Raw genomic sequence first — 144,179 nt, 5'->3', positions numbered from 1 at the left:
TCGTACAATCAGATCCTTGTCGATAACACAGTCCTACTGCTGTATTTCTGGTAGACATTAGTGTCATTGTGTTTTCAGTTTTGCTGTGTTGTTTTGTAATTAGGGCCTGAGCACTGGAGATGCACAGCCTGTGGTGTCTACCAGAGGGTGCTGCACCAAGGTGCAAGGCCCTACTGTTTTCCTCCATCCATCCATTTTGGCATATCACTACAGTGACATGGCCGCTCTGATGGCTTCAGCCATCAAAGTCTCGAGGGAACATTACAGTACTGGTTTCCCATTGCCTTCTACTGAATGATTATAGAGGTTTTCTCCTCTCAAGGATTCACACTCACATTCACACCAACGGACAATTTAGAGCCACCAATTATCCTAACCTGCGTGTCTTTGGACTGTGGAGGAAACCCATGCAGACACCGGGAGAGCATGCAAACTCCACACAGAAAGGCCCTCGTCGGCTGCTGGGCTCAAACCCAGAACCTCCTTGCTGCAAGGCAACAGTGCTAACCACTACACCACCATGCAGACATTGTTGTCCTAAGGATACTTATTATTCCTATTATCTCTAGCCACTTTATCCTGTTCTACATGGTCGCAGGCAAGCTGGAGCCCATATGTCAACCTATACGGAATGTCCGTATTTTATACGGATTTGATTCAATAAATGTAGTATACGGGCGTATAAATAAAGTTATACAGATTCTTTAAAAAAAACTTCAATATTTATTTAGAGCTATAATCAATTCCCACAATGATAAAAGAGCGCATAACATTTACAAACGTACTGTACACCACAGACAGCCAGTAAAGAGTCTTATGAAATTGTGCGTTATCTTGTGGTAGCGAGACTTCGTTCCACTTTTGATCATGCGCACACCATATTGCGAGAATCCCGCCAACCGTGAAGTCATAGACATAGACACCGCCTTCTGCGTAGGATCATACGTCATCCTCGCCACCATATTGGATGTGGCAAAGTGGAGATTCTTCAACCGTCTCTGGTATAGCGTCTAGACAGTAGCCGAGAATAAAGATGCCTCATTCATGTGCTGTGTTTAACTGTACCAACAGGTTTACTGTCCAAACGAGATCACATGGGATTACCTTTCACAGGTGAGACTGGAAAAATACTTTTCATTGTATTTGGTCATTATATCGTAATTTTACAAACAGATTTTCCTGACTTTGTGGCTAAAATGAAGTCTCGTGTATAATAGCCGCTCGGTGAAACCTGTCTCCAAACAACGAAGTATTTCCTTCGTAACTACACTGATAACACTTTGTGTTTTTGTCAAACACTGGAGCTTTGTATTCATTCTGAAGGTTTATTGTTATTAATATTGAATAAAAAGTAACTGGGATATATCATTGTTAATTATCATTCAAATTTTAGGTAAATTATTTTAATTTGCATCTTATACGGATTTTATAAGGGAAATACGGATTTTGGAGGTTGGTTATACAGGTTTGATTGACCAAAGGTTGACATGTATGGGAGCCTATCCCAGCTGACTACGGGTGAAAGGCGGGGTACACCCTGGACAAGTCGCCAGGTCATCACAGGGCTGACACATAGACACAGACAACCACTCACAATCACATTCACACCTACGGTCAATTTAGAGTCACCAGTTAACCTGCATGTCTTTGGACTGTGGGGGAAACCAGAGCACCCAGAGGAAACCCATGCAGACACGGGGAGAACATGCAAACTCCGCACAGAAAGGCCCTTGCCGGCTGCTGGGCTCAAACCCAGAACCTTCTTGCTGTGAGGCAACAGTGCTAACCACTACACCACCATGCCGACATTGTTGTCCTAAGGATACTTATTATTCGTATTCTTATGTTTTTTTTCTTCAAAACTTGGCCATTTTTGAGGTGGTTCCCATGGGCGAAACCTCATGAAATTTGGTACACACATCAGTCCTGGCCACTGCGACTGAAAGATACCAGCTTGGCCCCAGGTGTGTCCGGGGGACACCATAGCACTTCCACATGCATTCAGACTTTTCCCCGGTATATAGTTTCACCTATCAGTGTCAAATTGGTGGCTCTAAATTGACCGTAGGTGTGAATGGTTGTTTGTCTCTGTGTGTCAGCCATGTGATGACCTGGCACCTTGTCCAGGGTGTACCCTGCCTCTTACCCATAGTCAGCTGGGATAGACTCCAGCTTGCCTGCAACCCTGCACAGGATAAGCGGCTACAGATAATGGATGGACCTCAGGCTTGCCTAACTTTTATGTCTTATTCTGCACTCTGTATTATAATAAAGTCAGGATTAATGTAATCGGTAAAGATGGCATGACTGTTTCCTGTCTGTACAGTATCTATGATTTATGAACTTTTTCCACATTTTTATGACTTTTTATTACATTAGACTTGCTTCTGAAGGTTTTCTACATGGTGTCCAAAAAGTTTCCACGCATTGGGGAAATTAACACTTTTGATCAAAATGTAACTTTAATTACAAAACCTCCTTTACATGATTGCCATTTCTTGGTAAACATGTACTCTTCCACTGTAATGGAAATTTCTAATAAACACTTCAGAACGCTTAGCAGTTGTCTTTTCAGTCATTTATTATAGTAGATCATATAAAAGATATATAAAATAGGAAAGGAAAGAGAAGAATAGAAGAAGACACCACTTCTGATGATGCCGAGAGTACACGCACTCTGAGTTGTGTTTTAGTGGCTGTTATCTATTATACTCTAAAGGCATTCGCTTACTGCTTGCATCTTCATGTGATTGGCTCAAGATTTTCTATGAAGCTTTGTTAAACCGTGCACCTGGCGTGCTCTGGTATGTGCAGGCAGATGCAAGTTAGGGAGAGCTCAAGCTCCGTGCTTATCACCACCGAGGTCAGGAAAGGTGGTTACATCATGAGAAGATGCGTAGTTAGGACGAACTCAAGCACCCTGCTCATTACCACCAAGGTCACAGAAAAGCGATTACAACATTGGAAAAAACATCTTTCTCAGTATATTAGGCCACTTGAGCTCAACACACGGAAACACAGAGAATAGGAATGTTCATCCACTAAATTTCCCTCACACCACTTACAATTAACTTGTGTTAACACAGCTGGAGTTATGTGTTATGTGTAATTCAAATCTTCTCCTTTTTTTGGCTGCTCCCACTGGGGGTCACCACAGCAGATCATCTGTTTGCATCTTCCTCTGTCACACCAACCACCTGCATGTCCTCCTTCACCATATCCATAAACCTCCTCTTTGGTCTTCCTCTTGCCTGGCAGCTCCATCTTCAGCATTCTTTTCCCAATATACTCAGCATCTCTCCTCTGCACGTGTCCAAACCATCTCAATTTCATCTCTTTTGCTTTGTCTCCAAATCGTCCAACCTGGGCTGTCCCTCTAATATACTTGATCCTAATCCTGTCCATCTTCATCAGTCTCAGTGCAAATCTTCGCATCTTTAACTCTCCTGCGTCCAGCTCTACCTCCTGTCTTTTCATCAGTGCCACAGTCTCCAACCTGTATATGTCTGGTCTCACTACCATCTTGTCCATCTTGTACACCTTCCCTTTCACTCTTGCTGGTATCCTTCTGTTACAAATTACTCCTGACTCTCTTCTCCACCCACTCCTCCACCATGCCTGCACCCTTTTCTTCACCTCTCTTCTGCACTCCGTTACTTTGAACGGTTGCTCCCAAGTATTTAAACTCATCCACATTTGCCACCTTGACTCCTTGTCCCTTCACCATTCCACCATCATCCCTCTCCTTCACACACATGTATTCCGTCTTGGTGCTACTCCTACTGACTTTCATTCCTCTTCTCGACAGTGAGTACTTCCACCTCTCCAGGCTCTCCTCAGCCAAGTCACTTGTGAACATCATAGTCCTGACTCCTGATATTGTCCGTTGACCAGTCCATCACCATTGCAAACAAGAAAGGGCTCAGATCCGATCCTTAATGTGATCCCACCTCCAACTTAAACCCGTCCATCACTCCTACCGCACACCTCACCACTGTCACACTGCCTTCATACCTATCCTACACTACTCTTACATACATCTCTGCCACTCCTGACTTCCTCACACAATACCACATGTCCAGTCTCGGCACCCTGTCTTACGCTGTCTCTAAGTCCAGAAAGACACAATGCAACTCTCTCTGACCTTCTCCATCAACATTCTCAAAGCAAACAGTGCATCTGTAGTGCTTTTTCCTGGCATGAAGCCATACTGCTGTTCTCTTGGGCTGAGGTGCACTTGCGCAAGGCGCCTAACCCCCAACTGTTCCCCGGTTGCTGTAGCATGGCTGCCCTCTACTCTGTGTGTGTGTGTGAGAGAGAGAGAGAGTGTGTTCACTACTTCAGATGGGTTAAATGCAGAGAGGAATTTAATTGTGCTCAAGTGTACGTGTGATAAATAAAGTTCTTCTTCTTTAGGTCAAAACTTGAACATGAATTCACTCAGGTTCCTCATCTAGATTTTAAGCATAAGAACCATACTCTCATATGGAATGACTTTAAAAAAAAACTCTGATGTTTACGTTTATTAATTTGGCAGCTTGTGTGTCTAAAGCTGAAAACAGCACGAATTGAAATCTGAGCAGTTCAGGGTTAAAGTCTGACTCAGTCATAGAGCTTCTGTGGTAGTGCTGGGAACTGAACTGAACTTTCTGAGTCTCTGACACACACACACACACACACACACACACACACAAATGCTGCTACTAAGAAAAGACTGCAGCAGCATGTGAGCGAATGTGACTGGTCTGACTCTGCGTTGTGTCTTTGTGAAATATTCATTGATGACTCAGACAACGACTGCTGATTGACTGCGGTTTATTCGGTCATGAATAACAAAAAAATCCGTTATGGCAGCTCTGGCTGGTCTCATGTGCTTCTCTCCAGAGAGCTTCAGGCAGACTCACTACTGTACAAACTGCATTCATATAATAATGCATTCTTACATTTTAATGCATATTACATTTCAGTAGAAAATGGTCACATCTTGTGCGACATTCAGTACATGAATTACCACCAGCTTAACATTTCAGGAATGATTGGTGACATGAAATGGTAACATGAAATGGAAAAAATGCACAAAAAACAAATAGTATTACAGTAGAATAAACAACAAGGCAACATACCTGTCATGAATAACAAAAAAAATGCATTATGGCAGCTCTGGCTGGTCTCATGTGCCTAATTTAAAAAATTAAATGAATAACAGCATAACCATGCCATGTTGGCTACATGTACATTCAACTCACACCACATACATATTGCAATGTTGCTAGCCACTATAGTAAAAGCAAAAACTTAATTTTCACAACCAACATGCTTTAATGACAGAACACGTTTCTGGATATTGATGCAAATTAACCATTGTGATATCACGAGAGGTTGACTGGCTCTCAGCGGGACCCTTCAATTAGTGCAAGGACACAAAGGTTAAAATAAATCAAGATTTTTAATGTGATGCCAGGAGGTTAAACAGAAAAGGTATCTCAAATTCCCATGCTCAAATGAGGAATGATTCCCAAAAGTCAAACTCAAACAATGTCTCTGGCTTTAGAATAACAAAATTATCGGCAGGTTTCATTCAGTCCAATATCCTTTTCCCAGAACAAGCAAAATCTTCTGCCTTACTTTGAGTCCAGTCAATAATCCCTGTAGTCTTCAGCCCGGTGGCAATCCAGTGGCAGGTGTTCAGAACACAGGTAAGTATTTCAGATAAGCATTTCCACGAATACTCCACCCAGCAGGATCCGCTCAGCAACGAGAGTCCATGAACCGCTCTCCTCTCCTCTCCACTCCACCTTCACACTGAGAGTTTTGAGCTCTCACAAAGCCCTCTTACTCATTAGGCCCTCATTGCCCACAGGTGTGTTGCCTTGTTGTGTGCTGAGGGGTGAGGTTCCCAACTCCACCACCAGATGGAGTTATAGCTGCTTGTTGTTGGAGCCATCTCCATGGAATATAGCGCTCCTCCAAGACGCAGCCTCTCGGGATGTCACACATCCCCCCCTCGGGACCGACGTCCTCGTCGGGCTGAAGGTCGTGAAGAGGGCATCTCGCCGGGACAGGGCATCTGCATTGCCATGGCGCCTGCCAGCCCTGTGGACAACAGAGAAGTTAAACGCTTGCAAGCTTAAAAACCATCTGGTAACCCTACTGTTTGTCTCCTTGTTCTTGGCCATCCACTGCAGAGGGGCGTGGTCAGAGATCACCGTGAAACGCCGGCCCAGGAGGTAATATCGTAGGGATTCTAGGGCCCAGGTAATGGCGAGACACTCCTTTTCCACTGTTAAATAATTCTTCTCGCTTGGGAGTAGTTTTCTGCTTAGGTATAGGATGGGATGTTCCTCACCTTCATGCACTTGAGCGAGTACAGCCCCCAGTCCCACCTCTGAAGCGTCTGTCTGAACCATGAACTCCCTCTTGAAGTCTGGTGCCACCAGAACCGGACTGGAACAGAGGGCCTGCTTCAGGTTGATGAAGGCTGCCTCCGGTGTGGGATTCCACTTCAACATTCTTGAGTGCCATTTGGTTGTCAGATCTGTCAGGGGTGCAGCAATGGAGGCAAAATTGGCAATAAAACACTGGTAGTAGCCAGCTAGGCCCAAAAATGACCTCACCTGCTTCTTGGTGAGAGGTTGCGGCCAGTCCTGTATGGCCCGCAGCTTTGCTTCCTGGGGCTTGACCAGTCCCCGGCCAACGGTGTACCCCAGGTAATTGGTTTCACTGAAGGCCAGCCTGCATTTTTTCGGGTTTGCTGTCAGACCTGCATCTCTGAGGGAATCAAGCACAGCTTGTGCACAGGGTAAATGACTGTCCCAATCTGGACTTTGAATGACAACATCATCTAAAAATGCAGCTGCATACCTCTTGTGGGGAGCAAGGACCCGATCCATTAAGCGCTGGAATGTGGCTGGCGCTCCATGCAGACCGAATGGAAGCTGTGTGTATTGGTAGAGACCTTCTGGTGTGGCAAAGGCCGTCTTCTCCTTTGACGCTGGGGTCAGGGGCACCTGCCAGTATCCTTTTGTAAGGTCCAGAGTGGTGAGGAACCGGGCATGTCCTAAGGAGTCTACTAAGTCATCAACACGGGGCATAGGGTATGAATCAAACTCTGACACCTCATTTAATTAGCGATAATCATTGCAGAATCTCACCGACCCGTCTGGTTTGGGAACCAGGATGATGGGGCTTGCCCAGGCACTTTTGGACTCTTCGATGACTCCCAGCTCTAGCATCTTTCTCACCTCCTCCTGGATAGCCACCTTGCGAGCCTCCGGCACACGATAGGGACACTGGGTCACCATTCGGCCCGGGACGGTGCGGATCTCATGTTGGACCACCTCTGTGTGCCCAGGGAGTGAGGAGAAGACATCTCAGTTGCGGTCCACCAGTTCTAGGGTCATCTGCCGCTGATGTGGGGATAGGCCTGGCCCCACCTGAACCTCCTCTCTGGCGGGTTCTTTGGACTCTGTCAGGGGCAAACAGCTGAACAACACCTCCCTGGCATGCCATTTTTTCAAGAGGTTAACGTGCTATATCTGCTCAGGTTCTCTTTTATCAGGCTGTCTCACCTTATAATTCACCTCTCCTACCCACTCGATGACCTCATACGGTCCTTGCCAGGTTGCCAGGAACTTACATTCCATGGTCGGCACCAGGACCAGCACTCTGTCCCCCAGCTTAAACTCTCTCGGCTGGGCAGGTTGGTTGTGGGAGGCCTGCTGTTGCCATTGAGCCATCTCCATGTGTTCATGCACTATCGGGTAGACGGCCCTCATTCTCTCCTTCATGGCCCCAATATGCTCGATCAGGGTCCGCTGTCTGCAGGGTTGCTCCTCCCAAGCCTCCTTGGCAATGTCCAGCAGCCCTCTGGGTCTGTAAGAAAGCAAAAGTTCAAAGGGCGAAAAGCCAGTAGAAGATTGGGGTACCTCTCTCACTGCAAACAGCAGGTATGGCAGCAGCTGGTCCCAGTTCCGCCCATCCTCTTCAACCGCCTTCCTCAGCATTGACTTTAGAGTCCTGTTAAAATGTTAGACCAATCCATCTGTCTGGGGGTGGTAGACAGATGTTCGCAACTGTTTGATCTTCAACAGGGCACACAGTTCTTTCATCACCCTGGACATGAACGGGCTGCCTTGGTCCGTCAATATCTCCTTTGGAATTCCTAGACTGGTGGAGAGGAGGAACAGCTCCTTGGCTATTTGTTTGGAGGTCGCCTTCCTCAGGGGGCTGGCCTCAGGGTACCGGGTCGCATAGTCCAGGATGACCAGGATGTACTGATGCCCCCTGGAGCTTTTTGGCAAAGGACCCACTATATCCAGTCCAATCCTCTCAAAAGGAGTTTCGATAATTGGTAATGGGATGAGCGGGTTACGGTATGGGGGCTTAGGTGCCACCTTCTGGCATTTTGGGCAACTATGACAGTAATTCTCTGTTTCCTTGTGCATTCCAGGCCAGAAGAAATGCTGTAAGATCCTCTCTTTTGTCTTCTCTACACCTAGGTGGGCCACCAGTGGATGTGTGTGTGCCAGATTGAGCACAGTCACCCGGTGGGGCTGTGGTACAAGGAGCTGTTCATGCACTTTGTCATTCTTCTTCACCACCTGATACAGTAGGCCACGTATAATTGTGAAATGGGGGTATGTAGGGCTTGCTCTACCCCCTAACAGCACACCCTCTAGCACCTGCACACTTCTTAAGGCATTTGCAAGTGTGGGATCCTGCAACTGGGCAGTACCATACTGGCCTGTGAGAGGGGGAAGCTCCTCGATGCCTGGGGCATTTTCCTCATCGGAGCTCGGAGAGCTTTCCAGGGCCACATTCTCTTCTCCAGTCTCCGGGCCAGTCTCTGTGTCAGCCTGGGTGCCTGTCATCCCTGCGAGGGTCTCTCTCCACAGCAGGTGGAAGGCTGGGCAATCTCGCCCAATCAGAACAGGAACAGGGAGGGAATCAACCACTCCCACCCTCGTGTGTATAGTCCCCCTGGTGGTGGTCATATTTAGTTCAGTGGTGGGGTACTCTTTGGTGTCCCCATGGATGCAGGAAACTGGGAGAACTTTGTCAGTGGTCAGACACGATGGATCCACCAGGTCCTTATGCACCAATGTGACCCAACTACCCAAATCTAACAATGCTTCGACATCATGGCAATTCACCATCACTGGGCAGGTGGGGGGTTGATCTGGGGGCCCGTCTGCAGCCCCAACGAGTGATGCAAACAGCTGGGCAGATGGTGAGCTGGAGGACCCTGCAGTGGGCATAGGCTTGTCCACCAGTTTCCCACACTGCCAAGACATGTGTCCCCTGCCCCCACACTGGAAGCATTGTCGGGTGTCACCATCACTGGGAATTCTAACCGGACCCGGCTGGCTTCTGGCTCCCCCTGGAGCATAGCCAGGTTCTGCTGGGGCTGGGCTGGACCCCTTGGGGTTTTTGGGGTGGCCTCCCCTTGTCAGCAGCGGGGACACAGTCCTGGGGTCCTTCCTGGAAGCACGGAGCAGTTCTGTTGTGGCCTGGTACTTTTCCACAGCTTCAACAGTCAGTTCAGCTGTGGTTAGGGCTTGTTGGCTGATGAAGCGCTTCGCCTCATGTGGCAGGGCTCGAATGTACATGACAATGGCCTCCACTACTGCAGCCACTGTGGTTTTCTCAAGTTCCAGCCATCTCCTCGCGATTCTGGAAAGCTCGTGCATCTGCACACGGGGAGCCTGGTCTGCTTGAAAGGTCCAGCTGTGGAAGCGTTGAGCCATACCAAACTTGGTGAGCCCATGTCTGCTGAGGATCTCAGTCTTCAGAGCATCATAGTTCATAGTCTTGTCAGGGGGTAGGTCTCGGACAGCGTTCAACGATTCTCCCGTTAAAAATGGGGCTAACAGTCCAACCCACTGTGCCTTGGGCCATCCTTCCCTAGTGTCCGTGGCTTCAAAGATGTGCAAGTATGCCTCAACATCATCTGTAACCCCCATTTTGGCAATAAAATCACTTGCCTTTAATGGGCCAATGCTCTGAACAGCCATCTTCTGTAGCTGCAACTCCTCTGCCTTCAGTTGGTTGGCTTTCCTTTGTTCCTCCAGGAGGGCTGCGCTCACCTGCATTTGGGCTTGCTGGCCTGCAATAAGGGCCTTCAAAATTTCCTCCATCTTGTTATGCAGAGGGCCTGTGGTTAACTGGGAAAATTGAGCAATCAAATGTTCAGTGTCCTCCTCATACATGCACTATTATTGATGATTGAAGTGCCTGCATTCTCCACCATATGTGATATCACGAGAGGTTGACTGGCTCTCAGCAGGACCCTTTAATTAGTGCAAGGACACAAAGGTTAAAATAAATCAAGATTTTTAATGTGATGCCAGGAGGTTAAACAGAAAAGGTATCTCAAATTCCCATGCTCAAATTAGGAATGATTCCCAAAAGTCAAACTCAAACAATGTCTCTGGCTTTAGAATAACAAAATTATTGGCAGGTTTCCTTCAGTCCAATATCCTTTTCCCAGAACAAGCAAAATCTTCTGCCTTACTTTGAGTCTAGTCAACAATCCCTGTAGTCTTCAGCCCGGTGGCAATCCAGTGGCAGGTGTTCAGAACACAGGTAAGTATTTCAGATAAGCATTTCCACGAATACTCCACCCAGCAGGATCCGCTCAGCAACGAGAGTCCATGAACTGCTCTCCTCTCCTCTCCACCTTCACACAGAGTTTTGAGCTCTCACAAAGCCCTCTTACTCATTAGGCCCTCATTGGCCATAGGTGTGTTGCCTTGTTTGCTGAGGGGTGAGGTTCCCAACTCCACCACCAGATGGAGTTATTGTCACCTGAACGCAGGCACACACCAGGCTAGAAATCCCAAGACACACACCACTACACAGAAGCAATCAAAATAAAAATTTAAAAAAAAAAAAATTACAATGGTTTATTTATAAAATTCAGTCTTGCCACCATACAGGCTGAGAAAAGAGGTAATAGGCTACAGCAGTAGTTTGGCACAGCAAAACCTTAAAAACAGTGACAAATGCACAGCAGTCCTAATTAATCAACAGATACACAGCAATCCAATACAGTGGGGAAATACACTGGCAAATACACAGCACTTCAAGCAGTAAAACAATGCACACCGAATACACACAGGTAAATACACAGCACTTCAAGCAGTGGAGCAGTGCACACCAAATACACAGCAACCAAAACAAGTAGATGCACACATCAATACACAGCAATCTTAGTTAGGAAATGCAGGCAAATACACAGAAAAATCCCCCACACACATATAAAAGGCCAAGCAGAAAAAAAAAAAAGGTCAAACCAGTAGAACTCCACACATGTTCAGTAACCCACTCAGGCCTGCCAACAAACTGTTTGCACTACCCCCAAACCCAGGCCTCGGCGAGTGAACACAGGACCCTAAAAGTCAAAATAAAAAAATAAAATAAAAAATACAAATAAAAAGGGAAAAAAATATAAAAGAAAAGAATATCCGTTCAGTCGGAACCCCTTCCGGCTGAGAAAAAAAAAGAAAAAAAAATCACACCAAGGGAAAAAAACACCTCGATAATCTCCCACAAAAAAAAACACCCACCCGGTCCCTGATAGCAATTCTCAGTCTTTCCACCCAGAGTTGTTGGTAATACAAGCCGAAAACCGCCATTCAGTTCAATGGCAAGGCGGACTCTTAAGTTGACGGCCGCATTGTACCACCCGTCGCACGTATGGCCGCTCAACGCGATAACGCTACTCCCGGAACCCGGAACTCCCAATCCAATCGCCGCTACCACCACAGTATCTGTCAGGAATAAACAATCGTCTGAATACTTCGCAGCACAAGAGTTAAACACACTCGCTCAGTAAACAGCTAGAATTCACCCTTCCTTTAGTTTGATTAGAGTGCACAGGATAATCGTTCCTTTCGTCATCTACACGTAGCCTCTCCTCCTCGGCAAATCAGCATGGAGCGGTCCCTTCTTGGTTGCAGCAGAGCAGAAGATTTCGGCGTTGGCAGTTCTGGCAAGCGGGGATCCGGCACTACCCTCTGTGTCGTGGTGGTCCGGGCCAAAAGAAAAAAAGAGGACTGCATTACAGTTTAATGAGCCATTTTATCCACATGCTAATTATGGCTTCAGCCAATCCATAGCCCCGCACCAAAAGTGGCCATAAGTGCTCACAGCTGTGGCTTATTATGCTGTGCAGCATCTCGGCCATGACTACAATCACAGTGGCACCTGTAACATTAAGCACAGTTTCTCAACCTCCCCCCACATTGTCCCATTCGTCAGTCCAACTGCCACAAATAACATTCATATCGAGTCCAGTGTCATTCTCACTTTACTCAGTCCCCATAAAATGATAAACACATAAATAATCACAACAGTACAATACACACAATACCATCACCCCCACAACATAATTCCCCCCCCACTAAATCGGTGGTCGGCCTCGACCCCTCAATCCCCATACCTATGTGGGGGCAACCCAAAATTGGACCGTTGCAACCATCTGACCAGAGGCAAAGACCCTTCACTAACCTCATTCCCCTGAGATACCGGAGGGGGCTCAGGAGCCATCTCAGTAGCTGTAATTGTAGATTCCTCAGATTCAGTCCTTGAGGGGGGCATGGGCATAGGTGCAGGCACCGCCACTACTGGCCATCGAACTGGCATCGTAATCCCTGTGTTGGGCATCTCTGGTTCTACTCGAGCTGGGGAATCCATTGGAGCTTGCAATCCAACAGGGCAGGGTCTCAGGTTGTTTCGATGCATGGTCCATATGGGCCCCTCCTTACCCTCTGGCCGTATCTGATAAACTGGTTGTCCAGGCTGCACCTGGGAAAGAACCACAAAGGGGGAGGGAACCCACCTTGGCTCCAGTTTGCCCCAGGCATGACGCCGAAAGTTCCGAATGAGCACCCGCTCCCCTGGAAGCAATGCCGTGGCCCTAGCCCTGGCGTTGTAACGGGTCTGGTCCCAGGCCTGTCTCTGTTGGGTGTGGGCTTGAACTTGCCGATAGGCCATAATCAGTGTCTGATGGTGGCACTGAACCCACCCTTCCGGGGTGGTACATTCTTGCGGGGGCCAACCATCCATGCACAGATCTACTGGAAGCCAAGCATGCCTGCCAAACACTACAAAGTAAAGGGTTAGTCCTGTAGCACTGTGAATGGTGTTATTATATACTTGCACTAATGCAGGCAACTTAGAAGACCACTGGGCTTGCTCTTCAGCCGTCAGGGAGCTCAACAAGGAGAGGAGTGTCTGATTAAAGCATTCAACAGCCCAGTTGCCGTGAGGATGGTATGGGGTGGTCCGGCTCTTGACACACCCATACAGGGCACACAGCTGCTGCATCAGCTCTGACTCAAACACTCCCCCTCGATCAGAAAGAATTCATTCAGGGCAGCCAAATGTCTGTATGAAGGAGCCCCATAGGGCCTTAACAGTCATCTGGGTGGTCTGGTCACGAGTGGGCACAGCAACGGTGTATCGAGAAAACAGGTCTGTGATCACCAGGATGTAGGGGTAGGTGTCTGCCAGCCTCCCTAGGGACAAATAGTCCAGCCCGACTACTTCGAAGGGGTAGGTGGTCTGGATGGACTGCAAGGGAGCCCTCACCTCTGGTCTGGCTTTGCTCAGAGCACACCCGACACAATCCTGTGCCCAAGTACTGCAGTCAGTGGCCATCCCGACCCAAAAGAACCTCCGTCATAGGAGCCCCAGGGTCCGTTCACTGCTGGCATGTCCGGAGGCCTGATGATACTGCCGCCACACCTCCTTGGCTTCTGCAGTGGGCACGAGGATTTGGCAGGCTTCCATGCCGGAGTCTGGCTCCTTCACCCGGCGCACCAGGATGCCATGCTGGATCTCAATCTCCTCCCACTCGGCCAGCAGCTTCTGCATTGGACGGGACAGGGTAGAACGCACTTCCTTTGTAGGGCTGGCCTGTTGTTCCTTCCATGCATACAGCTGGTGGAGGGAAGGATCTGCTTGTTGTGCTTTCCCCCATCGGTCTGTCAGGAGCAACTCCGGCCCAACAACCTCAGGACTGGGCTCCGATGGTTCAGTGGCATCCTCTCGCGATACTGGTCTAGAGGTGACCTGGACAGTGCACACCTCTGCCTCCCCGGGCCGGCGGGACAGGCCATCTGCATTCCCGTTTCTCGGCCCAGGGCGGTACTTAATCGTGTAGCGGTAATTGGCAAGCTGTGCCACCCACCTCTGTTCAGTGGTGCCTAGGTTTACTGTCGCCAGATGAACCAGGGGATTATTGTCTGTAAACACCTCTATCTCTGCCCCCCAAAGGTAGTCCTTAAACTTCTCGGTGATTGCCCATTTAAGCCCCAGCAGTTCCAGCTTAAACGAGCTATAGTTACGATCATTTCGCTTGGCTGGATGCAGGCTACGGCTCGCATAGGCAATCACACGTTCTTGACCATCCTAGACTTGAGATAGGACTGCTCCCAGACCCTCCAGACTCGCATCGACGTAGACCCGGAACGGCACACTAAAATCTGCGTATGCAAGGATTGGGGCCTCCAGCAATGCTCTCTTCAGTTGGTCGAAGGCCACCTGGCAGGAGTCCCTCCACTGAACGGGGGTGGACTTAACTCCAGCTGTGCCCTCAAGGAGGCGATGTAAAGGGGCAGCTATCTTCGCGAACCCAGGGATGAACCGCCTGTAGTAGCCGGCAAAGCCCAGAAATGACCGCACTTGCTTCACAGTTTTGGGGGCTGGCCAGTCCTGCACTGCTGCGGTCTTCTCCGGATCCGTAGCCACCCCACGCCTGCTGACTATATGCCCGAGGTAGCGCACCTCCTGCCAGAACAGGCGACACTTCTGTGGCTGAAGCTTGAGGCCATGGGACTTAAGACGTTCAAAGACCTGTTCCAGGTGAGACAAGTGGCTGTCGAAACAGGGAGAGAACACAATTACATCATCCAGGTAAACCAACAAGAAATCATTTACTTGGTTACCTAGGCAATGGTGCATGAGATGCTGGAATGTGGCAGGGGCATTACATAGGCCGAAGGGCATTCTCTCGAACTGGTACAACCCTAGTGGAGTAGCAAATGCTGTCTTTTCTTGATCCTGAGGATCCACCTCAACCTGCCAATACCCACATGCCAGATCCAGGGTAGAGTACCATGTCGCCTTCTTCAAAGTGGTGAGTGACTCCTCTATACGGGGGAGAGGGTAGGCTTCCTTGTGTGTTACAGCGTTCAATTTACGATAGTCCACGCAGAAGCGCCAGGAGCCATCCTTCTTCTGTACCAGCACAACAGGAGCAGCCCACGGACTTGCACTCTCCTACACAACACCCTTCTCCAACATGCCCTGTAACAGCGCATGCAGCTCAGGGTACAAGCTCGGTGGAACAGGCCGATGGCGCTCCCGTACTGGTGGTGCACTCCCAGTGGGGATTTGGTGTAGGACTGCCTTGGTATGCCCAAAGTCATCCTCATTTGCAGAAAACACAGGGGCCCACCTTTGCAGCATAGCAGTCAACTTGTCTTGTTGATCTCCAGTGAGGCCTTCCCCTTGTAGTGCCAACACTGGATGGTGTTCCGCTTCCTCAACCTGGATGGGTTGCACCACCACTTCCACTACTGCCGGCTCAGGGCTAGTCAGCACCAGCTCGCTCTGCCCACACACTTCATCAGCTGCCACCTGGACCACAGTTGCCAACGAACGGCCCTGGGGTAGCTGAACAGGAAAAGGGTTAGGGTTGCACAAACGAATAGCCAGTCTTCCCTGGCGCAGCCAACTGAGAGTTTGAGCCACCCACCACTCATTGTCCCCATTGTCTAAATCCTCCACCATCACTAAACAGTCAGCCCGATCTTTACCTTGGGGAACTTGCGTCCACAACATCACCTCCATTTCAGGGGGAAGTATCACCGGTGGCTGGGGCTCCAGCTTTGTAACACCTTGGAGTAAAAGCCCCGGTGTGATTGTCAACGCCCGTCTGCAGGCTGCAAAAGCTTCAGTCCAGATGGCCCCTGCCCTCGGGCTGATAGTAGATCTAAATGCTGCCTCCCCTGGATGGATCCCTTGGAAGACCTGTGCCCAACAATCAGCAATAATGTTCATTCCCAATATCCCACAGTCTGCCCCCAGACATGAATCTTTCACAATCACCACCCCTTTGTCTAAAATCTGTACTCCCCCCACTTCAAAATCTAGCACAGTATACCCCACATACGGGATGCTTAACCCATTTGCGGCCTTCAAAGTCAGCCATGGAACCTCCCCTACATCACGCAGTTCATCTGTACAGAAATGCTTCCAGAAAAAACTATGACTAAATAAAGTAACTTGAGATCCAGTATCTAAGATACAGGGAATTCTTTTACCTCTAACACTAACCTTGACTTCAGGGCATTCTCCTACCATGGAGGGCTTCTTCACTGTGGTGGTCATTGTGGCCTCCTCGGTGGCTTGCCCCACAGCGACCGAGGGTGCTAAAAATCCGAAGACTCTGGGCGTTGGCGTCGGGGGCAGAACCGCTGGATATGGCCAGACTCCCCGCAGTCCCGGCAAATTGGCCTCCCCTGAACATCCCACCGGTAGGGCTGAAACTCCCCCTGAGCACCTCTGCTGGAACGTGGTCTAGATGGAGGTGCAGTAGCAGCTGGGTTATGACGTTCCCTTATAGGTGGGTCAGCCCTCCGGCTAAGGTTTCGTAGGTCGTCGGATAAGGTTTTGCCTAAAGCAGCCACTTGGTCTTTGAGCTCTTTCTGAAGTTCCACTTTCAAGGAGTCTTTCCACTGCTGCCAGCTTGAGTTCTGTGCTGCAGCCGGAGGTGCTGGCTCCGAGATGTGGGCTCGGCAGACCTGAACGTCCCCTGGGCCCATCTCTTTCTCCAGGGCTTTGGCCTCCTTGCAAGTGTTGACAAATGTCATATCCGGCCTCCTTCACAGCTGACGCTGTAGCTCCTGTTGAGCTGGGCTAGGTCGAAGCCCCATAGCGAACTGGGCCCGCAACATCTCGTCGTCCCCCTCTGCTGGGCCTGGATCTACTGCTCGCCACTGATGATGTAATTCACGGAGACGAAGAGTGAAGGCCCCCACTCCCTCTTCAGCGCCCTGCTGGCACTGGAAAAACTGGGCTCTTAATTGAGCAACAGACACAGTATGCCCATACAAACCCTTTAAAACATCAAATACCTTAACATCAGTGTCTCTATCAGTGGGTGCCACTAATTGAATTTCTTGCTTCGCCTCACCTTCTAAGGCACTCAGAATAAAATCCACCCATTGTTGTCCACTCAGGCCTTGTGCTCTCAGGAATACTTCCATCTGTCTATGCCATTCCTCAAATGCAGTTGACCCTTCTTTCCCACTAAACTTAGGGATCCAGGGTCCCCCCATAAACCATGGCATCATTACTACATTCACTGTACTTGCCTCTGGTCTAGACATTTGCATAGCTGCTGTGCCCATACTATTATTTAACCCGGTGGCATGTTCCATGTTGTGGGAGGTCCTGGGATCCTGCCGACTACGCCAAAAAGAAGTGTCACCTGAACGCAGGCACACACCAGGCTAGAAATCCCAAGACACACACCACTACACAGAAGCAATCAAAATAAAAATTACAATGGTTTATTTATAAAATTCAGTCTTGCCACCATACAGGCTGAGAAAAGAGGTAATAGGCTACAGCAGTTGTTTGGCACAGCAAAACCTTAAAAACAGTGACAAATGCACAGCAGTCCTAATTAATCAACAGATACACAGCAATCCAATACAGTGGGGAAATACACTGGCAAATACACAGCACTTCAAGCAGTAAAACAATGCACACCGAATACACACAGGTAAATACATAGCACTTCAAGCAGTGGAGCAATGCACACCAAATACACAGCAACCAAAACAAGTAGATGCACACATCAATACACAGCAATCTTAGTTAGGAAATGCAGGCAAATACACAGAAAAATCCCCCACACACATATAAAAGGCCAAGCAGAAAAAAAAAAGGTCAAACCAGTAGCACTCCACACATGTTCAGTAACCCACTCAGGCCTGCCAACAAACTGTTTGCACTACCCCCAAACCCAGGCCCCGGCGAGTGAACACAGGACCCTAAAAGTCAAAATAAAAAAATAAAATAAAATACAAATAAAAAGGGAAAAAATATAAAAGAAAAGAATATCCGTTCGGTCGGAACCCCTTCCGACCAAGAAAAAAAAAGAAAAAAAAATCACACCAAGGGTGTGCAAAAAACACCTCGATAATCTCCCACAAAAAAAAAAACACCCAGTCCCAGATAGCAATTCTCAGTCTTTCCACCCAGAGTTGTTGGTAATACAAGCCGAAAACCCCCATTCAGTTCAATGGCAAGGCGGACTCTTAAGTTGATGGCCGCATTGTACCACCCGTCACACGTACGGCCGCTCAACGCGATAACGCTACTCCCGGAACTCGGAACTCCAAATCCAATCACCGCTACCACCACAGTATCTGTCAGGAATAAACAATCGTCTGAATACTTCACAGCACAAGAGTTAAACACACTCGCTCAGTAAACAGCTAGAATTCACCCTTCCTTTAGTTTGATTAGAGTGCACAGGATAATCGTTCCTTTCGTCGTCTACACGTAGCCTCTCCTCCTCGGCAAATCAGCATGGAGTGGTCCCTTCCTGGTTGCGGCAGAGCAGAAGATTTCGGCATTGGCAGTTCTGGCGAGCGGGGATCCGGCACTACCCTCTGTGTCGCGGCAGTCCAGGCCAAAAGAAAAAAAGAGGACTGCATTACAGTTTAATGAGCCATTTTATCCACGCGCTAATTATGGCTTCAGCCAATCCATAGCCCCGCACCAAAAGTGGCCCTAAGTGCTCACAGCTGTGGCTTATTATGCTGTGCAGCATCTCGGCCATGACTACAATCACAGTGGCACCTGTAACATTAAGCACAGTTTCTCAACCTCCCCCCACATTGTCCCATTCGTCAGTCCAACTGCCACAAATAACATTCATATCGAGTCCAGTGTCATTCTCACTTTACTCAGCCCCCATAAAATGATAAACACATAAATAATCACAACAATACAATACACAATACCATCACCCCCACGACATTATAGCTGCTTGTTGTTGGAGCCATCTCCGTGGAATATAGCGCCCCTCCAAGACGCAGCCTCTCGGGATGTCACACCATCAATACAAAGTTCACAAGTGAGTCGTTGAAATATTAGAATGCTCTGCCGATATCGGTAGCAGTTCCTTCTAATAAGCTTCGAACCGAGAAATTTCTTTCCGTTCGGATCAGATCAATTTAAGTTAGCCATGGTATACCCCCAAAGATTTTGAACATAACGTGCATAATGGGAAAAATCCCCTGTAAATTGCTAAGTGGACATATGATACCGAAATAAAGTTAAACGCTATCAAACAAATGTCTTTAGCCCCGTGAGTAACTATGCATGCTAACTATATTGTATTGAGGTAACTACGAACTAACATTCGCTAGCAACATTCCGGCTAACATTAGTTTGCTGTATTTTACAAAGTACATGAAAATAAAAACAAGAGCGAGCACAATGGCACTTCGCCAGCTACACAAGACCCCTGGCAGCTACTTACTTCTTTCCAGAGAGCTTCAGGCAGACTGAAGAGAATCCCGCACGACATGCTTGGATGACCTCATTCAAGTGCGAGGAGTGGTTTTTTTTTTCCTTTCTTTTTTTTAAATGAATGAACAAACTCCAAAATAGTTCACATTTGCTTATAAAACGTGCAAAAATAAATAAAATCGAGGTAGGCAGGGAATAATAAAGGATTTCTGGTGAAATTCACAGTGTTAATTATACACCTGTAACATTCACCCCTCCTGAATTTCACCAAAATCATTCTGCACTAAAGTTTCACTTCATCACCAAAGGTGTTCAAAGACACTTCACTTCAGCCCATCTGGACCACCTTACCCAAACTTATGAGTTCAGTTAAAAAACTATCCGTTAAACAGATTAAAAGGTATTAGGAAGGTTGATCAGGTCCTCTAACCCTTCTAGAACATAGAGGTGCAGCCTACACCCCATTACACTCGGTCCCTGGCACTTATGCATGACAGTGTCTTAAAATTGCAAAACAAAAATCAAAAACATACAGTGACCTTAAAGCATTCTATGCTACAGATTGAGCCTTGTACAGCGGTAATGAACCCCATTTAATTGGTCTCTGTACCATGTTTTCAATGAGTCTGTTTACTGACTTGATCACTCTTCCTGCTCTTGTGACTACGCTACCTTGAACCTTATGGTCCCGTCGGGTTAAGTCTGACTGTGGTTGGTCAGGTTGGTGTCCAGAGGTGTGAGGTATGTCATGGTCAATGAAAGGAGCAGTCTGTGTTCCGTCAGAATCAACAGTAGGACTGACTGGAATATAATTGTCGCCTTGTAAACCTGGTAAGTCAGGGGCAATATGCACATTGTCCATCCTGTCTACAACATCACAGTTAGTGTTTGTGTCATCTGTTAACTGTGAAGCAAGCTCCTGCACCAAAGCATCTTCATCAACAGAGGGGACTGAGTCAGATAGGATCCATAAAGATGTCCTGGCTTGAGAAGACTCCTTTTTCAGGCTACTAAGACCATCCATCTCATCACAGACAGTAAGTTCACTAGCATCAGATGAGCTGTACAAGGACTGATTCTACAGTGAATCATGGACAGGGAGGAAACTCACATCCAACAGTAGATTCCTGTGTACAACTTTACACTGGCCCGAGGCATCACTGATCTTGTAGATATGAGTTTTAGGGTTCCTCTCAACAACAGCATGAACCATTGGGTCCCACTTGTCAGCCATTTTTTTTTGCCCCGTTCTCCCTTGTTGGCAAGCAACACTCGATCCCCAATGTGTAGAGAGACACCTTTGAGTCTCACTATATTGATGGGCTTGATGTTCTTGCTCTTTTGTGGAACGCTGCTGAGTGATTCTAGCAGCTTCAGACAGGTATGACAGAAGAGTCTTGGAGTAACTGCTGGTCAGCTACGACAGGGTCATGCAGGACAGACTTGAACACAATGTCTACTGGAAGCCTAGGGACCCAGCCAAACATCAGATGGAATGGCGCGTAACCAGTGGTCTCGTGAACAGTTGCATTGTAGGCAAAAGTCAACGTCTGGATCCGCTGTGGCCATTCCTGCTTGGTTCTAAGAGGGAGAGCTCGTAACATATTGCCAAGGGTGCGGTTGAACCGCTCCATGCCACCATTGCCCATGGGGTGGTAGGCGGTGGTATGGGACTTGGTAATACCAGACAACTGCAGCAGCTCAGACACTAATTCACTCTTAAAGCTGGCGCCCTGGTCCAAGTGAATTTGCTCAGGAAAACCATAGACACAGAAAACACAGTCCCACAGTTTCCTGGCAACCTGCTTGGCAGTTTGGTTTTGACACCGGAAGGCATAAGCCATTTTCGTGAAGTGGTCAGTTGCTACAAGCACATCAACAGAGCTCTTGTTCTTGTCTTCTGCTGACCAGAAGTCAATGCAAATGAGTTCCATAGGAGCAGAGGTCCTTATGCTTTCCAGAGGGGCTTATGCTGCAGGCTCGGGGGTCTTGGCAAGTACACACCTCTCACAACACCTTACGTACTCCCTCACATCTCTCTCCATTTTAGGCCAGAAGAAGCGCTGTCTCACCAGGTGGAGAGTTCTGACTTGACCTTGGTGCCCTGCCAGATCATGGACTCCTTCCAATGCCTTTTCCCTCAAACATGCTGGCAGCACTAACTGAAGCTTCTTCATTCTGCTCACAGGGTCCCTAGTCTCTCGAGACAGGATACCATCCTGGACCTTGAGTCTGTCCCAGTACTTCAGCATGAGCAACGTTCTGGCATCCATTCCACATTTCTCTCGCCTAGAAGGGTGTCTTTTGTGGGCAAGAAATGGCAAGACACTGGAGACAACAGGGTCCCGTAGTTGGTGATCTTCCAACTCATGTAATGTAAGTGAAGGTAAGGTATCTTGACCAGCAGATTCCAGCTGCTGAACATGGTGTACAAGGTGAGTGGCTCTAATCCCAGCAGCAGTCTCCCAATCGTTGTGATGCAGAAGAGCAGCCCTGACTTCTGATGAGCTGCAAGAACCTGCTGTGGCTAGGGCAGACTCAGAATGCTGGACCACCTGCAGATGTTGGAGTCCTAGTTTAAAGGCATCTTGCACTCTGTTAGCTTCTGTACCATCTGCTTCAAGCATTAAACCACTGTAGGGTTCCTGAATTATACGCCTGCTGACAGAAGAGGTAAAGGGGTCATGGCTGAGCGCATCTGCCACAACGTTCCTTGGACCTGGAATGTATTTCAAATCAAAATTATAGGATGATAGCTTGGCCACCCATCTTTGTTCATAGGTGTCAAGCTTGGGCTTGGTGAGTATATGGGTGAGTGGATTGTTATCTGTCCACACTGTAAAGTCATGTCCTTTTAGCCAGTGACTGAATTTCTCTGTGACACTCCATTTCAAGGCCATGAACTCAAGACGGTGGGCGGGATATCTCTGCTGTGACTTGCTGAGTGTTTTACTTGCAAAAGCAATGGGCCATGCTTTATCTTCCCCAGCAGGCAGCTGTGATAACACTGCCCCTAATCCATGTAGGGATGCATCCACAGACAGAATGAATGGTCTTGAAAAGTCAGGGTGAGCCAGCACAGCACAGGTGAGAAGTTCATGCTTGAGCCTATGGAAGGCTTCCTCACATGCAGGGCTCCAATCTGCAGCAGTCAGCTTCCGGAACATGCCAGCCCCTCTCTTAGCCCGCTCCTTCCTCTTCATGCCTGCCGTCAAAGCGAAGACAGGTTTAGCAATTGCCGAGCATCCAGGATGAAGCTCTGATAGAAGAAGAACATTCCCAAGAAGGACTTGAGCTTCTTAACAGCGGGGGTGCAACCATCCATTTCCATCAGGGCTTCTCTTGGCATGTTAGAAACTACATCCACCTTAGTTGGATCCACAGAAACACCACTCTGGTCAATGACATGACCAAGGAACTTGACTGACTTCCGCAGAAGATGACATTTTCTTGGGCTCAGCTTGAGATGACTGTCTCTCACCCTCTGGAAGACCACATGGAGCCTGCCAAGCGCTTCCTCTTCAGTAGAAGCGAAGACAAGGAGGTTGTCCAAATAATAGAGCAGACTGTTGAAGTTGAGGTCGCAGAAGATGCTTAACCTCATCCTCATGAAGGAGACTAGACTGTTGCAGAGCCCTTGGGGCATCCTATTATACTCATATAAGCTAGCAGGTGTTGTGAAGGCAGTGTACTTTTTGTCCTTCGCACATGGGGATGTTATAAAACCCAGAGCTTAGGTCCATTGTGCTGAAGAAGGCATTGCCTCTGAGGGCTGAGAGACAGTCTGCTTGATGAGGGAGTGGATGAGCGTCCTTCAGAGTCCGAGCATTCAGCCATCTGAAGTCTGTACAAATCCTCAGTCTGCCATCCTTCTTCCAGACCATAACTAGAGGAGATGCATATTCACTGACAGACTTGTGAATTATCCCTTTTTCCTCCATCTCTGTGAGTACCCGCCAGAGCTGTTGGTAGTGGGCCGGGGGCACTCTCCTGTATGGCATGCGGAACGGGCGGTCATCTGTCAGGCAAATACAGTGTACAACCCCTTCCGCTTTGCCACAATCAAGGGAGTCTCTGGAGAAAATGTCCTCATACTCTTCAGCAAGCTTGGCAAGCTGTCTCTTAGAGCAAGGGCTGGCATCGCATGAGTCAATGTCAAGGTCACTTAAACCCAAGCTGGATAGCCTGACTTTGAGGTCAGCATCCTCAACCATTGGTCTGACTGCTTCCTGTTCTGCTGATTTCCTGTCCTCCATCATACAGAAGACTTGTTGGATGTTAAGATCTTCCACTGCAAGACAGGGTGATACATCGGCAACCTTGGTGTTGCGCCTGAGAGTAACTGGTTGTGACGAGAGATTAGTCATCTTCATGGGCACCCACCGATCTCCCCACATGGGTGTGATGACTCGTCCAATGAGGATGTCTCTTGGTCTGGATTTAGAGGTACACGGTTCTACAATAACTGTGCTGCCTGGAGACACTGGTACATTGCTGGGCAGCCGACCCCACACTAAGTGTTCCTGCCGTGGAAGTAATGTAATGGCACTGGGCAGCTTCACAGTCCTGACCCTTTCTGGAACTTTGTCTCCCCTCCACCTGGTGGTGCATGACATCATATCCAAGAAATGCTCATGATCGAGAAGTGGCTGCCTGCACCCAACTGACACAAGCTTCCAGTAATCATCATTACATTTCATTTCTCGCATTAGGTACATTTGAGCCTATGATGAGCTCATCACGTTGGCCAGGTACTACTAGAACAGAAACAAGGCAAGGCAAGGCAAGTTTATTTATATAGCACATTTCATACACAGTGGCAGTTCAATGTGCTTTACAGAAGTAAAAGCAAAACAGTAAACAATAGAAAATAAAATTACATAAAATAAATGGGGAAGAAAAATAATAAGAATTAAACAATAGTAGAAATGAAATAATAAAATGAAGTAAAAGTTCAGTAAAAAAACAGCAGAATAAAATAGAATAAAAGTTAAGTAAAATTTAAAACATGCAGAGACTGTAAAAGTTAAGAGTTTAAAACATGTAGAGATGACAATATTAATAATTTAGGAGAAAGCATCTGAAAACAGCTTGGTTTTTAATCTAGATTTGAAGCTGCCAACAGCAGGAGCATTTTTGATGTCCTCTGGCAGTTGGTTCCATAGCTGTACTGCATAGTAGCTAAAAGCTGCTTCACCACACTTTGTTTTAACAACAGGTTTTACCAGTAAATTTTGCTGCTGCGATCTGGTAGATCTGATTGGGTTAGGCCGCAAAGAAACAAGGCATTTCATTCCATAAGTAGTCAGTGTCAAGTCATATATACATTTGGGAACAATCTGCTTCCCTCCACAGCCCACTAACACGATTCGTTCCACAGGTTAAGGCACTCCCACTAGAGCTTTAGATTCTGTTAGTATACGCTCCGCCTCTTCATTCAAAGTGCAAGTCATGGATCCTGAATCTATCATGCCCTTCAGTTCAACCCTGTCATTTATCGTAACCTGGGTGTAGAACAACTCACTGAAAGCTGGCACCTTTACTGATCCTTGAACCATGACTTGGTATTCTTCTGGCATGGCTAAACAGGTGTTAATGTATAGAAGCTCGAGATTTGACTCATCTACGTTGAGGGTTCCTTGTCCACCACCCACACTGTCCCTCTCTGAGAGTGGGTGTCCTAGTTTCCCGAGGGCTGAGCACGACTAGCGTCAGTCTGTCCTGTTTGTCTCAGTCCTTGTCTATTGCAGTCCCTCTTCCCATGGCCAGGAGCGAAACATAAGAAACACAAATACTGCCTCCTACAGTGTACGAGTGTGGAATGGTTGGAATCACCACAGACCTTGCAGTTTCCCTTCTGCAAATGCTCTGGATCAGGCTGTCATGGTGGTGCTGGTACAGGAGTTGCAACCTGTACATTTATGATGTGTCATCGCGCAATCCAGGAGACTGATCAGAGCATGCATTCCATTCACATCAATGGTTGGAGTGGAGCCCAGAACCGGTTGGCAAGGAACTGGCTCAACGCTAGCCTGAGTAACTGAAAGAGATGTTAGTGATTGTGTGAGCTGAGTGTTGGGCACATGTGCTGAGCAAGGAGACATTGGCACCGACACTGGCTTTGATGCATCTGTTGTACCTGACATGACTGACTGGTTGTAGCTGACTGCCTGTCTTTGTAGGGCTTGAGGACCTGCCTGGGTGCATGCCCTGAGTTCACGCTGGAAGCTGTCAATGCGCTCTTGAACCTCACTCGGTGTCCATTCATCAGGTGCCTTAAAACTGAGCCTGTTGGAGAGGGTAGGCTCTGGACAATACTTGATGAACATCATCGACACTTCATGCCCAGGATCCTCCACACTGTGTCCCTGCCACTTCAGACACTCATCTGCTATGTCAATGGCATTGTTCAGCCTAATCCAGTACTCCATTGCTCCCTCACACTGTATTGGCTTGGTGTTATAAAAGTCAGCCATCGGCATAGAGGAGTAAATCAATTCACCAAAATGCTGCTTCAGAATATCAAAGATCAATTCTGGAGTCTGGATGTGGTCAATCGAGGGGTTGTTATGTAGCGTGACCTTTATTACATCCTTCGCCTTTCCCATTAGCCTAGCTAATATCTCCTGTGACTGCTGGCTCTTCTCTATATCTCTTTTCATGGGATACCTCCCCACTATTTCCACCCACTCACAAACTGAGCATTTATCACTGTTGTCACCCCTGAAAACCGGAGGCTCTTTAACATCTGACTGCATGATAAGTTTCATCCCAGACAAGTTCAATTCAGATCTCTGTTCAGACTCACTGGCCTTTGTTGACCCAGATAAACTGCCAGCTGTGTTACCCTGTAGCTGAGCTGCAATAGACTGACCAATCTGATCGGCTAACTCTGAGATGAGAGAGCACAATTCAACATTAGATGTTGTCTGTGGGACTTGCAATTCTGCACAAGGTATTGTGTGTGGGGTTTGCAATTCACAAGGAGGGACCTCAATACGAGTGGAACAACACCTGGGAGTTCTCAATTTACCCACTTGAGGTGTCTGACCCTTGTCATTGAAAAGCCATCCCCTTCCAAAACCCACCCTGAGAGAACTATCCCCGAGAGAAACTCCAGTTTCCCCTGAATTAGCTGCTGGTTCCATTACCAGATATACACCAAAGAATATATACAACAATGGGAAATCACAAATATATACAATTACACACTGTGGTATTTTCAATAGATTCAATATTGATTAGCTTGGTGAATTGTTCATGTATCAGATGTCCCACAGTGTCAAAAGTGACCAACTTGGAATGAAGGTTGGTATGATGAGTTCCCCGCGGTGATTGAGCTGGCGTCAATGCTTGCGGAACTCCAAAGGTCACGGCACCAATGTGACCAGTCTGACTCTGCATTGTGTCTTTGTGAAATATTCATTGATGACTCAGACAACGACGGCCGATTGACTGCGGTTTATTCTGTCATGAATAACAAAAAAATCCATTATGGCAGCTCTGGCTGGTCTCATGTGCTTCTCTCCAGAAAGCTTCAGGCAGACTCACTACTGTACAAAATGCATTCATATAATAATGCATTCTTACAGTATATTACATTTCAGTAGAAAACGGTCACATCTTGTGCAACATTCAATACATGAATTACCACCAGCTTAACACTTCAGGAATGATTGGTGACATGAAATGTTAACATGAAATGGAAAAAATGCACGAAAACCAAATAGTATTACAGTAGAATAAACAGCAAGGCAACATACCTGTCATGAATAACAAAAAAATCCATTATGGCAGCTCTGGCTGGTCTCATGTGCCTAATTTAAAAAATTAAATGAGTAACAGCATAACCATGCCATGTTGGCTACATGTACATTCAACTCACACCACATACATATTGCAATGTTGCTAGCCACTATAGTAAAAGCAAAAACTTAATTTTCACAACCAACATGCTTTAATGACTGAACACGTTTCTGGATATTGACGCAAATTAACCATCAATACAAAGTTCACAAGTGAGTCATTGAAATATTAGAATGCTCTGCCGATATCGGTAGCAGTTCCTACTAATAAGCTTCGAACTGAGAAATTTCTTTCCGTTCGGATCGGATCAATTTAAGTTAGCCATGGCATACCCCCAAAGATTTTGAACATAACATGCATAATGGGAAACATCCCCTGTAAATTGCTAAGCAGACATATGATACCGAAATAAAGTTAAACGCTCTCAAACAAATGTCTTTAGCCCTGTGAGTAACTATGCAGACTAACTATATTGTATTGAGGTAACTACGAACTAACATTCGCTAGCAACATTCCAGCTAACATTAGTTTGCTGTATTTTACAAAGTACATGAAAATAAAAACAAGAGCGAGCACAATGGCACTTCTCCAGCTACACAATACCGCTACCTTGCAAATTTTAGGGTTATAAATGCTTATATGAATTTTTTGTAACTACCCGTATTAATTACAAGAACCCTGGCAGCTACTTACTTCTCTCCAGAGAGCTTCAGGCAGACTGAAGAGAATCCCACATGACATGCTTAGATGACCTCATGCAAGTGCGAAGAATGTTTTTTTCTTTCTTTTTTTTTAAATGAATGAACAAACTCCAAAAATAGTTCACATTTGCTTATAAAACGTGCAAAAATAAATAAAATAGAGGTAGGCAGGGAATAATAAAGGATTTCTGGTGAAATTCACAGTGTTAAGTATACACCTGTTACACGAACTTGAAATTGAGCGGCATGCTAAAATCAGTGTGGAAATCTTCATCTTCAACACAGTTTCAAATAAATTTGAAAAAAAAAATGGGAGTTTTCACATGTTGACCCTGACACAATCAATAACACACCTGTAGTGGAGAGTTCCAAATGATCAAAGGTTCAATTGACACAAGAGGCTGCCTGCAATTTGGCTGATTTACAATAACTTTGCTTGAAGAACCCTTCACACGCCTCAGGATTGAGTAGCCAGAACAGGAAGTTCCATCAGGCCCAGGAACAGGTTGGTATATTCTTCCCTAATAGAACGTCCAGCAAGAGTTATTATACTGAGCAAAGAGCGTATGAGGTTCCTGTAAATGTTTTGGTTGAGGAGAGTGGGGTGGTCTGTATCACAGTCTGGTCAAACAGATGTCAAAAAGATACAATAAATAAATAAACAAATAAACAAACACTGTTAGTCAAAATGACGTTAACACTTAAATGGTAGAAACCATTTATTAACAGAACATACATCATAAGTGCAAGATGATTTACAGGACAGTCTCAACCTGTTCGAGCAACAGTACCATTTAAAGCCCGGACACACATTTCATGGTCACGGTGTGTGGATATTTATATATATATATATATATATATATATATATATATATATATATATATATACACACACACATACATACGGGCGGCACGGTGGTGTAGTGGCCTCTGTTGCCTCACAGCAAGAAGGTCCGGGTTCGAGCCCCGTGGCCGGCGAGGGCCTTTCTGTGTGGAGTTTGCATGTTCTCCCCGTGTCCGCGTGGGTTTCCTCCGGGTGCTCCGGTTTCCCCCACAGTCCAAAGACATGCAGGTTAGGTTAACTGGTGACTCTAAATTGACCGTAGGTGTGAATGTGAGTGTGAATGGTTGTCTGTGTCTATGTGTCAGCCCTGTGATGACCTGGCGACTTGTCCAGGGTGTACCCCGCCTTTCACCCATAGTCAGCTGGGATAGGCTCCAGCTTGCCTGCGACCCTGTAGAAAAGGATAAAGCGGCTAGAGATAATGAGATGAGATGACATTATATATATATATATATGATGGACTCTCCCATCGGAACGACGTATGAGGTTCGAACAACTAATCTAGTGTTTAGGGTTCCTTGAGGCGACAACTGCTCAGACGCAGGTGGCTCTTGAGTCCTGCAAGTGACTTACAAAGACAACCGCAATGAACGCAGGTATGGAGGTTGGAGACATGTACTGCTGGCACTTGTGCAGCTGCTTTCGTTCTAGCTCTGTCTACACACAGCTTGTCGATGCTAGATGCCGAGAACCGTTTGATGCCATTGTGGCACGCAGACCACCAAGCCCTTCAATCGCTGGCACACTGCTCAAAGGCTTTCAAGTTGATGTTGATGGCTAATAGGTTGGACTTCAACTTATCCTTGTATCGAAGCCAAGGTCGACCAACATTTCGATGGCCACTGTCAAGTTGGCTGTACAGGAGCTGCTTGGGTATCCTATCGTCCTCCATGCGCACAACATGGCCTGCCCAACGAAGTTGTGATTGCATAAGAAAACTTTCTATACCACTGATACCGCAATGCATAAACAAGTCCGCATTAGAGACTCTGTCTTTCAGAGTAAATCCACAGATGGTGCGCAAGCAGCTCTTGTGGAAGACATCAAGTTGTTGTATATGCTTCCGATAAGGCGTCCACGATTCCGAGCCATAAAGCAGTGTGGTGAGTATGACAGCTTTGTACACCTGCACCTTGATTTCCAAGCGAATTCCTCGTTCGTTCCAAACTCGATGACGCAGCTTTCCAAAAGCACTAGTGGCACGGGCAATATGGTTAATAATCTCATCATCCAAAGATGCACTTGAGTTGACTATGCTACCAAGATACGTGAAGGTTCTCACATACTTCAGGTTCTTTCCATCTTCCTGTAATGGAGTTTCAGGGAAGTTGTGAACTGGTGGTTTCTGTTTGACCCCCTTCACTTGTTTTGGCATAGGGCAGGGTTGATGGATAACCTTGGTTTTCTTTATGCTGATCGTTAGGCCAAAGGCTTTACAGGCAGCAGAGAATCTGTCAACAAGCTGCTGTGCTTCCACTAGGGAGGTTGCCACAAGAGCAGCATCATCTGCGAACAGTAGATCCCGTATGACGGTTCTACAAAGGAGTGTTTTGACTTTAAAGCGCTGGTGATTGAATATACCGCCACTTGTTCGGAACTGAAACTTCACTCCAGTATCGACATCAGCAAATGCATAATTCAGCATGGCCGAGAAGAACAGTGCGAACAGGACTGGAGCCATTACACAACCTTGTTTGGTGCCGTTGGTAACATCAAAAAGATCTGAAGACTCCCCATTGGACACGACAGAAGCCATCATTCCATCATGGAAGGATGTTATGACTCTCAACATGTTGACTGGGATGCCAAGTTTCTTCAAGACTTTCCAGAGAGCTGCACGGTTTACAGTGTCAAAGGCCTTAGTAAGGTCTATGAACACCATATATAGCTCTTGGTTTTTCTCATGAGCTTTCTCGGCAACCTGACGCAAGGAGAAGATCATATCAATGGTACCCTGACCAGCACGAAAGCCACACTGAGATTCAGGATAAATATCATCAACAATGTGCTTGATTATTCTGTTGAGCATGAGTCTGGCCAAGATTTTACCAGCAATTGAAAGGAGAGATATACCGCGGTGGTTATCGCAGATGCTTCTTGTGCCTTTATTCTTGTAAAGATGGTTAATAGAGGCATCTTTGAAGTCCTGGGGGACTTTTCCAGCTTTCCAGATCTCCACAAAGAGGCTATGCAACTTCTGAACCAGTTTTCGGCCACCATATTTGAAAACTTCAGGTGGTATCGCATCTTTTCCAGGTGCTTTGCCAGAGGAGATAATCTTGATGGCATCAATAACTTCTTGAAAGGTTGGTGTAAATGACAGCTCCTTAATTTCAGGGCGCTGTGTAATAGATGCAATGACATCGTCATCAGTTACAGAGGAAGCATTGAGCACTGTATCAAAGTGTTCCTTCCAGCATTTCAAAATATCATTTTTATTGGTCAGCAGTGTTCCATCTTTTGCTGAAATTGGTGACACTCCCGATTCTTGAGGACCAAATACTTTCTTAATACCATTGTAGAAGGCTTTTGAATCCTTCCTGTCAAAAGCTGCTTGAATAGTCAGAGCATGCGAAGACCACCAAGCCTCCTTCATCTGTCGAAGCGATTTTTGCACCTGGAATTTTGCAGGTTTTGTATGCCTTCTTCTTGGTGGGTGAGTTTTTATCATCAATCCACGCTTTGTGAGCCTGGTGCATTTTTTTAATCAGCTCCTGAACCTCAGTATTTTGGTCATCAAACCAGTCTTGGTGCTTGCGGAGAGGTAAGCCAAGAACCTCCAAGGCGATGGTATGTGTTGCATCTCGCAAGGCTTCCCAGGATGAATCAACGTCATCAGTTATTTCTACAGAGTCTAACGCCGCATCAAGAGTTTCAGCTAGTACCTTCTGGGTTTCAGTGGTCTTGAGAGGCAGGACATTAATACGCTTCGGTACAGGGGATTTCTTCACTCTCCTTTGCTGTAGGTGAAGTGAGATTTTGCTGCAAAGCAGGGCATGGTCTGAGAGATAACAGCTGTTATGAAAAGAGCGTGTGATGTTAAAGTCACGAATATCACGCTTCTTTGTGATAACATAGTCAATCATGTGCCAGTCCTTGGAGCGAGGATGCATCCACGTAGTTTTGCGGCAGTTTTTCTGTTGGAATAGTGTGTTGGTGATAGTAAGATTGAACTCTCTGCATAGTGACAGCAGACGAAGGCCATTATCATTCATGCGACCAACACCATGATGACCTAAAACACCGCCCCAAGATCTAAAGTCAGCACCGACCCGAGCGTTGAAATCGCCCATAAGGATAAGCTTATCCCTATGTTGGATTCCAGCAATTACGTCCCGAAGATGTTGATAAAAGTCATCTTTTTCTTCTTGCGGTCTGCCCATAGTCGGAGCATAGCAGCTAACAAGTATAACACGAGTGTCACGTACCAAATCCAGGGTCAATGTCATGATGCGATCTGAAAGACCTTTTGGGAGAGATTGAAGCGACTGGGCAAGATCAGACTTGACGGCAAATCCTACACCAGAGAGACGCGGTTCATCGTGTCCCTTGCCACTCCAGAAAAAAACATAGCCGCCCTTCACTTCCTTCAGTTGAGAGATGCCAGCAAGACGTGTTTCGCTGAGTGCAGCAATGTCGATATCGTACTTCTTTAGCTCATGTGAAACGAGAGCTGTTTTGCATTCAGGCACAGAATCATTGTCTTGCAGCGTACGAACGTTCCAAGAGCCAAAATGAAATTTCTTAATTGTTGTACTTTTATTTGGACTGCGATACTGGATACCCAGGCAGCTGCAGTCGACTGCCAAGGTTGGATTGTAAGCATGCAATGTTTAGGGCTCCTTTTAATGCCCCCTCCCCAGAATCAGGGAAAGCAGTGCTGTTCCTAAATAGGTCTGCTTTGTCACCGATGGAGGACACGGACAGCACAATTGCTCACGGGTTTGTGCAAGAACGGCCATCACCCACCAATCGCCACAGTGTAGGCTTCCAGCTAGAGACTTCCAGTGATATCCTTCACCTGTCCCCGTAGCTTTCACGCTATCGCCAGTGGACTTCTTACGTGTAGAACTCTTAGAACTAACCTATAGATGTAGTTGTCAGAAAACCCACACAAATGATTTGTTTAAAGTGGTGAAGGCATGTGTAGGACCATCCACACTTTTTGGAACCATTGATAACACAATATCGGTGCAAAAATTCGCCACAGAGAGAGTGAACAACGGCCCTCATGTTTTTTATTTACGGAGTTAACATCTCCGGATATACTACCAGGGTTTAGTACTTTATTTGTGGTACCAACAATAGACGGATTGCTGACCAGAGCTCAGAGAGACTCCGTCCACCCTCGTTGTGTCGTAACCCTGACAGGGGTGGCTAAGGGGTTGCTCGTACTTGCCAAAGGTACGACCCGAGACTCTGGTGGGTGGGGTCGTCCAGCTCCCCGAAGCAGGCTAAGGTCACAATGAACCTTGTCCTGCCCCAGTGCCCCAATATATATATATATATATATATATATATATATATATATATATATATATATATTGTGAGGGCCACCTGGCTCAAGGTAGTCACCACATATAAGGAGACATACATTGTTAGTGGTGTATATACATGTGCGCATTTATTTTACAATATTTACAGGCTATAGTGAACCAAGCAAGCAAAGACACAACAAGCAGGCCGCCAGCCACAACTGCTGGAAGAGCAAGCTACCAGCCTCTCGCTGTCAGGCCAGGGCTGGAAATGAGAGCCATCTCCCAGGTGACAGAACCCCAGCTAAATTCCCTGGACTCTGCCTCCTGGTTACCCCCCAGACTGCAGGCTCCAACTCCACCTGCAGGCTATGCAAAGAACACAGCAAAATCAAGACACAGCCTGCAGTTAGTATTACTGTGGGAGCATAGAGTGTGGGAGGCAGTGGCGTAACGCCGGACGGCACGGTTGAGCCAGGGTGTCACATCATATATATATATATATATATATATATATATATATATATATATATATATATATATGCACACAAATACTTATAGAAAAGACAACTTTTATATCCAGTGCTGTGAAAAAGTATCCCCCCCCCCCCCCCGATTTCTTCCATTTTTACTTATTTGTCTCAGTTAAATGCTTTTGGTCATCCAACTAAGGCTACTTTCACACTGCAGGCTGAAGTGACTCAAATCCGATCTTTTCGCCCATATGTGACCTGTATCCGATCTTTTATTGACAATATGAACGACACAGATCCGATTTTTTCAAATCCGACCCAGGCCGTTTGGATATGTGGTCCTAATTCCGATTCCTATCCGCTCTTTTCATATGCGACTTCAGTCTGAACCGCCAGGTCGCATTCATCCGACTTACACGTCATCAACAAGCCACAAACGTCACTATTCTGTGCTGAAGTAGGCGGCGGGTCTCTCAAAAAAGTTACAACAACATGGCGCATAATCACGGGCGCAGATAGAGGGTGGGACTTGTCCCACCCAGATTTAAATTCACCTCGTTCGGTCCCCCCCACTTATAGGGAGGAAAAAACGTCTATGCCGTCTTTCTTTGCATAAGGCAAACCTCACGGAAAAATCAAAAGACTAATTACCATTCGGTTTATTGAGGTGCACAGCAGTATATACATAGTTGCAACAACTCACATAAAACAAAACAAAGACTGATATTCGGTTGGTTGAGCTGCGCAGACTGCACAGGTTGCGAGCTTGAGCTTGGTTGCTATGGTTACTAACAACAAGTTTGACAGGCATATCGGAGTTTGGGGTTGGTTTGCTGGCAGCTTTGTCCCCCCCAGTTTTTTGTCCCTCCCAGTTCAAAAAACGTATTTGCGCCCCTGCGCATGACATCAATGCGAGGGACGCTTCGGGCTGTGAAGGTTCTGAATCTTCTCAATGGAAGGATGCAGAGGTTAGGGAGCTGATTTCCATTTGGGGGGATGCAGCTATTCAAGCTAGATTGGATGGGTCATACCGCAACCGGGCGGTTTTACTTCCGTAAACACTGGCCATGCTCACTGTGTGTGACGTCGTCGTATCCTGCAATGCGCATGCGGAACACTTTTAGGTCGCTTTTCGTTCATACTGAGGATCACATACAAGTCGCATATATTTGTTAATGTGAACGACCTCACAAAAAAATCGGATTTCACAAAAAAATTGGAATTGAGCATTAAGCCTTGCAGTGTGAACGTAGCGTAAGTCTAATATAAGATAAAGACAATGCAAGTAAACACAAAATGCAGCTTTTAAATAGCTTACAGACAAATATTTATAGAAAAGACAATTTTTATATTTTAATAAATGTTTTACACACAGAAAAATATATTTACAGTTAAAAAAATCTTTGGTAAATATTTTATAGATGGAAAAAAATTCTATACATTTAATGCTTTTTGACTGAGTAAAATGACAAGAAATATAGAGTTTTCATTTTACTGAAATGTATCAAATAAACATGAAGGAAATAAACCCTGTGAGCTGTCAGTTAAAGAAATAAGAAACAGAATTAGATTTGGGGGAAATGTTCAGATTTTTATAACACTTTTCTTAAAATGTATAAATGTTATCTATGTGTGTGTGTGTGTGTGTGTGTGTGTGTGTGTGTGTGTGCGTGTGTTGAAACTGCATATTGCTGCACAAAATAATATAGAGCACAAGCAGTGAGGAGAACATCAGGATTGGACTCAACTCTGAAGGGTTTTTTGTGTGTTTGTGTGGTTTTTTTCCCCAGTTCTGTTGAAGCACCATTGCACCCCACTCTACCCAACCCCCCCCCCCCCCCCCCCCCCCCCCGTGTCAGTGTTTCATCATCACAGTGAATAAGTGGAGTGGGAGAGGTTGTTTTGGAGTTGGTGTGTGTGAGGTTGGTGTCTATAAAAGCTGTGGTCCTGCTCGCAAAGATATTTTTCCTCAGACTGAACCAGGACCTGCAGGCAAGATGCATGTGGACCTGGTGTGGCTGACGGCTGCACTTCCTCTGCTCACACTATGTAGCCCACTGTGAGTACACACACGCTATCTATCTATCTATCTATCTATCTATCTATCTATCTATCTATCTATCTATCTATCTATCGCAAAACTTAATTAATGTTTTTATTAATGTAAGCTTTTTTTCACATATAGTGCATGCAATTTTATTTTTTCACACATGATCACAATGTTACCATGATGTCATGAGTCTTGACTTGAGCTCAGGCCATAACATGAGGAAATGTACTTTTCACACACATTTAAACAAATCTGATTTGATTTTAATGGTTATAAGTTCAGTGTAAAACGTGAGTTATATGAGTTATAGTTATAACAGGGCAAAAAGCTTGTTTTCTAAGTGCTGTAGATTTGGTAGGCAATTTTCCCCCATATTCTCTCCACAGGTTATTCACCTGCCAATTCCAACCCCCTCCCCCACCCTTGCTAACTTTCCACCCTGGTAGGCAACAGCGATGAAATGGGGAGGGTTGAACTGCTGCTTATGCTGCGTCATACACTTGGTGGAAATCGCTATCCGCCCTTTTCTGTGTACACGAGCTGATAGTGCTGCTGTGATTGACATGTGAGAGAATAGGCCCCTCCCACTCATGCAGAGCTCATGGGCAGTTTTGCTCTTTTGACCTGTTGGGTGGTGTCATCTTCAGAATTCAAACTCACAGCCACCTGATGAAATGGTGAACATTTTTCTGTTGCCCCACTCAGGAATCAGATTTTGTTGGTTTTAAGAAAGTTGAAAGTGAATTAACTGAAAGGTTGATGTGAAAGAAACGTACCTGTGTATAAAATGTCTTTTATCTTTATTTGACATACCTTTTCCTAAAGGAAAAGCTCTGGGTCTCGAACATGGAATCACACTACAGTGGTGCTTGAAAGTTTGTGAACCCTTTAGAATTTTCTATATTTCTGCATAAATATGACCAAAAACATCATCGGATTTTCACACAAGTCCTAAAAGTAGAGAAAGAGAACCCAGTTTAACAAATGAGACAAAAATATTATACTTGGTCATGTATTTATTGAGGAAAATGATCCAATATTACATATCTGTGAGTGGCAAAAGTATGTGACCCTTTGCTTTCAGTATCTGGTGTGACCCCCTTGTGCAGCAATAACTGCAACTAAACATTTGCGGTAACTGTTGATCAGTCCTGCACACCGGCTTGGATGAATTTTAGCCCATTCCTCCGTACAGAACAGCTTCAACTCTGGGATGTTGGTGGGTTTCCTCACATGAACTGCTCGCTTCAGGTCCTTCCACAACATTTCCATTGGATTAAGGTCAGGACTTTGACTTGGCCATTCCAAAATATTAACTTTATTCTTCTTTAACCGTTCTTTGGTAGAACGACTTGTGCGCTTAGGGTCGTTGTCTTGCTGCATGACCCACCTTCTCTTGAGATTCAGTTAATGGACAGATGTCCTGACATTTTCCTTTAGAATTCGCTGGTATAATTCAGAATTCATTGTTCCATCAATGATGGCAAGCCGTCCTGGCCCAGATGCAGCAAAACAGGCCCAAACCATGATACTACCACCACCATGTTTCACAGAGGGGATAAGGTTCTTATGCTGCAATGCAGTGTTTTCCTTTCTCCAAACATAACGCTTCTCATTTAAACCAAAAAGTCCTATTTTGGTCTCATCTGTCCACAAAACATTTTTCCAATAGCCTTCTGGCTTGTCCACGTGATCTTTAACAGACTGTAGACGAGCAGCAATGTTCTTTTTGGAGAGCAGTGGCTTTCTCCTTGCAACCCTACCATGAACACCATTGTTGTTCAGTGTTCTCCTGATGGTGGACTCATGAACATTAACATTAGCCAATGTGAGAGAGGAGGCCTTCAGTTGCTTAGAAGTTACCCTGGGGTCCTTTGTGACCTCGCCGACTATTACACGCCTTGCTCTCGGAGTGATCTTTGTTGGTCGACCACTCCTTGGGAGGGTAACAATGGTCTTGAATTTCCTCCATTTGTACACAGTCTGACTGTGGATTGGTGGAGTCCAAACTCTTTAGAGATGGTTTTGTAACATTTTCCAGCCTGATGAGCATCAATAACACTTTTTCTGAGGTCCTCAGAAATCTCCTTTGTTCATGCCATGATACACTTCCACAAACATGTGTTGTGAAGATCAGACTTTGATAGATCCTTGTTCTTTAAATAAAACAGGGTGCCCACTCACACCTGATTGTCATCCCATTGATTGAAAACACCTAACTCTAATTTCACCTTCAAATTAACTGCTAATCCTAGAGGTTCACATACTTTTGCCACTCACAGATATGTAATATTGGATTATTTTCCTCAATAAATAAATGACCAAGTATAATATTTTTGTCTCATTTGTTTAACTGGGTTCTCTTTATCTACTTTTAGGACTTGTGTGAAAATCCGATGATGTTTTAGGTCATATTTATGCAGAAATATAGAAAATTCTAAAGGGTTCACAAACTTTCAAGCACCACTGTAAATGCGACATTTTATTATAGGTATACAGTACAGTTAGTAAAAGTTAAATACTGTAGATTACAAAGAAAAAAAAACATGGAAAGCATTTTCCTCTTGTCTTAACAGCAACATCTTGGTGGCCCCGAACCTGCTGCGGGTGGGCACACCTGAGAGAGTGTTGGTGGAGGCACAGGATTACACTGGAAATAACATCCCAGTGAAGATCAGAGTGAAGAACTACCCACAAAAAAATACAGAACTGACAACTGAATCTGTCGTCCTCACCGCTGACAACAGCTACCAAGCTACTGTAAACATAAAGGTGGGTTGTCCGAGATTGCAAGACAAAATGAACAGGATCCATAAAAGTTGGGATATTTTTCAAAATGCAATAAAACAAAAAAATCTGTGATTTATTAATTCACATGAACTTTTATTTAACTGACAAAAGTATAAAGAAAATATTTGCAATAGTTTTACTGACCAACTTAATTGTATTTTGAAAATATAAACAGTTAGAATTTGATTCCTGCAACACACTCAAAAAAAGTTGGGACAGAGGTATTATGACCGTTGTATTACATCACCTTTGCTTTTAATCATATGGGATCTGAGGAGACTAATTGTTGTAGTTTTGCTATTGGAATTTTTGTCCATTCTTTGCTTGATACAAGACTTGAGCAGCTCAACAGTCCATGGCCTCCGTTGTCTGATTCTCCTCTTCATGATGTGCCATACATTCTCAATAGGACACAGATCTGGACTGGCAGCAGGCCAGTCAAGCACATGCACTCTATGTCTATGAAGCCATGCTGTAGTAGTCTGTGCAGAATGAGGTGTGGCATTGTCCTGCTCAAATAAGCATGGACTTCTTGGGAAGAGATGTCGCCTTGATGAATATGTCTCCGCATCAATGGTACCTTCACACACATGCACCTCCCCCTTGCCATGGGCACTGACCACCCCCCCCCCAGTACCATCACAGATGGTGCTTTTACACCTTTCTCTGATAACAAACTGGATGGTTGTGTTCACCTTTGGCACTCAGAACTCGACGTCTGGTTTTCCCAAAAACAAGCTGAAATGTGACTCATCTGACCACAGCACACATTTCCACTGTCTTTCAGTCCATCTGAGATGAGTTCTGGCCCAGAGAAATCAGTGGAGTTTCTTATAGAATTGATGAATGGCTTCCTCCTTGTGTAATACAGTTTCAGGTTGTGTTTCTGGATGCAGCAGTGGACTGTGTTAGTAACAACAGTTTTCTGAAGTCCTCCTGAGCCCATGTGGCTATATTTGTCACATTAGCATGATGGTTTCTCAGGCAGTGCCGCCTGAGGGCTCAAAGGTCACGCCCATTCAACAGTAGTTTTTGACCTCACCCTTTATACACTGAGATGTCTCAGAATTCCCTGAATCTTTTCACAATATTATGCACTATAAATTTTGAAAGACCTAAAATCTTGCAGTGAGAAATGTTCTTTTTGAATTGACAAGCAATTCTCTCATGAATTTTGGCACAAAACAGTGAGCCACACCGATCCTTACTTACAGAGACTGAGCCTTTGGTGCTGCTCCTTTGAAACTCAATCGTGTGACCAATTAACCTGCTGATTGTGGAATCTTCCAGAATGGTGTTACCTGAATATCTTGTAAACTTTTCAGTCTTATTTTGTCTCTGTCCCAACTTTGAGTGTGTTGCAGGAATCAAATTCTAACTTCATTTATATTTACAAAATACAATTAAGTTGGTCAGCAAAACTATTGAAAATCTTTTCTTTGTGCTTTTGTCAGTTAAATAAAGAGTCACATGAATTAACAAATCAGTGTGGCAGCAGGGGCATGGTCAAGCGCCGGTCTGTGACAGGAGGGCGGAGTCAGGGAAGGTAAGTGGCAAAATCACTACACCTGAGGGCAATTAACCTGTGTTTGTGTGTCTTCCCAGTGACCGCGCCCTACTTAAGGAGGGAGAGCGAGAGCAGAGAGAGCTCATTCCCGAACCAGACGCCGGTCGTGTGTGTGTGTCTGTTTTGTCTCAAGTTGTTCACTGAAAAGTGTGGCAATAAAAGCCCTATTTTCGAACCTGATCTCTGCCCTGCCGTCCTCTGTGCTCCACCCACCCTTACGAACCGTTACACACAGATTTTCATTTTTATTGCATTTTGGAAAATATCCCAACTTTTCTAGAAATGGGGTTAGTGTATACATATATACTATCTTTTCACTCTAATAATGAGATTTGTGATTTCTGTCATGAATTTTGCTGTGGTCCAGATTCCTGACAATAAGAACTTCTTTAGCGACGACCCACTGGAGAAGCAGTATGTGTACCTGCAGGCTCAGTTTCCTTTGAGCCTGCTCGAGAAAGTGGTCCTCCTCTCCTTCCAGTCTGGCTACATATTCGTTCAGACAGACAAGAGCATCTACACACCTGCAACACCAGGTAAAGCAGTCTGGACTCAGCTCACTGATGTACGACCAAATGTAGTGTCATGTGGCCAAAAGCTGAAGTTTTGATGCAAAAGGGCACCAACATTAAACACAAGTTCCACCGAGATAGATAGATAGATAGATAGATAGATAGATAGATAGATAGATAGATAGATAGATAGATAGATAGATAGATAGATAGATAGCAGTGGCGGCTGGTAGTCTTTCAAACAGGGGAGGCTGGTCGGTTATGATATTTCCAGATTTTAAAAGAAAAAACACATCAATTTTGCCTATACTCTTGCCTCTGATCTGGCTGATTGTTGGCTGGGTCACAAACTGTGAAATAACAGGTTCTTTTGGCCCATTAGCCTACTGTCCAATATACATGATGGTGGTGTTGGGTGTGTGTGTATATTTTAACATTTTATATTTTAAAATTGTGGCATGTGGCATGTTGTTTAAAAATTGATCATTATTGAAAGCAGCTCTTTGTCAGGAACCTCAGCAGTAACAGCAGAGTGTTCTGGAATAGTCACAAGCACTGACCTTGGGGAGCCAAACATAGAGCTGGGTGCCACACATTTCATTCAATGATACTTTCCCTATATTTTACTTATTTTGACTGAGAAATGTTTTACTGACAATTTTGATAACCCTTCACTTTTAATCCAGGTCTGTAGTGTGAAATGTTCTCGGCTGTGTTTTTGTTTAAAAATGTTTTCCAAATTGTAGCTATGTTTAATTCATATCCAGAGAAATATATATTCCAATATAATATACTCAGCATAAACATTTTAAATAGATTCTATATTTTTGGTCCATCCATGACATATTACTAAAGTAGCCTATTTACTGTTGTTGATGTGAGTCACTTGCTGTTAGCCAATTCACTTTCTCGTATCAGGAGAGCTGAAAGGAACGAGTATTATTCCCTACCTTTTTCACCAAGTCAATTTGAGGCGTTGGTCTACCCTGCTCTTTAATTTTAATTTTTTCCTCGAAAGGAAGACTGGCAAATGGCTTCGCCAAAATTAACACAACAATGCTTGGCCTCCGTGCGCAGCTTTCTTGCTAGCTGACTAGCCCCCTCAAGTTCAAGTTCAGTCACTCAAATAAATGAAATTTCTGGAACTAAGATAGCAAACTTGACAACACTATATTTACACATTATTTACAATGAAAATATATACAAACTAAAAAAGCTGGTAGAAGCCGTATGTAATGAATGAAATCGAAATGTAAGCTGATCTCTTACAATACACCACAGCACTTGCGAATCCACATGGGACTGAACTGAAATTCACCGCTGCCTGTCTATAGTTGAAACGAGCTGTCAATCAAAGAAAATATCCGGCCGCTTTCACCAATCACCAGTCTCCTCGCGGAAAGCTTTGCCATGTCCCTCCCACTGTGAGGCTGGGAGTCCGTGGGCGGGCGTTTTCGCAGTATTTGTCCAATAATCATCTTGCATTTTGATATTGAAAAGCACAGAGCTCCCAAATGCTATTGAAGTCCACTGAGGCTGGGCTGCATCGCGTTGTCACGAGGGGGAAAAACTCACGCACACATTAGGCGAACTGGGGAAAGTTATAACGGAATGATTTCGCACTGTAGTTGGGTTGAGCACATATATTTCTATGATTCTGGATCTGAAATAGCAATGTTATAAGGTCGGCTATAACATAAGCCTAGTGCAATTCATCCTACACGATGTTTGTCATTTTTAGAGGAGGCTGAGCCTCCCTCGTTGTCTTAGAGCACTCGCCTGTGATAGATAGATAGATAGATAGATAGATAGATAGATAGATAGATAGATAGATAGATAGATAGATAGATAGATAGATAGGTATAATTACTCTATCCACATTCACTGGATATGAGCGATTGCATGCTCTGATCGGCTACTCTACTACTAGGATATCAGCTCATATACCATGAGTAGAGAAAAACAAAATGGCATCACATGTTGCTGAACCAACCAAGGACGAAATAAAAACTCTCCTTGAAAACAAAAATACAAAAAAAGCAACAAAATATGGAATGAAAGTACAACCACGATTCCAAAAACGTTGGGACAAAGTACAAATTGTAAATAAAAATGGAATGCAATGATGTGGAAGTTTCAAAATTCCATATTTTATTCAGAATAGAACATAGACGACATATCAAATGTTTAAACTGAGAAAATTTATCATTTAAAGAGAAAAATTAGGTGATTTTAAATTTCATGACGACAACAACACATCTCAAAAAAGTTGGGACAAGGCCATGTTTAACACTGTGAGACATCCCCTTTTCTCTTTACAACAGTCTGTAAACGTCTGGGGACTGAGGAGACAAGTTGCTCAAGTTTAGGGATAGGAACGTTAACTCATTCTTGTCTAATGTAGGATTCTAGTTGCTCAGCTGTCTTAGGTCTTTTTTGTCGTATCTTCCGTTTTATGATGCGCCAAATGTTTTCTATGGGTGAAAGATCTGGACTGCAGGCTGGCCAGTTCAGTACCCGGACCCTTCTTCTACTCAGCCATGATGCTGTAATTGATGCAGTATGTGGTTTGGCATTGTCATGTTGGAAAATGCAAGGTCTTCCCTGAAAGAGACATCGTCTGGATGGGAGCATATGTTGCTCTAGAACCTGGATATGCCTTTCAGCATTGATGGTGTCTTTCCAGATGTGTAAGCTGCCCATGCCACATGCACTAATGCAACCCCATACCATCAGAGATGCAGGCTTCTGAACTGAGCGCTGATAACAACTTGGGTCGTCCTTCTCCTTTTTAGTCCAAATTACACGGCGTCCCTGATTTCCATAAAGAACTTCAAATTTTGATTCGTCTGACCACAGAACAGTTTTCCACTTTGCCACAGTCCATTTTTGTTAGGACTAGGACTGTTTTGGCCTCTAGAGGCCGCTGTTATTTCCTTTTCATGTCGTGTTTATTTTGGCCTCTAGAGGCCGCCACTGTTCCTGTGTTTTGTGTTTGTGTTAATTGCCTAATTATCTTCACCTGTGTCCTTAATTAGTTTGTCTATTTATACCCCTGAGTTCAGTCCTCTTGTCACGGAGTCTTTGTGCTGTTATGTTTATCTCCAGTTTCCTTTGTACTGTGTTTTTTGATCTTCTTAGCTTTTGAATTTTTGCACTTTGCTTTTCTTTTGGATTATACTCTTTGGTTTTTTTTTGTCTTTTGTTTTGCCCTGTATATAGTTTAAATAAACCTTTTGATTCTTTTTCTACTTCCGCCTCATGCCTCTGCATTTGAGTCATCCCCCTGGTGGCCTAGTGGGGGTTTGCTGGATTATCACACCAACGAACCAGGTTCGAATCCCAGCAAAACCCTAACAATTTTAAATGAGCCTTGGCCCAGAGAAGATGCTTCTGCGCTTCTGCTATCGTGTTTAGATACGGCTTCTTCTTTGAACTATAGAGTTTTTGCTGGCAACAGCGGATGGCACGGTGAATTGTGTTCACAGATAATGTTCTCTGGAAATATTCCTGAGCCCATTTTGTGATTTCCAATACAGAAGCATGCCTGTACATGATGCAGTGTCGTCGAAGGGCCCGAAGATCACGGGCACCCAGTATGGTTTTCCGGCCTTGACCCTTACGCACAGAGATTCTTCCAGATTCTCTGAATCTTTTGATGATATTATGCGCTGTAGATGATGATATGTTCAAAGTCTTTGCAATTTTACACTGTCAAACTCCTTTCTGATATTGCTCCACTATTTGTCGGCGCAGAATTAGGGGGATTGGTGATCCTCTTCCCATCTTTACTTCTGAGAGCCGCTGCCACTCCAAGATGCTCTTTTTATACCCAGTCATGTTAATGACCTATTGCCAATTGACCTAATGAGTTGCAATTTGGTCCTCCAGCTGTTCCTTTTTTGTACCTTTAACTTTTCCAGCCTCTTATTGCCCCTGTTCCAACTTTTTTAAGATGTGTTGCTGTCATGAAATTTCAAATGAGCCAATATTTAGCATGAAATTTCAAAATGTCTCACTTTCGACATTTGATATGTTGTCTAATGGGCGGCACGGTGGTGTAGTGGTTAGCGCTGTTGCCTCACAGCAAGAAGGTCCTGGGTTCGAGCCCCGGGGCCGGCGAGGGCCTTTCTGTGTGGAGTTTGCATGTTCTCCCCGTGTCCGCGTGGGTTTCCTCCGGGTGCTCCGGTTTCCCCCACAGTCCAAAGACATGCAGGTTAGGTTAACTGGTGACTCTAAATTGACCGTAGGTGTGAATGTGAGTGTGAATGGTTGTCTGTGTCTATGTGTCCGCCCTGTGATGACCTGGCGACTTGTCCAGGGTGTACCCCGCCTTTCGCCCGTAGTCAGCTGGGATAGGCTCCAGCTTGCCTGCGACCCTGTAGAAGGATAAAGCGGCTAGAGATAATGAGATGAGATATGTTGTCTATGTTCTTTTGTGAATACAACATCAGTTTTTGAGATTTGTAAATTATTGCATTCCGTTTTTATTTACAATTTGTACTTTGTCCCAACCTTTTTGGAATCGGGGTTGTATTTGATGGTAAGAACTTACCTTTTTAAAAAAAATTCCAAGAATTATTAATATCGCATTTTTCACAAATTGCTCCTGTCATTTCGCCGGTTTGTTTACATTCTAAGCGGAAATTATTTTGTCGGACGTTTTGTATAAAGTTTTTATTTATCGAATTTGCAAAAAATAAAAATAAAAATGCTCTGTTTCTCAAAATCCAGAGAATGTGGGGAGAATAAAACAGTTATTCCACTCAATCTCTATGCTACACACCTCGTTGGCTATCAGCTCATGTACGACTCAGTTTTGTGGAATAACTGTTAAATATTTAAAAATACATTATTTATTAGTTTGAAAGAAATAGATTAATTCTTTCTTTCATTTTTTTTCTTTATTCATTTATTTATCATTCTCAAAATGATTTTTTTCATGGTAGAAATCATGTTCAGTGTACATGCCCTAATTGATATAAATTCATTAAAAGTGTACCGTAGTTAAAGCAAATGGATTGTCTTTTTGTCGCAGTTCGTTACAGAATCTTCTCGCTGACTCCGAATCTGCAGCCCGTTGAACAGACCGGAGGAATCTATGTCGAAATCATAGTAAGTGATCAAACAACACCTCGGTTTGGATTCCTTCCACTCGACAGTTTGGAACTGTGATTTATTTTTTATTTATTTAATCGTGAGCTAGAATACTCTAACTTGTGATTTTCTGGTCCATCCATCTTATCTATCCATTCTGTCTTTCCTGAAAGATATCTGAATGATAAAGAGAGATTCTGTTTCAGATCCAGATGGCATGTTGTGACTGATTTTAAATGCCCACTTCTCCTGAACCACAAATAATGGTTTCTTCTTTTTTTTTCTCCCAAGAATCCTCAAGGAATCACAATTAACAGGGACACGGCCTTCCCCAAGCTGGGGACCATAACCGGGTCATACAACATCCCTGAAGTGGCCAAGTGAGTCACTGCTTTAATGTTTCCAAACTCTTCGTATCAGAAACAGTCATTACACACCGAAACATCTGGGCACTAATTACACTTCATTATACTCACAGAGAGGATTAATGTGATGCCTTAGATTTAATATGAAACTCTCTCTCTCTCTCTCTCTCTCTCTAAAGATCTGGGATATGGTCTTTAGTAACGCGGTTTAAAAACACCCCACAGAAGAACTTCACTGCTCAATTTGAAGTTAAAGAATATGGTACAGTTTATATAATTAATACTGAAAACCCCACCCTCCTTCTGTTATTTCTACGTCTGTTAAAATGTTGTTTTTTACTTTGCAGTGCTGCCAAACTTTGAGGTCACATTAAAACCCTCCAAAGCCTTTTTCTATGTGGATGATGAGAACCTAAAAGTGGATATAACTGCCAAGTGAGTCGAACATGTCAGTGACAGTGAGTGAAAATAGCTTTACAAGTACAGTTGTAGTGATGGGCAAAAATAAATAATGAATGTTGCAAATGTTATTTAATAATTATTCTCTGAAGGTGAAGTGAATACTGGTGAAGAATAACCAAGATGGAGTTTGTTTTAGTATCATTAAAAAAAAAAATTGAAAACCAAATAATTTATTTCAAACCTCAAAATTTTCACGTAAATGTAATAACTTTGTGGCTCAGACTTGTCATTTCTCTACTCCGAGTCACATAAAATCCTTTGTTTTGAAATCGATAAAATAAATCCCAACTCCACCTTACCTTTGAATAGTTTTAGACCAAACTTCGGGGCATCTTTAGTGCTTTTAGGAACAGCATTTTCTTTCGTCATCTGTAATTCTTCACTGATGGTGACGAAGCGATCGGCCGCCATTTCGCCGAGTCGCTCGAGGTGATTATCGAGAAATAGTCCGAATTTCTTGACCAATTAGACCACACGATTTTCTATACTAAACTAATATACTGAGAATCGGAGTGGTGTGATGAAACAGGGTTAAAGTTACAGAAGTTGATTATTTTCCGATAACAAAGAGACTCCTCTGTCCTGAAGACTTTTTGTATCAGAAAACTCTTACAAAGCTCTGACACTGGAGACTCTTTCAATTAATTGGAAATGAACACAGTATTTAGACATCTCGACCACCTAAGTCCCTATGACTCATCTGTTACCATAGGAACAATTAGAATAAGCACAATATGAACCCGCCGCACGACTCTCAGAGCTGCCGTCCGAGAAAACTAATCAATATTTGTTTTTAATTCCAGTTATACAGTTTCTATTTGTGCTTGTGTCTGTCCTGTGGCATGAGCAAATGCCAGAACAACTTCACGTACATTTTATTGTAAATAAATAATCATGGTGCATGTTTTTCATGTGGCCTGTTGTGTGTATGATCTAACGTTTGTGAATTGTATGAAGGTACCTGTTTGGGAACGATGTGGTTGGAGTTGCGTTTGTCGTGTTCGGCATTAAAAGCGATGACTCGAAGACCGCGCTGCCTGCCTCTTTACAAAGACAACAGGTCAGATCTACGGCTTTCTGACGTTTCACATTATCACACTGCTGCGGGAAAAAAATCTCATTCATTCACTTGGTTCTGTATTGTAAAATTGATTTCTTGGATTCAGATTTAAATACAAATTTGGGACTAGGACCATTTATTTATTTATTTATTATTCAAGAATTTTTTTGTTCCAAAACACTATATATCCAATTCCATTGTTTTGAGAAAAATCACTTTTTCTGATTATGGGAAGTGATAAAAGGAAAACTACTGTATCCTGTTTTAAAAATTATTGACCAACTCCTTAATGATAATAAACTTCCAAAATGAAATCCAGAACTAATTAACAGCTTTTAACTGAATCAAGTAATTATTTTTTCGTCAAGTCGCTACATATCCACGCCACAGCACTTTTCCCCAAAATGCTACATATCCCTTTCTATTTAAAGTGCATTTAACCATGTTCTTTCATGACAGATAATTTTATTTGATAGATTTTTATTTCTTTTAGATTATTTTAATAAAATTATTCATAATTCAGCGTGAAATTGTCCAATAAATGCAAGAAGTGACGAAGCGATTTCCTACTTCATGGGCGTATATATATATATATATATATATATATATATATATATATATATATATATATATATATATATATATATATATACACACACTTTTTTTTTTTTTTTTTTTTACAACTTATAATCAAATGTGAAGGTGACCATTATGCCCTCCAGAAACAGTGATGGACAGCGGGATCGAAACCCCTGATGTCAGCATGGTGTCTGAATTATGGTTCTGACAGTTCCTCTGCTTCAGTTACATCACTAAAGTTCATAATTAATTGGACTTAACTTGAGTTGTCCATGGGACTTTGTTTAATCTCAATTCAGCATTGTTGTTGTTTTGTGTCCTACCCACAAAATGTTCTCATGAATTTACTTGGTTCCATTTTCCAAAATATCAACAAAATAACAGCCTCATTTACACCATTGTGACTTGGTCTGATCTGATCCTATGTGCTTCATATCACCAACATTTATTCTATCCACATTCACTGGATATGAGCCATCATGCGCTCTGATTGGCTACTCTACTAGAAGGATATCAGCTCATATACTGTGAGTAGAGAAAAACAAAATGGCGGAGCATGTTGCTGAACCAACCGAGGACGAAATAAACTCTACTTGAAAACAAAACCCCAAAAATACAAAAAAGCAACAAAATATGGAATAAAACATATTTGATGGTAAGAATGTATCTTTTTAAAATTATTTTTCAAGAATTATCACTTATTTTATAAATTGCTCCTGTCATTTCGCCAGTTTGTTTACATTCGAAACGGAAATTATTTTGTCAGATGTTTTGTATAAAAGTTTTTATGTATCGAATTTACAAAAAATAAAAATGTTCCATTTCTCAAAAGCCAGTGAATGTGGGGAGAATAAAACAGTTATTCCACTCACTCAGTGCTACGCACCTCGTCACCTATCAGCTCGTGTACAACTCGATTTCATGGAATAACTGTTAAATATACACACCTGGATTTGTGTCTGTTTAGAAAACACTATCTGTTCAGAATAATTTATTCATATTCGCTTCCAAGTATCAAGTGTTATTTGTCGTGCACAAAATAGTGATGATTGTGCATTACGACTACTACTACTGCTGCTGCTACTAATGTGTAGCATTTTATCTTGCATGTAGATCATTCAGGGAGAGGGAAAGGCAGAGCTCACAAGAGCGATGATCCAGAACACTTTCCCAAACATTAATGAACTGATTGGACGCTCTTTATACGTTGCAGTCAGTGTTTTAACTGAGACTGGTAAGAGTCCAACAGTTTTGTATATACAGCATACGTATAGACCTGTGTAAAAGTGTTAGGCACATGTAAAGAAATGCTGTCAAGCAAAAATGGCTTAAAAATAATGAAATTAAATGTTTCAACATTAAAAAAATACCATAAACAGTAAGCAGTAAGCCATAATAAATGAACCAAAGACAATATTTGGTGTGAACCTTATCAAAATGAAGTATACTTCAAGTTCATTTTATTAAGTATACTTAAGTAACGTGAAAGTATATTTTCTTAAGTATACTTTTGTGCACTAAGTATACTGATATTAATGTACTTACAGTATACTTGTAAGTAAACTAATCTAATACTTCTTGGGACTAAATTGGCCCACTTTTAGTTTATAAAACGTATACTTTAAGTCTAAGAGAAGTAAACTCTGAGTATACAACTAGTATTTTTATTTTGTACTGCAAGTATACCACAAGTAAACTTATATACTAATAGTTTGCTAGTTCTATACTTTATTAGTTACAATGAAGTTATAAAGGTATGAATTCAAAGAACAACAACAGATACTCAGGATTAAGAACATATTCATTTTCTTTAAAAATCAAAATTTAAAGCAACATTGTATTAAATGCCAAAGTATAAAAACATGGCAATGACAACTGAAATTGACATCCAAGCTCTAAAGAAAAAGAAATAAATAAAAAAATAATAATTATCCCACTCAGGAGAAATAAAAAAAAAAAAAAAAACTTATGTGGAACCACAAACCTAAGAGTCAACAATGCTGAAGCACAACTACAGGGCAAGTACACTTAAACATCTCTCATCTCATTATCTCTCGCCACTTTATCCTGTTCTACAGGGTCGCAGGCAAGCTGGAGCCTATCCCAGCTGACTACGGGCGAAAGGCGGGGTACACCCTGGACAAGTCGCCAGGTCATCACAGCGCTGACACATAGACACAGACAACCATTCACACCTACGGTCAATTTGGAGTCACCAGTTAACCTAACCTGCATGTCTTTTGGACTGTGGGGGAAACCGGAGCACCCGGAGGAAACCCACGGGGAGAACATGCAAACTCCACACAGAAAGGCCCTCGCCGGCCACGGGGCTCGAACCCGGACCTTCTTGCTGTGAGGCGACAGCGCTACCTGCTACACCACCGTGCAGCCCACACTTAAACATAAGGCAAAAATATTTTAATACTTTATTAAACTTTTGTTAAGTATACCTTGATCAAAACTTTAAGTATAAGCTTAATATACTTAGACTTTTCTATATACTTTTCAGTAGAAGCCAAGTATACTTCTGTATAACTTTATTAAGTATATCTCTGATAAGTAAATAAAAAGTAAACTACAGCTCAGATAATATTACAAACCTTTTTTCTGTAACTTTTAATTTTGGGCAGGGAAAAAAAAAACAAGAAGGTTTGGAACTCTAAAATGTTTTGTAATGTTGTGACTCGATAATGTCGAAGTCATAAAACAGAAATCGATAAAGTTTGGATGGAAAAAAACAGGGGGGCTAAGACTTTTGTACAGTACTGTATGTGTATGTTTGTGTGGTTGTTGATCTATATCAAACCATCTGCCTCCTTTCAGCTGTCGTTTATCTTGAACAATGTTTCAGGGAGTGAGATGGTTGAAGCGGAGAGGGGGGGCATTCAAATTGTGAAATCACCCTACACTATCCAGTTCAAGAAAACCCCAAAATTCTTCCACCCTGTTATGCCTTTCGATGTCACGGTATGAAATGTAATATGTCTGTCATCACAACATACACATGATAATTAAAATTTTGTCCAAAGCCATTTAACCATGCTCTGTTCGACATAACATCCTTACAATCTTACACCTAAGAAATTATTCACTGGAGCACTGGATAATTCATGTAAATAATTATTTATAGAGATAAATACATTATCATTTATCTATTATTAAATTATTATTTATTTATTTGAAGTAATAAAGTAAATAAATTATTAATTAAATACATTTAACTAAAATAATAGATATATTTAATTATTCTAATTATTTATTTATTTAATGTTATTTATTGCATTGGTGTGTTGCTCCTATTAAATGTGATAAAAGTCCATGACCAATATAAAATTCAGTACTTTTGAGTCATGTGCAGCATTTTAAGCTCAATAAAATAAAAATTGGATTACACAATGCATGTCTGATCTGGATTTGAAAAGGTTTATGTGACCAATCCGGACCAGTCGCCTGCTGAAAATGTGGATGTGGTGGTCAAGCCCGGTGACGTGAGGGGTCAAACCAGCAGTAACGGTTTGGCCAAGGTCACAGTAAACATCCTAGGAGGAGGCAACACTCTAAAAATCACTGTAAGTCATGTCACGTCAAAGAGGGTTTAAGAACATATTTGTTTTTTGACAAATTAACATTTCGTGGCTGCTTATCAACTTGTGTTTATGCTATAAATACAACTCCAATTCCAAAAAACTTGGGACGCTCTGTAAAACATCAATAAAAACAGAATGTAAAGATTTGCAAGTCATGGAAACCTGATATTTCATTGAAAATAGTACAAAGACAACATATCAGATGTTGAAACTGAGATATTTTTTAATTATATGCTCATTTTGGGGCGGCACGGTGGTGTAGTGGTTAGCGCTGTCGCCTCACAGCAAGAAGGTCCTCGGTTCGAGCCCCGGGGCCGGCGAGGGCCTTTCTGTGTGGAGTTTGCATGTTCTCCCCAGGTCCGCGTGGGTTTCCTCCGGGTGCTCCGGTTTCCCCCACAGTCCAAAGACATGCAGGTTAGGTTAACTGGTGACTCTAAATTGACCGTAGATGTGAGTGTGAATGGTTGTCTGTGTCTATGTGTCAGCCCTGTGATGGCCTGGCGACTTGTCCAGGGTGTACCCCGCCTTTCGCCCGTGGTCAGCTGGGATAGGCTCCAGCTTGCCTGCGTCCCTGTAGAAGGATAAAGCGGCTAGAGATAATGAGATGAGATGCTCATTTTGAATTTGGTGTCAGCAACACGTTTCAAAAAAGTTGGGACAGGGCAACAAAAGACTGAAAAAGTTGTGAACTGCTGAAAAAAAATCTTAATTTGGTTAATTGTCAACAAGTCAGTAAGATGATTGGGTATAAAAAGAGCATCCCTGAGAGGCGGAGTCTCTCAAACATGAAGATGGGGAGGGGTTCAGCACTGTGTGAAAGAATCTGTGGGCAAACAGTGCAACAATTTAAGAATAACTCAACATTCTCAATGTAAAATTGCAAAGAATTTGTGGATCACATCATCTGTGGTCCATAATACCATTAAAAGATTCAGAGAATCTGGAGAAATCTCTGTATGCAAGAGACAAGGCTGAAAACTGACATTGGATGCCTGTGATCTTCAGGCCCTCAGGAGACACTGCATTACAAGCAGACACGTGTCTGTAGTGGAAATCACTGTAAGGGCTCAGGAACACTTCATAAAACCATCGTCTGTGAAAACACTTCATTACTGCATCCACAAATGCAAGTTAAAACCAGATATAAACAATATCCAGAAACACCGCCCCTTTCTCTGGGCCCGAGCTCTTTTATGATGGACTGAGGTGAAGTGGATAACTGTCCCAAGGTCTGACGAATCAAAAGTAGAAATTCTTTTTAGAAATCATGGACACCACATCCTCCAGGCTAAAGAGGAGAGGAACCATCCAGCTTGTTATCAGTGCACAGTTCAAACGCCAGCATCTGTGATGGTATGAGGGGGCATTAGTGCACATAACATGGGCAGCTTGTACATCTGGGAAGGCATCATTAATGCTGAATGATATACACATGTTTCAGAGCAACATGCTGCCATCCAGACAAAATCTTTTTCAAGAAAAGCCTTCCTTCTTTCAGCAAGACAATGCCAAACCACTTTCCGCACATATTAAACCTGTATGGCTCTGTAGTAAAAGAGTCCAGGTGCTGTCCATACCTTTCTCCCATTTAAAACATTTGGCACATTATGAAACATAAAAGCAGACTCTGAACTGTTGAGCAACTGAATTTTATATCAGGCAAGAATGGGACAACATTTCTCTTTCAGAACTACAGCAATTGGTCTCCTCAGTTCCCAAACATTTACAGTGTGGTGTTAAAAATAGAGGTGATGCAACACAATAGTAAACATGACCCTGTTCCAACTTTTCTGAAACGTGTTGACATCAAATTCAAAATGTGCATATATTCATCTCATCTCATTATCTCTAGCCGCTTTATCCTTCTACAGGGTCGCAGGCAAGCTGGAGCCTATCCCAGCTGACTACAGGCGAAAGGCGGGGTACACCCTGGACAAGTCGCCAGGTCATCACAGGGCTGACACATAGACACAGACAACCATTCACACTCACATTCACACCTACGGTCAATTTAGAGTCACCAGTTAACCTAACCTGCATGTCTTTGGACTGTGGGGGAAACCGGAGCACCCGGAGGAAACCCACGCGGACACGGGGAGAACATGCAAACTCCACACAGAAAGGCCCTCGCCGGCCCTGGGGCTCGAACCCAGGACCTTCTTGCTGTGAGGCGACACTGCTAACCACTACACCACCGTGCCGCCCGTGCATATATTTAAAAAAAAAACAATAAAATTTCTCAGTTTCAACATCTGATATGTTGCCTTTGTACTATTTTCAATGCAATATAGGGTTTCCATGATTTGCAAATTATTGCATTCTGTTATTATTTATTATTTATTATTTGTTATTATTATTGTTGTACACAGTGTCCCAATGTTTTTGGAATTGGGGCTGTAAAATTAATTACACAGGAATATGAATTATAAGGAAATGTACTACTTATATCATGTCCCGACTTTTTAAAAAAAATCACAGACCAAGCTGGTTGAGTTGGTAAACCGTTTATTTTCCAGATTTCGCATGACTTAACAAAACTGATTGATACATGTTTGCCTGACTGTAGTGTGATTTTTTTTTTTTTTTTTGTGTTTTTTTGGAATTTGGTAACTGGATCAAGATGAATTTTCAAAAGCAGTGAAGCACACTGGAAATTTAAAAGCTTTTAACTAAAATGGTTTTGCTGTATAACCAGGCAAGAACCGAAGCCCCAGGCATATTACCTGAAAGACAAGCGGAGAACACGATGACTGCCCAAGCTTACACCTCCAAAGGAGGCTCCGGCAATTATATAAATATTGGCATAGCAAATGCAGAATTGGCAATCAGTGATCCATTGAAGATCAACCTACATTTCAAAACTACTGTCGAAAATCAAGACATCACTCTTGTGGTTGGTATCTCACACATACACACTGGGTTTAAATATCTTGTTGATATTGTGACATAGTTTTACTGACTTGTGTGTTACAGTAAAAATAATGCTAACCCAAAAACCTAACTTGAATTTTAATAGCTAAAGAAACACACTTTTTTTTAATTATTATTTTTTAAAATAAATGCTCTGGGGCTTGTTTTTGTGTCAGACCCTTAGTAAAGGACAGATTGTAGAAGTGGAGAGGTTTAAGAGACAAGGCCAGTTGCTGATGACTCTGTCTAAAATCGTCAAAAAAGAGCTGGTTCCCTCATTTCGAGTGGTGGCATATTTCAACGTAGGATCCACAGAGCTTGTGTCAGACTCAATCTGGGTTGATGTGAAGGACACATGCTTGGGAACGGTAGGCAATCTGCTTCCTTTTCATAGTAAGTTAAAATGTTGTACTCAAGAGTATTATCTTTTTGAAGGTTCAGAAATACACCAGTATTTTAGAGAGTCAACAGATGGCACGCACACACGCATAAAATATGCACTGGAAGGCCAAAGATTTTCCCTTCACTGGACCCACCCGATCCAAACCTGTTCCAGCATGAAACAAGCATTGCCAGGCAAAACAAGCCTTGCCTGGTGGCACTTACAGTGGTGCTTAAAAGTTTGTGAACCCTTTAGAGTTTTCTATATTTCTGAATAAATATGACCTAAAACATCATCAGATTTTCACACAAGTCCTAAAAGTAGATAAAGAGAACCCAGTTAAACAAATGAGACAAAAATATTATACTTGGTCATTTATTTATTGAGGAAAATGTTCCAATATTACATATCTGTGAGTGGCAAAAGTATGTGAACCTCTAGGATTAGCAGTTAATTTGAAAGTGAAATTAGAGTCAGGTGTTTTCAATCAATGGGATGACAATCAGCTGTGAGTGGGCACCCTGTTTTATTTAAAGAACAGGGATCTATCAATGTCTGATCTTCACAACACATGTTTGTGGAAGTGTAACATAGCACAAACAAAGGAGATTTCTGAGGACCTCAGAAAAAGTGTTGTTGATGCTCATCAGGCTGGAAAAGGATACAAAACCATCTCTAAAGAGTTTGGACTCCACCAATCCACAGTCAGACAGACTGTGTACAAATGGAAGAAATTCAAGACCATTGTTACCCTCCCCAGGAGTGGTCGACCAACAAAGATCACTCCAAGAGCAAGGCGTGTATTAGTCAGCAAGGTCCCAAAGGATCCCAGGGTAACTTCTAAGCAACTGAAGGCCTCTCTCACATTGGCTAATGTTAATGTTCATGAGTCCACCATCAGGAGAACACTGAACAACAATGGTGTGCATGACAGGGTTGCAAGGAGAAAGCCACTGCTCTCCAAAAAGAACATTGCTGCTTGTTTGCAGTTTGCTAAAGATCACGTGGACAAGCCAGAAGGCTATTGGAAAAATGTTTTGTGGACGGATGAGACCAAAATAGGACTTTTTGGTTTAAACGAGAAGCATTATGTTTGGAGAAAGGAAAACACTGCATTCCAGCATAAGAACCTTATCCCATCTGTGAAACATGGTGGTGGTAGTATCATGGTTTGGGCCTGTTTTGCTGCATCTGGGCCAGGACGGATTGCCATCATTGATGGAACAATGAATTCTGAATTATACCAGCGAATTCTAAAGGAAAATGTCAGGACATCTGTCCATGAACTGAATCTCAAGAGAAGGTGGGTCATGCAGCAAGACAACGACCCTAAGCACACAAGTTGTTCTACCAAAGAATGGTTAAAGAAGAATAAAGTTAATGTTCTGGAATGGTCAAGTCAAAGTCCTGACCTTAATCCAATAGAAATGTTGTGGAAGGACCTGAAGCGAGCAGTTCATGTGAGGAAACCCACCAACATCCCAGAGTTGAAGCTGTTCTGTATGGAGGAACGGGCTAAAATTCCTCCAAGCCGGTGTGCAGGACTGATCAACAGTTACCAGAAACGTTTAGTTGCAGTTATTGCTGCACAAGGGGGTCACACCAGATACTGAAAGCAAAGGTTCACATACTTTTGCCACTCACCGATATGTAATATTGGATCATTTTCCTCAATAAATAAATGACCAAGTATAATATTTTTGTCTCATTTGTTTAACTGGGTTCTCTTTATCTACTTTTAGGACTTGTGTGAAAATCTGATGTTTTAGGTCATATTTATGCAGAAATATAGAAAATTCTAAAAGGTTCACAAACTTTCAAGCACCACTGTATTTTATACCTATATGTTGATAATGGTAATATTCCTCAATCAACAGCTGTCAGGTTATAATCCTATGAAAATCCATGGCCTTGAGTTTGACATTTCAAAGTCATTCAACGTCAAAGATCATGGTGCCAAATGAAAGCCCATATGACACTTCCTACAAGTTGATAACGGTAAATATCTGTCTACCATCAACCATTTCAAGTTACAGCCCTCTGAAAACGTGTGACCTTGAATTTGACCTTTCAAGGTCAAAGATCATGGTGCCAAATGAAAGCCCATATTGGAGTTCCTATATGCTCATAATAGTAAACATCTGTCTATCAGCAACCATTTTTTAGTTATAATGGAAAATGTTATTTTGACTGAAAGGTCGACCTTTCCAGTGACCTTCACCTTGACCCAATTACCCCCAAAATTTAATCAGGTAATCTATGAACTATTGCCCACCTACCCTGAAAATTTGAGGTTAATTGGTGCAACTGTCTAGAGCTAGATTGTTAAGAGACAGACACACAAACAGACAAAAAAACCTGTACTGATTACAATACCTCGCCCCGCTTACATTTTTATTTAAAAAGTCCTGGTATTTCAAAGAGTTCATGATGCCATGCACCCTAACAAGGTTCCGAGGGCCTTTGGAAGAGAAACAGGCCCACAGCATCACCGATCCTCCCCCATACTTCACAGTGGGCATGAGGTACTTTTCCGCATACTCATCTTTTGAAGAAGAAAGAAGAAACCTTTATTTTTCACATGCCCACTTCAAGCACAGTGAAATTCATCCTCTGCATTTAACCCATATGAAGCCATGAACACACATACACACACACACCCAGAGCAGTGGGCAGCCACACTAGAGTGCCCGGGGAGCAGTCAGCGGTTCGGTACCTTGCTCATGGGCACCTCAGCCCAAGGCCGCCCCACATTAACCTAACTGCATGTCTTTGGACTCTGGAGGAAACCCACACAGACACGGGGAGAACATGCAAACTCCACAAAGAAAGGCCCTCGCCGGCCGCTGGGTTCGAACCCGGAACTCCAGATGTTTACGCTTGTAAGTGAGAAAAGACTTTTCTATGCATGCCTCCCAAACAGCTTTTTGGCATGTAGATAGCACCTGATGGTTGTTATGGAGACTGTGTGACCCCAAGATGCTACTCTTTGATGCAATTCTCTAACAGTGAGCTTTGGAGAACTTTTTACTTCTCTTACCATCCTCCTCACTGTGTGTGGTGGTAAGATAAACTTGCATCCTCATCCAGGCTTGTTTGCCACTGTTCCAGTTGTTTTAAACTTCTTGATGATTCCTCTGACTGTAGATATGGGTAGGCGTAGGTGAGTGGCTAATTTCTTGTAGCCATTGCCTGACTTATGTAGGTTGACACACATCTGCCTTACTTGAATAGTGAGTTCTCTTGTCTTTCCCATGTTGAAGAGTGGATAAGAGAAATAGGCCTCTGTGTCACATCATATTTATACCCCAGGGAAACAGGATGTGATGAATTACTAATTAAAGGTTCCTAGATACTCTGATCAACTTTCTAAACTACAGTAGAAATGACAGAAATGCTTCAGTTATATTTATTTTCTAGGAATTGTTATGGGTGCCAATAATTCTGGAACAGGTGATTTTATGAAAAATAATTATTCCTTAGTCAGGGATTTTTAATTTTTTTTTAAATTCACTTGATTTAAGGGTTACATTTTTCTACAATTTTCAGTGTGAGATTATGCTTCTGCAATAAAAATTGAATTTATTTTAAGGCTTTTAACACATCTTAACCAAGGGTGCCAATAATTGTGGAGGGCACTGTGTGTATATATCATCTCATCATCTTCCGCTTATCCGGGGCCGGGTCGCGGAGGCAGCAGTCTGAGCATGGAAGCCCAAACTTCCCTTTCCCCAGACACCTCGGCCAGCTCCTCGGGAAGAACACCGAGGCGTTCCCAGGCCAGCCGAGAGACATAGTCCCTCCAGCGTGTCCTGGGTCTTCCCCGGGGCCTCCTCCCGGGGGGACATGCCTGGAACACCTCCCCAGGGAGGCGTCCAGGAGGCATCCGAAAGAGATGCCCGAGCCACTTCAGCTGATTCCTCTCGATGTGGAGGAGCAGCGGCTCTACTCCGAGCTCCTCCCAAGTGACTGTGCTTCTCACCCTATCTCTAAGGGAGCGCCCATCCACCCTGCAAAGGAAACTCATTTCGGCCGCTTGTATCCGCAATCTTGTTCTTTCGGTCATTACCCAAATCTCATGACCATAGGTGAGAGTCAGAACGTAGCTCAACCAGTAAATCGAGAGATTTGCCTTTTGACTCAGCTCCTTCTTCACCATGATAGACCGGTAAAGCGACCGCATCACTGCAGAGGCCACACCGATCCGCCTGTTGATCTCATGCTCTATCCTACCCTCACTTGTGAACAAGATCCCAAGATACTTAAACTCTTCCACTTGAGGCAGGACTTCTCCACCAACCTGGAGAGGGCAAGCCACCCTTTTCCGGTCGAGAACCATGGCCTCGGACTTGGAGGTGCTGATTCCCATCCCAGTTGCTTCACACTCGACTGCAAACCGCCCCAGTGCATGCTGAAGGTCCTGATTTGAAGAAGCCAACAGGACAACATCATCTGCGAAAAGCAGAGATGAAATCCTGTGGTTCCCAAACAGGATTCCTTCCGGCCCCTGGCTGCGCCTAGAAATTCTGTCCATAAAGATTATGAACAGAACCGGTGACAAAGGGCAGCCCTGCCGGAGTCCAACATGCACTGGGAACAGGTCTGACTTACTGCCGGCAATGCGAACCAGACTCCTGCTCCATTCGTACAGGGACCAGACAGCCCTTAGCAAAGAGCCCCGAACCCCATACTCCCGAAGCACCCCCCACAGAATACCAGGAGGGACACGGTCAAATGCCTTCTCCAAATCCACAAAGCACATGTGGACTGGTTGGGCAAACTCCCATGAACCCTCGAGCACCCTATGAAGGGTATAGAGCTGGTCCAGTGTTCCCCGACCAGGACGAAAACCGCATTGTTCCTCCTGGATCCAAGGTTCGACTATTGGCCGAATTCTCCTCTTCAGTACCCTAGAGTAAACCTTCCCTTGGAGGCTGAGAAGTGTGATTCCCCTATAATTGGAGCACAGTCTCTGGTCCCCTTTCTTAAAAAGAGGGACCACCACCCCAGTCTGCCACTCCAGAGGCACTGTCCCCAACCGCCACGCGATGTTGCAGAGGCATGTCAGCCAAGACAGCACCACAACATCCAGAGACTTGAGATACTCGGGGCGGATCTCATCCACCCCCAGTGCCTTGCCACCGAGGAGCTTGCTAACCACCGCAGTGACTTCGGCTTGGGTAATGGACGAGTCCACCTCTGAGTCATCAGCCTCCGCTTCCTCGGTGTAAGACTTGACAGTGGGATTGAGGAGATCCTCAAAGTTTTCCTTCCACCGCCCGACAATGTCCCCAGTCAAGGTCAACAGCTCCCCACCCATACTGTAAACAGTGTTGGCAAAGTACTGCTTCCCCCTCCTGAGGCACCAGACAGTTTGCCAGAATTTCTTCAAGGCCAACCGATAGTCTTCCTCCATGGCCTCACCGAACTCCTCCCAGTTCCGGGTTTTTGCTTCCGCAACTGCCCGAGCTGCGGCACGCCTGGCCTGCCGATACCCATCAGCTGCCTCAGGAGTCCCGGAGGCCAACATGGCTTGATAAGACTCCTTCAGCTTGACGGCATCCCTTACTTCCGGTGTCCACCACCAGGTTTGGGGATTGCCGCCATGACAGGCACTGGAGATCTTGCAGCCACAGCTCCGAACAGCCGCGTCGACAATGGAGGCAAAGAACATGGTCCACTCAGACTCAATGTCCCCCACTTCCCTCGGAAGCTGGGAGAAGCTCTCCCAGAGGTGGGAGTTAAAGACCTCCCCGACAGAGTGCCAGACGTTCCCAGCAGACCCTCACCATACGTTTGGGCCTACCAGGTCTGTCCGGCTTCCTCCTCCGCCAGCGGATCCAACTCACCACCAGGTGGTGATCAGTTGACAGCTCAGCCCCTCTCTTCACCCGAGTGTCCAAGACATAGGGCCAGAGATCCAATGAAACGACAACAAAGTCGATCATCGACCTCTGACCTAAGGTGTCCTGGTGCCATGTGCACTTATGGATACCCCTATGCTTGAACATGGTGTTTGTTATGGACAAACCGTGACTAGCACAGAAGTCCAATAACAAAACACCACTTGGGTTCATATTGGGGAGGCCGTTCCTCCCAATCACGCCCCTCCAGGTGTCATGGTCATCGCCCACGTGAGTGTTGAAGTCCCCCAGTAGAACAAGGGAATCCCCAATCTGAGCACCTCTCAGTACCTCTCCCAGGGACTCCAAGAAGGCCAGATACTCTATACTGCTATTTGGCCCATAGGCACAAACAACAGCAAGAGCCCTCTCCCCGATCCTAAGGCGCAGAGAGGCACCCTCTTGTTCACTGGGGTAAACTCCAACACATGGTGGCTGAGCTGGGGAGCTATAAGCAATCCCAGACCAGCCCACCGCCATTCACCATGGGCGACTCCAGAGAAGTGGAGAGTCCAGCCCTTCTTGAGGAGCTGGGTCCCGGAGCCCAAGCTGTGTGTGGAGGTGAGCCTGACTATCTCTAGCCGGTACCTCTCAACCTCCCACACAAGCTCAGGCTCTTCCCCCCCAGCGAAGTGACATTCCATGTCCCAACAGCTAGCCGCTGTGTTCGGGGATCAGGTCGTCGAGGCCCCTTCCTTCGACTGCCGCCCAATCCACACTGCACCAGTCCCCTACAGCTACCTCTATGGGTGGTGAACCCACAGGAGGTCGGGCCCACACCACCGCTTCGGGCTGAGCCTGGCCGGGCCCCCATGGGCAAAGGCCCGGCCACCAAGCGCTCGTATACAAGCCCCAACCCAGGGCCTGGCTCCAGGGTGGGGCCCCGGCTGTGCCATACCGGGCGACGTCACGTTCCTTGAGAGATTGTTATCCATAAGGGGTTTTGGTGAACTGCTCTTAGTCTGGCCTGTCACCTAGGACCTGTCTGCCTTGGGAGACCCTAACAGGGGCGTAATGCCCCAGACAACATCGCTCTTAGGATCATTCAAGCACACAAACCCCTCAACCACAATAAGGTGGCAGTTCTAGGAGGGGATATATATATAATAAATAAAAGCATTTTGCTTTTGCTCCAGTAGCCCCTTTCTCATCAGTCTGGTTGCCCTGGTTCCTCAACACCTGACACAGACCTTGTTAGACCAGTATGCCTCTTGTTTTTCTGTCTCTCATTGATGAGGTAGGCAGGTAGCATTAAGTGCTTTGCCTATAGGCCTTTACTGGAATTGTCTCAACCAGGGCACGAACCCCTGACCCCTGTAGAGAGCACCAAGTTAGCGATGTTATTGACTGAGCTATCGAAGAAGACTGGAAGATGGCACAGAGGCACAAATCATAGCTGCACAGGAACAGGCCCTAAGCACAAGATCAATAGAGGCTGGGGTCTGCGACATGAGGCAGGACCCCAGGTGCAGACTGTGCAAAGATGCCTCTGAGACAATCCAGGAAGAGCATACATGGAAAGCCATAACCAAGTATCTGGAATAGTGTACAGAAACATCTGTGCCGAGTATGGACTTGAAGTCCCAAGGTCAAAGTGGGACACACCTTCGAAAGTGGTTGAGAATGACCAAGCTAAAATCCTGTGGGACTTCCAGATACAGACCGACAAACTGGTAATGGCTAACCATTACCATGGATATGGTAGTGGTGGACAAATGGAAGAACAAGGCTGTGGTGATAGATATGGCAATACCAAGTGACAACATCAGGAAAAAGGAACTTGAAAAGCTCGGGAAGTATTGAGGGCTGAAAGAAGAGCTAGAAAAGATGTGGAAGATGAAGACAACAGTGGTCTCTGTGGTGATAAGAGCCCTAGGTGCAGTGTCCCCCAAACTAGGAAAGTGGCTCCAACAGATCCCAGGAACAACATCCGACAACTCTGTCCAGAAAAGTGCAGTCCTAGGAACAGCTAAGATACTGCACAGGGCCCTCAAACTCCCAGGGCTCTGATAGAGGACCCAAGCTCGAAGGAAAAAAGACCACCTGAAGGAGGGGTGAGTGGGGATTTTTTTTTAAATATATAGTGAGTGGTTATTAAGAAAATACTATAAAGTGGCAGGTTTCCCAAAATCCTCTTAACGCTAAGAGAGTCTTCACCAGGGGAGAGAGTGTTCATTGTGCTGCTTGTTCTACCATTACCAATGATCTTTGTGCTACAATGCTTTTGGGAAACTTGACAAAGATCAGTAAACAGTAGTAACCTAAACAAGGTCAATATTTAGTCATGAAAGTATTGGGACAGCAAGGCCAATTCTTTTGTATTTGCTATACACTGAAAACAACTGGATTTGACATCAAAAGATGAATGTGAGATGATAGATTACCTGATATTTACATCTAGATCTGATAAACAGCCAAGACCATGGTTCCTTTGGTGGCAGACCACCCAATTTTTCACTCCAACAAGACACTGACCCCAAGTGTACTGGTTCAAATCCATAAATCTGAACGTGTTAGAATTGTGTTACCAGCTGCCCCATGGTAGATGTGACATGTTCGGCTAAGTTTCTGTCCCAAACACACTGTGCTACACTAAATCCTTTTGGAAATCACCTTCCCAGAAATTCATATACTCATTTGTTTCCCTTCGACTGGATATAACCAGCTGATTAGTTTGCCATAAACTATTATATTGTTAGCTACTAGTTTTTATCCATCAATTTCCAGGCAAACAAAGCACTGGGTTGAGTAGCCCATTGGTGCTTCCATTTGCCTAGTGGGCCAGCTAACAAATTTGGCCACCCTTGATATATATTTTTTCTCTCTTCTTTTTTCCTTACGTAATGTAGCTAAAACTGGATGTAAAGGAGAGTTTAAATGTCAAGAAGGTATTTAGCCCTCGTGATGAGTTCCATCTCATAGTCACTGGAGATCCAAGTGCCAAGGTTGGCCTGGTAGCTGTGGATAAGGGTGTCTTTGTCCTCCACAAGAACAGACTCACACAGAACCAGGTGAGTAATACCTGGCAGTGTTTTTAATTTTCATTATCTCATGGTTTTATGTTTAGTTTACTCAGGAATCAGGTAAAGGCAAAAAAAAAAAAAATGTGCCAGAGTCCAGTGTCCTCCAAATTGATCTTGGGACAAACTTAATCTAACTTTTCGCAAGAAAATTTAGTGCACACATTTACAGTAATATTCTTTTCTCTTTCCCCAACAGATCTGGGACATTATTGAGAAACATGACACTGGCTGTACAGCCGGTGGGGGTAAAGACAGTCTGGGGGTTTTCTATGATGCAGGTCTGCTGTTTCAGTCTGATAAAGCAGGAGGCACCACTGAAAGAACAGGTAACACTTAAAAAATGAATAAAACTCTGTGTGGTGCTGTAATAGATCAATAAATCAACTGCAAGTTGTGTGATGAAGCAGTTAATGCTACCACCCCAAAACAGATTATTTCCACTTTAATAGCACATCCCTAACAGTTTAATTCTACTCATACCACAGCAATTTCCTAACAAATATGTAATCTATTAATCACACATCATACTTTTTAATCCATGTTCATTAATTTGCTCTCGCAGTACTGGGGCAGGCGACACAGTGGTGTAGTGGTTAGCGCTGTCGCCTCACAGCAAGAAGGTCCTGGGTTCAAGCCCCGGGGCCGGCGAGGGCCTTTCTGTGCGGAGTTTGCATGTTGTCCGCGTGGGTTTCCTCCGGGTGCTCTGGTTTCCCCCACAGTCCAAAGACATGCAGGTTAGGTTAACTGGTGACTCTAAATTGACCGTAGGTGTGAATGGTTGTCTGTGCCTATGTGTCAGCCCTGTGATGACCTGGCGACTTGTCCAGGGTGTACCCCGCCTTTTGCCCATAGTCAGCTGGGATAGGCTCCAGCTTGCCTGCGACCCTGTAGAAGGATAAAGCGGCTAGAGATAATGAGATGAGATGAGATGAGCACTGGGGCAAATTGCTACTCTCACTCAGGATCTTTCTAGTTTATTATTATTATTATTATCCTAACATTTTAGGATGCTATTTCTCCCTCAGTTTTCAACCAATCATCACCAAATTTCACATGAAGAATACTTCTGGGCTGAATTAAGTTGATATGACTTTTGGTGCTGATCTAGATCACTGAACTGAATGATCCATGAAAAACAGGATTCTTTTCCTCCCTAAGCATCATTCTCTATCTCTTACCATTCCAGATCTATAGGATACGGTGACCAGATGTCCCAGTTTGTAACAGCTAGCGCAAATTACTGTGACTTTAGTCACAGTCTCTATCTAGTTACTATTATTCTTCTACCATTTTTTAGGACGCTATTTTTTCCTCAGTTTTCAACCAATCATCACCAAATTTCATATGAATACCTCTGGGCTGAATTATATTGCTATAACTTTTGGTGCTGATCTGGATCACTGATATGAAATGATCCATCAAAAATGGGATTTTTTAATCACTTATAACTGTCAATTTTCATGATTTTTTTCAATCCTTTTTTTTTTGTTTATTTTTTTGGGGGGTCGTGTTTTCTTCAGGGGGGCAGGGCATAACTTTTCCTCACTAAGCATCATTCTCTAACTCTTACCATTCCAGATCTATAGGGTACGTTCCAGTTTGTAACAGCTAGCACAAATTACTGTGCCTTTATCTAGTTTAAACTTTATTGTTGCGGAACATCTCTGCAACAAGTTAGTTTCTGTTATCAATTATATTATAGCAGCTATAAACATTTGCTCTTCCACCAACCTCTCTTTTTTTAACAATAAAATCACAGCTTGTCATGTCACAACTTTTCTGTCCTGAAAACCTTCCTTCATTGAAAATCTTAGTTCCAGCTTTACCTCTGATTGGTGCAAAATGTTGACACCAGCATCTCCTTCCATAAATGTGAAACATCTCCTCACTTCAATGACCACTTTATAGCCAAAAGATCGTGGATGCTTAACCAGCATATCCATATGTGGTTCTTCACCAAACTTGACAAAATGGAAGAACACAATTGTGTAGAATGTCTTTGTTTGAATGCAGTAGCATTACAATTTCCCTTCAGTGGAACAAAGGGGTTCAAACCTCTACCACACTGAACATCTTTGAGATGATCTGGAAAGCTGAATGCACTTGATCTGAATGTTGAATGAATCACCTGATATCAGTGCCTGGCCTCATTAATGCTCTTATGACTGAAGAACAAAAATAATAATAATAATAATAATAATAATTTATTTCTATGTGCATTCCATAACAATCTCAATGCCCTTACAATAATATATCCGAAATAATAATAATAATAATAATAATAATAATAATCTCATCTCATTATATCTAGCCGCTTTATCCTTCTACAGGGTCGCAAGCAAGCTGGAGCCTATCCCAGCTGACTACGGGCGAAAGGCGGGGTACACCCTGGACAAGTCGCCAGGTCTTCACAGGGCTGACACATAGACACAGACAACCATTCACACCTACGGTCAATTTAGAGTCACCAGTTAACCTAACCTGCATGTCTTTGGACTGTGGGGGAAACCGGAGCACCCGGAGGAAACCCACGCGGACATGGGGAGAACATGCAAACTCCACACAGAAAGGCCCTCGCCGGCCCCGGGGCTCGAACCCAGGACCTTCTTGCTGTGAGGCGACAGCGCTAACCACTACACCACCGTGCCGCCAATAATAATAATCTAATATCCATGAAAACTCATTTACATAAACACAATATCAAAGAAAATAAGAAAATAAGAGAGGTGAGAGAAAGAGTCCAAACGCTCTGACAAAACTCCGACGAAACACTGAGATTCCCTCCCCCATCCCCCTCATAAATTATCACAAATCAAATATTCATGAAAAAATACTCAAATATAGAAAACCACGAAATTCAAAAGTCTAAGACTGGAAAATAAGACATATAGTCCATATCTCATCTCATTTCATTATCTGTAGCCGCTTTATCCTGTCCTACAGGGTCACAGGCAAGCTGGAGCCTATCCCAGCCGACTACGGGCGAAAGGCGGGGTACACCCTGGACAAGTCGCCAGGTCATCACAGGGCTGACACATAGACACAGACAACCATTCACACTCACATTCACACCTACGGTCAATTTAGAGTCACCAGTTAACCTAACCTGCATGTCTTTGGACTGTGGGGGAAACCGGAGCACCCAGAGGAAACCCACACGGACACGGGGAGAACATGCAAACTCCACACAGAAAGGCCCTCATCGGCCACGGGGCTCGAACCTGGACCTTCTTGCTGTGAGGCGACAGCGCTAATCACTACACCACCGTGCCGCCCCCTCCATAATATTATAGTACTCATAAAAAAATAAAATTAAATAAAATTAAGAAATAAGAAAGATGAGAGAAAGAATCCAAACGCCCGGGCAAATGAAACGTTGAGATTCCCTCTCCCATATCTCTCATAAAGATAACAATCAAGAAACATAAAAGTTCAAAAATCAAAACTAGAAGGATAAGTAAATCAGAAAGATAAGTCTTAAGTCCTTTTTGAAAATCATTAATGCCAGTTGATTCTTTTAAGGCCTTTGGAAGTTGATTCCACAGTCTCGGTGCACATGAAGCGAACACACGCTTTCCATAAGTATTGGTTCTGTAACGTGGTGTAGAAAGAACGATGATGTTAGTATTGTTAGAGCGTAGTGTCCGTAGTGGCTTCTTCACCACCAGTAGATCGCTGAGGTATGATGGCACCAATCCATTGAGTACTTTGAAGGTCATCAACAAGATCTTAAATATTATTCTCTTCACTGTCAGCCAATGAAGTGAGCATAAGACAGGTGTGATGTGGTCATATTTCTTCTTCAAAGTAACCATCTTTGCAGCTGCATTTTGGATGCGCTGCAATTTCGACAAGTCCTTATCGCAGAGACCATACAACAAACTCTTGCAATAGTCCAGCTTGGAGGTTATGAATGCATGTACAAGCTTTTCCGTGGCGGCAGTGTCAAGATATTTTCTAATCTGACCAATACGTCTGAGAGAATGTGAAGTGGATTTACATATGTTACTGACCTGGGAAGACATCTTAAGATGGTGATCAAAGATGACCCCAAGATCACGCACTTCAGATATTGGCTCCTTCACAGATTCACCAAAGGTGACATACTGGATGGCATCAACTGCAAGATACCATGACTGAAAATGCAGAACCTCTGTTTTCGTTGTGTTGCACAGCAGCTTATTGCACTTCATCCATTGAAAAATGTCGCAAGCACAGTATTCAAGAGCTTCGATGCTGGTAGATCTTTCAGAGCTCTGTGTGACCAAGTACAGCTGTGTGTCATCAGCTGGATAAATCCCTGTGGCCATGCCCCAAAATCGAGTGGAAAACCTTTCTAGAAGAGTGGACATTATTCTAACAGCAAAGTGGAACTAAATCTAGAATGGGATATTCACCAAGGACATATGTTTTGATGATCAGGTGTCCACATCAGGTGTTTGGTAATATACCATCTCATCTCATTATCTCTAGCCACTTTATCCTGTTCTACAGGGTCGCAGGCAAGCTGGAGCCTATTCCAGCTGACTACGGGCGAAAGGCAGGGTACACCCTGGACAAGTCACCAGGTCATCACAGGGCTGACACATAGACACAGTCAACCATTCACACTCACATTCACACCTACGGTCAATTTAGAGTCACCAGTTAACCTAACCTGCATGTCTTTGGACTGTGGGGGAAACCGGAGCACCCGGAGGAAACCCACGCGGACACGGGGAGAACATGCAAACTCCGCACAGAAGGCCCTCGCCAGCCACGGGGCTTGAACCTGGACCTTCTTGCTGTGAGGCAACAGCGCTAACCACTACACCACTGTGCCGCCCGTCATATACCATATGGTTTATTATATGACAGGTTTTTAATTAGAATTATATTACATGGACCTTCTCACAAACGCCTGTGATGAGCTGTGACTATGGAATAAGCCATTAGAACAAGTACATTAATGTAAATCTGTGACTTGCAGCTGCATTACTTGGAACTGTTACAGAAAATTAACACCTTCTCACCAGTTCGAGGATCCAGAATTCAACAGCACAGTGATATAAATTGATAATATATTCGAGGTACAGCAATTTTTTTTTTTGGGGGGGAATGATGCATGTTTAGACTTCAGCAACAAGCAGGCTCTTCCTTTACTACAAGCTGTAATTTCCTTTTAATAGATCCTGTGTGTCCCATCCCACTGAAGAGAAAACGGAGAGCTGAGACTCTATTACAGATCACCCAAACACTGAGTAAGAAGCTGGAATTTTTATTAAACAGTTTAATTCAGATAGATAGATAGAGGGGAATATATAGATCTTGACTACCAGTTTCTCAGTGCTGATCTTCATTTGTACCCTTTTTCGTAAGTTGGTAAATACTCCGGTGAACAGAAGAAATGCTGTACAGACGGACTGAAGCTGAAAAGGCTTGGCTACACATGTGAACGGAGAGCTTCTTTCATTTTGGAGGGTGCAGAGTGTGTCCAGGCCTTCCTTCACTGTTGTAAGGAGATCCAAAAACGCAAGGATGAGCAGAGAGACCTGCTGCATCTGGCTCGGAGTAAGGACCAACTTTGTTCTTTATTTTTGTTTGAGTTGTTAAAGGTTCCTAAAAACATTTAAAAATTAACTAAATGTAAGATTTAAAGCAAAAAAATATCCAAGAGCATTACAATGTTGCCTTTTGAAGCCAACCAATTCATTAACTAACTTCTTTGCCCAGTCCCATGTCTTGGTTGCACAAAAACCAAACCACTTAGGCTAAAATGACATCACTAACATCATTAGTCAGTCCATTACAGAGTAAAAGAAGCCATAGTTCTTATCACACCTGTGCCTGCAAGAAGATCATCTGAAGAAGAAAAAGCCTTTATTTGTCACATGTACACTCAAGCACCTCCTCTGCATTTAACCCATCTTGGGCAGTGAACACACACAAATGATCAATGAGCACACACACACACAAACACACCCAGTGCAGTGGACAGCTATGCTACAGCACCCAGGAGCAGTTGGGGGTTAGGTGCCTTGCTCAAGGGCACTTCAGCCATGATATAGAGGGAGCCATGATCACTCACTCAACACCTCACATTTTTTCCTGCTGGTCCTGGGAATCGAACTGGCAACCTATGGGCCCAAGGCTGCTTCTCTAACCTTCAAGCCATGGCTGTACCCTTATTTGGTCAACTGCATGGAAAATAAGAATGATAAATGGTTAATCCTGTTAATATGTCCTTTAAGGCCATAACTTGAGGGCCAAAACTGCAATATGTAGCTAAAATATGAATATAGCTGCAAGGAGCAATCTGTGGGGTCCAAGCATATTTCATAAGTAGTGCCCCCAGTGCGGTGCATGGACCCCTGGCAACTTTGGGTTGCCAGGAGGAGATCCCAAGGTGCTCCCAGGCCAGATGAGATGCATAAATTCTCCAGCATGTTCTGGGTCTACCCCGAAGTCTCTTCCCAGATGGATGTGTCCGGAAAACCTCCAAAGGAAGGCACCCAGGAGGCATCCTAGTCAGATGCCCAAACCACCACAGCTGACTCCTTTCGACATGAAGGAGCAGCGGCTCTATTCCAAGATCCCTTTGGATGTCTGAGCTCCACACCCTATCTCTAAGGGTGAGCCCAGCCACCCTACGGAGAAAGCTCATCTCAGCCGCTTGTATCTGCAATCTCATCCTTTCGGTCACTACCCAAAGCTCATGATGAAGTTGCAACCTGCCATTAAATACTGCACAAAAAACTTGCAAAAACACAAATTATCAATTTAACTTGTTTTAATTTTTTAACCCTTAGAGCCTGACTGACGCAAATTTACATTGCTTCTTTTCAGTTGAACAGTCCCCTGCTTGCTTCACTGCTCCACACTTGCAAATATATCAAAATTTTAAGTCTGTCAAACTGATTTGCCTTATTTTTTGATAAGTGAATGTTTGTCACTTGTCCAAGGCACAATTTACAAATACAAATCTGTTCAGGTGACGATGATGACAATGACTTCATCAACTCTGATGAAATTGTCACCCGAACACAGTTCCCTGAGAGCTGGCTGTGGGAAGACATTGACCTGCCACCCTGTCAAGGAAATATACCATGGTAATTGGAATAATCCAAGATTTATATGAGTGTAGCAATTTGTTGGTAAATGGTAGTTCTGATTTGATGTTTCCCTTTTTATTTTAGTACTACAACAAGCCACACCTTGGCCAAAAACTATCTCAAAGACTCTATTACTACCTGGGAAATCCTCGCCATCAGTCTGTCAAAGACCCATGGTCAGTACCATGCCTTCTTCGCACGTCTGAAATATCTTGATGTAAACAATGATATGTCTAAAAAACTGAAATACACACCTGTAATGGCTGATATATGATGGCAAATGTTAAAAGAATATTAAAACATTTCACTTTCCCTGTAGGTATCTGTGTAGCTGATCCCTATGAACTAACAGTGGCAAAAGACTTCTTTGTGGATCTCAAGTTACCTTACTCAGCAGTACGCAATGAACAACTGGAAATCAAAGCTGTTCTGTATAACTTCTCCAACAGGAAACAGAAGGTACTTTTTACTCTTACCTGCACTTACTTATATATACATATATATATGTGAGTGCTTTTGATAAGTTGTATGTGACTGAACCAATGCTATCTACTATGGGGCGTAATGGTGTTCCTGGTTTGTGCATTTTTGGTGTGCTGTAAATCCTGGGGATGACATTGGCTGTGGGTACTAAATGATTGTATGCCTGCTTATCTATTTTATTTTCATTGAGTAGTGGTTTGAGTAGTGATTTAAGTTTCTTTTTCTTGTCTTCTGTTGGGTCTTTTTTTAATATCTCAAATGCATTGTCACTGAGTAATTCAATCATTTTTCGTTCATATTCATCAGTGTCCATAATAACTGTTGTCCTGCCTTTATCTGCTGGGAGGATTGTGATATCTTTATTTTTGGGGACACCAAAAATACACAAACCAGGAACACCATTACGCCCCATAGTAGATAGCATTGGTTCAGTCACATACAACTTATCAAAAGCACTCACCGAAATAATTAAACCATTACTAGGACTCACAGACCAACACTGCAAAAACTCAAAACAACTGGCAGAAGAACTAAAAAACATCAAAATGCAGCAAGACGACGTTTTCATATCACACGACGTCATATCTCTTTTCACCAGAACACCCACGGAAGCCACCATACAGATAGTACAAGAAAAATTAAAAACAGACAGGACGCTCAAGAAACGCACAAACCTCACTGTACAAGACATCACTCAGCTCCTTCAATTCATCGCCACATCCACATACTTTCAGTTCAGGAATACAATTTACAGACAAAAGGAAGGTTTTGCCATGGGAGACCCACTATCAGCCATCATGTGCGGCTTTTTCATGGAAGATCTGGAACAGAAAGCACTCACTACAATACCAGCAGAATATAGGTCAACACTCTGGAAACATTACGTGGATGACATACTAGAAAAAGTTAAGAGGGGACACACTCAACAACTCACCGACCATCTCAACACCATAGATAATACCGGTAATATAAAATTCACACATGAAGAGGAAACGGAGCAGTCAATAGCATTTTTGGATTTAAAAATACATCACACAGAAGATGGGGACATCAAAATAAAAGTACACAGAAAACCCACACACATCGACCAATATTTAAACTGGACTTCCGAACACCCCATAATGCACAAAATATCTGTAGTTAGAACATTACATGAACGGACAGCAATAATTATAGATCCACGGGACAAAGAACAGGAGGAACAACATATACAACACGCACTGAAGGCATGTCAATATCCACAATGGGCAATATCCAAAGGGGTGGAACAGGTTAAGAACAGCAAAACACAGAAGAAAGAGAAAAAACAAACCAACAAACAAGAACACAGGGGAGTTACATTACCATACATTAGGGGAATAACTGAACGCATTCAAAGAGCAATGAGGAAACACAACATTAACACACCTGTCAAACCATACACAACACTCCGTCAGATCCTGGTTCATCCCAAAGACAGAATGCATCCGGACAACAGATGCAACACCATATATGAGATTCCATGTCAATTATGCAATAAAACTTACATTGGGGAGACAGGAAGGAGTTTCAACACAAGAAAAAATGAACATAAGAAAGAGTGCGAAAAGGAGACAGCTATAAGACAAACCCGAACAATAAAAGAAAAGGCACAACAGGAAAATTATAAGTCAGCCATAACAGATCATTGCAAAAGGGAAAATCATATTATGGACTGGGGGAATGCCAGAGTCATCCGCACAGAAGATAATAAACATCAGCGCTGGATCAGGGAGGCCATAGAGATCCATAAGTGAAGCCCGAGGACCATCAACCGAGATGAGGGAGCATACATGCTCTCCCATACCTGGAGTGCCATCTTGCAGGGGACGAACTGACAGTAGAAGGCGTGACCGACCTGTCAATCCAGACAGGAAGGCCACGCCTTCGGAAACATCAGCTGATAAAAGATGCGTCACCAATAACATCCGGTGACACTCTGAGGAAGACGACAGTCGTACGTCGAAACATGTCAGGTAAACAAACCCAAAAACTAGATGTCTGATAAAAAAAGAAACAAACTATCCACACAGAAAGGCTTAAACCCAGAACTTTCTTGCTGTGAGGCAACAGTGCTAACCACTACACCACCATGCCACCCAAGTTCAGCCACATGATTCACTTCATATCTCACACTAATGCCTGCTTCTTAACAAGTTAACATAAGTTTTGTCCTAATCTTGATGTCTGACTTCCTGTCCTTTCCAGGTGCGTGTGGAATTCCTTGAGACAGAGAATGTTTGCAGTGCAGCCAGCAAAAAGAAAAAATACAAAACCACAGTTAACATTGACGCCCAATCTACCAGATCTGTCCCATATGTAATTATTCCCATGAAAGCAGGGGACCACCAGATAGAGGTGCTGGCTGCGGGAGGATTCTTTGATGGTGTAAGGAAAACCCTGAAAGTAGTGGTGAGTGTCAGCAGATTTGTAAAAACCTGTAATATTGGTTATATGTAGTGATAAAAATGAACTTGCATGAAAGATATGTTATGTTCATTATGTCTTCTTATTAAATCAAATCATTAGTTTTCTTTTGTCTGAGACATGTAAAAGTTTTTTCCTTTACCTGACATGTTTCGACGGTGTAACTTCCGTCTTCATCAGAGGGTCACCCGGATGTTGGTGTGTGACGTGCCTTTATAATCAGCTGATGTTACGCTGATGTCTCTGATGAAGACGAAAGTTACACCATCGAAACATGTCAGGTAAAGGAAAAAACTTTTACATGTCTGAGACAAAAGAAAACTAATGATTTGAACTTGCATGAGCTTCTTGATAAATGTTGTGAGTACGCAGGCACTTACAGATGTATGTGCAGCGAAAGACAGCTTAAGAATAGCAAACCAAGCCAAATCAAGAGACAGGAATCAAGGTCAGTAAACACGCTAGGGTCGGAGGATTAGCAAACAGAATATCAGAGGTAAACAGAGATCGAGGAAACGAGAAAACCCTAGCAAATGTCAGAATGGTAGAAAGGCAGTCAGAGAGATAACAAGGCTTGGTATGCTCAGTGAACCAGAATGATACTTTGCATTGAGTGCTTGTGTGACTGGTGTTTATATGCAGGAGCAGGTGAAGAGGAAATGGATGTCAGCTGTGTGTTAGAAGGTGGGAGACAGAGGGTGCTGTGTGTTCTGGGAGTTGTAGTTTGAGCTGTCCATGTTTGTAGTCAGCTCTTCACCAGTGGGTTTACTGACAGAGCCCCCCCGAGACAGTACATCCGGGAGCTAAAGTCTTTCAGGGGCATCCTTGACCTCTGGGTGCTGGTTTGCTGGGATGCTGAGTGTGAAAATCCTGCTTGAGCAGCGGGTCGAGGATGGATTTGGACTTTACCCAACTCTCTTCCTCCGGCCCGTATACTTCCCAATCTACCAGGTACTCGATCTGGTCGCCTCTTTGCCTGGAGTTGAGGATCTTGTTGACCTGGTAGATGGGTTCTCCATCGAGGTTCAGAGAGGAATGGTCTAGAGTGGGTGTGTACTCGGAGAGTGGACCTGGAATGACGGGTTTAAGATTGGATACATGAAAAGTGGGAGAGATTCTGCTGTGCAGTGGAAGTTCTGGTCAGTAAGAGACATCATTGATGCACCGTAGTACCTTGAAGGATCCAATGTAACGTGGCTGGAGCTTCTTACAGGTTTGTGTCTCTCGTAGGTTCTTTGTTACCACCCATCCTCGATCTCCCAGAAGGTACGTGGGGGTCTCTCTTCTATGACAAATCGGCATAGGCTTTGTATTTTGTGCAGACAATTTCTAGTCGCTGGTGAACCTCCTCCCAAACAGTTTGGCTGTGTTTGAACCATTCACTGACTGCCTGGACTTAACTGGGTGTGTCGTCTCAGGGGAACAAGGGTGGTTAGTAGCAAAGTATGCACTGGAATGGTGTTCGCTGAGTCGCAGAATGCTTCAGTGAGTTCTGTGGATATTTGGCCCATGGCAGGAAACGTGCTCAGTCCCCCTGGTTGCACATGCAGTACATGCATAGGAAGCAGCCGATCTCCTGTTTGGCCCGCTCTACCTGCCCATTGGACTGGGGGTGGTAACCTGACATAAGGCTAACAGACACTCCCAGTCTCTCCATGAAGCATGACCAGAATTTGTATATGAACTGAGGACCTTGGTCACTTACAATGTCCTCAGGGATGCCGTAGTAGTGGAAGACTTGCTGATACAGGAGTTCCGCTGTTTGGGCAGCAGTGGGAATGCCCAGAAGAGGGATGAGCCTCAAGGCCTTTGAGAGCCAGTCTATGGTGACCATGATTGTGGTGTCGTTTTGGGATGCAGGAAGGTCTATGATGAAGTCGATCACCAAGTGTGACCATGGTCACTGTGGGACAGGTAGAGGCATAAGTTTGCCAGCCGGAGGAGCTCGGGGAACCTTGGTTTGTGTGCAGTTGGAACAAGAAGCGACAAAACGGTTGATCTCGGTCAACATGTTGTCCCACCAGTACCTATTCTTCAGCATTTGGTAGGTGCGATAGCTGTTGGGGTGACCAGTGGCAGGAGAGGAGTGTGCCCAGGTGATGAGTTTGCTGCATAGATGTGTGGGCACAAAGAGAAGGCCAGGTGGGATGTTGCTGGGAGTAGTCTGAGGTTGAGACTTGTGAATTTCGCTGTCCAAATCCCATGTGATGGATTGAAATGTTGGGGTGGAATGATGGGTTGGGGTTCTGTGTCTTTGGGTGACAGATCTACAGCCCGAGACAGAGCATCTGCTTTAGTGTTCTTGGACCCTGGTCAGAAGGAGATAGAGAAGTTAAACCAGGTAAAGAATAGTGCCCACCTGGCCTGACATGGATTCAGCCTCTTGGCCTTCTTGAAATACTCTAGGTTCTTGTGGTCAGTTAAGATGGTGAACAGGTGAGTTGCTCCCTCCAGCCAGTGCCACCACTCTTCAAGGGCTAGCTTGATGGCCAGCAACTCACGATTGCCCACCTCATAGTTCCTCTCAGCAGGGGTAAGCTTTTTGGAGAAAAAGGCCACTGGGTGTAGTTTTGGCCTTTCTCCAAATTGTTGGGAAAGGATGGCTCCGACTCCTGTGTCAGAGGCATCCACCTCTACGACAAATGGCTTTGTGGGGTCTGGATGTTGGAGAATGGGAACCAACGTGAATGCGGCCTTGAGCTGTTTGAAGGCTTCTTCTACCTGAGGATTCCACCTAAGGCACTTGGGCCCCTTTTTCAGGAGAGTGGTCAAAGGTGAGGCCAAGGTGTTGAAGTTCCTGATGAATTAGTGGTAGAAGTTGGCAAAATCTAGAAACTTCTGGAGGTCTTTGACTGACTTGGGTTGTGGCCATGAGGTGATGGCCGAGACTTTGGCTGAATCCATAGTGACTCCTTCTGAGCTGATGATGTAGCCCAAGAAGGGGATCTTGTCTAGGTGGAATTCGCACTTCTTGGCTTTGATGTAGAAGTGGTTTTCAAGTGGCCGTTTTAATATGGCTCTGATGTGGCTTTGATGAGTGTGGAAATCTGGGGAGTAAATCAAGATGTCATCTATGTATGTGATGATGTACTTTCCCAGCATGTCCCACAGTATGTCATTGATGAAACTTTGGAAAATGCTAGGAGATGAAGATAGTCCATATGGCATTACCCAGTATTTGAAGTGACCAGTGGTTGTACTGAACGCTGTCTTCCACTCGTCACCTTTTGTAATCCGGATCAAACTGTAGGCACTTCTGAGATCCAGCTTGGAAAAGATCTTGGCCGATCTGAGTTGCTCCAGAGCTGCTGGTACCAGTGAGAGAAGATATGGGTACTTCATGGTGACCTCATTTAGCCCTTGATAGTCAGTGCAGGGTCGTAGTCCACCTCCTCGTTTCTCTACAAAGAAGAAGCCGGCCAAGGCAGGAGATTTCGACGGCCGGATGTAACCTTGTTTGAGAGCTTCTTGGATGTATTCCTCCATGGCAGTGTGTTCTTTCTGGGAAAGGGGGTAGATGCCCCCTTGTGGTGGTGCTGTGCCCAGTACCAGTTCGATGATACAGTCTTGGAAAAGACTGTATCATGCGGTCTATGCGGTGGTAGTCCACAGGCTTTCCCCTTACTGAAGACCTCAGAAAGACCCTGGTAGCATTCAGGAACATTGTCCATGGAGGCTGGAAGTGGGCCCTCCTGAGGTAGAGGAGACGATGAGTTGAAAATGAGAGAGGCAGCTCTGGAAGCACGTAGGTGACCACTGGAGTATTTCCTTGTTCTGCCAGGAGATGAGGGGGTCATGCAGTTGTAACCAGGGGTTACCAAGGATGATATCCTGGTGATCAGTGGTCGTGACGTACAAGGATATCAATTCATGATGGAGGGTTCCTACTTACATTTGAAGTGGCTGTGTCCAGGAAGTAACCAGGCCATCGCCTATGGGTCTGCTGTCAATGGTCCAGATGCTAAGCAAGCTCTGCAGAGAGGTGACTGGCAGGTGGAACTCCTGTAAGAGAGCTTTGCTGATGAAGTTCCACTCTGCTCCTGAATCTATGAAGGCGGATAGCATATGAGTGGAGGATGCCAACTTCAGTAATACAGGGATTTTGAAGGACTTAGAGTGGAGCTTTCTCACCGGACTTGGGGAGGAAGTGGACCTCTCAGTGGAGGTTCCCCAGACAGGTCGAACTGGACAGCGCTGGAGGTGGTGATTGGCACTCCCACAGTTGTAACACAAACCCTCTTTACGCCATCTGGCACTCAGTGCAGGACAACCATGAGCAAGAGAGTTCCATGGGTTTGTGGTCCTCTGGAGGTGGGTTTGGTTTCTTATCTGTGAGGAGCGAAGGCCGGTGTTTCAACAGCTGATCCAGATGTATAGCCAGTTCGATCAAGGTGTCCAACGATAGGTTCTCATCTCTGCATGCCAGCTCACTGAGGATCTCAGGGCACAACCCCTAGCGAAAGACAGCTTTGAGTGCTGGGTTGGTCAAAAACCTTCCTGAAGAAGGAGAGAAAGAGTTCATATGAACCCGTTGGCTTTCCACCTTTGTTCCAGACAACCGTAGCCCAGCGGAGTGCTTTGCTGGAGAGGAGAGACAGAAACTTAGCGATTATATGCTCTTCCAGGATATCTGGCACAGTGGCAAAATACAAAGAGCATTGTAGCAAGAAGCTCTTACATGTGGCGGGGTTGCAAGCGAACTTTTCCGGTGTAGGGAGTTGCAACACTGGGTGAGGAGGAGATTTGGTGCGCGCTAGCAGGGCCTGCGACATAACCGTCATTAGCTGCACCATCCTGGTGTTGAGATGGGTGAGCATCTGTTGATGTTCTCAGAGCAGTCGCCCCTGGGCGTTGAGAGCCATCTGCTTTTTATCCTCCGCTACATCCATGATGGCGAAGTATCCTTTGAGTACGCAGGCACTTACGGATGTACTGTATGTGCAGCGGAAGACAGCTTAAGAATAGCGAACCAAGCCAAATCGAGAGACAGGAATCAAGGTCAGTAAACACGTTAGGGTCAGGCAATCAGCAAACAGAATATCAGAGGTAAACAGAGATCGAGGAAACGAGAAACACTAGCAAAGGTCAGAATAGTAGAAAGGCATTCAGAGAGATAACAACGCTTGGTATGATCGGTGAACTGGAACGATACTTTGTGTTGAGTGCTTGTGTGACTGGTGTTGATATGCAGGGGCAGGTGATGAGGAAATGGATGTCAGCTGTGTGTTAGAAGGCGGGAGACTGAGGTCGATGTGTGTTCTGGGAATTGTAGTTTGAGCTGTCCATGTTTGTAGTCAGCTCTTCACCAACTGGTTTACTGACAGATGTGATGAAACTATATAAAAATAAAAGTTATAAGTCCAATGTAATACTTAAATGTCCATCAACATGAGATCTGAAACATTCTTTTTCTCTCACTCAGTCTGAAGGTGTGCTAACTGAAGTCCCAGAACAAAATTTGGAACTAAATCCCTCTAAAGTAGCTGGTGAGGTTTTATCTATTCTATACTTAATCAACAGCAAGCACTTTGTTATTTCTCCTTTTTTGTCAGCATTTTTTCTGCACATACTGGTTTTCCATTTTCAGTTTCCACTTCACTCCATTTTCTTGTTCTTTTTGTGTTTTTTGGAATAAAAGGTGGTGTTCAAGTTGTGCAATTGAGGACCAATATACCAAACGGGCAGGTTCCAAACACTCCTGCACACACTTACATCTCTGTGTCTGGTAAGAAGACACTCAAACACATCAATATCGGCAGGTTTTGTTAACTAAGGCCCATTTTTATTTTCATCCCAGTCATAAACTCATACTGTATATAGGGGAATAGATGCAAAAAAAAAATTGCTATGAAGCTTGGCAGTCATGGGCAAACTCTTGCAGTACCATTTTTTTTCCAAGGAATCAGAAAGTTATAGATCTAAGGAGGTGTTACAGGGATGTCTGAGCTATTTGTATTTGTAGTTGGCTGGCAGAGAAGTAGGTTTAACATCCAGGAAAAAAAAATTCTTTTTTTTTTTTTTTTTTGTCGAGTCCCACTACATAGTCCATGGTGCAATCTCACTGACAGTTGAATGAATTTTATCAGCCAAATAAATTTTTTTAAACAGATTCTACTGCTTACTGTCAGGGAATGGAGATGGATAGAGGCAGATGCAAGTGCAGATAATTACCTTTGCCAACTTTGTTGGAGGAGGTTATGGTTTCACCTCGTTTGTTTGTTTTTTTGTTTGTTTGTTTCTTCCCAATGTAAATCAAAAAGTAGTGAAGGGATTTTCATGAAATTTGGAGGAAAGGTGATCCATGGGTCAAGGAACAATTGCTTAGATTTTGATGCAAATCCAAATATGTGGCCTGGAGGAGGTATCCACTCTACTGAGTGCCCTTCTAGATTATTGTCCATCCATCCATTACCTGTAAACGTTTATCCTGTACACGGTCACGGGCAAGTTGGAGCCTATCCCAGCTGACTATGGGTGAGAGGCAGGGTACACCCTGGACAAGTCGCCAGATCATCGTAGGGCTCCTCCTAGATTATTATGTAAAGTACAAACAGAACAACCAAAACTGTGAAAACAAGAACCATAAGCATGATCTGCAGATATGGGGGGGGGGGGGAATAGTGGTACTCACAAGGTATAACAAGACAAGTGAGAGTGAGATATTAGTGAGACATGTGATGTTCTGGGGCTAGTGGGTAGTGTAGTTCTGCACCCTTTGGTGCTACCGTGACACTTACCACTTGGATGATTTAGATTGTTGCTTAGATTTAAAAGGCAATCACTGAACTGCACAGACACAATAATCATAAACTAATAGCATATCTAAAATGAAACATATCACATCACATGATAGCAGATACAGGGGCATTGACAAACACTGAATTGTTGCCTTAACCCTTTGATGCAAAACATGGGTCAAAAGTGACCCGGCTGAGTTTTTATCTTCTATATCTTTGCAATAAATTAATTCCATCATTCAGTATTCAAGGTACTCCTCAATTAACTTGTTTTTGATCATCATACATCCTTATTTTATTTTTTCCTTTCTTACATTTTGAATAAAAACCCTTTTTGTATCACTACCCTTCTAATGCACAACATGGGTCAGAAACGACCTGCATTCATTTTCCAGGTTATGTCATGTATGGCTGAGTGTTTCTATGATATACTTTTGAAATAAATTCATTTTGTCATTTACTTTTCCAAATATGCAGTAAATATCTTGTTTTGTTTAGCACAAATCATCATTTTTATTTTTCCTTTCTTAAAGGCCCGGTCCCACTGGCCGATGGACACAAAACGTATGCAAAAAGGACACAGCAGACGAGCAAAATTTCGGGGGTGGCTCTATCCGTTTTCATCCGCTCCAGAAATGGACAAAATTGCCGAAAATTTGCGAAAATAGAACGGAAAAGAACGGATGTGGGTAGTATATAGCAGGGATGTTAAACGCATGTTCATAGGAAGCCTAGCGGATGAAAGCGGATGGAAGTGGATGACAGCTCCGAAGGGGTTACCGGTGATAACTGAGAAGCGGACGCATAGCAGAAAGAGCGGATGCATAGCGGATGAAGGGGATGCATCACGTACGCCTAACGGAAACAAAGGGGATGTTGCGCGGATGTATATCGGATGCAGACCATTCACTGCGCATGCGGGGGGTATGAATTGCATCTGCTCCACGGATATAAAGGGATGCAGCACGCACGCCGTCAGCATAAAGCGGAAAGACGTGCTGGCGGCTACATCGATACATCTCTACTACTAGATGATTTTCTCCCCCTTTTTATACAAAATATCGATTGTCCGCTAGGTGTCCTTCTACATACTCTAGACATACTCCAGACATCCTAAATATACGAGATACATCCCAGATATAAACGCTTTGTCCGTTTTGAATACTTTATATACGAGATGCATACGCTTACATCCTTTCTATTTCCGTGCTACTAACGATGAATAGACGTTTCATGTACCTTATCTTTCCTCCCTCTTTCCGTTTTCAGCTGCAGCGGATGTGAGTTGCGAGGATGCCCAGAGGATGCAGAGAGGATACAGCAGACGTTTAACGGATGATAACGGACATAGAACGTTTGTTGCTCGTATATGTCGCGGATTTACATCGTACACGGCGGAAAGTTCATCCGTTCTAAAAGTTTTGTGCAGCTCAAAACTTTTTGCGCGGATGAAATCACAGTGGACGGATGCTCGATGGATAGAGCGTATGAAGCACGTATGCAATGAGTACACAATGGATGCATAGCGTTTTCCAATGGATGGCAAAGATTTTTTTACGTTTTACATCCTCTTTGCATCCGTAAGTGCAGTGGGACCGGGCCTTAAGTTATGAACAAGCACAGCTTTTGTAATTCTACATCAAGTAATGTGTAATTCTACACATGGGTCAGAAACGACCTGCATGCATTTACTACAGCGTTTGGTGGGAACTGTGAATTGTGCTTGTGTCAGACATTTCACAGCTCAGCACAGCGCCCTTTGCCCATCTAATACATGGAAGTAATGTTTTTCAATTGTTCTAACATTACCTTAAAAAAAAATTGATTATGTTTAGGTTCCCTTGAGAGTGAGTAGATTACTTGTCAGAAAGTTACAAGTAATTACAATTAGCTACCTAGCTGTTGACATATTCTACATTAGTTAGCTAATTTTATTGTAGTTGGCTTAGCTAACTACATACTTAATAAATAAATAACTGGCCCCATTCACTGCTAAAGTAATTACTTAAACAAATTATAGTATTAAGACATTTAATTTTAAATCACACTTGGATGACCCATATAAAAAGTATTTTTGTTCATAAAGTAGGAAAGAAAAAATTAAATTAATGATTTGTGGTAATTAAAAACAAGATATTAAAAGAATATTTGGAATATTCAATCATAAAATAAATTGATTTCAAAAGATAGAGCAAAGAAAAACTCAGTCAGCATGAAATAACCTGGAAAATGAATGCGGGTCATTTTTGACCCATGTTGTGCATTAGAAGGGGTGTGCATATGTTTTGCATCAAAGAGTTAAGAATCATAGTTGTACTGTATCATGGTATATCAGCAGATACTGGTGATCTTGTCTCCACAGTGGCGCTCTGAGTGTACAGTGACACCTTCTGCACAGCAAATTCTTCAGTGTTGAATTAACACTTTCAGAGTTAATTTGGGTCCAATTGGACCTATATAAACACTCTGGGTGTTAATTCAACGCTGGGGATTTTGCTGTGTGACTTTATGAATCCAGCAGTGTAAAAAGCAACCAGCTGAGCACACAATCCTGTGAAGAATAAGTGCTCAGGATAGTAGTACTGGAAGTTCAGCTGACAATTCTGACTACTTGAAGAAACGTTCATCAGATGGTCTTTAAAATCGAGCTCAAGCCCGTGATCAGCATTCTCATGTCAAGGTCTTTCTTGTGCAGACGTGTCAGGGCCAGGTGAAGAGCAGAGGATATTTTAGTCCTGTTTGGACTAAACATTAGACCAGTTGGGGCAATGTGCATGCTAGAAATATTATGTGTGTGGTTATTTGATTAGCCTTGTAAAGCACTACAGCAGGGGACAATGGGGTCAATGGGCAATTTGCCTAAGAAGCTGACCATGAGGCTGGGCAATTATGATGGGGTTTGACCAGGGATTCTTGGTAATGGTACAGTCTCACCATAGCTCACACAATTAAGTCACCAGCATGCTGATATTTTTTGCGAGTCTTATGCTTTAAATTTTTTTAAGATAATACTAACTTAAGATGCATACTGGCACTTAGTATGCGAGTAGACATTAATTGTACATTCTCCATAACACCATTCTCTTCTCCTTTCTGCTACCTTTTCTATGCAACTGTTTAGCTAGTTTATGATGAACCCAGGGTTGGAAATGCTCATAGTCCACCTCCGATGATGATTTTGTAATTGTCTCGTCTCGTCTTCTTCTGCTTTATCCGGGACCGGGTCGCGGAGGCAGCAGTCTAAGCATGGAAGCCCAAACTTCCCTCTCCCCAGACACCTCGGTCAGCTCTTCGGGAAGAACACCGAGGCGTTCCCAGGCCAGCCGAGAGACATAGTCCCTCCAGCGTGTCCTGGGTCTTCCCCGGGGCCTCCTCCCGGGGGGACATGCCTGGAACACCTCCCCAGGTAGGCGTCCAGGAGGCATCCGAAAAAGATGCCCAAGCCACCTCAGCTGGTTCCTCTCGATGTGGAGGAGCAGGGGCTCTACTCCGAGCTCCTCCTGAGTGACTGTGCTTCTCACCCTATCTCTAAGGGAGCGCCCAGCCACCCTGCGAAGGAAACTCATTTCAGCCGCTTGTATCCACGATCTTGTTCTTTCGGTCATTACCCAAAGCTCATGACCATAGGTGAGAGTCGGAACATAGATCGACCGGTAAATTGAGAGCTTCGCCTTTTGGCTCAGCTCCTTCACCACGATGGACCGGTAAAGCGACCGCATCACTGAGGAGGCTGCACCGATCCGCCTGTTGATCTCACGCTCCATCCTTCCCTCACTCGTGAACAAGATCCCGAGATACTTAAACTCTTCCACTTGAGGCAGGACTTCTCCACCAACCTGGAGAGGGCAAGCCACCCTTTTCCGGTTGAGAACCATGGCCTCGGACTTGGAGGTGCTGATTCTCATCCCAGCCGCTTCACACTCGACTGGAAACCGCCCCAGTGCATGCTGGAGGTCCTGGTTTGAAGAAGCCAGCAGGACAACATCATCCGCAAAAAGCAGAGATGAAATCCTGTGGTTCCCAAACAGGATTCCTTCCGGCCCCTGGCTGTGCCTAGAAATTCTGTCCATAAAAATTATGAACAGAACCAGTGACAAAGGGCAGCCCTGCCGGAGTCCAACATGCACTGGGAACAGGTCTGACTTACTGCCGGCAATGCGAACCAGACTCCTGCTCCATTCGTACAGGGACCAGACAGCCCTTAGCAAAGAGCCCCGAACCCCATACTCCCGAAGCACCCCCCACAGAATACTACGGGGGACACGGTCGAATGCCTTCTCCAGATCCACAAAGCACATGTGGACTGGTTGGGCAAACTCCCATGAACCCTCGAGCACCCTATGAAGGGTATAGAGCTGGTCCAGTGTTCCCCGACCAGGACGAAAACCGCATTGTTCCTCCTGGATCCAAGGTTCGACGATTGGCCGAATTCTCCTCTTCAGTACCCCAGAGTAAACCTTCCCTTGGAGGCTGAGAAGTGTGATTCCCCTATAATTGGAGCACACTCTCTGGTCCCCTTTCTTAAAAAGAGGGACCACCACCCCAGTCTGCCACTCCAGAGGCACTGTCCCTGACCGCCACGCGATGTTGCAGAGGCGTGTCAACCAAGACAGCCCCACAACATCCAGAGACTTGAGATACTCAGGGTGGATCTCATCCACCCCCGGTGCCTTGCCACCGAGAAGCTTGCAAACCACCTCAGTGACTTCGGCTAGGGTAATGGATGAGCCCACCTCTGAGTCATCAGCCTCAGTCTCCTCAATGGAAGACATGATGGTGGGATTGAGGAGATCCTCAAAGTATTCCTTCCACTGCCCGACAATGTCCCCAGTCGAGATCAACAGCTCCCCACCCGCACTGTAAACAGTGTTGGCAGAGTACTGCTTCCCCCTCCTGAGGCGCCGGATGGTTTGCCAGAATTTCTTCGAGTCCGACCGATAGTCCTTCTCCATGGCCTCCCCGAACTCCTCACAGTTCTGAGGTTTTATCTCCGCAACTGCCCGAGCTGCAGCACCCCTGGCCTGCCCATACCCATCAGCTGCGTCAGGGGTCCCAGAGGTTAACATGGCCCGATAGGATTCCTTCTTCAGCTTGACGGCATCCCTTACTTCTGGTGTCCACCACCGGGTTCGGGGATTGCCGCCACGACAGGCACCGGAGACCTTGCAGCCACAGCTCCGAACAGCTGCGTCCACAATGGAGGTAGAGAACATGGTCCACTCGGACTCAATGTCCCCCGCCTCCCTCGGAAGCTGGGAAAAGCTCTCCCGGAGGTAGGAGTTAAAGACCTCCCCAACAGAGTGCTCGGCCAGACGTTCCCAGCAGACCCTCACCATATGTTTGGGCCTGCTAGGTCTGTCCAGCTTCCTCCTCCGCCAGCGGATCCAACTCACCACCAGGTGGTGATCAGTTGACAGCTCAGCCCCTCTCTTCACCCGAGTGTCCAAGACATAGGGCTGGAGATCAGATGAAACGACAACAAAGTCTATCATCGACCTCCGACCTAAGGTGTCCTGGTGCCACGTGCACTTATGGACACCCCTATGCTCGAACATGGTGTTCATTATGGACAAACCGTGACTAGCACAGAAGTCCAATAACAAAACACCACTCGGGTTCAGATTGGGGAGGCCGATCCTCCCAACCACACCCCTCCAGGTGTCACTGTCGTCGCCCACATGAGCATTGAAGTCCCCCAGTAACACAATGGAGTCCCCAGTCTGAGCACCCCTCAGTACCTCTCCCAGGGAATCCAAGAAGGCCGGATACTCTATACTGCTATTCGGCCCGTAGGCACAAACAACAGCAAGAGCCCTCTCCCCAATCCGAAGGTGCAGAGAGGCGACCCTCTCGTTCACTGGGGTAAACTCCAACACATGGCAGCTGAGCTGGGGAGCTATAAGCAAGCCCACACCAGCCCGCCGCCGCTCACCACGGGCGACTCCAGAGAAGTGTAGAGTCCAGCCCCTCTCGAGGAGCTGGGTTCCAGAGACCAAGCTGTGCATGGAGGTGAGCCCAACTATCTCTAGCCGGTACCTCTCAACCTCCCGCACAAGCTCAGGCTCTTTCCCCCCCAGCAAAGTGACATTCCATGTCCCAACAGCTAGCCACTGTGTCCGGGGATCAGGTCGTCGAGGCCCCTGCCTTCGACTGCTACCCAATCCACACTGTACCAGTCCCCTACTGCTACCTCTGTGGGTGGTGAACCCACAGGAGGTCGGGCCCACGTCACCTCTTCGGGCTGAGCCCGGCTGGGCCCCATGGGCAAAGGCCCGGCCACCAAGCACTTGCATACGAGCCCCAACCCCAGGCCTGGCTCCAGGGTGGGGCCCCAGCTGCGCCATACCGGGCGACGTCACGGTCCTTGATGGTTTCTCCATAAGGGTTTTGGTGAACTGCTCTTGGTCTGGCCTGTCACCTAGGACCTGTCTGCCTTGGGAAACCCTGACAGGGGCATAATGCCCCCAACAACATAGCTCCTAGGATCATTCAAGCACACAAACCCCTCTACCACAATAAGGTGGCAGTTCTAGGAGGGATTTTGTAATTGGATACTTTTGTATTTTCCCTCTTTCCTTGTAAGACCTTAGGTAGATAGTATAAGGGTGAACTCACACCAGGTGATCCATATTATAGTGCATTTGACCCCTAAGTCTGGTTCATTTGATTAGTGTGATCGCTGTATACTGTGCTCAGGTGTGGTTTACTTAGCCTGCTTGGAAGAGGTGCACTGGGGCATGGTTCATTTGGGTTTGTACACGGTGTGTTCACTAACTGCACGAAACCTGAATGTTAGTGTGCACTATTCAATTCATGGGAGAATATTAGGGTTAATAACGGGTCTGGTTCTCACCTTATTGAGTAATGCGAAGTGTAGTCATCGAGTAAAGCTGCATTGTGATGACATAAGTGCATTTGGGACTGGAACATGAATGTGCAATATGAGTGCAGCCCTGTAGGGGAGTGGGGAAGGGGACAATCACTGTCATAAGTGTTACAAAGCAATAATTCCTAGTGTGAGTATGTCCTAATACATAGTAATGTTGTCTGCACCATGAATAACAATAGTGTTAGCTGCACCAGCTTATCCATCCGAACAACCATCGAACTCTTCGTATATTTCCCTTCAGGTCAGGAGGTGAGCCAGACAATCGAGCAGGCTATCAGTGGAAACTTCATGGGACGTCTGATCGTACAGCCCCATGGCTCTGGAGAGCAAAACACAATCTATATGACACTACCCCTTATTGCCACACACTACCTAGATGCCACCAACCAGTGGGAGGGAGTTGGTGTGCACCGACGTGATGAGGCTATCAAGCACGTTTTGACAGGTGAAAATATTCTTCCCAAACAGATCAAATTTAGCAGGTTTTGTAAGGACACAAATGTGCCAGTTGTAAAGTATAACACTAAGTAAAGAGCCAGTTTGCTTATCAAGCTTTTCTCATCATCAGCCATGTTTCATGAGATATCATGTGGTGTAAATTTTAACCAGAGCTGCAACCAACCAGAGCAGCAAGGTGGAAAAAAATCATGAGATGAAAACTGTTTGAACAAAGTACCATCAAAAATCTCATGGAGAAACTGGAGGTATCTCATGTGTCATTTGCTTCCATGAATGTCTTTCTGCTCCAGTCCTGCTCTGCAAAATTCGTCCCAGGAATATATCTTCTTCTAGCTGCTCCCATTAAAGGCCACCACAGCAGATCTGTTGTGCATAGGTTTTTCACCAGATGTCCTTTCTGACATGACCCTCCTCAATCTGTCCGGGCTTGGGATCGGTGCTAAGTATGCACTAGCTTGTACAACCCCACCGGCTGGGTATTTTACCTACTCTGCATGTCTTTGAACTGTGGGGGAAACTGGAGCACCTGGAGGAAACCCACACAGACAAAGGGAGAATTCTCCATGTAGAAAGGCCCCCGTCAGCCATGAGCCGCAAACCCGGAACCTTCTTGCTGTGAGGCGACAGTGCTAACCACTACATCACCATGCCACCCAGCCCAGGAATATATCTCAGTTGTAAAATTCACTTTGGCATCTGAATGTGCATCTGAAAGGACAATGAGGTGACCATAAGCTTTTAGAAAATTACATTCAGTACTTTATCCTTGTCAGTGTCATGGTCGATCCTAAAGCTGTGAGGCCTTAATGCTACCTGCTGTGCTTAGCGGGATGGCACAGTGGTGCAGTAGTTGGCACTGTTCCCCCATGGCAAGAAGGTTCCAGGTTTGAACCTCACAGTCAGCATGACCTTTCTGTATGGAGTTTGCATGTTCTTCCTGTGTCTGCGTGGGTTTTGTCCAGGTTTCCCAAAGACAACCCATAGGTTGTTCTTAATATATGTTACCTCTGGGTGATATTTTTAAACATATTAGTTTCCACTGTTATGCTGATGACACACAGTTGTATGTTTCTGCAAAACCTGATGAGAGACACCAGCTTAATAGAACTGAGGAATGTGTAAAGGACATTAGACACTGGATGCTTATTAATTTCCTTCTGCTTAACTCTGACAAGACTGAAGTACTTGTACTAGGACCACATGCAGCTAGAAGCAAGTTTTCTGATTACACAGTCAGTGCGTTTATATGCACATAGAGAAAATCAAATTTCTGCCGTAGCTCGACTGAAATCGAAGTTCTAAATGCCATGGAAACACCTTAGCTCAGCTGAAATCGAACCGAACTGGATTTCTCGTAATCGAGCTACGCGACCTAGATTATGCGATTGTAGCCGAGCTACTTAGTGCATGTAAACCCTATCGAGCTACATAGTCGAGCTACTTACTTCAGCACTGCCCCTTCCGGAAGTGACAAGTGACAAGACCACAAGCGGGAAACACAACAGCCTCGGTCGGCATGACAACAGTAGTAGAAACGTGCACTTCTGGAGCAATGAGGGGATAGAGTTCATGGTCATTCAGCTTAAGGAGTTGAAAAAAAAATATATATATATATATATATATATATATATATATATATATATATATATATATATATATATATATATATATAATCTTGATGTTGCTGTCCTCGTCGTCGTTCTTCTTGTGAACATGGAACTGATAACTTTGTTTATACTCTTGAATAGCTCTTCTTCATGATGACAACCGGAAGTGTACCAACACGATGGGGCGTGTAGTGCCACCTGTGGCTCGGGTGCACAATGTACCTCACACAATAGCTCAATTTCCTTGTGTGCATGTAGGATTGGACTTCTCTGGCACCCCTGCTGGGACCCTTAGCTCGATTACCGACAGTAGCTCGATTTGGATGTGCATGTAAATGCACTGAGTAACTCTGGATGGCCTTTCTGTTTCTTCACGTGCAGCATTAAAAGACCTTGGAGTGATTATTGACCCCAGTCTTTCATTCGAAACTCACATTGATAACATTACCCAAATAGCTTTCTTTCATCTCAGAAATATTGCTAAGACAAGAAATTTAATGTCACTACATGATGTGGAAAAACTAGTTCATGCTTTCATTCCCTCCAGGTTGGATTATTGTAATGCCTTACTGTCTGGATGTTCCAATAAGTGCATAAACAAGCTCCAGTTAGTTCAAAATGCAGCAGCAAGAGTCCTTACAAGAACTAGAAAATATGACCCCATCACCCCTGTCTTATCCACACTGCATTGGCTCCCAATCAAATTTCATATTGATTATAAAATACTACTATTGACCTTTAAAGCACTGAATGGTCTCGCACCACAGTACCTCAGTGAACTTCTGGTCCTCTATGACCCGCCACACCTACTTAGATCAAAAGGTGCAGGCTATATCTGCTGGTACCTCGTATAGTGAAGGCTACATTAGGGGGCAGAGCCTTTTCTTACAAAGCCCCACAGTTATGGAACAGCCTTCCAAGTAACGTTCGGGAATCAGACACAGTCTCAGTGTTTAAGTCTAGACTGAAAACATATCTGTTTAGTCAAGCCTTTTGTTAATGGTGTTTATGAGGTAAAGGAGTAGATCTGGAGGGTCCTCAGACAGAGTGTTTTGGTAAACTGGGATGTATGGATGCTGTCAGTCCCCCACTTGCTTGCTCACTCGAGTTTGTTGATGGTGTAGTGGCTGGCTGCTTTATGTCCCGGAGCTCCCTCATGCCTGTGTTACCTTCTGGCTGTCCCCTTTTAGTTATGCTGTCATAGTTAAATGCCGGAGTCCCTGCTTATACTCAGTGCAATATGTATACTGTTCCTACTTATTCAGGTGACATTGGGCATAACTAACAACCTGTGATTTCTCTCTCTCTCTCTCTCTCTCCCCAAAAAATCTGTCCCTCTGAGTTACATGTCAGTCCCAGGATTGAGATGCTCATCTCTTCTGCTCCTCGGACCTGCCTGATCCATCCTGGTGCCCTGTGTCTGGTTGGAGTCTCATCGCATCGCTCCTGTGGAGGACAGCCCCATGTGGACAGTTGGGGGTCGCGCTTGGAGGACGCTCTGGACTCTTGCAGTGGTGCTTTTGTGACTTGAGGACTGCAGTTGACTTGCTGACTTGAGGACTGCAGTTGACATGCTGACTTGAGGAGTTGACTTGCTGACTTTGGGACTGTGGTTGTCGTGAACAGTTTTGCACTCGGGTTTCCATCGGTGGGGGGTTTATAACATCAACGAAGCTGACTTTATGTTAGGACTGTTAATGTTATAGTCATTTTGTCTGTTGTTGCCCAAATGAGGATGGGTTCCCTTTTGAGTCTGGTTCCTCTCGAGGTTTCTTCCTCATATCGTCTGAGGGAGTTTCTCCTTGCCACCGTCGCCACAGGCTTGCTCATTGGGGATAGATTAGGGATAAAAATTAGCTCATATTTTAAGTCATTCAAATTCTGTAAAGCTGCTTTGCGACAATGTTTATTGTTAAAAGCGCTATACACATAAACTTGACTTGACTTGACATGAGGTTAGGTTAACTGGCTACTGTAAATTGCCCATAGGTGTGAATAGTTGAGAGGAGAAAACCTATAAATAATCCAGTAGAAGGAAATGACCACTGTAATGTTCCCTAGAAACTCTGATAGATGTCAGAGCTGGACCTGCCATCAAGCAGAACACTAAAGAAGAAGAAAATAATCTTTCTGGTGTTCAGAGTCTCTCTATCCAGAAAGTCAGTATTTTCTAGACCCACAGCTTAGATCTTCTAAAGTAGAGACCCCATTAATTTAAGAGTGTTTTGTGCATCTGATAATAAAATGGGAGAAAGTTTTTTTTTTAATAAGAAATTAATTAGTTACAGTATGGCTTGGTGCTTGTAGATGCAAAAGACTCCCCTATGTGAAATAGTAAGACGAAGAAAATTCTCTCCCTCTCTTAGGACGTGACCGTCAACTTACATTCCGTAAACCTGATGGTTCCTATGCTGCATGGATAAACAGACCAAGCAGCACATGGTAAAAGTTTTAAGTAATTGATCAATTCTTACAAAACATTCAATCATCGGTCACTAATTTCGATGGCTTGTCTTCTGTGTTGTAAAGGCTGACAGCATACATAGCCAAAGTGTTTGCCATAGCCAGTGACCTCATTACCACCCAGGAAGATGTTCTCTGTGACTCCATCAAGTGGTTGATTCTGAATTCACAGCTGCCAGATGGCAAATTTAAAGAAAGTGCCCCAGTGGTTCATGCAGAGATGGTTGTAAGTTGAGTTTAGATTTCTGTTGAAATCGTTGACATCGACAAGAAACCTCAGATCTAGTATTTCTGTGAAATCTGGTGTCCATGTAAAGAGTTTTCTGTGTGGTTTCAGGGTGGCGTACGAGGAAAAGATGCTGATGCCTCTCTGACAGCATTTGTCTTGATTGCTCTGCAAGAAGGACGCCATCTCTGTGCTAAATTAGTTGGAGTATGTCAATTTAAATGTCACATGATATATCTGCATATGCAATAGGCCAAAATGATCAAATGTGCAGACCAGTTTTTGCATAATTCTGCTCATCCTTTCTGTTATTTAGAGTCTTCCAAAGGCTTCTAAGAAGGCCACTGAATATTTGGAACGTAGACTCCCGTCTTTGACCAATCCATATGCAGTTGCCATAACTTCCTATGCCTTGGCCAATGCTGACAAGTTTAACAAAGACCGCCTGCTGCAGTTTTCCTCTGGAGGTCAGAAACTTTTAATTCCATATTAATTAAATTAGGAATTAAAATTCCTTTAGGAATCATGTTTAAATTTCATTCTATATCTTGTGTGCAGATGGTGCTTTCTGGCAAGTTGCTGGAGGACATTACTTCTCCCTGGAGGCAACAGCATATGCATTGCTGGCTCTGGTAAAAGTAAAGGATTTTAATGCAGCAGGGAAAGCTGTTAATTGGCTCAATAGGCAGAGTAGTCCATATGGGGGTCATGGCACCACTCAGGTAGGTCAAATAGATTTTTCTTTCATACTTTTCATAAATTTACTGAATATGCCGAAGCTGCTTTAATGCTAGACTGCCTTTCAGATTTTCCAAGTGTAGGTCATAAAAAGAATTTTCCCTGACACCCAATTATTTTTGTTTAATGGACCAAAACACGGGTGCAGATAGAGGGGGGGATGGGGGGATTCGTCCCACCCAGATTTAAATTCACCTCGTTCGGTCCCCCCCACTTAGAGGGAGGAAAAAACGTCTATGCTGTCTTTCTTTGCATAAGGCAAACCTCACGGAAAAATCAAATACTAATTGCCATTCGGTTTATTGAGGTGCACAGCAGTACATACATAGTTGCAACTGCGCAGACTGCACAGGTTGCGAGCTCGAGCTTGGTTGCTATGGTTACCCACAACAAGTTTGACAGGCATATCGGGGACAGCTCCTAGTTCAGGACCCCAACATGGCATGATGAAGGGTGCCAAAAGGCAGAAAACGATTGCATCGTTTTTTCAAAAAACAACAACTGTAAGTAAACTGTGCCTTACTTTATCATATCACCTTGCAATTTTTTGATAGCCTGTTCAAAGTAATGTCGTAGTGAAAGTAAAATCATACGGAGTGATGCCTTTCTGGTAGCCTCCTTCTTTCGGTGGTAGCCTGTAGATACAGTGCTCAGAAGGCAGTTTTAATGTTTAATCTGGCGTTCCCTGCCATAATTTCAGCGAGCATATTGTTTCATAAGGAAACTTTGCGAAGAGTTGTTGACTGACTGCCGCTCACGCAACACACAGGCATAGTTAGAAAGTCAGGATGCACTGGTTTACACTTTACACACACACGTAGCCCAGCCTCTCGCTATGTTTAACAGTTGGAACTTAGCGGTTTTAAAACTAGTTTTGCAGTTTTGCAATTTCTGTGCGTGATGATAATGTGTAAACTTTGGATTTCCATAGGCTATGTTAAAATGTTATCATTTTCCTGGCCTGCAGGTAGTTCCTGGTGATGGCAGTGAGGGAGGTGAAATAACATGTATACACACTACCGTTCAAAAGTTTGGGGTCACCCAGACAATTTTGTGTTTTCCATGAAAAGTCACACTTTTATTTACCACCATCAGTTGTAAAATGAATAGAAAATATAGTCAAGACATTTTTCTGGCCATTTTGAGCATTTAATCGACCCCACAAATGTGATGCTCCAGAAACTCAATCTGCTCAAAGGAAGGTCAGTTTTATAGCTTCTCTAAAGAGCTAAACTGTTTTCAGCTGTGCTAACATGATTGTACAAGGGTTTTCTAATCATCCATTAGCCTTCTGAGGCAATGAGCAAACACATTGTACCATTAGAACACTGGAGTGATAGTTGCTGGATATGGGCCTCTATACACCTATGTAGATATTGCACCAAAAACCAAACATTTGCAGCTAGAATAGTCATTTACCACATTAGCAATGTATAGAGTGGATTTCTGATTAGTTTAAAGTGATCTTCATTGAAAAGAACAGTGCTTTTCTTTCAAAAATAAGGACATTTCAAAGTGACCCCAAACTTTTGAATGGTAGTGTGTGTGTGTGTGTATATATATATATATATATATATATATATATATATATATATATATATATATATATATATACACACACACACACACACACACACACACACACACACACACACACACACATATATATATATATATATATATATATATATATATATATATATATATATATATATATATACACAAAATGGAATAATTTGCTGACAGCTCAGTCCCCCCCCAGTTCAAAAATCCTATCTGCGCCCCTGGGCCAAAAGCTACTGAATTCGAATCGCAGACTTCCAATTTTATTAGTTTTTTTTAATAGAACAATTAATGAATTTAGGGTCATGTGGCCCTAAATTCTCTGCTATTTTTTCCTGCTTCACCATGACCCTATTCAAGATACTATGTCATGCATCATGTGGTGGGCTTTCTCTGTTCACGCAAGGCATTGTGGGATACAAATTTGAAACAGGAGAGAAAAATGGAGGACGTGAGTGTGCGAATGAAATGTGAAAGACCGATTACAGTAACAGAAAGAAAGCGAGAAGAAAAGACGTTATGTTATATACGAAGGAAAGGAAATGCAGGACCAAACTAATAAATATCGGTGGTCAGTGAGCACCTCGGTGTGATCAGCTGTTTGTTTAGCGACAGAATGATGGAACTAGGGCTGTGCGATATGGGAAAAAATGAATATCCCGATACATTTTCTCCATTTCACGATATACGATATATATCTCGATATATTTAAATCTCCTCTAAAGGACCCCATGAAATCTAACTTTTACTCTTTACTGTTTTCACTACAATCCCTGCAGATTATATAACATTTTTGGTTAACTTTACAGGTGGTTTTCAACAACACATTTTAAATTTTCATGTTAGTGATTAATCAAAATTGAATTGAAATAAGACTATTTTTATTCAACAAAGATGTGGCACAAACTGCAAAAACAATCTTGAAAATTGCAACAAAGGGGCAATACAATACAGAGCTGCTCAGAGCTCAAATCAATAAAGTGCAAGCTCAACACTGAGAAAGACATTTAGCCTAAATAAGAAAAGTGCTCTTTCATTATCTCATCTCATCTCATTATCTGTAGCTGCTTTATCCTGTTCTACAGGGTCGCAGGCAAGCTGGAGCCTATCCCAGCTGACTATGGGCGAAAGGCGGGATACACCCTGGACAAGTCGCCAGGTCATCACAGGGCTGACACATAGACACAGACAACCATTCACACCTATGGTCAATTTAGAGTCACCAGTTAACCCAACCTGCATGTCTTTGGACTGTGGGGGAAACCAGAGCACCCGGAGGAAACCCACGCAGACACGGGGAGAACATGCAAACTCCACACAGAAAGGCCCTCACTGGCCACGGGGCTCGAACCCGGACCTTCTTGCTGTGAGGCGACAGCACTAACCACTACACCACCGTGCCGCCTGCTCTTTCATTAAATTATTTTAAAAAATAGATCTCCAAGCTATTAACCTGACTACTGAGAACCACTGGAACATTTACAATAGAGAGAGAGAGAGATTCAGGGAGAGAAGAGAGAGATCTGCAAAACATAATTTTTCTCTTTGCACACTTTTGAACTGAATGTTTTCTGGCTCTGCCTCTCAGATGTGTATAATTCCGGTATTGCCTTCTCTGTAAAATGTCTGCGACCAGGCAACTCATATTTGGGATCGAGTGTGTTTAATAATTTTTGGAAGCCTGGTTTTTCCACTATACTAATTGGGATCATGTCTTTGGCAATGAAGTTAGTGATTGCATCCGTTATAGCTCTCCATCTCTGACTCGGTTTCTCATATGGGGTGGCTTTGGAGAACGAGGCCGCTATGGTCATTTGTTTAGCTCGTGGCGGGGGGGTTAGCTCATGGGCAAGTAGTTCAGAGTTTAAGAGACTCTGCATACAGTACTGGGTGAGTTTTCAGGTGATGGAACATATTTGTCGTGCTGCTGCCTTTCGTGATGACAGGTTTTTTTGCACACTTTACAAATTGGCATTTGCTGTTCATGTCTTCCTCGTGATATCCAAAAACTGCCAGATGACTGACCCCTTACTAGTTCTTTTAGGAACCAATTCGTCAGCTTCCATTTTTAATTTTTTGCTGAAATTGACAGAGCTTACACAGTAGCCTATGCAGCACCAGCAATTGCACGAACTGAGTCACTGCTGTAAACCGGAACTAGGAAATCTTCCCGCCGGCAGTGTTGCCAGATACTGCTGACGTTTTCCAGCCCAAAATATGTTCAAAACCCGCCAAAACGCACTTAAAACCACCCAATCTGGCAACACAACCGAAACTAGAAAATCTTCCCGGAAGTTCCTTTCAGCACCGAGATGTCACCCGGGATTGGTTGGCGAGTGCGTGACGTTATTGTATTTTTTACCCTTAGGCAGCCTCTCATGTTACTGCATGAGGGACTGGGAGAAAACCACCGGAAAAGGTTTTAAACAAGCACAACAAACACGAAACAAACACAAGTCGGCAGATGACTATAAAATACTCAATAGTTACAATATAATAATTTTATGTATCTCACACAGAATTTTCGGAGATATATCGAGTATATTCGATATATCACACAGCCGTAGATGGAACTGTCAGTGCACGCTCAAAGGTAAGCCTGTAGATGGCAGTAATGCAACACTGTGGTTGCCAGCTGCCCTAAAACCCAAAAGAAGAAGAAGGTAAACCTGCGCATGCGCACACGGACTTCCTCTGTCTGCTTGACTGTGGGAAGCGAGTGATTTCATGAACATTTGCTTTAATCCCCTCAAATTAAATAACTTCCCAGCCACAGAATGGCCTGATATGTTGTGAGATATTACAGAAATAAACATACATCACAATGAGCACATTTCAGAGGGAACTGAATTTCTCCAATTTTATGAAACCAAAAGGCCATCTAGCTTTAAAGCAGAGCTCTATATTTCCTGTCAGGATCTGTCACATGGTTATAGAAAGTGCAATTAACAATTGACATCTTCAGAATATTGCAAAGTGTAAAAATATATATTTTTAAATACATTTAATATACCAACATCCATTTTGTTTTCTTTCTAAATCTAAATAAATTTGGTTTGGTTGATTGAATCACTTTGGTCAAAAGAGATGACAAAAAGTTCTCTCAGTCTGAGATTGTACAGCTCTGCTTTTATGTGTCAACTAGGCAACCATCATTGTGTTCCAAGCAGTGGCTGAGTACTATAAACAAGTAAGGGATCGTCAAAATACAGACTTGGATGTGGAATTGAGCGTGAGTGGACGAAGTCGCCCAATCAGATGGACTTTCAACAGGAACAATGCACATCTCACACGCTCAGACAAGGTCCATTTCAGACTTTCTGTTTATTATGCTATTGTTTTATTGAGCAGATCAAAGAGAAGTGTATCTTGGAAAACACGGATTTAAAGCTAGAATTTTTTTAGCTTAGCTTTTTTTTTTAAATTATTATTATTCTTTGCTGATGCTAATGTTAGCTAGCATTCACTGTCTAATGTTAGCATGCTAATTAAAAGATTACTTCTTGCTAAGGATACTCTGTGATATGACTGTGATATTCATGTTGATCAGATCAGTCATAGAAACCTCGGTAATATTGCAGAAACCTTGAAAATATACATGTAGAAGTCAGAGCGGGTGGGTGGAGCACAGAAGTACGGCAGGCCAGAACTGAGTTCCAAAAACTCCTTTATTTTAGCTTTTCAGCTTTGACTTTTCACACTCTCCCAGTCACATGCGCACACACACACACACACACACACACACACACACACACACAAAAGTCATCTGGTGCGGGAGAGAGCTCCCTTCCTCTGCCTTCTCTCTCCTTATATAGGGCGTGGTTACTGGGAAGACACACAAACACAGGTTAATTCACATCAGGTGTAGTGATTCTGCCACTTACCTTCCCTGACTCCACCCTCCGGTCACAGACTGACGCTTGACCACGCCCCCACTGCAACATACCCCCACCACTCATAACAGGCCGGGCAGCCGTCCGGCCCGCAGCCGACTCCCCCCCCGACGGGAGAGGAAGTCCGCCACGACTATCTGCACCCCCGGCCTGTGGACCACCTTGAAGTTAAAGGGTTGGTGTGCCAGATACCAACGGGTGATCCGCGCGTTGGCATCCTTCATGCGGTGGAGCCACTGGAGGGGCATGTGGTCCGAACAGAGGGTGAAAGGGCATCCCAGCAGGTAGTAACGGAGGGCAAGGACCACCCACTTGATGGCCAGGCACTCCTTCTCCATAGTGCTGTAGCGCCCCTCACGCACTGACAGCTTTTGACTAATGTACAGCACTGGGCGATCCTCCCCCTCCACCTCCTGGGAGAAAACAGCCCCCGGCCCTCTGTCCGACACATCCATCTGCAATATAAAAGGGAGAGAAAAGTCAGGGGAGTGTAACAGTGGCCCCCCACACAGTGCAGCCTTTACCTCAGAAAAAGCCCGCTGGCATTGCTCTGTCCATTGGACCGGATCTGGTGCCCCCTTTTTAGTGAGATCAGTCAGCGGGCTGGTGACATCCGAATAATTAGGTATAAACCTACGATAATAGCCAGCCAGTCCCAGGAACTGTCTCACCCCCTTTTTGGTCTTGGGCCTCGGGCAGGCCGCAAACGCTGCAGTCTTGTTAATTTGGGGACGCACCTGCCCATTGCCCAAGTGGAAGCCCAGATACCATACTTCCACCTGCCCAATCGCACACTTCTTCGGGTTGGCTGTGAGACCCGCCCGCCTCAGTGGCCTAAGGATGGCCCTCAGGTATTGTAGGTGCCGCAGCCAGTCATTACTATAAATAATGATGTCGTCAATGTACGCAGCAGCATAGGAGGCGTGGGGGCGGAAGACCCTATCCATCAGCCGCTGAAACGTAGCGGGCGCCCCAAACAGCCCAAAAGGAAGTGTGACAAACTGGCGTAAGCTGAACGGTGTGGAAAAAGCCGTTTTTTCTCAGGATAATGGAGTCAAGGGGATCTGCCAATAACCCTTTGTCAAATCCAGTGTCGAGTAAAAGTGAGCCGTGCTTCGTCGATCGAGCAACTCATCAATACGAGGCATTGGGTACGCGTCGAATTTAGACACCGTGTTGACTTTTCTATAGTCTACACAGAACCGGACCGACCCTTCGGCCTTGGGTACCAAGACCACCGGGCTGCTCCAGTCACTGTGGGACTCCTCGACGATGCCCATTTCGAGCATGGCCTCAAGTTCTTCCCGAACCACTTTTTTCTTGTGTTTGGGTAACCTGTAAGGGCGGCTACGCACTACCACCCCCAGGGGCGTCTCAATGTGGTGCTCTATGAGGTCAGTGCAGCCGGGCAGGGGCGAGAACACGTCTGCAACTGGGCAACCTCTGCGAGTTGTGTCGGGGAAAGGTGGTCTCCACAGGGGACCAGAGAGGTACGCGATGCCAATACTCCCTTTTGAACCTCCGGCCCCAGCTCCACCTTCTCCGGAACCACCGACACCAACGCCATGGGGACCTCCTCATTCCAGAGTTTGAGTAGATTGAGGTGGTAAATCTGTAGCGCCCCACCCCTGTCCATTCGCCTCACCTCGTAGTCGACGTCCCCGACTCGCCGTGTGACCTCAAAGAGTCCTTGCCACTTGGCGATTAATTTGGAGCTCGATGTGGGCAACAGTACGAGTACTTTATCTCCTGGTGCGAACTCCCTAAGGCGCATACCCTTGTCGTCCAGGCAGGTTTGCCGTTCTTGGGCCTGCCGCAAATTCTCCTGGGTTAGGTGCATGAGTGTGTGGAGTTTTGCGTGCAGGTCAGTAACGTATTGAATTTCATTTTTACTTGGTGAAGGTCCCTCCTCCCAATTTTCTCACAGCACATCTAAAATGCTGCGCGGCTTACGCCCATATAACAATTCCAATGGGGAGAACCCTGTGGAGGCTTGTGGGACCTCTCGCACTGCAAATAACAAGGGTTCGAGCCATTTATCCCAATTACGTGCGTCCTCGTTTACGAATTTCTTAATTATATTTTTGAGGGTGCGATTGAATCGTTTGACTAAACCGTCCATTTGTGGGTGATAAACGCTGGTGCGAATCAGCTTAATACCTAATAACCCACAAAGTTTGTTCAGTGTTCATGACATAAACAAGGTGCCTTAATCAGTCAGAATCTCTTTCGGGATTCCAACTCGGGAGATAACGCGGAAGAGCGCTTCCGCAATACTGTGTGCTGAGATATTGCGAAGAGGCACTGCTTCCGGGTATCGCGTTGCATAGTCCACTAGAACTAATATAAAGCGGTACCCTTGTGTTGACCAATCTAATAGCCCAATGAGATCCATCCCAATTCTTTCGAACGGGGTCTTGATTAATGGGAGAGGGCGCAAAGATGGTTTTGGAATGGCCGCTGTATTTACTAACTGGCATTCACGGCACGCCGTACACCACCTACGGACATCGCCGCGAATTCCTGGCCAATAGAACCGGGCCTTTATTCGGGCTAGTGTTTTATCCTGCCCTAAGTGTCCAGCCATGGGATTAAAGTGAGCCACCTGGAATACCAATTCCCGGCGGCTTTTTGGAATCAAGAGCTGTGTGATTTGTTCTTTAGTCTGAGTGTCCTGCATCACTCGGTATAATCTATGCTTCATAATCGCGAAGTAGGGGAAGGACGGGGTGGCATTTGTCTGGAGCGTTTGACCATCGATTACTCTCACTTGGTCAAACACATGCCGCAGGGTCTCGTCTTGTGACTGTTCTAACGGGAAATCCACAAGGGATTCCCCGAGAGAGGGAGGAGGAGCTGGCGACTCCTCACTCTGACGTGGAGATGACATAGACGGCTCTGTGACAGCTGCTCCCACCAAAGCGACACCGGGACCTCCCCTTGCTGAAATACGGCAGGACCCACTCTTTACTAAATGACTCATTAATGCCCCGAATCCCGGCCAATCAGTCCCCAAAATTATTGAGTGGGTGAGGCGAGGATTAACCGCCGCCTTTACTCTAAATTTTTCCCCTCTGAAAAAAATGTGGACTGACACTAAAGGGTAGCTGTGAACATCCCCGTGCACACACAACACCTTCACCCCCTGTGCTCCCCCCAGTGCCTCATCTTGCACCAGGCTTTGGTGAATTGAGGACTGATTACAGCCAGAGTCCACCAAAGCCTGATATGTATTCCCTTGGATACTCACTGGTATGTGATACGCTCCGGCCCAATCGAGGGCGGCTCCTGGTGCGTCGGGGATCCAAACCACCGCACCCACTTCCATCACCGAGCACTGCTGTTGGAGGTGGCCCGGCTCCCTGCAGCGCCAGCAAACCGGCCCGGGCTTTCTCTCTGCACCAGTACTCTGGGGCTCACTCACCTGAGGGGGGGGTGGGTGGGAGAGACAGACACGGAAATGGGAAACGGGAGGACACCGCGGGTGCGGCGGACCGGCTGTGAGGGAGCCGGCCCCCTCCTCTGCGGTGGGGGAACGGGGTGAGGACGAGACACAGAAGGGGAGGGGGGGAGAGAGAGAGAGGAGAGAAGCAAAAAGGGGATCTGTGATCCTGCCGCAGGAACAGCCACCAAATGATCCTCCGCCAACTCGATGGCCTGATCCAGCAACGCCAGGCAATGGCACTGGACCCACTCCGCCGTTCCTTTGGGAAGTTGCGCGATGAACTGCTCCAGTGCCACCAGGTCGACGACTCCCTCGGCATCGCGGTTGTCAGCCCTCAGCCACCACCTGCAGGCGCCCCGGAGTTGCTGGCCAAACGCAAATGGGCGACCAACCTCCTCTAGGCGCAGAGCGCGGAAGCGCTGATGTTGTTCGGGGGTGCACCCCACACGCTGGAGGACAGCCCGGTGCAGGTCCGTGTAGACCAGCCAGCTGTCGGTGGGGAGCTGTAGCGCGGCCAGCTGCGCCTCACCCATTAGCCGGGGGAGGAGGTGCGCCGCGCGCTGTTCCACTGGCCACCCCGAGGCTTCTGCTGCTTGTTCAAATAGCATGAGGAAGGCCTTGGGGTCGTCGTGTGGGCCCATCTTCGTTGGGGTGAGGTGGAGTGGGCCCACAGCGGTGGAGATGGTGGCCCCCGCCAACACGAGGAGGTGCTGGAACGCCTGACAATCTTCCTGTTGCACCAGCACCAGGGCCTCGAACCGTTGTTCTTGATCCTTTTGAAGGGTGAGCAGCGCCTGGTGCTGGCTCTGTTGGGCCGTGGTGAGGGCGTGGATCAGGTCTGCGAAGGGGGAGGACTCCATGGGGCTGTTCTCTTCTGTGCTCGCTCCCGGGTTTCGGCACCACTGTCGAAGTCAGAGCAGGTGGGTGGAGCACAGAAGTACGGCAGGCCAGAACTGAGTTCCAAAAACTCTTTTATTTTAGCTTTTCAGCTTTGACTTTTCACACTCTCCCAGTCACACACAGGCACACGTGCGCACACGCGCACACACACACACACACACACACACAAGTCATCTGGTGCAAGAGAGAGCTCCCTTCCTCTGCCCTCTCTCTCCTTATATAGGGTGTGGTTGCTGGGACGACACACAAACTCAGGTTAATTCACATCAGGTGTAGTGATTCTGCCACTTACCTTCCCTGACTCTACCCTCTGGTCACAGACCGATGCTTGACCACGCCCCCACTGCCACAATACACAATACACCTCTCAGTGAAATCCATATCTCAAACCACATGCTTCCGTATTAAGGATTGTCAGTACCAATAATGTCGATACCATTGAGGCATCTTATTATTTAGTGTACACAATGTGCTGAATCCTCCTTGAATGTGTTTTAGAATGTGTATTAGCTTACGTTACAGCCACTCATGATAGCTTTTTTCTCCCAGAGAGGGCAAAATTCCAACATCTTACATTCAGCAGCTTTAAGATTTCTGTCCTTTATCGTGGAAAGATTAAGACTGAATCAAAGATTTCTGTGCTTGGACTTTTACAGGTTCAACTCAGGCAAGAGTTTAATGTTACTGCTAAGGGACCCGGTGCTGGAGTTCTTAAAGTGAGTATTCATGGATACTACAGTAGAAGGTCCTTTGTTTTGTATGTGTAGGTAGTGATTGTAAAATGCACAACACTACTGATTGATCTTCTTTAGTTTTGTGATTATTATTATTATTATTATTATAATATCCCCACTCCGAAGGAGGGGGTATACCTCTGTCCATTCATCTGTATCTCCGTCCATCTGAAACACCCTTTTTCTCAGCAACCACAAATCATCGCCACTTGGTACTTGGTGCCAAATTTCAGCTTGGGATTTTACACTGTGTATACCATTTTCAGGTCTGTCGCACATCGACTTCCTGTTTACTGACTGAATGTATTTATGAAACATATAACGTGGATTTAGAAAATTTTCATAACAGTTTTCTCAACAACAACAAATCACAACTGCTTGATACTTGGTACCGAGCTTCAGCTTGGGGTTCTATACTATGCATGGGCGTCGCCACCATTGAATGTGAAGGGGGCGTGTCCCCCTCACATTTCATAATTCTTCGTTTGGACCCCCCCACACATTTAACATAAAATATTAGTTCACCCAGCGCCGTTTCTATTGCATCGTGAAAGAATCCATTCCACTTGATCGATAAGAGAATACATATCCCACTGAAAATCCACTCTGGGTTTTCCGGGCGTTCCCTTCAACAACTCACCACGCACGAGTGAATCTTAGTGCGAGCAGAGACATTTTGGTGCAGCTGCTCGAGAGTGGAGGAGGTGACGTCAGCCCCATTGTCACCTCACAATGTCTAGCTTTTGCTAAAACCTTATTCTTTTGTTATCTCAAAATTAACCCCAGGCCACGTTAAATTAATGTTCAACTAAACAATGAAATAAGCTTAGCCTAATGGGGTATTCTTGGTTGATGATGAATTGTTTGCAGTATTTGCTCCTCCCCAGACACAATGGACATAAGGACATTCTTTACAAAGAAGCGGAAAGTCAGTCAAAATTTCCCCACAGGACAGGGGTTTTTTGTCCCAATGGAAATGTTAGTGCAGTTATCTGGCTAGTCAATGTTAGGAGATGTATCAGCTAGCTTAATGTTAGCTATCATTTAATTCAAACCCAGTAGGCCTGTCTTACTGTAATGCCAAGAATGAGGTCAAGTCTGCTCTGATGATATTTATTGATTCCCTGTTGTGATCTGAAGAACTTGTTTTGTCTGGTCTTTGCCAGTTTTCTGGAAAGTAACATGGGAAATCAGTGTATGGGGAAGGAATAGTAGAAAGGAAAACAATGGAGAGAGATGGATTTTATTCCAGGTGGATTGTGAAGGAAAGGGGGATAAAAGTTATGAAGTGGTAGAAATTGTGGTGGCACCAATGTAAGAAGGAGTTATATCTATAAATCTATTTGTTATACTGATCTGTAAATGTTACTGTAGCACCACCATTGCATGTAGGTTGACAAAAATGCACCTGTTCATTTTGTGAAGTTCTCTTTTATGTCACCGTTGCTTAACACAGTGTGATTTTGTGTTATGAAGTTTGCATGATGCCATGTCATGCCTGTTCATTGTGTGAAATTATAAATATTCTTATTTTTAAACATACAGTTGAGTGTCACTATTGCTTGGCCCAGTGGCATGTCATGTTACATCTAAAACTAAATAAAAAAGAAAACACAAAATAAAAAGTAAAATGCACCCATAAAGTCATTGTTGGTGATAAATTGTCACATTCATCTCATTATCTTAGGCAGAGCAGTGGGTTTAAAAACAGGCTGTTGAATATATGGACTAGTTGAACGAGGACGTATTGTTGAGTCTCTAAAATAGTCATTGAATTAAGTGACTTTTGTAGATAAAATTAGTTGTTTAATAACCTGTTAAAAGTACACCAAAATGCAGGAAATGGCATCTAATTAATTAAAAATTTTCTGGGGGAGAACCCCCAGACCCCCCGCCAGTGTGTCCCCTCCCCACATTAAAAATACTTCTGACACCCCCGATACCATGTATACCATTTTCAGATCTGTCCCACATCGACTTCCTGCTTACTGACTGAATGTATTTACGAAACATATCGGGTGGATTTTGATGTTATTTCAAGAAGCAAAAATGCAATTTCAAAATGACAGTTTACCAGGATGCTATTTGAAATCCCTGGGGAGAGACACTGCTCTTTACTTACTTGTTTCAGGGTTAATTATTTGTTGAAGTCAACATTCAGAATAAGTGTACTATTCTTTTGATTGCTTACTTTCTGATATAAGCAAGAGTGGGGGGGATACGTAAGTGAGCAGTAGCTCACCATTGATCTTGTTGTTATTATTATTTTGTCACATTTTTGGACTGTATCTCTTCCCACGGTTTTCAAGATAGAGACCCAAAACCAACTTCAAACCGTGTGGTATGATTGGGAATGATGTGCTTATATACAGTGGGGCAAAAAAGTATTTAGTCAGCCACCAATTGTGCAAGTTCTCCCACTTAAAAAGATGAGAGAGGCCTGTAATTTTCATCATAGGTATACCTCAACTATGAGAGACAAAATGGGGGGAAAGAATCCAGGAAATCACATTGTAGGATTTTTAATGAATTAATTGGTAAATTCCTTGGTAAAACAAGTATTTGGTCACCTACAAACAAGCAAGATTTCTGGCTCTCACAGACCTGTAACTTCTTCTTTAAGAGGCTCCTCTGTCCTCCACTCATTACCTGTATTAATGGCGCCTGTTTGAACTCGTTATCAGTATAAAAGACACCTGTCCACAACCTCAAACAGTCACACTCCAAACTCCACTATGGCCAAGACCAAAGAGCTGTCAAAGGACACCAGAAACAAAATTGTAGACCTGCACCAGGCTGGGAAGACTGAATCTGCAATAGGTAAGCAGCTTGGTGTGAAGAAATCAACTGTGGGAGCAATTATTAGAAAATGGAAGATATACAAGACCACTGATGATCTCCTTCAATCTGGGGCCCCACGCAAGATCTCACCCCGTGGGGTCAAAATGATCACAAGAACGGTGAGCAAAAATCCCAGAACCACACGAGGGGACCTAGTGAATGACCTGCAGAGAGCTGGGACCAAAGTAACAAAGGCTACCATCAGTAACACACTACACCGCCAGGGACTCAAATCCTGCAGTGCCAGATGTGTCCCCCTGCTTAAGCCAGTACATGTCCAGGCCCGTCTGAAGTTTGCTAGAGAGCATTTGGATGATCCAGAAGAAGATTGGGAGAATGTCATATGGTCAGATGAAACCAAAATAGAACTTTTTGGGAAAAACTCAACTTGTCGTGTTTGGAGGAGAAAGAATGCTGAGTTGCATCCAAAGAACACCATACCTACTGTGAAGCATGGGGGTGGAAACATCATGCTTTGGGGCTGTTTTTCTGCAAAGGGACCAGGATGACTGATCCGTGTAAAGGAAAGAATGAATGGGGCCATGTATCGTGAAATTTTGAGTGAAAACCTCCTTCCATCAGCAAGGGCATTGAAGATGAAACATGGCTGGGTCTTTCAGCATGACAATGATCCCAAACACACCACCTGGGCAACAAAGGAGTGGCTTCGTAAGAAGCATTTCAAGGTCCTGGAGTGGCCTAGCCAGTCTCCAGATCTCAACCCTATAGAAAATCTTTGGAGGGAGTTGAAAGTCCGTGTTGCCCAGCGACAGCCCCAAAACATCACTGCTCTAGAGGAGATCTGCATGGAGGAATGGGCCAAAATACCAGCAACAGTGCGTGAAAACCTTGTGAAGACTTACAGAAAATGTTTGACCTCTGTCATTGCCAACAAAGGGTATATAACAAACACATCTGTGAAGATACTCAGTCATCCAGGTACATAGTAATCTGTGGTTGGTAGAAGAGAGCAACTGGACTTGCTTGAAGATTCTTGAAGACGTTTCGCCTCTCAGATGAGAGGCAAAACATCTTCAAGAATCTTCAAGCAAGTCCAGTTGCTCTCTTCTACCAACCACAGGTGTATAACAAAGTATTGAGATGAACTTTTGTTATTGACCAAATACAAATACAGGGTGGCATGGTGGTGTAGTGGTTAGCACTGTCGCCTCACAGCAAGAAGGTTCCGGGTTCAAACCTCATGGCCGACAGGGGCCTTTCTGTGTGGAGTTTGCATGTTGTCCGCGTGGGTTTCCTCCGGGTGCTCCAGTTTCCCCCACAGTTTAAAGACATGCAGATTTGGTACAATGGGGCCACTGTAATTGGGGCAAGCTGTTGTGGTTTCCCATGCCATGATGTATGTGCATACATGTAGATCTTCCTATGGCAAAAGATAAATAAATACTTATTTTCCACCATAATTTGCAAATAAATTATTTAAAAATCAGACAATGTGATTTTCTGGATTTTTTTTTTCTCATTTTGTCTCTCATAGTTGCGGTATACCTATGATGAAAATTACAGGCCTCTCTCATCTTTTTAAGTGGGAGAACTTGCACAATTGGTGACTGACTAAATACTTTTTTGCCCCACTGTACAGCTTTTAGATTGTTGCACACGTTCTCTCATTCTTGTTATTTTTCTGTTGTTGTTTTTTTCCCATAGAAAATGAATGGGGCTCACAAATCAATTTGTCCTATTCAGACACGTTTCATCAGAGACCCACCAAACTTCATGTGATACCTCAGGCCAACTCCCCCAACACATACATGAAATCAGTTATCACCTGCACTCATCACATGATGCCTCAGGCCAAGTCCTCGCACATATCCATCCCCTCATCTGAGACCTGCACTCATCTTTTCCTTTGTTTTCACACATCCCTTTTCTCTCCATACACTTCCATTCATTTTTTGCCCCATTCAAATGAATGGAGTTTTTCTCAGTAACACTTCACCACACATCCACCAAACTTCATATTCTCATCCCATCACATACATGATATCACGTCTGATCTGCACTCATCTTTGTTTTGCCGTTCATCCATCTGTCATTCAATAGTTGAGTTAATGGTCTGCTGCATCAACACAATGCAATCCTTGACATTATCTTCAGAGAATGCACTTTCTATTTTATTTAATAATTCCTCTTTTTTATAGGTAGTGACATATTATGCTAAACCCATAGAAAAGGAGAGTGACTGCACAAAGTATAATCTTACTGTCAAGTTGAGAAGAGAACAACAGGGTAAGATTCACCATGCCTCATTTTTTTACTTCCTGCATTCAACTCTATTTCCATTTGTGGTGCCAAAAACAAACTATTTTTGTTTCTATATTTATTTCTCAGTGTCATATGATAATGCTGAAGAAAGTTACGAGCTCATCATTGACGTTCTGTAAGTACCGTATATTGCAAAATAAAGGGAATGTAGAGTTACAAATTCATTAGTTTATTTTGAATGTTGATTCTTTATATTTTGTTATTAAAGCATTACATTTTAATCCATCAATCCAGATTTAAGGATCCAGAAAGAGATGCCACCATGACTATTTTGGATATCAGCTTGCTGACAGGATTTGTGGTGGATGAAAGTGATCTTGCAGATGTAAGCAGAATCCTGGCAGATGCTTGCAGATAGTTCTGGCATTGTGACAATTTCTGTACAATAAGCAATAGAAATGGTTTCACAAAAGGCAATGTCTGACACTTTTTTTTAACACTCATAATCTCAGCTAACCAGCGGAAGGGACAAATACATACAGAAGTTTGAGATAGATAAGCAGCTTTCAGAACGAGGCTCCCTCATCATTTATTTAGATAAGGTACATTTCAAGTTTTTTCCCCATATTCGAAGTATTAAAATGTGGTTAAAGTTGCTCTGGGCGGCACGGTGGTGTAGTGGTTAGCGCTGTCGCCTCACAGCAAGAAGGTCCTGGGTTCGAGCCCCATGGCCGGCGAGGGCCTTTCTGTGCGGAGTTTGCATGTTCTCCCCGTGTCCGCGTGGGTTTCCTCCGGGTGCTCCGGTTTCCCCCACAGTCCAAAGACATGCAGTTAGGTTAACTGGTGACTCTAAATTGACCGTAGGTGTGAATGTGAGTGTGAATGGTTGTCTGTGTCTATGTGTCAGCCCTGTGATGACCTGGCGACTTGTCCAGGGTGTACCCCGCCTTTCACCCGTAGTCAGCTGGGATAGGCTCCAGCTTGCCTGCGACCCTGTAGAAGGATAAAGCGGCTAGAGATAATGAGATGAGATGAAGTTGCTCTGTTGAAGCTGATTTGCTCTCTTGTCAGGTATCACACACTGTGCCAGACAGAATTGTTTTCAGAGTGCACAAGATCACCAAAGTAGCTTTGCTTCAGCCTGCTGCTGTCAGTGTATACGAGTACTACTCTCCAGGTAAACAGTGTATACACACACACACACACACACACACACAATTACTTCCGGTTCTGGTGCCCCGCAAGACAGCTGCACTGGTGTGAGCTCTGGGCAAACTCAACAGCATTTTGTGTTTTCGTATTTTATTTCTAAATCTTTTTATCAAAGTCTTTCCCTCAGTCATAAAATATGATCACCAAATACTAACAGACATCAGATCATCACTTGAAAATGGACTTTGAGAGCGATTCAAACATAAGTTCAAGTGGCACCCTTTGCCAAGCATCTGCCTCTTTGTTAACACTCACATTTGTGTAGTAGGAAGAAGGGGCAAAAGAGGGAGACATGCTGGGCTTCTTCAGTTCTGTCTGACTAGTGGGGAGTTCCAGGTATTTATCTTCTAGTGGACCCTAAGGAAAGTTGTTGAGGTTACATGGGTCATTGACCCTCTCAGTCATCCTGTAGGTTGTTAGGGTCACTGGAGGCAAGGTGTGAATGGTGTTAGCAGCCTAGAGGGTTGTTAGGGTGATCTGTGGGTTGTTGGCTCTCTCTGCCATCAACGTCAAGGATTTCAAGCAAGTCCAGTCACCTTCTTTAGCACCTATATTTTATGATGACCTGGATGACTGAGAACCTTCACAGACATGCTGGGCTTCTGTACAGAACTCAGAAAAGGTGCTTCCATCCGCCTCTTCCTAGTATTCTATATGCAGATTTCCAGGTGCTGGTAAAAAAAAAATAGACAAACTTAGCACTTGGATTATGTTCCAATGGGATTAAATCCCAGATTTTCTAGAATGTAGCACATAGATTAATGAGAACACAAACTCTGCCACCAATTACATCAGTATCTCCACTGACAACATTGTTCCAAAATGTGTCTCAAATCCTTCCTGGACCAAAAACCCTGGGTTAATGTTGATGTCAGGGCCAAACTTAGAGCTCAAACTCCAGAGACCTGATGGCATACAGAAACAGGTACCATCTCCAGACGGCCATCAAGACTGCAAAGAGAGGCAACAGAGTCGAACAGTCAAGGATCTGATCTCAAACACATATGGATTGGTTTATGTCTGAATGACTACCACCCTGTGGCTCTGACCTCTACAGTCATGAAGTGCTTTGAGTGGCCCCCTCCTGTACTCTTTGTTCACTCACAACTGTGTTGCCAAGCATTACATTACATTACAGGCATTTAGCAGACGCTCTTATCCAGAGCGACGTACAACCTACCCAGAGCAGCCTGGGGAGCAGTTGGGTGTTAGGTGCCTTGCTCAAGGGCACTTCAGCCATTCGTGCTGGTCCAGGGAATTGGTGACCTTTTGTTCCCAAAGCTGCTCCTCTAACCATTAGGCCATGGCTTCCCTGTAGCTCAGCTCCAATATAATTTTCAGGTTTGCTGATGACACTACCATCCATCTTTTTTTTTCCATTTCCAGTTGAGAGTACGTCATGCGCATTCTGGATGCCGCTTCTCACCGGAGCTTTTTTTTTTTATTTTCTCTCCTTTTTTATTTTTATTTTTTCTTTTTTGTGTGTGTTTGTGTAGTTTGATGTTTGACTGCTTTGTCCGCCAGTTGTGGTGTAGCTCCGGACCCAGGTTTGGGCGTCGGTTCCCTCCAGGCCTTGGTTCGCCGTGGGTGATGCCTGTGCTCCTAGCTATGGACTGCAGTGAGCTCATTGCTCATTTTAACATCATGGTTGTCCAGCGCTCTGTGCTTTAGTGCTTGGCGTGATGTTCCAAGCGATGTTGCTCAGTGGCATCGCGTCGGCTGTGCAGGCAGTTTGGGACATACCAGCGCTCTATGTGGCGGTGCTTCTGTGCTCGCTTTGTGGATCCATGGCGTGGTGTTCCAAGCAATGTTGCTGGCGGCTTTAAGGCGGCTGTGTTGGAGTTGTGGGACTTGTTTTCGTGCGCCTTTTGGTGGGACTGTGGCTGCTACGCCACTGGAATGACATCCTGACCTCTATTTGGTGGACCTTCTTTTGCCTACAATTGTAAAGTGACCTTGGGTTTTGAGAAAGGCGCGATATAAATTGAACCTATTATTATTATTATTATTATTATTATTATTATTATTATTATTATTATCCTAAGCCTCATCATTGATGGAGAGGAGAGAGCCTACAGGAATGAGGTCAGAGCAACAACAGTAACTTCTGCCTCAATATCAGGAAAACTAAGGGGCAAGGGCTAGTAGGCTGCAAGGGGATGCTTATGCCCCCTTATATATCAGTGAGTCTGTTGTGGAAAAAGTGAATAATGTCAAGTTCCTCAGTGTGCACTTGACTGACAATGTGACCTGGTCCCTTCACACAAAGACACCAGCAACCCTATTTCCTACAGAGGAGCAAGAAGTCCCCCCCCCCACACACACACACACACACACACAACCTGACCAACTTCGGCTTGGGTGAATGGGTGCATTACATTACAGGCATTTAGCAGACACTCTTATCTGAGATACCTGGGGAGCAGTAGGGGGATAGGTGCCTTGCTCAAGGGTACTTCAGCTGTTCCTGCTGGTCCAGGGAATTAAACCAGTGACCTTTTGGTCCCAAAGCTGCTTCTCCTGTTTGTTTTGGCAGCTGCTCCCTGCTCGACTGCAAGACCCTCAAGAAAGTCATGAGAGCAGCTGAGCTCATCACTGGCAACAAACTCCTAGCTTTATAGTACAACCACCCAGCATACGGGTATGTACTGTTTTCTAGACTGGAACAGCAGTATTTAATCCAGAACCAGCAAGCTGAAGAACAGTTTCTACCTGCAGGCCATTAGGATCCTGAATAAACTGTAATCCAGTCATTACGCCTCTTTCACTCATGTCTCCACGATCACCCACACTCTTAAGGCTGATTTAAACTGCTGAAAAAGTTAATGCTGGATAAAACAGAAAGGTGTCAGTATTAAAATTTTGAGCAGTTTGTACTACAGTAGCTGTTCTGTGAGATTGGACCATATGAGCTAGTCTTCAGGCCCCATGCAAATCAATGAGCCTTTGACACCCATGACCCTGTCACTGGTTCACTGGTTGTCTTTCCTTGACAACTTTTGGTAGGTACTAACCACTGCATACTGGGAACACCCCACAAGATCTCATCTCATTATCCCTAGCTGCTTTATCCTGTTGTACAGGGTCGCAGGCAAGCTGGAGCCTATCCCAGCTGACTACGGGCAAAAGGCGGGGTACACCCTGGACAAGTCGCCATGTCATCACAGGGCAATAATAATAATAATAATAATAATAATAATAATAATTATTATTATTATTATTATTATATAGCACCTTTCTCACACCCAAGGTCGTTTTACAATTAAACAACAAAAAAGTCCACCAAAATAGGGTCAGGATGTAATTCCAGTGGGATAGTGGCCCACAATCCCACCAAAAGGTGTGAAGGTGTGTCTCACATCACCTGCACAGCCACCACGACACCACCGGTCAACATCATTTGGAATACCGTGCCACAGATCCACAAAGCAAGCACAGAAGCACTGCTGTAAAGAGTGCCTGCACGTCCCGAACCACCTGCATAGACACCACGACTCCACCGAACAACATTGCTCGGAACACCACACCAAGCACAGAAGCACTGCTGCATGGATCGCTGGATAACCCCGATGTTGAAAAGAGGAACGAGCTCACTGCAGTCCATAGTGAGGAGCACAGGCATCACTCATGGCTTACTAAGGCCCGAAGGAAACCCATGCCCAAAACTGGGTCTGGAGCTACACCACAACCGGCAGACAAAACATTCAAACAAAGAACAAATATCAAACTATACAAACACAAAAAGATAAACAAAGAGGAAAAAAGAAAAAGAAAAAGATCTGGTGAGAAGTAGCAACCAAAATGCGCACAGTGTACTCTTAACCGGAAACAGGAAAAAAACATTTGGAGATGCTCAGACCCAGTTATCTCACCATCGCAATTCGTCAAACTCACTCATATCCTTATGCTTGCCCATTTTTCCTGCTTCCAACACATCAAGTTCGAGAAATGACTTAATATATCCACCCCTTGACCAGTGCCATTGTAATGTGAAAATCAATGTTATTCATTTCTTCACCTGTCAGTGGGTTTAACATTATGGCTGATCGGTGTATAGTGTAATATAATATCTAATTTAGTGTGAAGTCTGTTTATGCTTCTTTGTAGCGGAGCTCCTGCGCAGGCCAAAGGCCCAAGTGAGCGGAGCCCCATAGGCATAGTGTGGATACATAAAGAAACCCATCGAGTTGTTTGCTGATGGTTTCGGTCCTGTGCGTGCCTGCCACCATACCAGTGTTATAATAATTACCAATCATACACACTGCCTAGGGGCGGCACGGTGGTGTAGTGGTTAGCGCTGTCGCCTCACAGGTTCGCAAGGGTTCGAGCCCCGTGGCCGACGAGGGCCTTTCTGTGCGGAGTTTGCATGTTCTCCCCGTGTCCACGTGGGTTTCCTCCGGGTGCTCCGGTTTCCCCCACAGTCCAAAGACATGCAGGTTAGGTTAACTGGTGACTCTAAATTGACCGTAGGTGTGAATGTGAATGGTTGTCTGTGTCTGTGTCAGCCCTGTGATGACCTGGCGACTTGTCCAGGGTGTACCCCGCCTTTCGCCCATAGTCAGCTGGGATAGGCTCCAGCTTGCCTGCGACCCTGTAGAAGGATAAAGTGGCTAGAGATAATGAGCTGACACACCACCTAGTGGCCAGTGTTAGTAATTACCAGTCCTAAACACTACCTAGTGGCCAGTGTTAGTAATTACCAGTCATGCACACTGCCTAGTGGCTCGTGTTATAGCCGGTAAAGAAATAAAACAAAAGAGGCTGCCTATGATATAAGAAAATTCTACAACCCAGAAAAAGATGGGAGCTCCACTTTTAGGCAGTGCCTAAATCTATACAGTGGGGCAAAAAAGTATTTAGTCAGTCACCAATTGTGCAAGTTCTCCCACTTAAAAAGATGAGAGGCCTGTAATTTTCATCATATGTATACTGCAACTATGAGAGACAAAATGAGAAAAAAAAAAAACCAGAAAATCACATTGTCTGATTTTTAAAGAATTTATTTGCAAATTATGGTGGAAAATAAGTATTTGGTCAATAACAAAAGTTCCTCTCAATCCTTTGTTATATACCCTTTGTTGGCAATGACAGAGGTCAAATGTTTTCTGTAAGTCTTCACAAGGTTTCCACATACTGTTGCTGGTATTTTGGCCCATTCCTCCATGCAGATCTCCTCTAGAGCAGTGATGTTTTGGGGCTGTCGCTGGGCAACACAGACTTTCAACTCCCCCCAAAGATTTTCTATGGGGTTGAATCAGAATCAGAAGCACTTTATTGCCAGGTATGTTACACACACGAGGAATTTGACTCCGGTTCAACTTAGCTTTCATAGTACAGACAGAAAGAAAGTATAGGAAAAAAAACACACACAGAGTCTCACTGCAGTGAACTCCAGGGGGAGAATCGCGTTTCTACAGCGATGGCCTTGAAGGCAGTGCTGGCTAGGAGAGCCAAGATAAGATTGGAATTTGTTTAGACTTAAGATGGATAGATGTGTCCTTTTTCGCTTAACCCGCTTGTCCATTCTGGCCACCAAAATGATCCATTTCTCTTTGCAAAGCCATCAACTTCTCCATGATGTTATCAATGTTGCGACTCAAGTTCTGAACAGCCACAGTCTGATCACCAACAGCTCTGCCCACCGCCTCAATCATGTCGGGCAGCTTTGTGGGGCTTTGAACAGCTGCCACCGTTAACTGATTTCCTCGATACACCATGGCAATGCCAAGTCCAATCAGCAAAAATCCTGTGATCATGGTTCCGAATAGGTAAATATCCTCAATGTCCTCCACGGAAAGAATTGCCAAGCACACCACACGCCACTTCTCCCAGGCATCCATGGTGTATCCGGCTGCAAATGTTCCGGCAGGACAGGCAGGTTCCCCCAAACCCAGACTTCTCATTGAGAAGATTGTATCAATTGCGTGAAGTGACCAGTTGAACAAATCCATAATTTCGATTCGGAGAACAGTGCAGGAAGGGTCTCTCAGATGAGACGAGTCCGCAGAAGCAAAGCAGGAGAGAGGCTTGTCAGGAAGGGAGAGGCTGAGAAATGAGAGATAAGAGGAAAAAACACCCACACATTTCGCTCCTATCAGGACCGGAATGTGTAGGTGTAACCCCTGGCATTTGTTCATGCAATACTCAGCAGGCTGGTAGAGATGATTCCGAGATTTCAGTCAGGTTCAGGGCTTTTAATGTCACAGCACTATTCAGGAGACACACAGCATTGTGGTTGGTGGTGGTAATACAGCACAGCTTCTGCCCCACAGTGGAAGTCGAAAGCGGCAAAAAGGGGCACACTTTCACAGTGTGATCATATAGTATATGATATGAAACAAAAAATAAATTCATACAAAACAAAAGCATAATGGAGATATACAGGCTGCTTCTCCATGTAGTGTCTCATTTTTATCACAAATGGCCATGAACCCATTTTATAGTTTTACATGAAGGGAAAAAAAACATCTTTACATCTGAACATATTTCTTTCTATGCAAGGCCTCATCTTAAAAGTAGTATGAAAAACCAATGAACTAAAATATTCCTCTTTTAGAGAAGATAAAACATACCTATTCAGGAGACACACAGCATTGTGGTTGGTGGTGGTAATACAGCACAGCTTCTGCCCCTACATGTTAGAATACAATGATAATAAATTCTCCGGAGCGGCCGGCATTTTACATTAGTGCGCAGCACTCAAACAAGAGCGTACAGAGCGCATAAACTAACAGAAGCTAACAAACTTTACATGGCCGAATCAAAACACATGACTGTAAATAACGGTCACAAAACGTGACCAGACACCTCATGTCACTTGATACATGCTTTCATTTGAGTTAAATTAGTTTTACAGCTTTAATACTTCAAAGAATATCACGGAGCTGTTTTCCGTACATACCACAGTGGAAGTCGAAAGCGGCAAAAGGGGCGAGCTCCCGACTTCCGGTCTCTATAGCTGACACCACCCACCACAAGAGGGCACTCAAGGCGCTCAAGTAAAACAAATAAAAGGAGCCTTGCATAGATAAACATATAATATTGACATATTTCCTCAATAAATATGAAATGTAAACAGCACAATACCTTGTTTACAAAATAACATTTTCTAAATGAATTCAAATGTTAATTTTGGTGAACTTCAACAACAAATAACTGTTACATTCTCCTCTCCAGAATTCGACAAAATTACACCTACACCAACAATGTACGGAGGGTACTCCATTAGGAATAAATGCTAAAAATGTGTCAAGTGAGTCCTGTCATATCTCATAAACAACACTTTGAATGAATAACACACATACAACAACAATGTGTCCCGTCAAGCCATAAAGCTGTTCAATAAAGAACCCAGGAGGGTAGTGCAGCGCTTATCACAAACCCTTCACAGATGACATAAAAAGTGCCCACATACACTTCTCACATTCAATTCAAACTCAAACTAACCATCTACAATGGTATGATTCAGAGATACGGGAAAAAACACAAAGAAAAGAAAAGGGGAAAAGAAAAAAACTATCCACTAGGAATGAGTGCAACTAAACTGTGTTCACACTAAATAAAGACCCAGCCCATGTCCTAAACTCATTAATCTGTGTGTGCAGCTTCTGGGTGTTCATAGTATGGATAAGTCTAACAACAGGTCTAATGACTCGACCAGCCCTAGTCTTAACAGATGCCCTCAGGGCATGGCTCAGGCACAACTGTCAGGGAACTGGTAGGCCCCACAGTCTCTTGGTTGCTCCGACAGCTCAGGCCATCATCAAGAGCTGAGGCATTTAAGGAGGCACCTCCAACTGGGGATGAATCCACATCAACTACAACTTCAGTCATTATCAGTCACACAGGCCTCTGTAGGTAGCGCAAGAACCTCGGGCGGGTGATTTGTGTCCACCATAGGAATCTGAGAGACCCAGTGCCGAGTGCGATCAGTATGATCCACTGCACAATTGGAGTGTGGGAGTTGCTCAGTAGAGAGATCCACAGCTCCATTCTCATCTGAAGCACAGAGAGAGGACAGAGAAGTACCATCTTCAGCCTCGGGCAGGACCGGCAAGAAGTTGACGCAGAGCAACAAGTTACGGTGGACAACCTTTGACTGGCCTGAGATGGGATTACGGACCTCAAATGTATGGGTCTGAGGGTTACTGCTGATCACAGTATGAACCACATCCCCCCATCGGTCTGCCAACTTTTTTCGTCCTCTCTCTCCCTTGTTTGCCAGGAGAACTTTGTCACCCGGTTCAATCTCCACTCCTTTTACTCTCCGGTTGTAAATGTTGGCCTGTCGCCTTTGTTCATCGCTAGCATGTTTCTCCGCCAGCACCATGGTCTTTTCACAGCCCCTCGACATACTGCGGGAAGGCAACCTCGCCATCGTCTCTCAGAACAGATTTGAACAGAACATCGACTGGTAGGCGGGGAACTCAGCCGAACATAAGGTAGAAAGGTAGAAATCCAGTAGTGTCATGGATAGCGCTGTTGTACATGAATGTTAGGGTGTGAAGCATCTGAGGCCAAACATGCTTTGCTTGTGGTGGGAGAGTCCTGATCATATCCCCCAACGTGCGGTTGAAGCGCTCAGCTGATCCATTTCCCATCGGATGATAGGCTGTGGTGCGGGACTTCTTAACACCAGAAACCTGAAGGAGGGCTGCTATCAACTCACTCTCAAAGTTGGCACCTTGATCCGAGTGTATTCTTTCAGGGAAGCCATAATAACAGAAGAAGTTATCCCACAGTCTCCGTGCCACCTGTTTGGCCATCTGATCAGGGCAGTAGAAGGCGTGTGCCAGCTTCGTAAAGTGGTCAGTCACGACCAAGACATCAACAGGGCGGTTCTTGGAATCTTCTGCCATCCAAAAGTCGATGCATACTAATTCCAGTGGCGCTGTCATCTTTATACTCTCAAGTGGTGCACGCCCGTCTGGCTCTGGTGTTTTGCCCATGATGCACCTGGCACAGCGCTTGACGTGATCCCTTACATCCCGTTCTATTGAGTCCCAGTAGAATCTTCGTTTCACGAGGGAGAAAGTCCTGTCTTGACCTTGGTGGCCTGCTTCGTCATGACACCCACGCATAGCATCCTCTCTCAATGACAAAGGGACTATGTACTGGTGTCTCTTCTTGGTGATTGGGTCTTTGGACACGCGGTACAGAATACCATCCTTTATCACCAACTTTTCCCACTGCCTTATAAGCCTCAAAGCACTCACAATTTCGTTGACCCTCTCCCTCCTCGAAGGCCTGCGATGCCGCTCAACATAGAACATCACTCTTGCTAGATCAGTATCTTCCCGTTGCCTGTTTCTGAGATCTTGCTTGGAGATGGATGGTAGTACATCTTGGCCAGTGGACATGATGTTCTGGACGTGGTCCACCAGGACCGTGGATCTGATCCTCACAGCTGTGTCCCAGTCATTGTGATGGTCTAGGAGAGCTGACACTTTGGCTGCAGACAGGGAGCTGACTGAAGGGGCCGCTGTGCCAGGCACTGCCACCCTGCCTGTCCTCGAAGCTTTCTGAACAGATTGCCGAACATTCAACCACCTGAAGACCTCTTGAACATCACCTCCAGACAGACCTTCTGACTCCTTCAACAAACACCCATACGGCTCACTGATCAGGTGCTCACCGATCCTCTTTCCTGTGAAAGGCTCTCGGCTCAGGGCATCTGCAACAACATTTTGCGGCCCAGGGACATATTTGATGTCAAACTCATAAGTAGCCAACTTTGCAACCCAGCGTTGCTCGCATGCGTCTAATTTCAGTTTGGTGAGGATGTGAGCGAGCGGGTTGTTATCTGTCCATGCAGTGAAAACATGACCTTTCAGCCAATGGCTGAACTTCTCACAGACCGCCCATTTCAGCGCCAGAAACTCCAAACGATGAGCAGGGTATCTACTCTGGGCCTTGTTCATTGATTTACTAGCAAACGCTATAGGACGAGCCCATTCAGCACCAGGAGCAACGTGGGATAACACAGCACCCAAGCCATCAGAAGAGGCGTCGGTGGAAAGGATGAATGGCTTGGAGAAGTCGGGATGAGCTAGAGTGACATCGTCGAGCAGGGCATTTTTCAGATTTTGTAGGGCCTGATCACAGTCAGGGGTCCAATCCATAGGTGTCAGCTTCCTATAAGCACGCCGACATTTCTGACCTCTCCCACTGTTCATCTTGCCGGTCTTTGTCTCAGATGTCAACCGGAAGAGAGGCTTCGCCATAGTAGAGCAGTTTGGGATAAACCGTTGGTACCACATGATCAGGCCCAGGAATGACTTGATCTTTTTGGGGTAAGGGGTCTGGCCATCAGGAAACATCAGGTCTGACTTGGACACTGAAGTTATGGCTTCCACCTTAGAGGGGTCTGCTGACACCCCACTGGCATCAATGACGTGGCCCAGGAAGTGGACTGAGCATCACAGAAGGTGGCATTTCTTGGGAGCTAGCTTGAGGTTGTGAGCACACAACCACTCAAAAACCATCTCAAGCCTCTTCACGGCTTCCTCTTCACTGGGTGCGAAAACCAACAAGTCATCAAGATAACAGAGCAAGCTCAAGAAGTCCTGATCCCCAAAAATCATCATCATCATACGCATGAAGCTTGCTGGGCTGTTACAAAGCCCTTGAGGGAGCCTGTTATACTCGTGAAGGCCGACAGGTGAGGCAAAGGCTGTGAACTTCTTGTGCTCTTCGTGGAGGGGGACATTGTAGAATCTGGACGTGAGGTCCATCGTGCTGAACAGTGCCTTACCACCAAGAGCAGCAAGACAATCTGCCTGATGTGGAAGAGGGTGCGCGTCCTTCACCGTCCAGGCATTGAGCCAGCGGAAGTCAGTGCAGATGTGCAATTCCCCGTTTCTCTTCCAGACTAATACAAGTGGGGAAGCAAACTCACTGCTGGACTTTCTGATGATCCCCTTCTCTTCCATTTCATTTAGTGTTGTCCAGAGCTTCTGGTAGTGAGCCAGCGGTACGCGCCTGTAAGGGAGTTTCAAAGGTCTTTCATCCACCAGGTGGATCTTGTGAACAAAATCCTTTACTTCACCACAGTCAAGTCTGTGCTTGGAGAAGATGTCAGAGTATTTCAGAGCGAGTTCACACATCTCTTTCTTACAGCGTTCTGACACTTCACACGAGTCAAGATCCAAGTCACTCAAACCGCATCCTCTCAGGGCTTCCGCCATGTCAGGGGAGTCTGAGGTCCGCTCAGCTGCAACATGTTGGCTGCTGGACTTAAGACGAGCTGTCAGCAGGCTGGATTTCCTCAACAGCCAGGTATGGGTAAACATCCGCCAATTTAGCATTCCTCTTGATTGTTATTGGCTTCTCTGTAGGGTTTATGATCCTCATGGGGACCCATCCATCACCCCATAGTGGAGTCACCACTCTGCCAACAAGGATGTTTCTTGGGATAGAGCAAGATCGTGTCGGCTTGACAACCATGGAGCAGCCTGGGGGTCCACGTGACTTCTCTGGGAGCCTCCCCCACACCAGGTGTTCATGTCCAGGCAAGAGTGTCACAGCACTGGTGAGTTTGACCGTGCCCACAAAGTTGGGCACATCTTCACCTTTCCATCGATTGACACCAGCAAGCATGGCAAGGAAGTCATCACACCCTCCAACATCATTCCCAGTCATCTCAGAAATCATGTGCCAGTATTTGTCTGATTCCTTGAATCTGTGTGTCAGATACTTGATCACATTCGTTCCTATGATGAGCTCATCCACTTGACCAGACACAACTAGTGTTGGTACAGACACCGTACATCCATACACTTCAAGCTGCAGATCACAGATCCTCTTTGGATGGACTCTCTGTCCTCCACAACCAATCAGGACAATATCCAAGTCTTGCTGAATATTATTGCCCAAGAGGCCAGCAGCAATGAGCTTCTCTTCCACAGCCTCACTCACAGAGCATGCCATAGAACCCGTATACAACATAGCGGTCACTGTTTCACATCCATTGACAACTACAGGTGTGTAGAACAAACTATCACTGCCATTCAACCGCTGCGTGTTCCGTAGGATGACTGTTAGGTTGCTGGGAAGATTCTCACAGACTGACGTGTATACTGACTGAAGATCGTCACTGAGGGAGTTGTTACTGAGGCCCACATTGCCCCTCTCGAAATGTGGGCGGTCTAGTTTCCCTGATGTGAAGAGGAGGCAGTGGCAGACTGAGGTGCAGGAGAGGATGTGTTACTGTTAGGGCACTGAAGTTTCATGTGGCCTGGCTGGTGGCACAAGAAACATAAGCGATGTAGCCGACAATGGGCAATTGTAGAATGAGAGCTGTCACTGCAGATACTGCAACCCCTGGGCCCTGACACTTTCCTTTTCTGGAACGAGTGGTTGTGGTCACGAGAGGCAGGGGGTCCTGAGGAAGCAGATAAACTATTCAGTACTTCACCAAGCATCTCAGTCATCTTGTCCATACTGTTCTGTATTGCAGTGAGTTCTGCATTATGCTGGGGATGACCCACACTCTGCTTGTGGGAATGTAACAAACCCTCATGCTCAGGACTCCCTACTTCCTGCGTGACACTGCTCACCACAGCAACAGCTTGTCTGGCAGTGCGTTCCACTGCAGATTTGCCATGTCTGGACTTAACCTCTCTGTGGTACTCGTCAATCCTTTCTTGGACCTTTTTAGCTGTCCAGCTGTCAGCTAGCTTGCTCTTGAATACAACAGACAAAGACGGTTCATTACAGTGTCTCACAAACATCATCGCCACCTCTTTGTTCAGGTCCCCCATGCCTTTTCCCTGACGCTGAAGACACTCCTCCGCTATATCGGCTGCCTTATTCAGGCGGACCCAGTAGTCAATCGGACTCTCATGTGCTCTTGGAAGCGTGCTGTAGAAGTCAGCGAGAGGCATGCATGAGTATGACAGGTCACTGAAATGTTGCTTTAGGATAGCATAGATTGCATCAGGATGCTGCTCAACATTGAGTGATGGATTACTGCGTATGCCTATCCTCACCACATCCCTGGCTCTGCCCATCAGCTTGCCCATAATCTCATCAGACTAGTCTGCAAGATCAACACTCTTTTTTTTTTTTTTTTTTTTTTTCAGATACATAGACATCAGGTCCACCCATTCATGTACAGAGCATCTGTCGGTTGCGTCACCACGGAAGGTGGGAGGTTCTCTTGCATCTGACTTAAGGGCCATGGTAAGCTGTGCGAAGTCTACTGTAGTGCCACAAGCCTGTGCACATCCGCCATCTCCGCTCTGGCTGTTGGTATTCTCTCTATCTGACAGTAACCGTGCTGTGACTGAATCTCCAATGTGTTTCCCCAATTCTGTGATTAAAACACCTAGGTGTTTCAGTGTAGTGTCCATTTCATTAGACTGGGGGTGAATAGGAGTAGAGGTATAAGGAGCTTGGGCATCCCAACCAACCCACAGACTAGCCCCACCCTCATCAGTGTTAGTAGGAACCCCCTTCCTACAACCTGGAGAATCCACATAACTTGGCAGAGGTACTGACCTATTGGATAAAAACATCCCTCTACCAAAACTCACCCTAGGACGTGTGTCCATGTTCCCTGGTTCTGTATTATCAAGATGTATTTTTGTCTCTTCTGTCATATTTACCCATGTACTATAAACCAAAACAATGAAACTAACAAAACTCTTGAAAAATATGAGAAAAAGTAAATAAAATCAGAACGACCAAAATTCACAAAACATGCTGTAAATAAGTCCTACTTATAAACCACACTAACTATTAAACAACACTCAAAAGTCACTTCCACTGCTATATGATCCCAAATAAATTCCAGAATAGTACAAAAACTCTAAAATAACACAGTCACAACTAGGTTTTAGCAACAGTGAAACCTGAATATCCCTGAAATCTCCAATCGGGTACACTGCAGCCCGCTGGATGTTGGATCGGTTGTATGCTGATCTTCCATAGTCACGAGGTCACGGCACCAGATGTAACCCCTGGCATTTGTTCACGCAATACTCAGCAGGCTGGTAGAGATGACTCCGAGATTTCAGTCAGGTTCAGGGCTTTTAATGTCACAGCACTATTCAGGAGACACACAGCATTGTGGTTGGTGGTGGTAATACAGCACAGCTTCTGCCCCACAGTGGAAGTCGAAAGTGGCAAAAAGGGGTACACTTTCACAGTGTGATCGTATAGTTTATGATATGAAACAAAAAATAAATTCATACAAAACAAAAGCATAATGGAGATATACAGGCTGCTTCTCCATGTAGTGTCTCATTTTTATCACAAATGGCCATAAACCCATTTTATAGTTTTACATGAAGGGAAAAAAAAACATCTTTACATCTGAACATATTTCCTTCTATGCAAGGCCTCATCTTAAAAGTAGTATGAAAAAACAATGAACTAAAATATTCCTCTTTTAGAGAAGATAAAACATACCTATTCAGGAGACATGCAGCATTGTGGTTGGTGGTGGTAACACAGCACAGCTTCTGCCCCTACACGTTAGAATACAATGATAATAAATTCTCTGGAGCAGCTGGCATTTTACATTACCGCGCAGCACTCAAACAAGAGCGTACAGAGCGCATAAACTAACAGAAGCTAACAAACTTTACATAACCGAATCAAAACACATGACGGTAAATAACGGTCACAAAACGTGACCAGACACCTCATGTCACTTGATACACGCTTTCATTTGAGTTAAATTAGTTTTACAGCTTTAATATTTCAAAGAAAATCACAGAGCTGTTTTCCGTACATACCACAGTGGAAGTCGAAAGCGGCAAAAAGGGCGAGCTCCCGACTTCCGGTCTCTATAGCTGACACCACCCACCACAAGAGGGCGCTCAAGGTGCTCAAGTAAAACAAATAAAAGGAGCCTTGCATAGATAAACATATAATATTGACATATCTCCTCAAGAAATATGAAATGTAAACAGCACAATACCTTGTTTACAAAATAAAATTTTCTAAATGAATTCAAATGTTAATTTTGGTGAACTTCAACAACAAATAACTCTGTTACATAGGCATTAAAAAAACCCTCAGCGCAGCATTCCGTGAAGCACGGAGAAGAATTAACACAACAATTACACAAAAACATAGAAATTACGAGAGAGCAAAGTCCCGTGGCAGCCGTCTGCGGTGCCATCTTGGATGGAAAAGATCTGGAGACTGGCTAGGCCACTCCAGGACCTTGAAATGCTTCTTATGAAGCCACTCCTTTGTTGCCCGGGTGGTGTGTTTGGGATCATTGTCATGCTGAAAGACCCAGCCACGTTTCATCTTCAATGCCCTTACTGATGGAAGGAGGTTTTCACTCAAAATCTCATGATACATGGCCCCATTCATTCTTTCCTTTACACGGATCAGTCATCCTGGTCCCTTTGCAGAAAAACAGCCCCAAAGCATGATGTTTCCATCCCCATGCTTCACAGTAGGTATGGTGTTCTTTGGATGCAACTCAGTATTCTTTCTCCTCCAAACACGACAAGTTGAGTTTTTACCAAAAAGTTCTATTTTGGTTTCATCTGACCATATGACATTCTCCCAATCCTCTTCTGGATCATCCAAATGCTCTCTAGCAAACTTCAGATGGGCCTGGATATGTACTGGCTTAAGCAGAGGGACACGTCTGGCACTGCAGGATTTGAGTCCCTGGCGGCATAGTGTGTTACTGATGGCAGCCTTTGTTACTTTGGTCCCAGCTCTCTGCAGGTCATTCACTAGGTCCCCCCGTGTGGTTCTGGGATTTTTGCTCACCATTCTTGTGATCATTTTGACCCCACGGGGTGAGATCTTGCGTGGAGCCCCAGATCGTGGGAGATTATCAGTGGTCTTGTATGTCTTCCATTTTCTAATAATTGCTCCCACAGTTGATTTCTTCACACCAAGCTGCTTACCTATTGCAGATTCAGTCTTCCCAGCCTGGTGCAGGTCTACAATTTTGTTTCTGGTGTCCTTTGACAGCTCTTTGGTCTTGGCCATAGTGGAGTTTGGAGTGTGACTACAACCCCAATTCCAAAAAAGTTGGGACAAAGTACAAATTGTAAATAAAAACGGAATGCAATGATGTGGAAGTTTCAAAATTCCATATGTTATTCAGAATAGAACATAGATGACATATAAAATGTTTAAACTGAGAAAATGTATTATTTAAAGAGAAAAATTAGGTGATTTTAAATTTCATGACAACACATCTCAAAAACGTTGGGACAAGGCCATGTTGACCACTGTGAGACATCCCCTTTTCTCTTTACAACAGTCTGTAAACATCTGGGGACTGAGGAGACAAGTTGCTCAAGTTTAGGGATAGGAATGTTAACCCATTCTTGTCTAATGTAGGATTCTAGTTGCTCAACTGTCTTAGGTCTTTTTTGTCGTTTCTTCTGTTTTATGATGCGCCAAATGTTTTCTATGGGTGAAAGATCTGGACTGCAGGCTGGCCAGTTCAGTACCCGGACCCTTCTTCTACGCAGCCATGATGCTGTAATTGATGCAGTATGTGGTTTGGCATTGTCATGTTGGAAAATGCAAGGTCTTCCCTGAAAGAGACGTCATCTGGATGGGAGCATATGTTGCTCTAGAACCTGGATATACCATTCAGCATTGATGGTGTCTTTCCAGATGTGTAAGCTGCCCATGCCACACGCATTAATGCAACCCCATAACATCAGAGATGCAGGCTTCTGAACTGAGCGCTGATAACTTAGGTCGTCCTTCTCCTCTTTAGTCCCAATGACACGGCGTCTCTGATTTCCATAAAGAACTTCAAATTTTGATTCATCTGACCACAGAACAGTTTTCCACTTTGCCACAGTCCATTTTAAATGAGCCTTGGCCCAGAGAAGACGTCTGCGCTTCTGGATCATGTTTAGATACGGCTTCTTCTTTGAACTATAGAGTTTTAGCTGGCAACAGCGGATGGCACGGTGAATTGTGTTCACAGATAATGTTCTCTGGAAATATTCCTGAGCCCATTTTGTGATTTCCAATACAGAAGCATGCCTGTATGTGATGCGGTGCCATCTAAGGGCCCAAAGATCATGGGCACCCAGTATGGTTTTCCGGCCTTGACCCTTACGCACAGAGATTCTTCCAGATTCTCTGAATCTTTTGATGATATTATGCACTGTAGATGATGATATATTCAAACTCTTTGCAATTTTACACTGTCAAACTCCTTTCTGATATTGCTCCACTATTTGTCGGCGCAGAATTAGGGGGATTGGTGATCCTCTTCCCATCTTTACTTCTGAGAGCCGCTGCCACTCCAAGATGCTCTTTTTATACCCAGTCATGTTAATGACCTATTGCCAATTGACCTAATGAGTTGCAATTTGGTCCTCCAGCTGTTCCTTTTTTGTACCTTTAACTTTTCCAGCCTCTTATTGCCCCGTCCCAACTTTTTTGAGATGTGTTGCTGTCATGAAATTTCAAATGAGCCAATATTTGGCATGAAATTTCAAAATGTCTCACTTTCGACATTTGATATGTTGTCTATGTTCTATTGTGAATACAATATCAGTTTTTGAGATTTGTAAATTATTGCATTCCGTTTTTATTTACAATTTGTACTTTGTCCCAACTTTATTGGAATTGGGGTTGTATTTGAGGTTGTGGACAGTTGTCTTTTATACTGATAACGAGTTCAAACAGGTGCCTTTAATACAGGTAATGAGTGGAGGACAGAGGAACCTCTTAAAGAAGTTGTTTCAGGTCTGTGAGAGCCAGAAATCTTACTTGTTTGTAGGTGACCAAATAGTTATTTTACCAAGGAATTTACCAATTAATTCATTAAAAATACTACAATGTGATTTCCTGGATTCTTTCCCCCCCATTCTGTCTCTCATAGTTGAAGTGTACCTATGATGAAAATTACAGGCCTCTCTCATCTTTTTGAGTGGGAGAACTTGCACAATTGGTGGCTGACTAAATACTTTTTTGCCCCACTGTATGTTACTGCTGCTTCATTGCTCATCTACACCTACAGATGATGGACCAGACACTACACATTGCACACAGCTATGATTTATATTACTACCATTGACACTCTTGTTCATATACTGTGACTGCACATATTCCACCATCTACAGTTATGATCTGCACTTTAGCTACTTGTATATGAAACATACCAACCAGTCCGCCTCATATATTCTGCATATTTTATATATTGTATTTGTACCTACTGTAATCCCCTCTGCTTTTCTTGATTCAATTAGTTTTCCTCCCCTCTCATCATCTCATGTACTGTATATATTTTGTTTTGCACATCTGTACCTCAGCTTTACAACAAGCATTTTGTGCACATACCAAACATCAAACTTGATCTTGTGTTCTTTGTAGTGGAAAAATGTGTGAAATACTACCATCCTGTAAAGAAAGATGGAGCCTTGAACAGATTGTGCAAAGACCACGAGGGTCTGTGCCAGTGTGCTGAAGGTACACACATTTACATCTGACAAATTCAATCAATAAAAACTAAGTGAATCAGGTTTAATATGTCTGGAATCCTCATGAAAGATTATAATGACAGTTTTAAATAATGGATCAGATTTCAAAAGCTACTTGCATGTTGTGTATATGGTGCTTGAAAGTTTGTGAACCCTTCAGAATTTTCTATATTTCTGCATAAATATGACCTAAAACATCATCAGATTTTCACACAAGTCCTAAAAGTAGATAAAGAGAACCCAGTTAAACAAATGAGACAAAAATATTATACTTGATCACTTATTTATTGAGGAAAATGATCCAATATTACATATTTGTGAGTGGCAAAAGTATGTGAACCTTTGCTTTCAGTATCTGGTGTGACCCCCTTGTGCAGCAGTAACTGCAACTAAACGTTTCTGGTAACTGTTGATCAGTCCTGCACACCGTCTTGGAGGAATTTTAGCCCATTCCTCCATACAGAACAGCTTCAACTCTGGGATGTTGGTGGGTTTCCTCACATGAACTGTTCACTTCAGGTCCTTCCACAGCATTTCGATTGGATTAAGGTCAGGACTTTGACTTGGTCATTCCAAAACATTAACTTTCTTCTTCTTTAACCATTCTTTGGTAGAACGACTTGTGTGCTTAGGGTCGTTGTCTTGCTGCATGACCCACCTTCTCTTGAGATTCAGTTCATGGACAGATGTCCTGACATTTTCCTTTAGAATTTGCTGGTATAATTCAGAATTCATTGTTCCATCAATGATGGCAAGCTGTCCTGGCTCAGATGCAGCAAAACAGGCCCAAACCATGATACTACCACCACCATGAATTCTGAGGTATTCAGAGACATACTGTGTGCTCAAATCCAGCCAAATGCAGCCAAACTGATTGGTCAGCGTTTCATAATACAGATGGACAATGACCCAAAACATAAAGCCAAAGCAACCCAGGAGTTTACTAAAGCAAAGAAGTGGAATATTCTTGAATGGCCAAGTCAGTCACCTGATCTCAACCCAATTGAGCATGCATTTCACTTGTTAAAGACTAAACTTCAGACAGAAAGGCCCACAAACAAACAGCAACTGAAAACCACTGCAGTAAAGGTCTGGCAGAACATTAAAAAGGAGGAAACACAGCATCTGGTGATGTCCATGAGTTCAAGATTTCAGGCAGTCATTGCCAACAAAGGGTTTTCAACCAAGTATTAGAAATGAACATTTTACTTACAATTATTTAATTTGTCCAATTACTTTTGAACCCCTGAAATGAAGGGATTGTGTTTAAAAAATGCTTTAGTTCCTCACATTTTTATGCAATCATTTTGTTCATCCCACTGAATTAAAGCTGAAAGTCTGAACTTCAACTGCATCTGAATTGTTTTGTTCAAAATTCATTGTGGTAATGTACAGAACCAAAATTAGAAAAATGTTGTCTCTGTCCAAATATTTATGGACCTAACTGTAGATCCCTGTTCTTTAAATAAAACAGGGTGCCCACTCACACCTGATTGTCATCCCATTGATTGAAAACACCTGACTCTAATTTCACCTTCAAATTAATTGCTAATCCTAGAGGTTCGCATACTTTTGCCACTCACAGATATGTAATCTTGGATCATTTTCCTCAATAAATAAATGACCAAGTATAATATTTTTGTGTCATTTTTTTTAACTGGGTTCTCTTTATCTACTTTTTGGACTTGTGTGAAAATCTGATGATGTTTTAGGTCATATTTATGCAGAAATATAGAAAACTCTAAAGGGTTCACAAACTTTCAAGCACCACTCTGTGTGTGTGTGTGTGTGTGTGTGTGTGTGTGTGTGTGTGTGTATATATATATATATATATATATATATATATATATATATATATATATATATATATATATATATATATATAAAAATTAGAATATTGTGAAAAAGTTCAATATTTTCCATCAGTTATTTAAGAAAGTCTCGTCTCATCTCATCTCATTATCTCTAGCTGCTTTATCCTGTTCTACAGAGTCGCAGGCAAGCTGGAGCCTATCCCAGCTGACTATGGGTGAAAGGCGGGGTACACCCTGGACAAGTCACCAGGTCATCACAGGGCTATTTAAGAAAGTGAAAATGTTATATATTATAGACTCATTACACATAAACTAAAATGTTTCAAGCATTTTTCTATTTTAATTGTAATCAGTATGGCATACAGTACAAAAACATAAAAAAAATCTCAAAATATTAGAATAATTTCATTTCGAGTTTGAGTAAAACAGTATGAACACAGTGTATCTCTCAGTCTAGTTCAGTATACACAACCACAATCATGGGGAAGACTGCTGACTTGACTGTTGTCCAGAAGATGATCACTGATGCCCTCCACAAGGAGGGTAAGCCACAAAAGGTCATTGCTGAAAAGGGTGGCTGGAAAAGGTGCACAAGCAACAGGGATGGCCGCAGTCTTGAGAGGATTGTCAAGAAAAGTTGATTCAAGAACTTGGGAGAGCTTCACAAGGAGTGGACTGAGGCTGGTGTCAGTGTATCAAGACCCATCACGAACAGACATCTTCAAGAAAGAGGATACAACTTTCGCATTCCTAATATCAAGCTACTCCTGAGCCAGAGACAATGTCAGAAGTGTCTTATCTGGGCTAAGGAGAGAAAGAAATGGACTGTTGCTTAATGGTCCAAAGTCCTCTTTTCAGATGAAAGTACATCTTGCATTTAATTTGGAAATCACGGTTCTAGAGTCTGGATGAAGAGTGGAGAGGCACAGAATCCAAGGTGTTTGAAGCCCAGTGTGAAGTTTCCACAGTCTGTGATGATTTGGGGTGCCATGTCATCTTCTGGTGTTGGTCCACTGTATTTTATCAAGTCCAAAGTCAACACAGCCATCTACCAGGAGATTTTAGAGCACTTCATGCTTCCATCTGCTGACGAGCTTTTTGGAGATGCTGATTTCCTTTTCCAGCAGGACTTAGCACCTACCCACAGTGCCAAAACTACTACCAAATGGTTTGCTGACCATGATATTACTGTGTTTGATTGGCCAGCCAACTTGCCTCACCTGAACCCCAAAGAGAATCTATGGGGTATTGTCAAGAGGAAGATGAGAAACACCCGACCCAAAAATACAGATACGCTGAAGGCCACTATCAAAGCAACCTGGGCTTCAATAACACCTCAGCAGTGCCACAGACTGATCACCTCCATGCCACACCGCATTGATACAGTAATTCATGGTAAAGGAGCCCCAACCAAGTACTGAGTGTATAAATGAATATACTTTTCAGAAGTTGGACATTTCTGTATTGTAAATCCTTTTTTTTTTTGATTGATCTCAGGGAATATTCTAATAATTTGAGATATTGGATTTCTGATTTTCATGAGCTATAAGCCATAATCATCAAAATTAAAACAAAAAATGGTTTAAATATTTCACTTTACATGTAATGAATATAGAATATATGAAAATTTACCTTTTTGAATTAAATTATGAAAAAAAGGAAGTTTATCATGGTATTCTAATTTTTTGAGATGCACTAGTGTGTGTGTGTGTGTGTGTGTGTATATATATATATATATATATATATATATATATATATATATATATATATAAAGCTGCAAAGTTTGTTTGTTTGTTTGTTTGTCTTGAGCTAACGTCGCCAATTCTTGACAGATTTTCACCTAATTTGGCAAGTAGGTATAGGAGATTTGGCAGAACTCAGAAATTCCATATTTGGGCCCAGGGGGTCTCTGGTGGGCGCCTGGGTGGTGGATGTTTGGATTTTTGTTTGTCTTGGGTTAACATCACTATTTCTTGATGGATCGGCACCAAATTTGACATGGAAGTCTGGGGGCAACCCAGAATTTTACAAAACCCAGGCAACACCACATAACCTGCTAGTGTGTGTATGTATATGTGTATAAATGAAAAATAGCAGTAAAGTTGGTGAAACATTTAAGTACAATGTTTATTTGTTTGTTTGCTTGTTTGTTGCATATTTGTTCAAGTGTGTAAGAGAGAAATGTTCTATATCTCCTGCCGCAGAAAACTGCAGTATCCAGAAGAAACAGCATATCAATGAGGAAGACCGGTTGAAAACAGCTTGTGAAGCCGGCATGGATTATGGTAAACACTGACAACCAGATTCAGACACAGATGAGCATGCTATCTGCACACAGTTCTCGGTCACTATATTCATGGCGTGCTTTAATATGTAATAAATCAAATCTTTGCAATATAAATAATCATGAACAGAAAAATATTAAATAATATATTGTTTTAATACATGTATTTTGCAGTATATAAAGTCCAAGTAGTGAAAACGGACTACAGCCCGAACATAGATTTCTATGACGTGAAGATTGAAGAGGTCCTGAAAGAAGGTATGTCTTACTATTCATCTGTATGACAGTTGATCACAGTAATGTGCATCACTAACATCATTACATCCACATTAAATGCATGGAACGACGGGATATATGGAACTGGAGCTGCGATAAAGTATGAGATAACAGGACCTCATTGTATTGGAGACCTTCCACACTGTTGGGCCTCATTTATCAATCTTTCTGTGAAGTTGTGTCAAAAACCAAGTTGTAAGTCAAACCAACCAAATTTGGCTAAATTTACAAAAAGATTTGGAAATGCTGAATTTATTTTGTTGCAGCACGGTGGTGTAGTGTTTAGCACTGTCACCTCACAGCAAGAAGGTTCTGGGTTCAAGCTCAGTGGCCAACAGGGCCCTTTCTGTGTGGCATTTGCATGTTCTCCCCGTGTCTGCATGGGTTTCGTCCGGGTGCTCCGGTTTCCCCCACAGTCCAAAGACATGCAGGTTAGGATAATTGGTGGCTCTAAATTGACTGTAGGTGTGAATGGATGTGTGTCTCTGTGTGTCAGCCCTGTGATGATCTGGTGACTTGTCCAGGCTGTACCCCGCCTCTCACCCATAGTCAGCTGGGATAGGCTCCAGCTTGCCCACATCCCTGTACAGGATAAGCGGCTACAGATAATGGATGGATGAATTTATTTTATTTCTGTGTGTATGTTAGGTACAGATAATGATAGGGGAGACTGGGGAGACTTGGGACAGTTTGGATTCCCATAAATTAATTTCAACCAATCAAGTTTTAGATCCCATCAGAAGTTAGATGTTGCCACTTGGAGTAACCCAGTGTTGTAGTTGAATCACTAAACCTCAAGTAAAAGTCCAGTCGAGAGTCACCAGTGTTCAAGTCCAAGCCATTAAAGAAAATTTTGAGGAGAGTCCAAGTCGGCTCTGAGAACAAGACTCCAGCTGCATCATTTGACGGTGGCTGCTACTCAGACTGTCAAAAGCATTTGGCTCCAATTGCAAATTCGCTACCAACTTGGAGGCAGTAGAAGTCAAATACCCATTGAAGTGGTTGGCCACAGCCAGTGTTGTGGTCGAGTCACTGAACCTTGAGTCGGAGTCCAGTCTCGAGTCCCCAGTGTTCAAGTCTGAGTCAAGTCCAAGTCATTAAAAAAATTTCAATTCAAGTCTGAGTTGAGTCCACAATTGATCCAAGTTGAGTCTGAGAACAAGACTCCAACCACACCATTTGACGGTGGCTGTTGCTGCCTTTATGTGAAAGCATCTCTGCTACTGTGTTGGACTAACGTTACTGCTCAACTGCCCCATTTTAGTTAATAGGCTACAGACAGAAAGCTTGTTCATTGCTTAGCATGTGCTGCCCACTATCAACAGGGCAAATAACATGAGAGAGGGTTAACACTCCGGGGCGGAGCCAACCGATGCACGTGCATCCGTCAGAAATATATGTGCACCATTGGCATCGGTCACGGCTCGTTTATTTACCTTACCACTAGCCGGCTACATGGGCGACAGCCATACTCAACCAACAGACCAATGGCTCAGGATCCAACCACCTGTGGTAAGTGGTGATGCTGACCTGACCTAATAACCTGTATTCTCACGATGCTTTGTATAGCGTGACCTGAGACAAAGAATCTAGGTCAAACCAATAAAATGCTCCAGAAAGAGCTCGAGATTTGAAATTCGGGGCAAATAAAGGTCATAGCGGGCCATGCCTGGGCTGTTTTGAAAGGTCTCGGGGAGGTGCTAGGACGTTCAGTGACTGAGTGAGTTATGAATTTAAATCACACGTGGCTGGAGCCAGGGCTCATTAAAGTTTTTGGCAAGCCGTGCTCGCACAGGGCTTCAGAGGAGAATAACGGGTCAAGCCGTGGTCATAGTGGACCGTGGCTGCCCTCTTCGGAAAAGGCTCAGCGCGCTCTACGTCCCTGTGAAAAGCCGTCACGATCTGCTAAAAATAGTGAAAATATTGCTGCAGATGTGTATCTGTCAGACTCTTGGGCTGAATCCATCCCTGAACACTTGCTAGTTCAGTGCTCAACAAGCAAGCCCCGCTATCAACAGGGCAATGAACATAGCGTGTCACTTCCTTCTCTGGGTGGAGTTTTACCAAATGATGATTGAAGTTTGAGGTCGTCCCCACCGTCTCCTCGATAGTTCTTCTACATATGGAACACATAGCAGTGCATTTTTTCCCACTGCACGAGAAGTCTGTAGAAGCAAAGCGGACAATCCTAGCAGCGTTCTCTCCAGGCATTTTAACGCCATTAATGTTAGTTTGTTCCTGAACATGACATATGAACAGGTGAATGTGCATTCTCTTGCACGAAATTAGTATAAAAATTAATATAGATATAAATATCTTCTGCCAAATTATTATGGCATGTTACAAAAAATAAAGAAAAAAAATCAGAGTCCTCGTCTCCAATTTCTGAGTCCGAATGCAGTTAATTCACGAGTCCGAGTCATCAGTGCTCAAGTCCAAGTCAAGTCACAAGTCCTTAAAATTAGGGCACAAGTTGGACTCGAGTACTACAAGCCTGGAGGAACCTACTTCCAGCATGTTTCTTAAGAGCAGGTGTTTGATGTGTTTGATCCAGGTTCCGACCAAAACATACGTGAAAAACAGAGGCGCTTCATGGGTCATCCAAACTGCAGGGAGTCTTTTGGATTCGAAGTAGGCAAGCGCTACCTCATCATGGGCAACAGTATTGACCTACCAGCAGACCAAGATGGAAAGTATGTAAACTCATCAGCTAATCACCAAATCACAAAATTCTCTGTGCTCAGCTCTCTGGAGTTTTCAGCTATGCATGATCATGACATTATCTGTATGATTGGACCCTGATTTGTATCATTTGTTGTTGTCAGGTTGCAGTACATCTTGGGTGAGCAGACTTGGATTGAATATTGGCCCACAAACGAAGAAGGTCGAACTGAGGAATACAGAAGCAAATTCATCGGAATCTCTGCACTGCGGGTGGCACGGTGGTGTAGTGGTTAGCAATGTCACCTCACAGTAAGAAGGTCCGGGTTCGAGCCCCGTGGCCGGCAAGGGCCTTTCTGTGTGGAGTTTGCATGTTCTCCCCGTGTCCGCATGGGTTTCCTCCGGGTGCTCCGGTTTCCCCCACAGTCCAAAGACATGCAGGTTAGGTTAACTGGTGACTCTAAATTGACCGTAGGTGTGAATGTGAGTGTGAATGGTTGTCTGTGTCTATGTGTCAGCCCTGTGATGACCTGGCGACTTGTCCAGGGTGTACCCTGCCTTTCGCCCGTAGTCAGCTGGGATAGGCTCCAGCTTTCCTGTGACCCTGTAGAAGGATAAAGCGGCTAGAGATAATGAGATGAGGTCTCTGCACTGGCTCAAAGCCTTACCGAATTTGGATGCACTACATAAACACAGATTTATTTTATTTTATTTTTTCTGTACAACTTTCTAAATTTCTTTTCTCTTGCTGTGACAGCGAATTTACTCTTGGCACTCACCCTTGCAAAGTATCCATCCTCACATTTATTTGAAAATGTAAAAGCTGTCTGTGATCTCTAAAAGGAAAATATTGAATAAACTGTCTACCTTTGATCCTGTTACGCGTGTTTAACGTTTGTTGAATTAGCGGTACAGCATATTATACAGCATAGCTGGGCGGTTTGTAACCTTTGTCACAAATGTGCTTTCTGTAATTTGATCAAAGCCGATATTAAAATGACAGTCACGCTCATACTCGACAAATATAACCGTTAACGGTCCTTTCATTATGATGTGATGCGTTTACTATGACGATACACAACCTGGATCAGGATGAATAGTATTAACACACTCACACACAAGGACACAAATTAAAACCAGACAACATTTCAGAAGAAAACAGTAACATGCAAGACTTGTTATAAAGTTATAAACTGTAAGCAGTGATATTTCTTTCCCAAAATATCTCTCGCCTAGATATTGAGAATATCCACTCACCGGCCACTTTAATAGGAACTTGTTGAGTTTAAGATCCCTGTTCTTGGCTGCAGGAGTGGAACTCAGTGCGTTCTTCTGTTTTCTGTTGCATTTTGAGATGCTTTTCTGCTCACCACAGTTGTAAAGAGTGATTATATGAGTTCTTATATCCTTCCTGGCAAAAAAACAGCTCAAACCACCTCAGATCTGTCCATTTTCCTCTGACGTCTCTTATCAACAAGGTATTTGTTTCCACCCACAGAACTGTCGCTCACTCACTGGATGGTTGTTTTTGGCACCATTCTGTGTAAACTCTACAGACTGTTGTGTGTGAAAACCCCAGGAGGAGATCAGCAGTTTCTGAAATACTCAAACCAAAAATACTCATCTGGCTCAAACCAACACCCATGCGACAGTGAAAGAAAGTCACACTTCACTGTGAGATCACAATTTTTCCTATTCTGATGCTTGAACATCGTGAATATTAACTGAAGCTCTTGATTTGATTCTGCATGATTTTATGCATCAAAGGATCGGCTGATTTAGAGAACTGCAGGTGGATGGATGAGTGTTCCTAATAAAGTGGTCAGGTTTCCATGTCTAGAATAAACTTTGCCAAATATATATGACAGAGAGAGAGAGAGAGAAATATATGAGATGCTCATCTAAGTTTCCAAACCTGTTATTGCTTAATTCTTGAATATTTTCTATCATTAAAAATCGTATAATCCCTGCTTTCCAAAGAAATGTATCTGGTTAAGATCTGTTCAGTACTTTGGGAGTAACAGCAGGTTGAAGTCGGTACAACAGGGTAAAAAACTCTGCTTGCGGGACATCAGGAAACTGCCGGGGCTTTTCTTTTTGAGTGATGGGAAAGCGGTCAGGCTCTCTCTCTCTCTCTCTCTCTCTCCTGATCGGTTTCCCACTGGATTACTCGTCAATATCAATCAGATCACTTTTATAGGGATGTTCTCTCGCTCTCACTGTTTCTGATGAAGGATTCATCAAAATTTTCCCTCTGCTAGTTTTGATGTTCTGATTCACGGGAGACTTTGAAGTGAGTTTTCAGAGCTTTACCTACTTTTTTTTTTTAATCAAACTGATTCCTGTAAATAAATAACTATTTTAGAATAGAACTGGAGTTGTTTTGGTGAAAAATATTGCAATCTTAGTGGTCAGAATGAGATTTTAAAAAAAATGGGAGTCAGAAACGTGAGTGTCAATTTCAGTTCAGTTAATGTGAATTGTTTATTGGATGTGGATCAGACAGTTTTTTTGAGGTTCGCCTTGAAAGCTGTGAATAATAATTGAAATGATCATTTATATTATTTCATATAAACACTAGTAGGCCCTACTGAGAAATACAAAGGCCTACAGAGCACAAAGAGGGGATTAGAAATAATCTTTTATTCCTTTTTTACTGGGTGTACCAATTTAATGGTTTTACCTAATTACCATAATTAGTGTGAATTAAATACTAATTTATAAAATTTGTTCTCACTAAATTTCCAAAGTTTGTATTTAGGATACAACTATCTATCTTCCTGCCAATTTCCATGTAAATATCTTGAAAAATAGAAAAGTTATGAAGAAAAACCATTTGATCTCATTGGTTAATATGGCCCATGTTGGACCATGTGATCCTCAGACAGAATATTACAGCTGTTTAATAAAAATTAAGCTGTTTTTTTCAATCTTTGATTTGTAATATCTCAAGAACAAATAAACATTTTAATTCTGTAAAAAGTCTGTTGTTCTGCGTTCAATTCTGAATTCAATGAGAGCAGTTTCAAGCAATTTGGATTGGATTTGGATTTTCACCTGATATACAGTGGTGCTCGAAAGTTTGTGAACCCTTTAGAATTGTCTATATTTCTGCATAAATATGACCTAAAACATCATCAGATTTTCACACAAGTCCTAAAAGTAGATAAAGAGAACCCAGTTAAACAAATGAGACAAAAATGTTATACTTGGTCATTTATTTATTGAGGAAAATGATCCAATATTACATATCTGTGAGTGGCAAAAGTATGTGAACCTTTGCTTTCAGTGTCTGGTGTGACCCCCTTGTGCAGCAATAACTGCAACTAGCCTAAACGTTTGCGGTAACCGTTGATCAGTCCTGCACACCGGCTTGGAGGAATTTTAGCCCGTTCCTCCATACAGAACAGCTTCATGAGATTGGTACTGTGTTTTCTTCACTATTGAGTGAAGTACTTTTCTTTGGTGTGTGTGCGCATGCGTGTACAGGTGATGGCTCTGAAATGAGGCTGAAGCACCAGGCTGCCTTTACAGGCTCCAGTGTAGCGAAAGCGTTCCTCCGAGCTCAGGCTTTGCTGTTTGGAGCATATAAAGATGCCTTACAGTACCTTAGCGGAGTTATCACACACACTTAAGTTCTCTCTTTTCCTTTTCTGTAGGGACAACCCGTGTCATTCTGTGAAGAGTCGTTTCTCACACACAAGTCTCCCAGCATGAGGCAGTTCCTCGAGAGCGAAATACACCCGCAGTTTTTCAAACAGGTGTGTAGGTGTGTACACACACTGAGCATCTGTGTCGTAATAGCTTTCCTTTTACTTCGCACATCAGAATTGATTCTGACCTTGAAAGGAAAACACCTTAAGAAATTGCGCCCTCTAGTGTTCAAACACTTACTCTGTAGAGCAGGGTTTTTGTTTGTTTTCTGAGGGCAGAACAGATAATATACTGCATGCACAGCAGAAATGTGGCACCAGTAATAAACAGAACAAAATTTGATCATTCTGATGATCACACCTTAAATCATTATAATTGCCTTGGATATTGAAATATGACTTTTTTTTTTGAAGGAATACATTCTTTAAAGCCAAGGTAAGTAATTTCAGAGAAACCAGCAAGAGTAAACTAAATTTTGAAACTATCTGACCTTTAAAAAAAAAAAGCCCAACCTCTCCATCAGAGGTCACTCCTACAAAGCACATGAACGTGCACCGCCTGACTACCGCTGGAGAACATGTCCAGAAGAGAGAGCGTTGTGGTGCCGTGCATCGTTATATCCATCAGCCTCATGTCTCATTGACATGGAAGAAAAACACCACACATTATCAGAATGAAAGAAAACAATGAATATGGCTATTGTGAGTACTCACAGCTGTTGACTAGCTCACTAGGTTTAGCAGTTTGTCTGTAATGTGTCCGGTGAGCCTTGTGGACAATTCTGGTTATGCACAGTGAGTGTACGGATAGAGTGGACGCAGGTAGACAGGCAGGAAGGCCATCCAATTAAATTAAACTTTGGATGAGTTTTTAGAGCCCTGTTATGTTTTGGCCGGGTTCTTACCCAAACTGATAATTACATCATCAGTTTTTCAGACACAAGTTACACCACCACACTTGGAGTAGTTGGAGGTTAGGTGCCTTGCTCAAGGGTACTTGAGCCAGTCCTGCTGGTTCAGGAAATCGAACCAGCAACCTTTTGGTCCTAAAGCTGTTTCTTTAACCAATTGGCTATGGCTTCCCACCTGTGACTGTGACAAATGATGGATTTTTATTTCCATCATCAGAGCATTTGGTTTATTCATTGTTCTCAGGACAGAAAAAGAATTTCAAGAAGTATAATGAAAATGCTTCTAAAAAATGACCTACCCCAGCTTTAATAAATAAAGTCAGTCGTCAGTTGACTGAAAATGCAGTTATTTTCAGTTGTGCTTTTATACACCTCAATGTAATCCCTCATCATATCACTGATATGATACACAGTATAAATGTGTGTTTCCAGTTTACTGATGAACATCTAGAGATGCTCAACCAAGGAAAAGAGCCAGATGACCTGTTTGAAGAAGAAATACTGCAGTGTGGCACGTTGTCAGATTTGTGTTTTATTTCCTCCGATCAAAACAAAGTTTGCATTCATAAATGTACTTACAGTGTCTTGCAAAAGTATTCATCCCCCTTGGTGTTTGTCTTGTTTTGTTGCATTACAAGCTGGAATTAAAATTGATTTTTGGAGGGTTAGCACTATTTGATTTATACAACATGCCGACCACTTTAAAGGTGAAAATTGTTTTATTGTGACACACAAAAAAAATTTTAAGATGGGGGGGGCAGAAATCTGGAGTGTGCATAAGTATTCACCCCCTTTCATATCTTATTTCAAGCCGCTTTATCCTTCTACAGGGTCGCAGGCAAGCTGGAGCCTATCCCAGCTGATTACGGGTGAAAGGCGGGGTACACCCTGGACAAGTTGCCAGGTCATCACAGGGCTGACACATAGCCACAGACAACCATTCACACCTACGGTCAATTTAGAGTCACCAGTTAACCTAACCTGCATGTCTTTGGACTGTGGGGGAAACCGGAGCACCTGGAGGAAACCCATGCGGACATGGGGAGAACATGCAAACTCCACACAGAAAGGTCCTTGCCGGCCCCGGGGCTCGAACCCAGGACCTTCTTGCTGTGAGGCGACAGCGCTAACCACTACACCACCGTGCCGCCCCCCCTTCATATGAAACCCCTAAATAAGAGCTGGTCCAACCATTTTACTTCATAGCGGAGCTCCAGCGGCACACCATACCAAAGAAAAGAACGGTAAATCCATCGAGTCGATTTTTTGTGGTTTGTACGTGTTCGACCAGTCAAACACACCGCCTAGTGGCCAGTGTGAGTAATTATCAGTCACACACACCGCCTAGTGGCCAGTGTTAGTAATTACCAGTCATACACCGCCTAGTGGTCAGTTTTAGTAATTACCAGTCATACACACCGCCTAGGCGGCACGGTGGTGTAGTGGTTAGCGCTGTCGCCTCACAGCAAGAAGGTCCTGGGTTCGAGCCCCGGGGCCGGCGAGGGCCTTTCTGTGCGGAGTTTGCATGTTCTCCCCGTGTCCGCGTGGGTTTCCTCCGGGTGCTCCGATTTCCCCCACAGTCCAAAGACATGCAGGTTAGGTTAACTGGTGACTCTAAATTGAGCGTAGGTGTGAATGTGAGTGTGAATGGTTGTCTGTGGCTATGTGTCAGCCCTGTGATGACCTGGCGACTTGTCCAGGGTGTACCCCGCCTTTCGCCCGTAGTCAGCTGGGATAGGCGCCAGCTTGCCTGCGACCCTGTAGAAGGATAAAGCGGCTTGAGATAATGAGATGAGATGAGACACACCGCCTAGTGGTCAGTTTTAGTAATTACCAGTCATACACACCGCCTAGTGGTCACTTTTAGTAGTTACCAGTCATACACACCACCTAGTGGCCAGTGTTAGTAATTACCAGTCATACACACCGCCTCGTGGCCAGTGCTCGCCAGTAAAGAAATAAAACAAAAGAGACTGGCTATGATATAAGAAAATTCTACAACCCAGAAACAGATAGGAGCTCCGCTTTTAGGCAGTGCCTAAATCTATATATTAAGTCACATAATTAGTTGATTAAGAGCCACCTGTGTGCAATCACAGTGTCACATGATCTGTCATATGATGTCCGTATAAAATCAACCTGTTCTGGAAGGACCCTGACTCTGCAACACTACTAAGCTAGCAACACGAAAACCAAGGAGCCTCCAAACAGGTCAGAGACAAAGTTGTGGAGAAGTATAGATCAGGGTTGGGTTATAAAAAAATATCCCAAACTTTGAAAATCCCACGGGGCTCCATTAAATCCATTATAGCAAAATGGAAAGAATATGGCACCACTACAAACCTGACAAGAGAAGGCCCCACCCACCAAAACTTACAGACCAGGCAAGGAGAGCATTAATCAGAGACGCAACAAAGACACCAACAATAACACTGAAGGAGCTGCAAAGGTCCACAGCGGTGGTCCATAGGACCAGTTTAAGCTGTACACTCCACAGAGTGGGGCTTTATGGAAGACTGGCCAGAAAAAAAGCCATTGCTTAAGAAAACACGTTTGGAGTTTGCCCAACAGCATGTGACAGACTCCCCAAACACATGGAAGAAGATTCTCTGGTCAAATGAGACAAACATTGATCTTTTTTGGCCAGAATGGGAAATGCCATGTGTGGCACAAACCCAACACCCTGAGAACACCATTCCTACAGTGAAGCATGGTGGTGGCAGCATCATGCTGTGGGGATGTTTTTCATCTGCAGGGACAGGAAAGCTGGTCAGGACTGAAGGAAAGATGGATGGCACTAAATACAGGGCAATTCTGGAGGAAAACCTGTTTGAGTCAGCCAGAGGTTTGAGACTGGGATGAAGGTTCACGTTCCAGCAGGACAATGACCCTAAACATACTCCTAAAGCTACACGGGAATGTTTTAAAGGGAGACATTTAAATGTCTTGGAATGGCCTAATCAAAGCCCAGACCTCAATCCAATTGAGAATCTGTGGCATAACTTGAAGATTGCTGTACACCAACGCAACCCATCTAACTTGAAGGAGTTGGAGCAGTTTTACCTTGAGGAATGGGCAAAAATCCTTGTGGCTAGATGTGCTAAGCTAATAGAGACATACCCCAAGAGACTTGCAGCTGTAATTGCAGCAAAAGGTGGCTGTACAAAGTATGGACTTTGTGGGGGGGGGTGAATACCTATGCACACTCCAGCTTTCTGTTTTAGGGGACTCTATCATACGGCATGTGAAATTAGCTAGGCTTTTCAGGGCACCAGCAGCTTTAGTCAGGTGTATAACGGGAGCCAGGGTGCCGGACATAGCAGGTAATCTTAGGGTCCTAGGCAAGCACAGGTTCTCAAAGATAGTTATCCATGCAGGAGCTAATGATATACGCCTTCATCAATCTGAGGTTACTAAGAGTAAATTTGTAGAGGTGTTTAAATTAGCGAAGGCGATGTCCGATGCTGTAATATGCTCTGGCATATGAGAAAGACCCTCATCGGCAGCTGGGCTTGAACCCAGAACCTTCTTGCTGTGAGGCGACAGTGCTAACCACTACACCACTGTGCCGCCCAAAATCAAAGATTGAAAAAAATGGCTTAATTTTTATTAAACTATGATATTCTGTCTGAGGATCACATGGTCCAAAATGGGCCTCATTAACCAATGAGATCAAATGTTTTTTCTTCATAATTTTTCTGTTTTTCAAGATATTTACATGGAAATTGGCAGGAACATAGATAGTTGTATACTGAGTACAAAGTTTGAAAAATTAGTAAAATACAAATTATGCAAATTAGTATTTAATTTGCATTAATTTTGTTAATTAGGTAAAACATTAAATCGGTACACTCAAAGTAATAAAAGATTATTTCTAATCCCCTCTTTGTGCTCTGTAGGCCTTTGTATTTCTCAGTAGGGCCTACTAGTGTTTATATGAAAGAATATAAATGATTATTTTGATTAATATTCACAGCTTTCAAGGCGAACCACAAAAAAATTGTCTGATCCACATCCAATAAACAATTCACATTAACTGAACTGAAATTGACACTCG

At 44.2% G+C, this 144,179-nt stretch overlaps 1 protein-coding gene across 1 annotated transcript; it reads left to right on the top strand.

Moving 5' to 3' along the window:
* Positions 1-35,853: 35,853 nt before the first annotated feature.
* On the top strand, positions 35,854-136,248 carry LOC132866440 (complement C3-like). The gene is made up of 42 exons (XM_060899200.1): positions 35,854-35,915; positions 38,483-38,678; positions 40,631-40,799; positions 45,814-45,890; positions 46,164-46,252; positions 46,417-46,499; positions 46,585-46,672; positions 47,657-47,759; positions 49,452-49,572; positions 51,190-51,305; positions 51,761-51,907; positions 54,621-54,818; positions 55,012-55,203; positions 63,970-64,131; positions 64,340-64,469; positions 69,312-69,383; positions 69,502-69,693; positions 71,114-71,231; positions 71,319-71,410; positions 71,554-71,693; positions 73,944-74,147; positions 79,585-79,648; positions 79,801-79,887; positions 88,030-88,233; positions 92,221-92,296; positions 92,384-92,543; positions 92,655-92,750; positions 92,860-93,010; positions 93,102-93,265; positions 97,990-98,148; positions 103,739-103,798; positions 108,817-108,904; positions 109,007-109,055; positions 109,175-109,265; positions 109,393-109,482; positions 109,952-110,057; positions 128,417-128,512; positions 132,542-132,622; positions 132,796-132,879; positions 135,452-135,590; positions 135,723-135,831; positions 136,201-136,248. The coding sequence occupies exons 1-42, from the start codon at positions 35,854-35,856 to the stop codon at positions 136,246-136,248; spliced, it is 4,953 nt and encodes a 1,650-aa protein (XP_060755183.1).
* The last annotated feature ends 7,931 nt before the right edge of the window (positions 136,249-144,179 follow it).

The sequence above is a fragment of the Neoarius graeffei genome, chromosome 18 (assembly GCF_027579695.1).
Source record: "Neoarius graeffei isolate fNeoGra1 chromosome 18, fNeoGra1.pri, whole genome shotgun sequence".
Lineage (NCBI taxonomy): Eukaryota > Metazoa > Chordata > Actinopteri > Siluriformes > Ariidae > Neoarius > Neoarius graeffei.
This window is presented reverse-complemented; position numbering and strand designations above follow the sequence as displayed.

Coding starts and splice junctions, on each gene's coding strand:
- LOC132866440 (XM_060899200.1), top strand. CDS start 35,854: ATGCATGTGGACCTGGTGTGGCTGACGGCTGCACTTCCTCTGCTCACA. Junction 93,011..93,101: donor GCTGCAGTTTTCCTCTGGAG/GTCAGAAACTTT, acceptor TCTTGTGTGCAG/ATGGTGCTTTCTGGCAAGTT. Junction 93,266..97,989: donor GGGGTCATGGCACCACTCAG/GTAGGTCAAATA, acceptor TGTGTCAACTAG/GCAACCATCATTGTGTTCCA.